Source organism: Sminthopsis crassicaudata, chromosome 3, assembly GCF_048593235.1.
Source record: "Sminthopsis crassicaudata isolate SCR6 chromosome 3, ASM4859323v1, whole genome shotgun sequence".
Taxonomy (NCBI): Eukaryota; Metazoa; Chordata; class Mammalia; order Dasyuromorphia; family Dasyuridae; genus Sminthopsis; species Sminthopsis crassicaudata.
Window position 1 is genome coordinate 285267080 of NC_133619.1, and position 144179 is coordinate 285411258.

The 144179-nt window shown below is 33.4% G+C and overlaps 1 protein-coding gene and 1 non-coding gene across 4 annotated transcripts; one reads left to right on the forward strand and one right to left on the reverse strand.

Annotated features, from left to right (window-relative positions):
* Positions 1-17375: 17375 nt before the first annotated feature.
* Positions 17376-98003, forward strand: TAB3 (TGF-beta activated kinase 1 (MAP3K7) binding protein 3). Of its 3 annotated transcripts, XM_074300858.1 has the most exons (9): positions 17549-17720; positions 37751-37834; positions 58410-58598; positions 61101-62559; positions 63423-63583; positions 75538-75631; positions 79136-79219; positions 89161-89262; positions 95464-98003. In XM_074300858.1, the coding sequence occupies exons 3-9, from the start codon at positions 58497-58499 to the stop codon at positions 95610-95612; spliced, it is 2151 nt and encodes a 716-aa protein (XP_074156959.1). In that variant the 5' UTR covers positions 17549-17720; positions 37751-37834; positions 58410-58496; the 3' UTR covers positions 95613-98003. The 3 variants fall into 3 exon arrangements, 2 of the variants coding, with proteins under 2 accessions (XP_074156958.1, XP_074156959.1); XM_074300857.1 differs by lacking the exon at positions 37751-37834 and having other exon boundaries at positions 17376-17720; XR_012488034.1 differs by lacking the exons at positions 37751-37834; positions 75538-75631; positions 95464-98003 and having other exon boundaries at positions 17377-17720.
* On the reverse strand, positions 39479-39583 carry LOC141565181 (U6 spliceosomal RNA). The gene has a single exon (XR_012488875.1). It is a non-coding gene; the product is annotated as a U6 spliceosomal RNA (small nuclear RNA).
* Positions 98004-144179: the final 46176 nt, after the last annotated feature.

The following is a 144179-nucleotide window of genomic DNA, read 5'->3' on the forward strand; positions in this document are numbered from 1 at the left end:
CCTCCCCTTTCTGTATGCTCTTTCTTTGTCTCTCTCCCATTTTGGAACTTATAAAAGATTAGCTATATTCAAAGATAGAAGATTCTCACTTTTAGCTTTGAGTCTCCAAGACAAGATGAAATACTGATTATGTTAAATAGGCATCGAATCTCCTATCCTATTTTCATTTTTATAGCATTTTACAGCATTATATTTTTTATAGTCATTGGTGTACTCCATTGTCTTCCATACATGTAATTAATATGTAGACATACCATAAAGCGTTAACTCCTGCTGCTCACCTCAGCAGGGTCAACTAGCGTCTTACCTTTCACCAGGTCTTCGTCGTCACGGCTTCTATTATCTGAATCGAAGAACGACTTCAAGAGGTCCCCCACAGAACACTGGATACACGCGAATATGCAGCAATTAATCTTTATTCACTACATTATTTTACTACATAGAGTTCCCTATATCCTAATGCTCTAATCCTAAAGCATAATGAATCTACTCTACTCTACTCTAATTTACTCTACTACACTCTACTCTACTCTACTCTACTACACTACTCTACTACAATCTACTCTACTGCACTACACTACTGCTCCTCCCCTTTCTGCAATCCCTTTTTCTATAGTCCCCTGGTCATGTGTCAGAGAGTGTCAGAGCTAGATGCATAATCAATCAAGAGTGAGGAGAGCTTCCACCTCATTGGATGAGGCTTACTCAATGCCGGCCACTCCCTATTTTGGACTCAGGCAGAGTAAGCCTCTGAGTGCCTCAGACTCTGCTCTTGAGATTTGCCCTCGACCCTAACAATAAAGATGCTATAGTTGGTGACGTTTTTTATCTGAAAGAAAATCAGGACATAGAAGTAAATTAAAGAAATAGTAAAACAAACAAACAAACAAAAACATATAGAAAAATATTATTGGGGTAGTCACAAAAGAAAGAATTGTTTTCTGACAGCTAACTCCCTAAGAAATGACCAGCACTAACAGCATTAATCCCTTCCAATAAGTTCTTTTTTCCCCATACAGTTGTTTCCTCAGGAGTAGAGTACCTCTGTCCTGTGGCCCAGTCTGCAATACTTAACTCTCAAAAGGCCTACAGAGTTTTTTTCCTTTCTCTTTGCAAATGTCCTTATGCTATTATTACTAACTCTTCTCTCCTGTTGTTATTACTGTTTTTAAATTTAAATTTTTGCCTAGTGGGTACTATCATCTCAGCTTAGAATTTGCTATAGCTTCAATTCCTACAGCAATGGAAGGGAACACCCTCTGTTAATTACAATTCCCAAAATTCAAAGTCAAATTTTAGAAAATTTTCTGCCCACAGGGAATACTTCACATACAGTGTATGAAACATTAAAAATTGAATATTACACAGAGGACATATATGGGCAGATAATGAGCACAACAGTTTTGTAGTTCATAACTAGTGAGGAACTCTGACAAACAGTAGAAAATATGTCATTAGAAGTGAGTGAAAGGGAAACTGAGGACTTCTCAGAATAATAACTGTGGGAAATTAAAAATTCAGTACCAAGGAGCTGTTAATCATTAAGGCTCTGGGAAGAAGGACAAAAGACTTGTTTTTTTTAGCAGAAATATCTGAGGATAATCTTCTGGACTTTTATTTAACTGCTTAGAAATTTATTTAATGGCTTGAAGATATTCAAGAAGTCTCCAAACTAGCTATCTCTATTTGTTGATTGAGGAAGCTTGAGGGAAACTAAGTCTCCTTGAATATTCTAGCTTAATGGATTACTTACATCTAAATAAATCTCCTTATTGTGAGAGATTATATGATTTCTCATAAAATTATTAACTAAGGTAGATTGAACCTATAACCTAATTTTAGTTTATGAAGAAGTGATGGGTTTGGAAAATGAAATTCTTCGTACAGACTTTATAATAGAATGCTCATACTAGCTCAAGTAAGCATTTGTAAACCTTGTAAGGCTGACCATCATAAACCCATAACCTTAGGCAAACACATTTCGTTTGCATTTGTGTATTTGTAAACTTTATGAAACTGACCACTATAAACTTAGGTAAACATATTTGCAATAAGCCAATTATATCAGCTTGGTTAGAATTTAACAAACCTGTGCTATTTCCATCTAAGCAGGCAGTGAAAATTATCTAGATAAGGGGAGAGGGCTCATGGATTCTTGTGGGTTATAACTATATAATCTCTTTCAATTGCTGTGACTCTGACCTCTTCTCTCTGGAGAACTCCAGAGTAAGTGGATCATTACTTTGCAGGAGATTCTAGTAAAGTTTCTGTTCTTCACTTTGAGATATATCTGAGTATTTTAAGTTGGTATTTGCCGTACCACATAGAAGTATGATAGAAATGAAAAATGGTCTGGTTATATGGAAAGAAGGACAAGTAACCATGCACAGTATTTTATTAGGTATATTCATGTCATGAGCTTTTTGAGTGGAGCCCCTGTTACAAATTTATTGGAAAGCATAGGTCCCACAAAATGGATAAGGATAGGTAGGCTGCGATCTACTTTTCTAGAAGACACTTTCAGATTCTAGGAGATAATCCATTTGAGCATCTGAATATATATGTAGATAGTCAAATCCTTCCTAATGTCACTGTTTATGAAATATTGTTAGATAAAAACTAGTGAAACAGCAATAATGTTATATTATAGACTTTCTAACAACATCAAGGCAGGAATTAATATTTTTACACAAGTATTTGGTTTTAATATATTAATATTTGCTCTGTTGGTTGGAGGGAAAGTAATTTTACAAACTGAAAAATGAAAAGGATTAACAATAAATCATTATAAAATATAGATTTACTGTAAAAGTTGTATGAATAACTGTGATGTGATTGAGAACAATTTTTGCCCAAATGATAAGTTTGGGGGTTCAACACCAAATTTTAAGATTAATGTAGGCACCGAATGTTAGGGTTTGATCATGTGAAGAATTCACGATGGCCATTCTCTTTGGCAAAAGGTAGTTTTCTTTAAGAGAAGAGGTTACAGACAAAATGAAGACACCCAGTAGACACTAGAAATGATAAATATGAAAAAGAGTTGAGACAGCATAGTGAACAAGAAAAGGGGTTTTAAGCATGGTGTAGGAATAAGAGGAGAGATATCATGTGGCATAGCAGAGGAAAGGGAGGAGAAAGACACCATGAAGCAGAGTGTCATGGCAAGTGTAATCCAAAGGGGTTCAGCAAAGATGATGTGAACCATGAACAGATTTATAAAAGAAAATTTAACTTCAGGGGTTTGACATAATTCAGATTAAACTGATCTCCATCAGTGTCCTTCCCTGTTTGCTTCAGGGAATAAATCCATCAGTACTTCAGTCTTTCTCTGCCAGCCCCAACTGAGTAACTTTCAGGACCTTAATCAACTGAAAAGAGAAATACTGGAGTTCCAGAACATTAGTTTTAGAGTTGCCCTGCTAGGATCAAGAGAACAAGCCCCAAGACTTGTGATAACTGTATTTGCAGCATGAAGGTATGAAGTGCCAAATTCAAAGACTAATATCTTTTTTTTACCCCAAGGCAATTGGGGTTAAGTAACTTGCCCAGGGTCATACAGCTAAAATGTGTTAAGTGACTGAGGTCACATTTGAACTCAGATCTTCTTGACTTCAAGGCTGGTGCTCTGTCTACTGCACTACCTAGCTGCCCCCAGAGACTAATATCTTGGCAGAGGGGCAAAATAAAGAGGAATTCGAGAAAGACTATACATTTTTCTTACATCACACCTCTCGTTAATACAGATAGTAGTTGACAAAAGCAAAGGAAGGTAGTCATATTAAGGATCAGATGTGGAAAGTGCTGCTTAAATTTGAACAAACACAGTAATTTCTCCATTGTTATTATGAGAAGAAAATAAAACAATAATTGTAAAGATACTTTGCGAATTGCAAATTACAATAAAAATGAGTTTCTCAGCTAGAAATATTTCACTTTAAAAGTGGTTATGATTTCCCTCCCACCCTGAAATTTCTGTGGTTTTAAAAATGGAAACCTCTTGAGATCATAAAGAAATACAATTGCAACACAAGTAAACCTTCAGGCAGTGACATTCGCTATCACAAAATATGACTGAAAATATACATTGTCTCTCTAGCTTTCTTAATTGGATCAAGAGAATTGTCATTTGCACTGATAAAAACAAAAATATGAATCCCCTTGTATACCTCAAAGGAAAAGTAGGCTGAAAGAAATAAAAACTGTGACCTCAATCTTGACTAAAATTTGCATTGAGCAATAGTGTCCAAGTCTTTTAAAATGAAATGAGGAAAGAATATCCTATTTAAATTAATTTCTCAGTCTACTATAATCAAGTGTATTTCATTTTTCTATTATTGATTTAATTATATTTCAACTTGGTTCTGATTAACATGATCCTGTTTCTCTAATGTCAATTCTGCAGGGTATAATATACCTATGGTTGTAACCTTTAAATTTGCTTCACACAGGATATTCTTCACTTACACTCACTCCAAAAAGACAATTCTAAGGGCTTTCCCAGAAGATGATACACTATTCTCCAAACTATAGGCCAGAAAATCTTAACTGAAAAATATTTTTGTAAATTCAAAAAATAAATATTGAAGAGCCAATAACTCTTGGTTGACAAACTATAAAACAAGCCCTATTCACTTTTTAGCCTTGAAAAAACATCACTTAAATGATGTGATTAAAAAAGAAATAACACATTGCTCAGGATAATATAACAAGCTACCTAACTTATTTGAACAATTTTTTTTTTGGAGTAGATATTTCTTGTCATTAAATACCTTATTTCAAAATACTTCACTTTTTTTAAATTTTTTTTCCTCTCTCTTTTTTTTTTCCCCTGAGGCTGGGGTTAACTGACTTGCCCAGAGTCACACAGCTAGGAAGTATTAAGTGTCTGAGACCACATTTGAACTAGGGTCCTCCTGAATTCAAGGCTGGTGCTCTATTCACTGTGCCACCTAGCTGCCCCTAACTAGAATCTTTCTAGAAGACAAATTTTTTTTCTCCCCATGAAAGCTCCTTTCTAATATATTTCTTTTCAAAATTGGATTGTTTAGGATCTCTATTTCATATCAATTAATTTAATTATTTAATATTTTAAAGACAAATTGTCTTTCAAATTTTCAATTATGTAATTATTGAAAAGTGAAGTATGTTCACACTATCCTTTATGTCATTTTCTTTAATTTTGTTTTGACTAGTAAAAATAATCCAGTTTTTCTCACCTTCAAAATATATTAACTTGGTGAAATTCAAACTTTAAGTGAGTTTAGACTCAAGAGTTATGAAGTACTTGGCTACAGATTAAATATAATAATCTTATCAGAGTAAAGAGAAAATATACTTCTGAGAGAGGAAAAGCATATATTGAACTATAAGATTCCACTAACAATCATATATTTTACATAGAATAAAAATAATCCCACAAATGTGAGCATCTAAAAATTATTTGACTTGGTTTCAGTATCTCTCTTTTTTGAGTATGGTAATTAGTTAATTACATATGGCCTCTTTTGAAATGAAATTGATAAATCACTTAAAGTTTGAATTTCACCAAGTTAATATATTTTGAAGGTGAGAAAAACTGGATTATTTTTACTAGTCAAAACAAAATTAAAGAAAATGACATAAAGGATAGTGTGAACATACTTAAGACAAGAATGACAGACTCTTGGCCAGAAATGAAGTGTATGCAATGGAGGCTGAAGTTTGAGAATCTGATTAAGTGGGCTTTAAATTGAAAATGTAGTTGAGGGAAACAAACTAGCCATATATATCCATAAACTAAGTACCTCACAGAGAAGGAAGAAGAACAAACAATGAGGGGGAGAAGAAGGAAGGAAGTATTACTTAGACAACAATATAATAAACAAAGAAAATTAGCCCTTTATGGTTTCTTTAAAAAATATATTATCTCTTCTCTTTCAATTACATGTAAAATTTTTTTTAACATTTGTCTTAAAAGAATTTTGAGTTCCAAATTCTTTTCCTCCCTTGCTAGTCTTCCCATTCAATGAAAAGGCAAATAATGTGATACAGATTATACATGAACGGTTATGCAAAACATATTTTCATATCAATCATGTTGTGAAAGAAAATACAAACTCTCTCTATTACCCCCACCTCCCACACAATAAGAACCCAAGAAAAATAAAGTTTCAAAAAGGTACACTTCAATTTGTTTTCAGACTCAGTCAGTTCTTTATCTGGAGATGAAAAGCATTTTGCATATGTCTTTTGGAGCTGTCTTGGATCATTATATTGCTCAGACTAGCTAAGTCATTCACAATTGATCATCATATAATATTGCCATTACTGTGTACAATATTTTAATGGTTCTGCTCATTTCAGTTTTTGTCATATTAGTTCATATTAGTCTTTCCAGGTTATAAAAATATTTTATCACAATCTTATACCACAATTTGGTTATTCATTCCCCAATTGATGTGCATCCCCTCAATTTCCAATTGTTTGCTACCATAAAAAGGACATGTAAGTCCTTTTCCTTTTTTTTTTTTTAATCATCTCTTTGGGATACATATCTAGTAGAAGTATTGCTAGATCAAAGGGTATGCCAGATGTTAGAGCTCTTTGGATATAGTTCCACATTGCTCTATAGAGTCACTAAATTCCTTCATAATTCCACCAACAAAGCTTTAGTGTCTCAATTTTTCCACCTTCACTCCAACATTTGTTATGGGGTGGCACCTCAGAGTTGTTTAAATTAGCATTTTTCTAATCAATATTCCTCTTTCTCACCCCTTAATTTTTTTTTTTAGCTATTATCCCATTATATTAAATTCACACTTGTGCCCTCAGTCTATGTGTAAACTCTTTCTAATTGCTCTAATAATGAGAAAATTCTTAGGAGTTACCATAACATCTTCCTATATAGAATGTAAATAATTTAACTTTATTGAGTCCCTTATGATTTCTCTTTTCTTTTTATCTTTTATGGTACTTTAGCATCTAGTATTTGAAAGTCAGATTTTCTACTCAGCTCCACTCTTTTTTTCAGGAATGGTTGAAAATCCTCTATTTTTGAAAATCCATATTTTCCCCTGACGATTATACTTAGTTCGGCTGGGTAGTTAATTCTTGGTTGTAATTCTATATCCTTTGCCCTCTGAAAAATCATATTCTGAGCTCTTCAAGTCTATTAATTTTGTGTTACTTTGACTTCAGCTTCATGATATTTGAATTCATTCTGATTGCTTGCAATATTTTCTCCTTGATTGGAAGTTCTAGAATCTGATATATCTAATATTCCTGGGAATTTTCATTTTGAGATTTCTTTCAAGAGGTGATAAGTAGATTCTATCAATCTCTACTTTACCCTTTGGTTCTAAAATATCAAATTAGTTTTCCTTATTTTAAAAAAAGTTTCTTGTTTGTTTTTATATAGCATTTTATTTTTTCCTAGTTACATTTATAAAAACAATTTTAAGATTCATTTTTAAAACTCTGAGTTCCAAATATTTTCCCTTCTTCTCTCTTCACCCCTTCTCATTGGGAAGGCAAGGAATTCAATGCAGGTTATATATGTGTAGTTCTGCAAAACATTTTTATAATAATCATATTATGAAAGAAAATATAGACTTAAAAACACAACTCTTCAAGAAAAATTTTTCATCATAAGCCCTTCAGAATTGTTTCGGATCATTTTGTTGCTGAGAATAGTTAAATCATTCACATCTGATCATCTTACAATATTGCTATTATTATGTATATGGTAAATTTCACTTTGCATCAGCTCATGAAAGTCTTTCTAGGTTTTTTTTTGAGTGTATCCTGCTCATCATTTCTTATAGCACAACATATTTCATCTTAGTCACATACCACAATTTGTTCAATCATTCTGCAATTGATAAGCATTCTCTCAACTTCCAATTATTTGCCCCCAGAAAAGAAGGGTTATAAATATTTTTGTACATATTGATCATTTTTCTTTTCTTTTCTTTTCTTTTCTTTTCTTTTCTTTTCTCTTCTTTTGTTTTCTTTTGTTTTCTTTTCTTTTCTTTTCTTTTCTTTTCTTTTCTCTTTTCTTTTCTTTTCTTTTCTCTTTTCTTTTCTTTTCTTCTTTTCTTTTCTCTTTTCTTTTCTTTTCTCTTTTCTTTTCTCTTTTCTTTTCTTTTCTTTTCTTTTCTTTTCTTTTCTTTTCTTTTCTTTTCTTTTCTTTTCTTTTCTTTTCTTTTCTAATGACTTTGGGATTACAGACCTAGTAGTGGTATTGCTAGGTCAAAGGGAATGCATAGTTTTATAGCCCTTTGGACATCATTCCAAATTGCTTATGGGATGGTTGAATCAATTCATAATTTCACCAATAATGCAGTCATGTCTCATTTCCCCCTCATTCCTTCCACCACTTATGTTGTGATCAGCACAATACAAATGGGCTAGTGGCAGTTGAAAAGAAGGGGACAGGGTTGCTGATAATTCAACAGAGCCATTTAATGAGAGAAATCATGTTGGTTATATACCTTAAAACAATATGTTACCATGAAAAACATTGTTCTGTAATCAATCCTGGTTTCTGTTCTCTATTATCTAATTCTCTGAAACATGTTATTAGTTTCTAGGGACTTATTTAACTTATTTCAAATTCACAATGCCCCATTAATTGTGCCAGGACCTTATGTTTTCTCATGATTTCAAGCTTAAATACACTCTTGATTAATCTTAGGAGGAGGGAACATCCCTGTTACTGAAGTTTCTAGTTTTTTTTTTTTTTTTTTTCCCTGAGGCTGGGGTTAAGTGACTTGCCCAGGGTCACACATCTAGGAAGTGTTAAGTGTCTGAGACCAGATTTGAACTTGGGTCCTCCTGAATTCAAGGCTGGTGCTCTATCCACTGCGCCACCTAGCTGCCCCCCTAAGTTTCTAGTTTTGTGGGAGTTCTCTACACACTTACAATTTTCCTTTTCTATCTTACTAGCTAATCTAATAGATATAAGATAGCACTTCAGAACTGTTTTAATTTGCATTTTTTTCAGATAAAAGTAAGAACATTTTTTAATATGGCTCTAGATAGCTTTACTTAATCTGAAAACTATTCAGATTTTTTGATCATGTATCAATTGGGGAATGGTTCTTATTTTCATAAATTTGACTTAATTCTGTTTATGTTTGAGAAATGAGGCCTTTAACAGAGAAACATTCTTTTCAAAAATTATTTCACAGTTACTATTGCTAACTATATTTCAATTCCATTCTATTCACTGCCACTTCCCCTCCTTAATCCTGTTTTCTCTTTCCATTCACCTTGTTCCTCTTCAAGTGTTTTGGTTCTGACAATCCTCTCTCCCTTCCCTTCTCCTCCTCCCTTCCTTGCATTAACTCTGATCCCCCACTTAGTTTTGTTACCCCCCTTCTCTTTCTATTTCCCCATAGGGTGAGATACCAATATTTAATGTGTGTTATTTTCTCTTTGAGCCAATTCTGATGAGAATAAAAGTTCACTCATTCCTCCCTTTCCCCTCTTTCTCTCCACTATAAAAGCTTTTCCTTGCCTCTTTTATGGCACATAATTTACACTATTTCACATCTTCCTTTCCCATTCTTCCTCTCTCACCCCTTCATTTTATTTCTTTTAGATATTGTCCCTTCATATTCAACTCATTCCTGTGCCCTCTGTCTATATGTACTCTTTATAACTATCCTAATAATGAGAAAGTTCTTAGAAGTGACAAGTATCATTTTCCCTTGTAAGAACATAAATAGTTTAATGTTTTAAAATCCCTTATGATTTCCCTTTCCTGTTTATCTTTTTATTCTTCTCCTTAATCTTTTATTTGAAAGTCAATTTTTTTTTTCCAGCTCTGGCCTTTTCATCAGGAATTCTTGAGGAAGATTCTGGGAAGATGGTGGAATAAGTCAGAAAATTCCAAGCTTTCCAAATTTCCTTCACAAACAAGGCAAAATAATGTCTCAGAATGAACATAAAGCAATTAAAACAAACAAGAATTGGGACAGAATAATTATCTTCCTGGAACAACCAATCTTTTTATATTGTTTTATTGCTTCTTGATGTATCATGGAGTCATTAGCTTCCACTTTCCCAATTCTAATTTTTTATAAAATGATTTTCTTCAATGAGCTTTTTTTAAATCTACTTTTTCATTTGGTCAATTCTACTTTTTACAGAGTTTTTTTTTTTTTCTTTTTTAAAATTATATACATACATACATATATGTATATATTCTCATTTGGCTTATTCTGTTATTTAAGGTGTTTATTTTCTTCTCTCTCTCTCTGTGTGTGTGTGTGTGTGTGTGTGTGTGTGTGTGTGCTTCCTTTATCAAGTTCTTTACTCTTTTTTTTTTCAATATTTTCTTATATCACTGCCACTTCTTTTCCCAATTTTTCCTCTTTTATTTGGGTTTAAAAATCTTTTTTGAGCTCTTTTAGGAATTCTTGTTTTTTGAGGGGAGGGGGTGAGACCAATTCATATTTTTCTTTTAGGCTTTGGATTTAGTAGTTTTGATTTTGTTGTTTTCTTCAGAATTTTTGATCTTCTTTGTCACCATAGTACTGTCTGTGGTCAGGTTCTTTTTGTTGTTCACTCATTTTCCCAGCATATTCCTTAATTTTTAACTTCATATTAAAGTTGGGCTCCATTTCTAGAATTGAAGGAAGTACTATCCCAAACTTGAGATTTTTGTGTAGCAAGTTCTGGGAATCTGTAAGTTTTCAGTTCTTCCAAAGTAGTATGATCTAAAGAGAACAATGTTTACAACTGTCCTTGCTTGTACGCTGATCTGTGAATGATCTCTGGAACTGTGACCAGGGTTTCCAATACCTTCTGTTCACCCATTCATCAAAATAGGTGAATGGAAAAGACCTATGGGTTTAAAAAAAAAAAGAAAGAAAGAAAGAAAGAAAGAAAGAAAGAAAGAAAGAAAGAAAGAAAGAAAGAAAGAGAGAAAGAAAAAAGAAAAAAAAAACCCAAACTGGCAAACTCTGAACCTTAGAGCTATTTGGTAATAGGTAATATTACTCCTAATCTTATTGGAAATGGCCCTCATTTGCTCAATTGTTATCTTTATGTAAATTACTTCTAAATTTCTATATTAAATCCTACCCTATCCAATCAATTGCTGAATTTTGTTGATTCAATCTTCCCAATATTACTTAGCCACAATAGAACACACTGTAACTTGACAAAATGATTATTTACTCCAAAATTACCAAATAGCTAGATGCTACTAATCATTTTAAGGAAAACTCCCTTTAATCCTGTGCTCTCTAATGTTTTTAATAAGAATGGATATTGGATTTTGTCAAGTGCTTTTTCTGCATATATTGAGATAAACATATGTTTTTCTGTTAGTTTGGTTATTGATATAATCAATTATGTTAATAGTTTTCCTAACATTTAACTAGCCCTGTATTTCTGGTATAAATCCTACTAGGTCATGGTGTATTAACCTGGTGCAATCTCTTTCTTAGCTACATTTTTATAGATAATAGAATAATTTCCTATGGGTGCTATTCTGGCTCTTTGTTTAAAATTCTATTAAGTTTGAGCCCTGAAGGACTCTGGGGCCTTTGAATATAGTGTGGCCACTCTCTACCACCCTCACCCTTCCATGTGGTGGCACTGCAGCCATAGAGATGGTATCTTAAGACTATTCTCCCAGGCATCTGTTTTTCTCCTTTCCTTGTAAAGAATACAAAAAAAGTTTTGTTAAAATGTATTTCTATGTGATGATGTCATGCTTCTTCTGAATCCCCTTGCACTGCAGTTAAAAAAAAAATTGATGTTTGCTTATGCTAATGGTTTCCCAATAGGCCTTTCCCATAAAACTCTTCCTTATAACAAACTGTTAATCAATTATACTAAGAGTCCACTATGTGCCAGTTAGTTATATTAAGTTCTGGAGTTTCAAAGAAAGGCGAAAGATAGTCCCTGTTCTCAAGAAGTTCACAGTCTAATTGGGGAGAGTATATGGAAATTATGTGCAAAGAAAATATATACCGGATAAAATGGAAATAATTTCTAGAAGGAAGATCAAAAAGGACTGGAAAAGATCTCTTGTAAAATGTGGGAATTTGATTGGAATTAGAAGGTATCAAGGGAAATCAGAAAGCAGAGATGAGGAGGAAAAGAATTCTAGTCACCAGAGTTAGCTTGGAAAAGAGATAGTAAAAAATAAAAATGACTAACAGATAGTTGAGATCCAAGGGGGATCAGGGGGCAAGTATAATCCCTATTCAAAGAAAAGAGAAAGAAAATAAGTCATGGGAAATTCTGCCTTCTTTCTTACTGTTCTATATTATCCTTTAGAGTTCAGCATTGATATTGTTAGCTGACCCTTTCTTTATTCCAAATGTTTTCACATTTCCTCACCAGTTCAGTTAAAAACAATTAAGCAAAACAAACTCAATCACCAACATTGATAGCTTACTTAATATTTCATCCTTGTAATGAATTCAAATTTTAAAAAAATATGATAAAAATGGAAGTAGGAATAGTTAATGGGAAATCACCAAAAAAAATGTATATGGCCTTGTGAGAATAGTGTTGGGGATGTTAAATTTCAGAATGACTTGGGGCATCTAGTTTGTGCAATGAATAGAACACAGAAAGACCTGAGTTTAAATCCAGCATCAGCCATTTACTGGTTGTGTGACCTTGGGCAAATCACTTAAAATTTCTTTCCTAGAAAAGGAAATGGCAAGCACTTTAGTGGTTTGCCAAAGGAAGCCCAAGGAGGTCACAAAGATTCAACATTACTGAAAGGATTGATCAACTACAACAAAGTTGTTCTTGACAAATTGAAGTCAGTAGGCCCAGATGAACTACAGTCAAGGGTACTAAAAGGATTGGCAGATATGATTGCTGAGAGATTGTTCATTATTTTTGAAAGATCATACTTATATGGAAATGTTTGCTTAACTTCAGGTTTACTTTCTTAATGGGGGCTAGGGGTGGGGATAAGAAAGAGAATCTGGAACTCAAAGTTTTAAAAACAAATAAAAAATTTGTTTAAAATATAACTAGGGAAAAATTAAAATATTAAATAAATAAATAAAATTTTTAAAAAAGAGAAAAAAAGCACCATGGAAAGTGGAAGAGCTGTCACAGGGTTGGAGAAACGTAAAAGTTCCAATTTATAGAAGGAGAGAAAAAAGTATGGTCTGCCAAATATAGTTATATAAGATTGTCTTTGATACTTGGGGAAATTCTAGAACTTCTTATTATGGAGATAATTAGTCACTATCTAGGAAATGAGTTCAAAGCATGGCTTTGAAGCCCAGCTTCCAAACAGGACATGGTAGAACACACAGGCATGGCAGTTTCCTTTCTTGACAAGATTACTTAATTGGTAAAACTAGAGATAGCTGTGATTATAGTTTCCCAAACTAGATTCTTAGCAAAACATTTGGCAAGATCTCCTATACTATTTTTGTGGGAAAGAGAGATAGTATAGAGAATAGTACAATTAAGCAAACAGATTCTTCTTCTTTTTTTTTTAATTTTTTTAAATTTAATTTAATTTTATTATTATAACTTTTTTTGACAGTACATATGCATGGGTAATTTTTTACAACATTATCCCTTGTACTTACTTCTATTCAGATTTTTTCCCTTCCTCCCCCAACCCCCTCCCCCAGATGGCAGGCAGTCTTATACATGTTAAATATATTACAGTATATTCTAGATACAATATATGTGTGTAGAACCGAATTCCTTGTTGCACAGGAAGAATTGGATTCAGAAGGTAAAACTAACAGTTTACACTCATTTCCCAGTGTTCCTTTTCTGGATGCAGCTGATTCTGTCCATCATTAATCAATTGGAATTGGATTAGCTCTTCTCTATGTTGAAGATATCCACTTCCATCAGCAGACATCCTCATACAGTATCATTGTTGAAGTGTATAATGATCTTCTGGTTCTGCTCATTTCACTTAGCATCAGTTGATGTAAGTCTCTCCAAGCCTCTCTGTATTCCTCCTGTTGGTCATTTCTTACAGAACAATAATATTCCATAACATTCATATACCATAATTTACCCAACCATTCTCCAATTGATGGACATCCATTCATCTTCCAGCTTCTAGCCACTATGAAAAGGGCTGCCACAAACATTTTGGCACATACAGGTCCCTTTCCCTTCTTTAGTATTTCCTTGGGATATAAGCCCAGTAGTAGTATGGCTGGGTCAAAGGGTATGCACATTTTGATAACTTTTTGGGCATAATTCCAGATTGCTCTAAGCAAACAGATTCTTAAGTGATCCAAAGGCCAGATACAAAGAGAAATTATGGACAGTTCAAGAAAGAAGGTGCTTCAGGGAACTGTTTTTGGCTCTGTATTATTAAAACATTTTTATCAGTGACTTCTTTCTAAATATCACTTATCCATCTTCCACATCTGGTGAGTTCCATTTATGATTATGATTTTCTTAAAAAAAATAAAAATAGCATTCCAGAAAATCACCAACACCAATCATGCCTGACACTAAGCATAATATTTCACAGCCACTTCCTTTACCTCTGCAATGAAGGAATGTATGTGTATTTTTCCATTCTTCTTTTGGGACTAACTTGATCATCATAATTATGTAACATAAGTCAATAGCTTAGTTAAATAGGTTAAGTTGGGTAAGCTCTTTGTCATTTGTAGAAGTTTTTTGTTCAATTAAGGATTGGATGAGGTGGGTAGTGAGGTCCCTTCCAATTCTGAGACCATATGATTTTCTGATACATACTCGCCAGGGAAATACAAACATGGATACCCCAATTAAAAACCCCAGATTTCCACCCCTCAGCTATATGTTTAATATAAATATCACAAGACCTACTTGCTCTTCCTTTTTATTCTTTTTAACCAATATACTTAGTTCCATAGTCATGGAAAAAGGGCTAGTTTAAGAATGACATTCCAGAGGCTCTGAACATCACCTACTTTATATATTGCCTGTAGGGGGTATAGCTAATTGATTTGTTAGGATTGTTGCTGCCTGTTTTTTGCTAAGTTAACTGCTCTCTCCTCTTGATTTTGATGACAATTAGAGAGTTGTCAAAATATGTAACTGCAGGGAAGTTGATCTGACCACTCTCTCAGCCCAGAAATCCCAGAATTAGGTGGTTAAATTTAAGTGTTAAGATGCATCAAGCCTTGATGTGAACAACTCCTTAAGACTGAACTAAAGGGAGACATTTCATTGAATGAAAAGTAATTGGACATACTTTTATAGTACATCAAATAGCTAAACCCTAAGGACATTAGTTAAGATCAAGGAAATGTAAATAAACTCAGGGGTACTTTGGGGAAGAGACTCTTGTAGGGGGAGAAGGGAGAAGGGACTCTCCAGTGCTAACCCCATTTGCCATATAGCTTCCCCAGAGGAAAATATCCCATCTATCAATTCAAGTTTGTTAGTTGAAGAAAATTTATGGCACAAATGAGGTAAAGAAGATACATGGATGCAAAAAGATGGTCATTTGAGAGAGCAAACTTTTTTTTTTTTTATTAATAGTTTTTATTTACCAGATATATGCGTGGGTAATTTCACAACATTGACAATTGCCAAACCTTTTGTTCTAATTTTTTCCCTCCATTCCCCTTTTCCCCCCATGGCAGGTTGACCAATACATGTTAAATATGTTAAAGTATAAGTTAAATACAATATATGTATACATGTCCAAACAGTTATTTTGCTGTACAAAAAGAATCGGACTTTGAAATAGTGTACAATTAGCCTGTGAGGGAAATCCAAAATGCAGGAGGACAAAAATAGAGGGATTGGGAATTCTATGTAGTGGTTCATACTCATCTCCCAGAATTCTTTCGCTGGGTGTAGCTGGTTCAGGTCATTACTGCTCTATTGGAACCAATTTGGTTCATCTCATTGTTGGAGAGGGCCTTGTCCATCAGAACTGATCATCATATAATATTGTTGTTGAAGTGTATAATGATCTCCTGGTCCTGCTCAGCTCACTCAGCATCAATTGATGTAAGTCTCTCCAGGCCTTTCTGAAATCATCCTGCTGGTCATTTCTCACAGAACAATAATATTCCATAACATTCATATACCACAATTTATTCAGCCATTCTCCAATTGATGGACATCCATTCCATTTCCAGTTTCTGGCCACTACAAAAAGGGCGGCCATAAACATTCTTGCACATAGAGGTCCCTTTCCCTTCTTTAAGATCTCTTTGGGATACAAACCCAGTAGTAGCACTGCTGGGTCAAAGGGTATGCACAGTTGGATTAACTTTTTGAGCATAGTTCCAAACTGAGAGCAAACTTTTTTGAAGAACAGAATTTACTTTCCTCACAATTTGGTTAAGTAGGTGGTGCAAATTATCACACTAATTTTATATCACACTAAAGTTCCTTGAAAATGTAGAAACTGGGATTCAGTGTGTGAATTCCCTACCATTACTTAACTATACTTGGTGGAGTAAAAAGATGTATTAATTTAGTGTACTTTCCATTCATCTATAATCTAAGTAGAAGAGCTTAGACTTCATGGTGTAGGGAATCAGGCGCCATTTTTGCTTTTTCAACTGGACTGGCAGAATCCTTTGGAGGAATGAGAGATCACAGGGAAGGAAGCCAGTTAGGAAATTTATATAATAATCCAGGAATAGCCAGATTCTGAATTAAGGAGATAGCCTATGGAATTAATGATAAGGGACTAAGAATGTTCCAATGGATGATTAAGTAAGTGATCAGAACTTGAGGAAACCGGATGAGCAAGTAGAAGAGGAGCAGAGGAATCAAAAAAGCCAATTCTTTTGCGGGAAGTTGGAAGTGACCTCCAGGTTTTCCTTCCAAAAATTCCGCAACCACAAGATGAGGGCTGGGCCAATACACTGACAGAAGCAAGAGCTGACCACACAGTTTTTTCCAAGGAAAGGTCTACAGAATTTGCTGACTACTGGGGAATTGGGCAGTCAAGTGTCTCAGGGAAGCCATGCTGAAGAACTTTTAATTCTGCAATGACTCTAGAAACTATTAAAGTTCTTTCCCTCCCATTTCATCTCTCTTCTTGCGCAGGAAAAAGTTAAAAACCGAAGACAGAGGATTTGATCACACTCTAAACCAGGATGCAGAAGAGTTGTTCTGAGCATGTGCAAAACTTCGAGCATGCGTAATATCTATCCTTTCTATAACTTATTTCCGATGCTGAAAACGCGTTTGCCGTTAGGCCAATCCGATCTGATTTCGCCTTCAGAGCTCTTCCCAGCATCTTCTTCCTGTATATCCCCCTTCCTCCAACAACTCTCGCGAGATCGCCCTTCCCGGCCCCCGCCGGCGCCATCTTTGTAGCTGGCGATTGGTTGTGCCGGGCGGCAGTCCTGGAAGCCCGTCGCTTCGTTTGCCAACCCCTCGTAAAGGCCGGATCCAGGAAATACAAGGAGGGGGAGGGTGGGAGGCAGGAAAGGGGGCGGCGGCGCCCGTGGCGGCTGCTGCTGCTCCTCTATCCGCGCGGGCGCTCGCTCGCCACTGTTCCCCGGGATTCCCGGGGTGGGGGGTCTCTGTGCGTGCGCGCGCCCCGTGGGGGTGGTGGTGGGAGATAGGCGGGGGGGGAGGCGGAACCCAAGGGGGAGGAGGAACTGCACTTGTCTGGATCCCTATCCTGGCTGAGAGGCTACTTTGGTCCAGTCCGCGGGGCCCGGCACCGGTGGGGCCGGCAGGAAGGAGCCCAGGGCGCCCGCGCTACGGGAGAGAGGGACTCGGAGAAGGAGCAGCAGCGACCGCTCTGGGTGAGAGACCTCGCGAGGCCGCCCCTTTTCACTTGTTGGGGCCCGGAAGGGGGCTGCGGGAGCCCGAGGGGAGTGTCGGCTCCGTGACCCAGGGGCCGGGTCGGGGTCTCACCGTGGCGGCCGCAGGAGCTTGCCAGCCCGGTGGCATCCTCTGCTCGGCCGGCAGGATTCGGGCTTGGGACTGGGAGTTGGGAAGACTGGGTGCAGGTGTAGTGGGAGGGAGACTGGAAAGTCGGGGTGGGGTGGGGTGGAGTGGAGTGTTGTGTTTGGCGGTTTCGCTCACGTACCCCTCTCTAAGAACAAGCTTTCGCAAGGGCCTTGCTTCTACGGTTCCAAGATTGACTGCTTTGCTTGCATTTTGTTGATGTTCTTTACACTTTCATTCAGTGTATTAAGGGGAGTTAAGAAGGTGTCATAATAGTAGCTGTGGTAGTAGTAGTAACTACCATAGTAGTAACGTTTGCCTTGGGATTTGTCTCCGTAGTTGCCTCTGGCTTGGACTAATGGGTTGGGGGAGAGGGATGGTTGTTTCAGCTTTTCTTCTTAAATCTCTCCTTCCTACTATCTGGAGAAGGAGCATTGCTGAGGAAGGGCTTGATTATCCTTAGTAAAGAATAGATTCGCTTCCCTTGCAGCTTTTGATCATGCATATTTATCTAGCGTGGTATTTTGGAGATCGAGGAATGTAATTGGAATAGTAATAGTGCTTGTCTCTCTGAAGTTGCAACTTGCACGAGGAGATAGTCTTCTTTAAGGATCTTTCCATTTCACTACCAACTCTTTCATTCATCCTAAGCTTTATTGAGGAAGGGTCTAATTGTCTTCTTTTAGGGACCTGGATAGGTCTGATACTGATATGCATTATACATTCATTCATTGTGTATATTAGGGAGAACTTGGAGGGTATGGTGGTACTAACTGTAAATAAAAAGTATTTTACGAAAGGAAACTTAATAGGTTAGGGAAATAAAGAGCAGAAGTGAATATTTGCTAATTGCATTAATGTTTAGTTCATTTATCTAAAAAAAAAAAGATCACAGGATTATAGACAAGATTTCAAGAGATTTGATTCAGATTCTATTTTGAATTTTATCATTTCATTAATATTTACACAAAGTACAGAATTACATATCATACCTAAAGTTTACATTATTTGAATATTTTGAAGCACTTAATGTATTCTTAAATTATTTAAAAAGAAGTCAGATATTCTTTAAAAATTTCACTTTTATATGGATAAGTCTCTCAATTAAGCATGTTCCTCAGTGGTATTATTGTCTATTTTAATCTATTTTAATAAGTTATGATACTTAGTCCTGACACATATAGTTTTTGGAATTAGTAGGAAAAGCTAATAATTTGCTAGAACAGGCTATTTACATGCACTTATTTTTTTCTTAGCATTTGCAAGAAGGCAAAATGAATTTCTTGCTTTAGAAGTCAGTTATTTATAGCAAAAATGGAAAATTTTAGAAATGAATAAAAAAAGGTATAAAGATTGCAGAAGGAATGTACTATTGACATGGAGGAATCAGAATTTGTGAAGTGAAACCTGTTGTGAAATTTTATCTTTGTAAATCTGTTATGTTGTCTTGTACTCATCGAAATTTGTTAAGCAGGTCTTTCTGTTTTGGCTAATCAAGTAAATATGTAGTGCTATTGATTTTTTTTTTTTTCCCTCTTAACAGGATCTACATATTTTTCCTAAGTCATTAACTTCAAGGAAATATTCACATTTTAGTGTAGGTAATTTTAACCAAAAAAAGAAATTCATTCTGGTGTTGATAATATAATTATTAGGGGCAGCTAGGTAACACAGTGGCTCAATCAACAGCCCTGAATTCAGGAGGACCCGAGTTCAAATTTGATCTCAGACACTTAACACTTCCTATTGTGCGACCCTGGGCAAGTCACTTACCCCCAATTGCCTCAGTAATAAATAAATAAACAAATAAAAAAACGATAATATAATTATTAGAATCTGTACTCTGTCATTGTTAGGTCACTTCCTATCAGAGGCCTCACCCACAAATATTATCTCATCAAGTATACAGAATTATATTTTGCATAGTTCTATAGAAAATGAAATTTTATTGTGGTTAACAAAAAAGTAATTTTTTTCAAGTCTGCTACATAGCCAAGAAGACATAAGTTTTATAGAAAAAAAAAATTAATAGGTTTTTAATGACATTTTTGTTTTTTACATCATGATTTTCCCTTCTGTCTCTTCCCCTTCCAGAGAGCCATCCCATATATAATAAATAGTATTTTTAAAAGATCACAGCAAAAAAAAAAAAGAGAGAAAATTTAGCATAACCAATCAGTAACATTGAAAAATTCCTAAAATATGTGCTGTGTGCAACACTTGTGGACTTTAATGAAGTGCTGGTTTGTCACTGTCCTCTCACAAATCTTTTTTCATGTCTTGCTTAATCTTTATAATTTTGCTACATTCACTTTTGGTGTGTAGTAGTTTTTTTCAGTTACATTGTTGTAGTCGTATATAGTTTTCTTGACTTTGCTTACTTTGGTCTGTCTCAATTCATATGTATCTTAACATCCATCCCTGTATTCATCATATTCATTATTTCTTACATTACAGTTACATTTACAGATGACAGGTTTTTTTTTCTTCTTTTAAGTATTCTTCAGTTGATGACTGTGTACTTTGATTCTAATTCTTTACTTTCACAAAAAGTGCTGCTATAAAACATTTTGGTCTACTAGGGACTTTTTATTTTTAATCAATGGCTTCTTTGGGGAATAAACCTAGTAATGCAATCTCTGGGTCAAAGTTATGGATACATAAGTCACTTTTTTTGGATTAATTTCAGATTGCTTTCCAAAATGGTTATACCAATTCATAACTCCATCAACAATACATTAGTGTGCCTATCATTCCACAGTCCAGTCAATATTGGCTTTTGCCATTTTTTGACATCCTTGCTAATTTGTAGGGGGAGTGGAACCTTAAGTTTTGTTTCTGTTTTTTTGATTTGTGTTTCTCTTTTTATTACTGATTTGGAGCATTCTTTAATGTGGTTGTTAATACTTTGCAATTCTTTTCAGAATTGTTTCTTCATACCCTTTGACCACTTATCTGTTAGGGAATGGCTATTTGCCTTAAATTTTTATTTGTTAACTTCTTACATATCTTGGATATCAATCCCTTATCAGAGAAGTTTGATACACAGATTTTTTAGTAAAAGGATTTTTATAGAACTCATCTAAAGATTCTTTGTTGGTACATATCTGAAACCTAAAATCATTGAAAGATATTGGATTTTTTTTGCTTCTTATTTACCTATGCCTGTGATATGGTAAAGATCAAATGCCGTGCTTCATATTTTCTGCACAATAATTTAAATTGCATAACTGACAAAATGATTATATAAAAAAATAGCTTTTTTTTGAATTTTGTGAATTGCCACTTAAGATAATTTAATTATATCTGTTCTAGCCAGTAAAATATTTAATAGCTGGCAATGTGCTTCTCTTTTGGTTCCTCCTTGGACTTTATTGGAAAAGTTTCAAACTCACACCTTCAGTTTTAGAAGATATAGTAGCTGAATTTAACAGGACCTCCTTAGTAGTCAGTAAAGGGAAAGGTCCCTGGATTTTGAGCCAATTGTAGGCAAATTGACCAAACTACTTGCTATAGTTGGGCATTAATCAATTACTATCTTTTCACTGGTTTCTGCTTTTGCTTCTCTGGTATATGACTGCATCTCAGAATGTGTTTCATGTCTGGGTGGAATTTGTAGCAGGAAACAGAAAAAGGATGGCAAGTGATTGGTACCTGAACTTTATTCATTTGGATTCACCTATAGTCTTGTTACCTAACTGGGAAGTTCCAAAGGAATTGATAAAGGACCTAACAGGATCTAGGTTCTATAGATTAGGCAAACATTTGGACCTGTGCCCTGAGTCTCTTGGAAATACTGAGTATGCTATGGTTAGGAAGTAAGTATATATTGTTTATTCTTAAGGACAGTTTATATGTTCTAGGCTATATCTCATCTCAATTATGTAGTTGTTTTAAAAGCTGTAACTTTTTAAAATTAAGGTTAAATTTTTCCTATAAATTTTAATTAGTATGTTTTTATTATGCTTGACAGAGAAAATTTTTTTTAATTATGGTTTTTTATATACAAAACATATGCATGGGTAATTTTTCAACATTGACCCTTGCAAAAACTTCTGTTTCAATTTTTCCCCTCCTTCCCTCCACCCTTTCCCCTAGATGGCAGGTAGTCCCACACATGTTAAATATGTTAAAGTGTATGTTAAATACAATATATGTATACATATTTATACAGTTAGAGAAATTTCTAAATAAATTATTTGAAAAAGTCCATATTTGTTGGTTTACATGTAAGGATAATATAATTGAGTAAATATTTTAAATGTTTCTATCTTTTAAAATAATGGAAATGCTTATAAGACAAACTTTCTGAATTGATTTAGAGCATTTTCAATTGACTAGAAAACATGCTATGGAACCATCTTCTTATTTGTGTAATTTTTCTGTTTCAAAATTTAGGTGAAAATAAGAAAAATCATTAGAACACTGCAAATATTCAGATGATATGAGGTTATTCAGATGATATGATGTTAGTTTAAATTTTTTTTCCACAGACCACATAACCTTAAGTCCCTGGTATTACCAGAAAAATTTATTTTAAATACTAGATAAAACATAGGCCCCCAAAGTCAGGTTTTTGGATGTAAAACATGTCTGTCTCATTCTTCCTAGGCCTCACAGGGCAGAATTGGGAACAAATTCTAAAAAATGTCTAGAGGAATTTTAAGGTTCAACATTAAGGCGATAACCTCTAAGTTGCCTTGTATTTTTAAATCTATGAATCTGAGGAAAACAAAGTTATTTAAAAGCTCAATAATTCCTTTAGGAGGTAGTGAGATTTCATTTTCTGGAAGTCTTATCCAGATATGTTGTTAAGGGTATCTGGTTCAAATAGAATTGGCACTTAAAGTAACTTCCAACTATGAGATTTTGTGTGATATTAGAGTGATTTTGAATGTACTGTATTGGCAAAACCCTAATTTGCAAGTGCCTAACTGAAGATCTCTGATATGTATTACTCAGCAAGCTGATCACAGGAATTGCTTCTTCCATGCTACACATTCTCTTCTCTTGTAATAACAACCTCTTCTTTTCTTTTACTTATAACAAATCCTGCTGCTGTCTGGACATTTTCCTGACATTGTCTTACCCTTCCAGCACGTGATTGGGGGAAGAAGAAAGAAATGGAAAATAATTTTTCTTCAAGTTAGAGGTTGTTTTTCTCCCACTTTTTTCTACTCAGCTATCCTCCCCCAACTTAGGCTGCAAGGGATGGCAAACACTAAGCATACATCACATTGTTTCCTGTTCTCTATACACCATTTTCTACCTTGCTTTCTTTGCTGATTCTTTACTCCCATTTAAATTTTCAATCTCTCAGAACTTTGATATTCCTCAGACTAAAATCCATACTTTAACTTTTCACTTTTGATCTTAGAGATCCCTTATCTGAGTCTGCTACTACCATTCCCTACTAGTTATCCACTCTTTTGGAACTCTGCTATTACTGACTGTGAGCTATGGGATTCTCAATTTTCACTGTCTCAGGTGTGGGAAATGATATATATGTAGCTGCCAGACATTATGGTGAGATGAGGTATATTTCTGGTTAGAACTCTGAAATTTTTTCTTGTAAGGTTCTTGTGAGCAGACCTGCCCATTTCTTTTCTAATCTCTTGATTCCTCATAGTTGAAAATAATGTTTTGCATGTAATAGTGAGTACTTAATAAATGTTTCAATTGAATCATTTTAAGTACTGTGTAGATTAAAGAAATTTTGTGGAATAACTCAGGAAATCTTAATTATCTATGTGCAGTATTGTTTCTGTAGGAAAATGAGTGATGAGGTCCAAATAATTGGCTTTCCAAGGAACTTTTGCAAGATACTCTGTAAATTAGAGATTGGTTGTTATGTTAAACTCTAGATAATAATGGTAATCTGTAGAGGTGTTTTTAATCTGATATTTGGTTTGATATAGGCACTTAGTAGCTGGATAGTTAAGACAGTCTATAAAGAAAGAGTCTGAAATTAAGACATTTTTTGAAACATAAGTTACAAGATTTATTCTATCTCATTTTTAATGGTAAGGCAAATATTATTGTTATTAATTAGACTGAGATTTACCATAAATGAAATAATCTCATTTCTACTATTCCTTCCAAGTGTTTTCAACTAAGTTTAGAATTTATTTTATCATGTTTATTTTGTAATGTATATATTTTCTTGTTTTATCACATGTATATCTAATTTTGGAGTTTTTGCTAGCTTTTTTTTATAACCTATGATGGAAGCTACTTAAATTACTGCTAATGCTTATTACCATGGGTTCCTTCTTGTTTTCATCATAAAAGTCTTTGATAATATCCCCTACTCCTTTCCCCCAGTTTCTGATTATTAAATAACCCTTCTCTTTGCCAAAACTAGTCCTTCTGTTTTCCTCACATCTTTTCCTTTTTCGGTAAAATTCTGTCTCAATCATTTCTAGATTTCTAATTTTTAATCTTGCCTAGTGCCTTCATATAATACCTTCACATCTAGCCTATCTTTAAAACTTTACTAGACCCTACCATTCTCTCAAATTATTGTTCTATGCACCACTAACCTATTTCTTTCCTCCATTTTTCTAATTTGCTTCTCTTTCTTTTCTTCTTTTTCTTATTCTTTGCAATCTGGCTTCCAGTCTCATCACTCAGCCGAAACTGGTGACCAGTGATTTTTTAGTGACCAAATCTCTTGATTATTTTTTGATCTTACTGTTGACTATTTACTACACTCTCCCCCTACTCTCCTTGCTTCAAACCTCCCTCCGGTCCATCGTTTTCACAGTTGTTAAAATTAATTTTTTAGCTCAGGTCTCAACATGTCATAACATTTACTCAGTAAACTAGGGGATTGCTCCTTATTGTTTCTAGGATAAAACAGAAACAATGTCAATTGTGAAGCCCCCACTTCCCCATCCCAGCCCATTATTTTTCAGGCCTCAGGCATTTCTTCTCCTTCCTATACTTTGTGATCCAGTCCAACTATCTGTCTCTGTTTCTCACATATAGTTGCCCCATTTCTTTATTTTTGCACACCACATATGAAGTGCATACTATTCACTTCTGCCACCTAGAGGCAGTGATAACTAGTGAAGTATCACCTTCTGCATAAAGCCTTTTTCGATTCCATCAGCTACTACTCTTTGTTCTCTTTGTTATATTTGACCAACTTGCTTTTACACTGTTAATTCCCTTTGAATTTATTATATATGTACTGTTTCTGTCTCCTTCTTTAGAATGCAAGTTTCTTGAGACTAGAAATTATTTCTTTGTGTTTATATCTGATGCCTAGCAGGGGACCTAACACATAAGCACTTAATAAATGGTTAAGACTTGAGTAAAATAATTGAAAATCATTGGGGGGAAAAACATGTTATTAACTATGTATTGTTTTGTTCATTTCTCTATTGCCAAATGTGCCAATATTTGGATACTAATTTTTTTTTCTTTAATAATAAGAGTATCAAATTATGCTGGTTACAAACAAGTGTATCATTTAAAGCCTGAACGAACTCCAGAGGTGTAATTATAAAGAGGTAATTTAAAGATTATATTTAACATTCTTGGCTTCTTTTAAACTATATCTAATGTATTAAAATCCTCTTAATTGTCTAAATATGTTAGTATGCTTTATTTAGGACTTGTAAAATTAAATTTTTTAAATTCAAAAATTTGGAAAGCATATAAATTGTTGAATAAAAAGGCATGATATTCATAAGATATTATCAATAAATACCTTTAGGAGTCAGGTTTTGCATTCCATTCACTTTACAGAAAATACTTTATACCTAACTTATTCAGGAACCTTTGAAGCATAATAGTGTAATCATGACTGATCATCTAACCTCATGCCCATAGATGACAATAGAAGACTAAATTGAACTAAAATTGAGGTAACAATCCACTAAAAATGGAACTAAACATTGCAAGAACTATGACAGATTGTTTCCTTTCCCTGTTTGTTCCCCCATTCTATAGCAGCTAATGTGATGATAGTTATGTTCATATTCTGATGAGCCTCATGATTAGTATTTGAAAATAGTAATGGTGGTTCTCATTTTCAGGCATTAGAAAAGTGGTTTGATATGTAATCTGTGTGTAATTCATCAGTAGGGGCTTCAGAAATTCTCTAAGTGTTTAAGGTATACAAGGACCCAACCTATTCTATTTCAGCCTCAGGTTTTGATTCAGCCATGATCTCATTTGTGGGTATTTGTTCCTCATGCAGAATCCTATAATTGTGGTATGGTATCATTATGGTATCATTCCATAGATCTTTCACAAGGCTTCTACTCAGAAAGCTAAATGACTTTCTTCTTTAAATTACGTTAAAATGTTAAATCTTTTAATTTAACTTGTTATACAAACAATTGTGTGAACACTTTCTAGAATTTTAACTGGAACTTCCAATTACTTTGTCAATTTTATGGCTAATACAATTAATGCTAAATGCAATATTTAGATAAATTAATTAAAAAAATTTTTTTGTGTGTTCCTAATTGCTGATTAACAGTTAAAAGTTCAGAATAACTCAAATGTGAAAACCCAAGGTCCCGCAAGATGAAATAAGGTTGCAAAGTACTTTATATAGATGCTATCTTTTTTGAGCTTCAGAACAACTTTATGAGTTTAGGTACATCAAGAGTTGTTACACACATTTTACAGATGAGAAAAATGTGGCTCACATTGATTAAGTGACTTGTCCATGTCCATATAGTTAATTAGTAACTGAGCTAGCATTTAAACCCAAGTCCTCTGATGCCAAATCCAGTACTCTTTCTACTAAACCATACTGCAGTTTATATATAGAAATCCACAAAGTGATTTCTTCATAATAAGCCAGATAAGGAAAGTACAGTTTACAGATGTGGTGACTTTCTGGGGGTGACACAAGAAGTGTCAGGGTTGAGACTTGAACTTGTTATTCTAATGCCAAGTCTAGAAAAATTTAAAAGTGGTATCACAAATTCTCCCATAGTGAAAATATATGATTATCTGTAACTCCAGGCATATAGAGCTTGGAGCATGAGAGTTCCTACACCTCAGGAATGAAACATTAGACTAATACTTACTTCAAAGGGAAATAAAAGAAGATACGTAAGTAGCTGGGAAATAAGGTAAATAAATGTACTCCTTTAATCTCTTTATCTTTTCTTCTTCATTGATATCAAATCAAGATTCTTTAATGTTTTCTGACATTAGGTATTTTCTCCAATTAAATTCACTTTACTATTATATAAGAACCATATTTCAATGTTTTATGGACATTGTTGAAATGCATTGTGACACAGTGAATAGAAGTCTAGCCCTGGACTCTGAAAGTCCTGTATTCAAATCCTTCCCCAACACATGATTATTGAAAAATTATTTAATCTCTTAATTGTTCCATGAGACTGTAATAATGTGTTTGTGATGATTTGCCAGTTTGGTATATGAAGTTTTGCTACTAGGAGTATCCTACACCATAGAAAAAATCAAGTAAGAATTTCCAATCAAATACCTCCTTCCAGGGCATTATTGATATTTATCATATTAGTCTAAAAATCTTCAGTAAAAAAGCAAATAAATGGATTTAAAATGCTTATTTCCCACAGTGTGACAGGTAGTTGAATGGTTAGTTCATTGAACTGATAGATTATTATGTTCATCTGGGATAGAAATGATGGACAATGAGCTAGGCTCAAAATTAAAAATTTATAAAGGAAGCTGGATTTTATTTAGAAAATTTTGTAGTATTTTTAATAGACCCAGATTGTTCCCTGACAAGAACACACATCTTTTTGATATTAATATTCTTCTGGTAATGCTATTATGGTTGCAGACTTTGGAATAGAACAGTTTTTGAAAAAGCAAACTTGTAGTTGACCCAAAGAGTAGTGGAGAGGTACATGGTAGGTCTCAGTAAATTCTGGCATATTTCTAATAATTACCTGAGTATAAGAAGTAGCTTAAGACATATTACCATGAAAAATATGACTGGAGAGGAGGAAGACTAGTCATGTGGCAAAAATTGGTCAGTTTGATTGCTGAATGAGTTAATTAATGTCATATCATTTAACTGATCCTCCTATAATATGATTTTGATTACTGTGAACACCCATTGGTAATCATCCAGCTTGTTAGTGCTACTTTCAAAATTTGATGTGCAGGGTTGGTTTTTTCATTTACTTAATTTTTTTTCCAATTTCATGTAAAGATAATTTTCAGCATTTACTTTTGTAAGATTTTTGAGTTCCACATTTTTTTCTCCCTTCCCTACTTCTCTCAAGACAGCAAGCAATGTGATGTAGGTTCTATATGTACAGTTATTTTAAACATATTTCCGTATTAGTCATATTGTGAAAGAAAAATCAAAACAAAAAGGAAAAATTGAGAAGAAATAAGAAACAACAAAAAAAGTGAAAATAGTATGTTTTGATCTACATTGTCTCCATAGCTTTTTCTCTGTATACAGATATATTTTCCATCTCAAGTCTATTGGAATTGTCGTTGATCTCTGTATTACTGAGAACTAAGTCTTTCATAATTGATCATCGCACAATCTTGCTGTTACTGTGTACAGTGTTCTGATTCTGCTCACTTCACTTAGCATCAGGCGTTTCTGAAATCAGCCAGCTCTTCATTTCTTACAGAGCAATAATATTCAGTTACATTCACATGCCATAAATTTATTCAATCATTCCCCAGTTTGATGGGTATCTCCTCAATTTCCAATTCCTTGCCACCACAAAAAGAGTCACTACATTTTTGCATTTGTGTGTGCTTTTCCCTGTTATAGATCTGTTTGGTATATAGACTTAGTAGAAGTGTTGCAGGATCAAAGGAGATGCCCTTTGGGCATAAATGAATGGTTGGTTCAGTTCACAATTCCACAAAGATTGTATTAATGGAATTTTCTCATATCCCCTCCAACACTCATCAGTATCTTTTCCTGCCATCTTAGTCAATATGATAGTTGTGCATTTCTCTAATCAGTAATGACTTTTAGCATGTTTTCATGATTGCAGAAAGCTTTAATTTCTTCCTTTGGCCATTAATTAATTAATTGGGAAATTGCTTGTATTCTTAAAAATCTGATTCTTTTCTCTATATATTTTAGAAATGAGGCCTTTATCAGAAACTGGCTGTAAAAAATTGTTTCCCAACTTTCAGTTTCCCTTTTAATCTTGGTTGCATTGGTTTTGCTTGTGGAAAACAAAACAAAACAAAACTTTAATTTAATCAAAATTATCAATTTTGCATTTCCTACTATTCTCAATTTTTAAATTTTCTCTTTTCTTTAAATATTTGAGGTAGGTAAACCAACTCTTGCTCTCCTAGTTTGCTTATACTATTACCTTTTATGTCTAAATCATGGACCCATTTTGACCTTAGCTTTATAAAGTATGAGATGTTGATCTATGCCTAGTTATCTATGCCATACAATTTTCCAATTTTTCCAGCAATTTTTGTTAAATAAGGAGTATTTATTCCAGAAACTGGAGTCTATGAATTTATCAAATAGTAGATTATTATGGTCATTGACTATTGTATACCTAACCTATTCTACTGATTCATCACTCTATTTCTTATAATACCAAATGACTTTATAGTAAAATTTTAGATCTGGTACAAGTAGTCCACCTTCCTTTGCATTTTATTTTAATTAATTCTTTGAAATTCTTGATCTTTTGTTCTTTCGGATGAATTTTGTTATTTTTTTCTGAGCCTGCAAAATAACATTTTGGCCATTTGATAGGTTTAGCACTGAATAAATTCATTTTTGTGGAATTGTCATTTTTATTATATTAGCTTGGCCTACCCATGAGCATTGATATTTTCCCATTTGTTTAGATCTGATTTTATTTTTGTGAAAAATGTTTTGTAAATCATGTTCATATAGTTCTTGGGTTTTGTCTTGGTAGGTAGACTCCCAAATATTTGATATTGTCTAGTTATTTTAAAATATAATTTCTCTTTCTGTCTCTTGCTGTTGGACTTTTGGTAATATGTAGAAATGCTAATGATTTCTTCTGAAATTTTGCTAAAGCTTTGATTTGATTAATTTCTTTAGTTGATTCTAATATTCAACCAAATTTCTTCCATCTTATACTTAAGTTGATGAAAAAAAATTACGTGGAAATTTTTATATTTATCCCAATTAATTTCATCTTAATAGTTTTAGGTGACAATCATAAAAATTTTTTAAATATCCCATTTTATATTAAGTATCACATGGTAACTTTGTTTCTTCTATTTGATAAACAAGCTATTTATAATCCTCAAATTTTTGATAAAAAATATTGAATAGCTCAGGACTAGGTCCAGGAATAAATCATATTTTTGAATGTATTATATTTTTAATTTTTTATAAATCTTTTGTGTAGTATAATATAATTCTTGAATAGCAGTCAATTTCACAATGATTTTAAATTTGAAAATCTTTCAAAACAGGAATATTCTATAAATTCAGACATTAGTTCTGAACATTAATAAGAAACTTAGTAATTATATCACATTTGTGATCATGAGTTTTGAAATCATGTTGATCATTAGTTTACCAATACTTGAGTTATAGTTATATCTTTTTAATGGTATTCTAGCAGAAACTGATAGCATATTATATTTTCCATTTTAAAAAATGATTTAATTGATGGAGTGTTTTTCTTTGTGGCCATTGGTAGGTTGGACTTTTCCCTTTCAAGACTGTTCATATCTTTTGACCATTGATTAATTTGGAACATTTTTTATTTACTCCTGCCCCCCCCCCCCCCCCATCCTTTTAAAGGCAGCTGGAGTTAAGTGACTTGCTCTGGTCATAAAGCTAATTAAGTATCTGAGGCCAGATTTGAATTCATATGAATCTTTCTAAATTCCAAGTGCAATGCTGTCTACTGTGCCATTTAGCTGCCCTCTAATTATCTATTTAAAAGAGACCTCATTAAAAGTCTGCCCAATACACATGGAATCGGAATCAAATGAGTCCTTTCATGTAATATTCACTTAATAAACATAACTCCAAAATTTAAAAATATTTTTTGATCTCCATCAAAGTTGGTCATACAATCATGATATAGAGCTAGAAGGGACTTGAGGAGTCATCCAGTGCCCTTTATTTTGTAGACAAGCAGAGTGAGGCCCATACAGGTAAAGTGTCCTGCCTTCTCGAAGCCTTCCTCTCCTCCCCTTCCCCCCCAAAAAAAGAGCCCACATATATGAAAGAGCTGGAATGTAAACCTCAGGTCTTCTGACTCCAAATTCAGCATTTTTTGCCCAATATTCTGTTAATTTAAGATTATAATTAGCATATTTTTCTCATGTTAAGTTAAAGACACAAAGTAAAATAAAGGGAAAGATGATATTTAATATTCCTATTAAGTATGGTTAAATAACAAGACCTAAGTAAGTAAAGTTCATTTATTCTGAGAAAAAAAAAAAAAAGATTCGGTTTATATCCAGAAGCTTAATTAAATGACACCTAGTATTTTATGCCACCATTCTGAGTTATCATACAGGCACTTAAGTTGCATTCCAGGAAAATTGTCATCTACCATACACAGAAAGCTATCTTTTATATTTCATCTCACATACTATGCCTCTAGAAATGCTTATCTTTGCTTCAATTGAATTAACTTTTAGTATTCCTGATGAGTGTCAAGTAAAGTAATTTAGATGATAATGTTCGCATGGAAGTTGGCATAATTTTTATAGGGTGAATTGAAAGATATCTCTAATAAAATAGCTTTCATTTGTTGAGTGAAATACTACTCAAACTTTGTCAAACCATAGGTGAACACAAAAAAAAAAATTAGTATATATTCATATACTTTTGATTTTCCTATGGTTTAAAACATTCTTTATACTTATATATAAGGTCATTTAAAAATCTTTTGTTCTAGTAAACATAATGTTTATATATCTTATGCTAGCTCATTGAAATTCAAAAGATATCAAACCAAATCATTTGAATGCCATTATCTAGTTTCTGCATGAAAATTTTTAAAGAACAAGCATTTTGCATAATACCTGCTTTTTCAGTTGATTAAAAATAAAAATAAGATGGATTGAGTTCTTTAAAGAATATATACTGCTCATCCTCACTGTTATTGAATAAGGTTTTATATATATATGTGTGTGTGTGTGTGTGTGTGTGTGTGTGTGTGTGTGTGTATTGTATATATATATATATATATATATATATGTATGTGTGTATATATATATATATATATATATATATATATATATATAAGTACTTATACATTTACACAGTTAATGTATATACATACGTATATATAAACATAACATGCATGCATGCATATATATGTATGTGTACAAATATACATATGGGAATCGTTTTTGTGGAAATTCACAAACAGGTATTAATCAGGAATAAATGGTATAGAGTTTTCCAGAACATAATTTGGACATAACTTTTGAAATGTTAAAATTTATATCATAATTGTATTATAGTGAAGTATTTCTACTCTTTAAAAACATGATGATGAAACTCTTTTGTTAAAGACTGATTTAGAAGGAACTTGAAAGTTCTCTGGGATTTTCTTCCTGCTCTCAGCTCATCTATTGCCCCTCTTTATATTAAATAGAAGTAAACCAAAGTTTATGAATAATGATGTCTCTTTTTTTTTTTCTCCATTCTTCCTTACCCCTCCTTGCTTGACTTTGTGTTTTGTGATTTTGAGTTTTAAAGGTTACTGAATTGTTTTGGTTTTAAGGAGGAGTGAGAGTGGGGTGGGTGTTTTTAACCTGCGCTGTAAATTTGATTTTTTAATATTTTGATAAATGTATTTTACCATAATGGTTTCCTTTGGCGTCTTATGTATTTTCTTTTATGTATTTAAGAATTATTCTTGGAAGGAATACATAAGTTTCTCTAGACTGCCTAAGCTCAGTGCCTGGCACGGAACAGACACTTAATAAATGTATATTGATTGATTAATTAATTGAAATGAAAAAAAGTTACCAATCACTCCTCTTGGGTTTCTTGTAAATACTACTTTGATAATGTACTTATTTCTTATGTCACTGATTGTCTTTGGAAAAAATAGCATAACAAAAAGACAAGCATTACATGATAACTTTATTATATATTTAAAAGGAATAGCAAATAGTATATAATTTTCAGTTTCATGAGTAAACATCTTTTTAAACTTTTAAAACAAATTCAGCTAGGTGATAGAAATTCTTGTGTTACTTCATAAATCGAAAAAAAAAAAAAGAATTATGGAATTTTACATTTGGAAGGGTCCTTAATAGTCTCTTATCCAGCCTAAATCTAAACAAAACTTTTTCTACAACATTACCAACAAAGAATCATCCTATCTTCATTTGAAGGCACTCTAGTAAGGGGTAATCCACCATCTGCTGGAGCTGTCCATTCTAGTTTTGGATAACTCTGATTGTTAGCTGATTTTTGTTTGCTATTAAGAAAAAACTTTTTCCCTCCCCCCTCCTCGCCCCCCAATTTTGCTCCTAGTCTTCACAGCCAAGTAAAACAAATAAAATCCTTCTTCCACAAGTTAGGCCTTGTATTTATGATGTTCTTATTCTTCTTAACTTAGTTTTTTCAGCCGATTTTCATATGCCATAGTTTCCTGCTCAGACTTCCAGGGACACTTTTCAGTTTGTTAATGGCGGTCCTGAACTGGCTCCCCTTCATTAAATATTTTAATCATTAAAATGTTTTCAACTGGAATGATTGAGAGTTGATAGATTCCCCAGTGATATTTGAATTGTAGTGATTATTTTTTAAAGTGCTGCTATTCAAGGAAAACTGTCCTGGAAGAAGACAACTTGTACCTAAAAGAAAAGTTTAGAGCAAACCATATAGTTGGTTACAACTGGGAAATAAGTACTTGAGTTTATGGCAGTGGTGACATATAAAAGAGAAAACCATTGAATCTTGAACAGAAGAGTGACATGGTCAGATCTGTTCTTAAGGAATATCAGTTTGACACTGTGTGAAAGATTTATTGGAGAGGAAAAAGACTGAAGGCAGGGAGATTAATTAAGCTATTTCAGTAGTATAAATGATGAAGGGCTGATGAAGTAGGATGTAAGAGTTGTAAAGATATATACAACAAAGCTTGGTATTTTAGTGGATTTAGGGAGTGCATCAGAGATGAGAATGGCTCCTGAGTTATAAGCATAAGTTAATGATGGTACTTTTGATAGAAATAAGAAATGAGGAAGAAAGGTCCAGTTTATGAGGGGAAATGAATTCTCCCTTGAACATGAATTTAAGATATATATGGGATATCAAGCCAAATGTATATAGCAAATAGTATTAAAATAAAATAGCAAATATGTAGACATAGAAGTTATCTCCATTAAGATAATAGTTGAAGCTTAGAAAATATTTAGAGACCAGAGACTAGGACAGAACTTGATGGTACATTTAGGTAAGAAATGAGGTATAAATGATCCAGCAAAGAAACCTGATAAGGAAAAGTCAAAGAAGGATACATGTTTCAATGGAAATCTTTGGTGGTATGAGTTGGATTACATGGTCACCAAAGTCCCTTTTAACTCTGGAATTCTTTGATCTTTAATACTTAAGATTTTGACTTGTAAAATTTTCATGTCTTAACTAGGATAATGGTCTAAATTCTGCTTAAAGAAACATGTTGAGTTATAATTTTTGCCTTCTGTAATTATCATTAGCATAATATTTTTTAAACCATTTATCCTGGTGTCCTTGGTTTTTGGAATTTTCTAGCTCCTTAAAAGCCCTAATGATCTTGTCACGCCAACTATGTCACCTACTTTGTCAAGAATACTATAACTATCACTTCTTGTGTAAAGTAATATTATATTTACTTGGGAATAATTTAAATACTTGGAAATACTTCCCTAGTACTATAGATTCTTCCTTTATATTCTCTCCCACCTCACTGGACCATCATTATTATTAGTCTCTTCATTACTTTACCTCTAAAATATATCTAAGATTTCCAAGTTCTAAAATATTGATTATTTGAATCATTCCCTTGTTCACCTTTTAAACCCCATCTTGGATCTTTTTATAACCATGGCTAATGAAAGTATGTAGTTCTATAACGTAACAGTATGGATAGAGATTAGAATTGTGATTTCATTGGTATAGGGAACTCTTAGGTGAAGAAACTTCTGCCAGTTCCATCTACCAACTCTCTGGGTTTATTCAAGAACCTTGCTGTGTAATTTTGAATAGATTATTAGCCTTGATTTCTTCCTTCTACTAAACTCACAGAATCACAAAACATGAGTTAATAAGGAGTTTAATCTAATCTGTATCTGAAAAAAGAATCTTCTCATATTTGATAAGTTGTCATTCTACCTTACCTGGACAAACATTCAATGAGAATGGTAATCCAGTTTCTCAAAGCACCCATTCTGTTTTTGGATAGATCTTATTGTTAGAACAGTATTAACACAAAAGTGCCAAATAAATACTTGTATTAGGAAAATTTTGCTTCATCGATATCCCTCTGCAACTTAAACTCAATATTTTAGAGCCAGAGCAGTTCTATTTCTTTTTCCATTTGAGAGCTTTTCAATTACTTGGAAACATCTCAAAAATTTCTTCAAATCAAATATCCTCATTTAGCCAATTATTAGATGACATGAACTTGATGCCCTTTACCAACATTCAGTACTTAAAAATATTGAGTCTGTGCACATATAACCTTTTTGTTTTGTAGGTTTTTTTTACATTGATAACGGATTTTGGGATCCCAAGGATCCATCCCTGGGATTTTTTGTTTGTTTGTTTGCCTGAGCTCTATAATGGTAACATTATCTAACATTATATACTTTAGATATCAAGTTCTTTAAAACTTGGCAGAATGTCTTTTTCCAAAAACTTTGATAACCAACACAAGAAGCAGCATGGCACAGTGGAAAGAATACTGGAGTCAGATGATACAAGTGTGAATCCTAAGTACTACTACTCAATACTTGGTGATTTTTGGCAAGGTAATTTAACTGCTCTGAGTCTAAAGATGAGCAGAATGGATTAGATCAGACAGAGATGACAAACAAAACCCAGCATATTCAGCTAAATCAGATTAAAATATAATTTGGAAGTATTTAGCAAAATAGATAAAAATATAGTAAAATAGATAATGCTATATTTTAAAACTAAGTCAGTGTGTGGTCCATAAGGATCCTGAGCCCCATTTCTGTTTGAGTTTAACACTGATGGACTAGATGACTTTTTTTTTTTTTAATAGCTTTTCATTTATAAAGATATATGCATAGGTAATTTTTCAGCATTGACCCTTGCAAAATCTTCTCTTCCAATTTTTCCCCTCCTTCCCCCCCATCCACTCCCCCAGATGGCAGGTAAACCAATACATGTTAAATACAATATATGTATACATATCCATACAGTTATTTTGCTACACAAGAAGAATCGGATTTTGAAATAATGTAAAATTAATCTGAAAAGGAAATAAAAAATGCAAGCAAATACAGAGGGATTGGAAATGCTGTGTAGTGGTTCATACTCATTTCCCAGAGTTCTTTCACTGGGTATAGCTGGTTCTATTCATTATTGAACAAAAGGAACTGATTTGGTTCATCTCATTGTTGAAGAAAGCCACATTCATCAGAATTGATTATCATATAGTATTGTTGTTGATGTATATAATGATCTCTTGGTCCTGCTCATTTCACTCAGCATCAGTTCACGTAAGTCTCTCCAGGCTTTTCCTGTTGGTCATTTCTTACAGAACAATAATATTCCATAACATTCATATACCACCATTTATTCAGCCATTCTCCAATGGATGAGCATCCATTCAATTTTCAGTTTCTACCTACTATAAAGAGAGCTGTCATAAACATTTTTTAAAATACACATACAGGTCCCTTTTCCTTCTTTAAGATCTCTTTGGGATATAAGCCCAGTAGTAGCACTGCTGGGTCAAAGGGTATGCCCAGTTTGATAACTTGTTGAGCATAGTGCCAAATTGCTCTCCAGAATGGCTGGATGTATTCACAATTCCACCAACAATGTATTAGTATCCCAATTTTCCCACATTCCCTTCCAACATTCAGCATTATCTTTTCCTGTCATCCTAGCCAATATAAGAGGTGTGTAGTGTTATCTCAGAGTTGTCTTAATTTGCATTTCTCTGATTAATGATGACTTGGAACAATAAATGACTTCTAAGATCCCATTTAACTCTAGTGTTTTGAGAAAGGTTATAGGACAGCAAATAAGTTAGGGAAATGATACTTCCCAGCCACTTCTCAGGTATGTGTTTTTTGAGTGTGGGAACTTAAAATAGTTCCCTCCATTGTGCCAGAGAACTACCTAGTCTCAGCAGCATGGTGTCATCTAAATGTAAAGACCTTGAGTTCATTTTTGTAGGCTTTTAAAGGTCCTCAGTTTGGTTTTATACATATAGTAGGGTTATTAAAATTTAATAAACCTGCACCAGGGCTAGATCCTCTTTGCAACATTATCGGAAGTTATTTAAAGCTTTCACATCTCTCTGAGCAAGAGGGAACTCAGTAGCTTGCCAAGTTTGGAGCTGCAGTATCTCTATTAACTTTCTGTGAAGCTCCAGACTTCTAAAAAACAATTGGTGCCTGCCTTGACTTGGTATTAACCTTTTTTTATATAAATTGCATTTTCCTTCTCAATCATGAAGAGTAGCCAAGAGTAAAGGCCAGGCAGGGCAAGATAGACAGGTGTGCTTTTTTCTCTCAGAATTGCCAAACTGGTTTAACAAATTTTATTTGTATAGTATAATTGTATTGGGATAACATTTTGCTTAGCTGTATTGTTTATAAATAAGGATTCTTTTTGGGTAGACTATTTGTCACAGAGTGACAGTGATTTATTTATTTTTTTTTAAAGCACCAATAAGACATGAAAAAAAAAATCTTTGTAATTCAGTGTTCTTGCTCTTTGCAGCTTGAGTTATCCACCAATTTGGTCTTTGGTGCTCCAGACTGGATGTAGTACCCTAGATAAGTCTTTATCAATTAAAAAACAAAGGTAAGATTTCTTATATGTCACGTTCCTTTTATAGCCTTGCAAAAAAAAATAAATAAATTTTTTTTTCCCCTTGTTTTGCCAACTAAATTTTATTGCTGTAGTTTGGGTTTTTAGTTTTATTTATTATTTAAAATGATTCTAATGATTCTAAAAATGACTTACAGATTTCTAATCCATTCATTATTTTCACTTAATTAATTGTGTTTTGGACAGAGACATAGAATTGATAGTTGACTGCCTCTTTTGATTTGAGATTAAAGCTTTGGACCAGGATTGTAAGGAAGTAATTGCTGTTGTTTTGATACTGTGAACCGAAAAGTATGTTTTAAGTATACATCTGCTTCTTGGAATTGAAATCCTGAGTTTAATAAAGATCCTGATTAGAAATTATAGGAGCTGGGAGAAGAGAGGTCTATCTGTCATGCATTTTGTCATGTGGGTGAAATGGAAAGAATATTCTTTTTCCCTTTTGAGGTTTCTTAGCAGTTGACTTTCTGTGAGTAGAATTTCTAAGAAATAAATTAATAACTGGAAATCCCAAATTTGCTATGATAGACCAGTTTTTTATTTGGGAAATATAGTAAAGAAAAACTAAATCAAAATTTTGTTGGAGTGGAATTGGTCACCACATAATCCATCTCTCTCTCTCTCTCTCTCTCTCTCTCTCTCTCTCTCTCTCTCTCTCTCTCTCTCTCTCTCTCTCTCTCTCTCTCTCTCTCTTTTGATTGAGTTCATACTTATTCATCAATTAATTTCCTAGATTTAACTTTTTTTTCTTATTTTCAAAAGAAAATATAATTTAGGTAACAATGCCAAAAACATGAATAAATTTAGCTTTTTGAAAAGAGACATTATTCTTTTTAAAAGATATAATGATGATAAATCTTAATTTTCTTGGCCTCTAGTTTCTAGTACTCTGTTATATTCAGATGGATCTATTATCTCATAAGTATGGATATTCCCTCTAAGGTTGCATATTGCTATACATTTATGTCTTCCTTTCCTTGGAAACTCTTTTCCATGATCTTCCATAAATGTGTCACAGAAGGATTGACCTAACCTACTTGAGACCTTTTGTTCTTTTGACATAGATAGGTTATGTGGATCTTGCTTGCCTTATTTTTGCTTTTATGTCTTATTTAATTTTTTTTTAAGAACCTTTACATTGTTGTAATCCCTGTAATGTATTACTTGTTCACTTTACTACTACCCATCTTCTTCCATCCCTATATACTTCTGTTTCAATTTTTTGAAAACTGTAAAATTATTTTTCTTGTAGTTATACAAGACTTATAGTATATGGTCCTTTATTTCAGGGAAAAGCTTGGAATTTAAAAAAAAAAAAAGATCAATTTCCTAATGGTTGTCTGGCCCACTTTATTCCTGCTATTCAATTCTGTATTCAACTTGTCATTTCTCAGTGATTGTCCAAGAACTTATTATTTTTTATTTTTATTCTTTTTTCCACTTACATGTTAAAATAATTTAAAACTTTGTTTTTGGAATTTTGAGTTGCACATTTTATTCCTCCTGCTCCCTTCATCTAAATACGGTAAACAATCTGATACAGGTTATAAATGTTTAATCATGTGAAATATTTACATATTAGTCATTTTATACAAGAATACTCAAAAAAAATGAAAGAAAAATATGCAACAATTCACAAATTTGCATGTCATCCTTACTCTGGGGCAGTGCTAATTTCCTCTATATCATTTTAGTTTTTGCATCTGTGCTGCTGAAGCCAACTCTTGCCCAAGGTATCTTGATTGTCCATTTAGTTGTTTTTCATCCTTGTTCTTTTCCTGTTTGGATAGTTAGGTCAGAATCTTTACAGTGATTATGGATCTACTTTAAAAGATTTTGCAGTATTCTGGAGCATAATGCCATCTGTGAAAGAGCATAAGACTTTAACATTTGTAGAAAAACTGTACTTGACTTGGACTTCGAGTGATTTTTGTGACAATGGCATATGCTAATCATAGATGTTCTTTTATGCTAAAAACCAATATAAATCTTTGGAGACATATTTCTCAGTGTATAGAACTAAAAATGTTAAGGTCTAAGAATTTTCTTCAAATTCATTGACTCAAAAAAATTGTTAGAGGACTGGTTATAGCTTAATTTTATAACATCAAAAAAACAAAACAAAACAAAAAAACAAAAAACCCACTGATAAAATTCTTTTGAATTAAAATAGTAAAATGCTAATTTTTAAAGTACTCAAGTAGTATATACTTCCCCATTATTCTTAACACTCTGGTGGCTATATACAAGTAAACCTATGTATTGTACTTGGAATCCATAAAATTAGAATCCTCCTAATTGCTAATGGCTAACACACCTCATCTCCTGCTGTTCCTCTGAAACAAATGATAGACAATGATTCCTTCTATGTATATTCTCAAATCAAATGAGGAGGAATAAGGTAAGGAAGTATTTTATCTAAACTCAGCCTAATATTAGGGACTTTAAGACTAGAGATTTTCTGGCATATTCTTCCTTTCCCTAGCAAAAAGTGACAGATAACTGATTTATTCTAGTTAGAGATTGAAATGAAGAAGGACTAGGAACCAATATGGATGGCTTTTATGGAATACCTAGCAGAGGTTCACCCTTCACTATACAGGATTGCAACTCAGGCCAATCTCTCAATGTAAGAAGAGGCTGAAGACTATTAGTGATGTATGTGCCACAAAATGGGCAGGATTCAGAAGTGAGAAGATGGGAGAATATAAAGAAAAAAATTGAAGAAAACTCAGCCAAAAAACCATAGCATAAATAGATAAGTTTTCACAGAGTATTCTGAACCTAAGATGATGAGTACTAAACCTGATTATAAAACTTTCTGAACAGATATGAAGCAAAAGAAGTGACATAGTATTTAATGAAACAGTCATAGGAAATCCAGGAGAGTGTGAATCAAAAAGAAATTCCAGAATGGTTCAAAAGAGAAATAAAATCCTTAAAAAAAATTTAGGAAGGTCAGAAGTTACAGCTTCTACTATAGAAATAAAATAAATTAGGAAATTACAAAAATAAATCAATTGTAGAGATTTTCTCCAAAGAAGCAAAAAAGAGATTGACATATTTGGAATACAGAAATGGTATCAGGGAAGAATCTGACAAAAAATGTAAAAGGGTAGGCTCTGGTGAACCATGCTGGTAATGTCAGCCTCCATTCCCCGCCCCCCCCCGCCCCCCCCCACACACAGGCTGGGGTTAAGTGACTTGTCCAGGTTCACACAGGAAGTGTTAAGTGTCTGAGACCAGATTTGAACTTGGGTCCTCCTGAATTCAAGGCTGGTGCTCTATCCACTGTGCCACCTAGCTGCCCCCCTCCATTTCTTTTTAAGTTTTTTTTTTTTTTTTTTTCTTCTCTTTTTTTAGGTTTAGGCAGTTGGGGTCAAGTGACTTGCCCAGGGTCACATAACTAGGAAATGTCAAGTGTCTGAAACCAGATTTGAACTCAGGTCCTCCTGATTTCAGAGCTGGTATTCTATCCACTGAGCCACCTAGCTACCCCTATTTTTAAAATTTTTAAACATTTTTATTTAAAATTTAGAATTTAAATTCTATCCCTCCCTTCTCTTCCTTCTCCTTCTCTCTCCCTGAGACAACAAGTAGATACAAACTATACGTATGCAATTATTTCATAGAAGTAATTTTGTACAAAAAGAGTAGAATAAAAGTAAAAAGAAAAAAAAGTGAAAAATAGCATGTTTCACATTGTATTCATTCAATATTAGCTCATTCTCTGTAGGCTGATAGTATGCTTCATTATTAAATCCTTTGGGATTTATAATAATAATAATATGTGTTGAATCTCTATTGTTAACAATAGCTAAGTCATTTACAATTCTTCATCAAACAGTATTGCTGTTATTATGTGCAACATTTACCTCGTTCTGTTTGCTTCACTATCCATCTTATTTTTTCTGAAATCATTCTTCTTGCCATTTCTTTTAGCATAATAATGTTCCATTAAAATCCTATACCACAGCCTTTTTTTAGCCATTCCTCAATTGATGGGCATCCCTTTCTTTTCCAGTTTTTAGCCACTGTATGTTATAAATATTTTTGTACAAATAGGACCTTTTGTTCCCTTTTTCTTGGGGTGGGGGGGTATAGACCTAGCAATGGTATTGGCAGATCAAAGGTTTGCAGAATTTTATGGCCCTTTGGACATAGTTCCAAATTAGCTGTCCAGAATGGTTGGGTCAGTTCACAACTTGGTGGGAATACTTTAATTTAGGCATTCTGAGCTACCATGGGCTAAACTGATCAGGTGTCCTAAGTTTGGCATTACATAAAGAACCCCTTTTATCAGGAAGCCACCTATTAGTCTAAGGAAATAGGAACTAGCTCCAGTTAGAAATGGAGCAAGTCCTGTGTCAATCAGTAATGGGTCTGGGCCTGTGAGTAGCCCTTGTACCAGTGGTCCTCAAACTTTTTTTTTTTTTTAATTAATTTTATAATTATAATTTTTTTTGACAGTACATATGTATGGGTAATTTTTTTTTACATTATACTTTATACCTTGTACTCACTTCTTTTCCAAATTTTCCCCTCCTTCCCCTCTACCCCCTTTCCTAGATGACAGGCAATCCCATACATGTTAAACGTGTTACAGTATATCCTAGATACAATATATGTGTGTAAAACCGAATTTCTTGTTGCACAGTAAGAATTGGATTCAGAAGGTAAAAGTAACCTGTGTAGAAAGACAATAGTGCAAACAGTTTACATTCAATTCCCAATGTTCTTTCTCTGGGTGTAGCTGATTCTGTCCATTATTGATCAACTGGAACTGAATTAGATCTTCTCTATGTTGAAGATATCCACTTCAATCAGAATACATCTTCATACAGTATTGCTGTTGAAGTGTATAACGATTTCCTGGTTCTGCTCATTTCACTCAGCATTAGTTCATGCAAGTCTCTCCAAGCCTCTCTGTATTCATCTTGCTGGTCCTTTCTTACAGAGCAATAGTATTTCATAACATTCATATACCATAATTTACCCAACCATTCTCCAATTCATGGGCATCCATTCATTTTCCAGTTTCTAGCCACTACAAAAAGGGCTGCCACAAACATTTTGGCACATACAAGTCCCTTTCCCTTCTTTAGTATTTCTTTGGGATATAAGTCCAGTAGTAGCAATGCTGGATCAAAGGGTATGCACAGTTTGATAACTTTTTGGGCATAGTTCCAAATTGCTCTCCAGAATGGTTGGATTTTTTCACAACTCCACCAACAATGCATCAGCGCCCCAGTTTTCCCACAGCCCCTCCAACATTCATCATTATTTTTTCCTGTCATCTTAGCCAATCTGACAGGTGTGTAGTGGTATCTCAGAGTTGTCTTAATTTGTATTTCTCTGATCAATAGTGATTTGGAACACTCTTTCATATGAGTGGAAATAGTTTCAATTTCATCATCTGAAAATTGTCTGTTCATATCTTTTGATCATTTATCAATTGGAGAATGGTCTGATTTCTTATAAATTAGAGTCAGTTCTCTATATATTTTGGAAATGAGGTCCTCAAACTGCCAGTTCACTGTCCCTCAGGCTGTTGGAGGGCCAGACTACAGTAAAAACAGAAACTCACACTCTGTCTCTGCCCCTCAGCCCATTTGCCATAACCTGGCAGGCCGCCTAAATGTCATCAACGGGCTGCATGTGGCCTGCGGGCCATAGTTTGAGAACCCCTGCTGTGTACTCTCTTCCTGGGTGAGGATAAACTCATTTTCAAAAATAATAAATGAAAGGAAGGAAATGTTGAAACAAAGAACATATGATCTTATTTTTAAAGCAAAAGCTATAGATATGGTTTGATGACATGTAATAGATCTTTCAAAACAACATGATAAAAAGCTTAAATGCCGTAATGTGAAAAATTATAAAAGAAAATTTCTCAGAACTTTGGAGGAAAGGGGGGAGGGAAGCACTAGTAGAAAGAATTAGTAGAATGCCTTCAATAAAGGCCCTGTGTGTCAACTATAGATGTGTGTTTCTTGGGGGATAATTTCAAAAGAAGAACAGAAGAATGGGAAAGAGGAATGTCCTGGAAAAAGGGTAAGGGAGAGGAAGAATTATCTCACATGAATGGGATATGCAAGGAAGAGTTTATAAAGTGGAGAGGACAATAGAGAGGGGCAGTACGCAACACAAACTTCACTCATCTGAATTAGCTCTTTGAGGGAAGAAGGCAAATAGAGGAAAAACAGTTTATTGAACAGGGGTCAGGATAAAAAAGAGGACAAATAAATATAAGAGAATTAGGATGGAGGGAAATATACAATTAATCATAACTGAAAATGAATGAGATGACTGATAAAATATTATATGATAGCAGACTGAATTAACATCCAGATTCTAGCAATAATGTAATTTTACAAGAAACACACTTGAAACAGAAAGTTAGACATAGATATCAATACTGAACATATCTGTACCAAATGATGTAGCATCCAGATTTTTAAAGGAAAAAAATGAATTACATGAGGAAATAGATTGTAAAATATAATAATTGGATATCTTTGCTTATTCTCCTTAGACTTTGATAAATCTAAACATAAGAAGAAAGTTAAAGAATTGAATATGGAATTTTGGAAAACTTAGATATTATATATTTCTGAGAAATAATGAAAGGGGAAGAGAAATGAGTACATCTGTTTTTCAGTTGTATGTGACATCCACAAAAATTGACTATGTATTAGGACATAAAAACTTGACAAGTAAATAAAAAAAAGTATAAATTTTAAATTCATCTTTTTCAGATCCTAATGTAATAAGAATTATATTCAATAAAGAGATTTGAAACCTAGATTAATAATTAATTCAAACCTAATTCTAATCCTAAAGAATGGATGGATCAGAGTAAATCACAGAAATAATTTAATTAAAAATAATGACAACAGTGCAACAATGTGTAAATATTTGTGGGATGTAGCCAAAATAGTACTTAGGGGAAAATTCTATCTCCTTACGTCAATAATAGAGTGGAGACTAGATCATTGAACTAGGTATGCAAATAACAAAAAACCCAAAACCTGAAAATCCCTAACTAAACTTCAAAATAATCAAGATCCACAAAATTCAAATTGAATTCAAATCAAATGTCAGCAATGACAGCTTTGACTTAATAAATAAAAATGGGAATAAAAAAAAAATGATAAACCAATGGCCAATTTGACTAAAAATGGAGAAAACCAAATTATCAGTATTAAAAATGAAAAGGTTGAATACATAATTAATGAAGAAGGATAAAAAGGAATTGTTAGGAAATATTTTCCTTTGCTATTTGCCAATATAACTTAAAATTTAAAATAGATTAATATTTACAAAACTATGAATTATTAAGATTAATAAAAGAGTAAATAGAATACTTAATAATCTTATCTTGGAAAAAGAAATTGAAAAGGTCAAAGAAGTTCCCCAAGGGGGAAAAATAACTAGGACCAGATGGTTTTATAAATGAATAATACCAAAAAATTAAAGAACAGCTCTAATATTATATAAACTGTTTGGAAAAGGTAGATGGAGTGCCTTCAAATTCTTTCTATGACACATATGGCTACGTAAATCAGACATAGAGAAAAAAAAAACTAGACCAATTTCTCTAATGAATATTAATGTAATAGTATAATGTTAACAAGGAGATTACAGTAATATATTCCAAAGGTATATATAGACTGAAGTATACGAACAAAAGTAGAGCTGTTTCAGTATTAGGAAAACTATAGGCACCACTGACCATATCAATAACAGAAACATTAATGGTGCCCATACACAAGCATAAAATATGCTAAATATTGGGAATGCATGACTGAATGAACTTAACCTTTTGTTAGGCATGGTGAAGATAATTACTTGCATTTTAGAGAGTCATAATTTATACAGGTAACAGTATAAGGCAATATATTTGTCTTGGCTTCAAAATAGTCATCTTTGAGATTGGAAAAAGTAAGATTTTTTAGTTTGACAAACTTTTGGGAAAATATGAAATAAAGAATTATCAAACATTTCAGTTTTGTCATATGTTATTTGTCAGTATTCTTTGCATATGCTTATTTTTTTTAAAAAGTACTGAATTGCAATTGCTGTCTGAATTTAGCCTTGCCAGAAGCATATTAGAAGTAATCTAGTGAGACTGTAATCTATGCCCTGAAAAAAGCATGTCATTTTTGCTACTATAAAATCTTATATTTGACTTGGAAATTTTCATATAACTCTATAGTCAGTGGAGTATGATGCAGATAGCACTATTTTTGGAGGCAGGATACTGTGTTTTAGTTCAGGTTCTGCCACAACCTCTTAATATGTGATTTTGGACAAATTAACTTCTCTGGAGCTTAATTTATTAATTTTAAATAAAGATTTCCAAAGATCCTTTCTGCTCCAAAATGGCCTTGATCCAAAATTGATAAAATTGTTTAAAATTCTGTTTTTATAGAATCATAGACTTTTTAATTACCTCTTTAATTCATAGAGTACTGAAAATCAAAGAAGACACTGCTTAATTATTACATTTTAGAAATAGTTAATGAAATCAGAGCGCCAAAATTTTATACAAATATATTTTTTTATGGAAAATGTAACTGGCACAAATAAAACAAAATAAGTTGTCATTTGGAATACTCAGTTTTCTATGTATATAAGAACATTTTCACTTTCAAATTGATATTAGATAATGATACAAATTTATAAGAAAATGTAATCGACTTTACTTTCCTAGGTTCTTAAAGGACAGGATCAACCAGTATAATCAAGCTAACTTCTGAGATAAATTTTAATGAACATACATCTGGGTGGCACAGTTAGTAGAGGGCTGGATTTGGATTACAGCAGACCTAAGTTCAACTGCAGGTTCAGATACTTAATAGCTTTATGACTGAACAGGTCACTTAACTTCTCTCACTTTCCTCATCTGTAAAATGAGTATAATAACAGCACCCACTTGCCAGAGTTGTGAGGATTAAAGGAGATAACATATGCAAAATACTCTGTAACCCTAAATATAAATGCTATTAATTAGAGCAAGTAGTTAGCAATGGGTAGAGTATCCTGTCTAGATTCAGGAATACTGATTTTTCAGAGTTTAAATGTTACCCCAGACACTACCGAGTGACCCTGGGCAAGTCATTTAATCCCATTTGCCTCAGTTTCCTCATCTGTAAAATTATCTGGAGAAGGAAATGGCAAATCTTTCTAATATCTTTGCCAAAAAAACCCCAAGTGGGATTGTGAAAAATTGGAAATATAACAACAGAACAATAATAATTATTTTTATGTCTATTACTAATTGTGATTTTGTTACTGTGGATACCTTGTTTGTTTTTGTAGGTTGTTAACTCTTTATACTTTAATAGCCAAGCATTATGAATTTTCTGTTTTACAAATTTCATTTCTTGGTGGCCAGTCTTCTAGTTGACGAACCTTTCTGAACTTAGGTTGATCCTAAAATGGTAGGCATCAAGTGCCATTGAGCTTTTATTGTTTATGGAAGTATGTGCATTTCATATCTATAGCTAGGAATATATAGAAATTATTTCAGCTATAATTTACTGTATCTGATGTTTTTCAACATTGTATTTGCAATATTTTTATTGTGTTTGCCTTAGTGGAAGCAATATGTTACGATTGGGATGAAAAAAAATCCCACAATGCTTTAAGTATTGTTGCTTGTGTACCTCTCCTCCTCCTCCTCCTCCTCCTTCTCCTCCTTCTCTTCCTCCTCTTTCTTCTCCTCCTCCTCCACCTCCTTTTCTCCCTCCTTCTCTCCCTCCTTCTCCTCCTTCTCTTCCCCCCCTCCCTCTTCCCCTCCCCCTCCCTCTTCTCCTCCCCCTCCTCCTCCCTCTTCTCCTCCCTCTTCTCCCTTCTTTCTTTTTCCTCTTTCCTCTTTCCTTTCTTCTTCTTTTTCAAAAAAAGTGGGATATAAATGAAATGGAACAAAATAAAATAACTCATTGATATGTATAACAAATCTGAAAACTTTTTTTATATTTTTGAAAAATTTGGATATGCAATATGCATTCTTATTTTTTAATGCAGTTTCTAGTTTGACATGATTTGACATTGAATTTAAAAGATTTTAACATTTTTTAATTCGTCATGGAACTGTCATATTAGATATTGAGCCTTCCTTTGATCAAATCTGACCTTGTTTATATCTCACTAGTACTTGGGTCTTTAAAAAAAAAAAAAAAATTATTCTGATCTTGAACATCAAACAAAAGGAAGGCCTAAATATACCCAGAAGAACAAAAATTATCCATAAAGCATTAATTTGCCATATGTATAGCTTGCTTTTCTTTTTAAGTATAAAATCCAACATGCCACCTTCAAGGCTGTTCTGCTTATCTATGATTCCTTCTGGTCTACCTTCTGTTCTTTACTGTTCATTTCTAAAACTTTTTTTTTTTTTTTTGGCAACCCTGTCCCTAGCTCTTCTGTCTTTTATACTATCCTGCCTCTCAAGTTGAGAAGATTTTTTAACAAATAAGCATTGCTTACTTTTACAGAATTTTTGTTTAAGTAATTTTCTGCTCACTTCACCTGCATCAGTTTATACAAGTGTTCCCAGGTTACTCTGAAACAATACCTTTCATTATTTCATAGGACTAATGTTCTATTACATTTATATAGTGTGATTTGTTCAGTCATTCCTCATTTTGTTAGCATTTTTCTTAGGTCCCATTTCTTTGCTTGTAACAGAGAGGGGCTATGAATGTTGTACATTTAGTTCTTTTCTTTTTTTGATCTCTTTGGATATAGACCTACTAATATTACCTCTAGGTGATGGGATGTAGTTTTGTGACTTTTTGGTCTAAATAGTCTGTTCTGAATAGTTCTAAATAGTCGGTAATCATTAATTAAGCTCCTTTTATTTCTCAGCCACGTACTAAACAGTGAGGCTACAAAAAGAGACAAAAGGCAATTTTTGTCCTCAAGGAGTTTATTGGACCAATAATTCACAACTTTATCAACACCACTCTAATGGTTGAGGAATTTTACCACATTCTCTTTAAAGAAATTTTCATTTGCCTTTTTTTTTTTTTTTTTTTTTTTTTTTTTTTTTTTTTTTTGGTCATCTTTAACAATCTGTTGACTATGTGGTAGAATCATAGGGTTGTTTTTAATTTGTATTTCTCTAATTATTCATGATTTGGAATTTTTTTCTTATGCTTATTGATAATTTGAATTTCTTTGTGAATTGTTCATTTCTTTTGACCATTTGTCAGGGAAGATTCTTATATTTTTAATCAATACCTTATATGTATTAGATATGAGATCTTTGTCAAATAAATTTCTCCCGTTTTCCCTGTTTTTGTTTCTGTTCTAAATTTAATTTCATTCATCTTATTAGTTTGAGAATGTTTTAATTTTATCTAATAAAAATTTCCCATTTTATCTTCTATGGAACCCTCTATTCCTCGTTTCCCCAACAATTCTTTCCTTACCCTGTTGTGAAAATTATTTTTTTCTTCTCTAATTTATTTGTATTCTTATATCTTGAATCATGCATCCATTAGGGCGTTTGTTGCTATATAGTGTGAAATGGTTTACACCCAATATCATTGATCTAATGTCATACTACTTGACAGTATTCCAAGCATTTTTTTTGCCAAATTATCTCCTTATCCTAGAAGTTTGAATCTTTGAATTTTATTGAACATTATATGACTTTGTTTAGTTGCTTCTTTATTAATTGGTATGAAATAAGTTTCATAATTGCTGACATTTATAGTATACTTATAATTGATATAGATAGGCCTTTTGTGTTTTTTTCTCAGATAAATTTTATTACTTTTTCTTTTTCTTTAAAGAGACCCATTGCTAGTTTGATTTGTATAGCACTGAATAATCTAAGTAACTAGGTAGTGTTTTTTGTTTGTTTGTTTTTTTTTTTTTTTTTTTTTGTGTGTGTGTGTGGTTTTTTTTTTTTTTTAATATTGGCATGTTCTCCAATTATTTGTGTCTGGATTTCTGTAAATAATGGTTTGTAGTTTTATTCCTTTGGTTTAAATGTGTCTTGATAGACTTCCCAATATTTTGTTGATTCTGTAGTTATTTTAAATGCAATTTCTCTTTCTAACTCTTCCTGCTGGATTTTGTTGGTAATGTACAAATGATTTATATAGATTTATTTTACATCCTGTGATGTTACCACAATTATTTTGGATTAATTTTAATTTTATTTAATTTTACTTTTAATTAATTTTTAAATTTTGTTTACTCTTTACTTTTCTTTAGACTATATTATTAGTAAAAATTGAAAGTTTTATTTCTTATTTTCATGTGCTTATTCCCTTTTTTCCTCGTACTGAGTAAAAATTAAGAAAATGTTCATTTATTCCTAGTCTTTCTAGTGAGTTTTTTAAAAAGTAGAAATTAGTGTTTTTGTCCAAATCCTTTTCAGCATCTATTTATTCAATCATGCAGTTTTTAATTTGTTATTAACATGTTCCATTTTTTTTAGTTTTCCTTATTGATCCAATATTGCATTTATGATTTAACTGAATTTAGGTATATATTATCTTTTAAATATATTTTTGTTTCCTCTTTTGTGTTATTTAATATTTTTTCAATATTTATTAGAGATTAATGGTCTGAAATTTCCTTTCAGTGCTTTAACTCTCCTTGATTTAGATAGAAAGACCATATTTGTATTATAGAAAGAATTTAGAAAAATCTCTTCTTTTCCTCTTTTATTGTAAACAGTTTGATAATATTGAAATTAATAATTTTTTAAAGTGTTAGATAAAATTCACTTATAATTCCATCTGGACCTGAGTGATTCATATTTTTATATTTGTAATATTTTAATGCCCCCAATCATGATCATGCCAGATTTAAGAGTTTATACTTTGTCCCTCCAGAAAAAAAAAGAAAAAAATATTGAAGATTAAGGGCTTAACATTGTTAAACCTGTATTTTAGGAAAATCATTTGGTACCTGTTCAGAGAATGGATTAGAAAGGAGAGAGAATTGAGGCAGACAATGAACCCAGGAAGCTCTTTTAACAGTTCAGGTGATTGAGATTTTAAAAAATGACGGCTATGCGAGAGATTTGTAGAAGTAAAATTGCCAGAATTTTGCAACTTGTTTAATGTGTAGGGTGAGTGAGAATGTGAGATATTGAACCTTTGTTATTGGAAAAAATTAGGGTGATCTTATTAGAAATAGAAAGATAATGAAGGGCTTTGGAAGGGGGAGGGGAAGTGCTAAAAATGAATTATCTTTTTGACCTGTTGAGTTTGACATACCTGTGGAATGTTTAGTTTAAAATGAATGGTAGGTAATTGGGATTAAAGAGAGAAACTGGCCTAGGTTTAGGAGCCATCTCCTTAAGAGATGGTCAAACTTCTGGGGGTGGAGTCAAGATAGCATAGTAAATCCAAGAAGCTTCTTGAGCTCTCTGTTTCCCAAGAAAACCATCTGAAACCAAGCCTCTGAACAGAGTCTGTTGGAATGAAACCATTTTGCAGCTCAAGGTAGACTAGAAGAACTTCAAGATTTCTTTCCCTTTTACCTTTTTTATGATTCTCTTGAGTTTTTGTTTGGAGATCAAAGTTTTTGTTCAGCTCTGATCTTTTCATTAAAAATAGATGAAATTCACTGGTTTCACTGAATGTCTATCTTCTTTGCTGAAAAATAATGCTCATTTTAGTTAAATAGTTTATTCTTGGTTTTAATCCAAATTCCTTTACCTTTTGGATGGAAGCTAGTAGGTCCTGGGTAAATCAGACAGGAAGAATTCCAGGAAAAGTCATTGTCAACTGGGGTGAAAAGCATGTTCATCCCGTCAGAATAAGTCTGGGAAAGCTGATGAGAGGGACTTAATCACAGTAAGTCAGCAACTGAGACCCTCAGTCCTAGCTCAGTAAGCAGAGGACAGCAGAGGGGCATCTTCCAGGACTAGCTCAGAAGTCTGGGAAACCAGTTTGTTTCCTTAACAAAGCAGATAAAGCTACAATCTGAAAACACAAGGGGGTGATGTGCTTGAAGCCAAGGCTCAGTGCCACACAGGAAGCTTGGGACAGTGGCCCCTTTACCTAAAGAGCACAGCTGTACCTTAAAAGTTTAAAAAAAAAAAAAAAAAAAGGAAATACCAAAATAAAAGGAAGGAAAATGAGCAAAAAACATAAAATAACTTGACCATAGAAAGCTACTGTGGTGACAGGGCAGACTAAAAAACAAACTCAGGTGAGGACAGAATGCCCACAGAAGAAATCTCAAAGAATGGGATAAATTGGTCTCAAGCCCAAAGGAGGCTTCTTGGAAATACTCATAAAAAACTTCAAAAGGCAAATAAGAGATCTAGAAGAAAAAATGAGAAAGGAAATGAGAGATATGCATGAGAGTGTAAAGAGTTTGGAAAAGGAAGGGAAAAAAATTGTCAGAAGAAAACAATTACTTAAATAGTAGAATAAACCAAATAAAAAAGAGATACAAAAAATAACTGAAGAAAATCACACATTAAAAAGTAGAACAGGGCAAATGGAAGCTAATGAATGACTCTGAGACAGGAAGAATCACTCAAACTAGAAAAATGGAAGAAAATATGAAATATCTCATTGGAAAAACAGCCAACCTGATAAATAGATGCAGAAGAGACAATTTAAAAATTATTGGCCTACTTAAAGGCCATGACCAAAAAAAGATTCTGGATAGCATTCTGTAAGAAGTCATTAAGGAAAATTGCCCCCAATATTCTAGAAACTGAGGGGGAAATACTGCTTAAAAGAATCCTTTGATCACCTTTGGAAAGAGATCCCACAAGGAGATGTTCCCAAGGAACACTGTTGGGAAACTCCAGAGCTGCAGCCTCAATGGAAAACTACTGCAGGCTGCCAGACAAAAACAAAATATTAAGGAGCAACAGTCAGGATTACTCAGGATCTGGCAGCTTTTAAAATAAAGGATCAGAGAGTCTGCAATACCATATTCTGGAAGTCAAAGAGATTACAACCAAAAATTAACTACTCGGTGAGATTCAGCATCATCCTTTGGGGGAGTCAATGTAGCTTCAATGAAATAAGAGACTTTCAATCATTTCTATTGAAAAAGCCAAAACAAAACAAAAATTTAATCCACAATCACAGGCCTCAAAAGAAGCATAGAAAGGTAAACGGGGAAAACATATATTATTTAAAGTTTAATCTGTTTACATCCCTAGATGGGAAAATGATATCTAACTCTTGAAAATTGTGTCACTGGGACAGACAAAGAGGAACATCACATGGATGGAGAGTATGGTTGTGAATGTGAATCTGATGTGATGACATCAAAGAAAAAGACATTAAGGGTTGGAAAGAGGTCTGCATTGGGAAAAAGAGAAAAAGGGAGGTATAATGGGAAAATTAGTTCACATGAAGAGTTCAAAAGATCTATTACAAGCCAGGGAAAGAAGGGAAGAGGATGAACATTGTTTGAAGCTTGATCTCATCAGTTTTGGCTCTAACAGAACATAAACTAGTCATTCGATTGGGTATAGAAATTTATCTAATCCTATAAAGAAGTATGAGGAGAAAAAGGAAAGAAAGGGAAGGGACAGGCTAGAAGGGAAGGTAGATGCACTAGGGGAAAAGGTAAGAGAAAGAGGGAAAGGATGATAGAAGATAAGGTTAAAAAAACACACGACAGGACAGAATGGAAAGAGAACAAAAAATATACATAGGGGAGAAGATTGGATGGAGGACAATACAGAATTGGTAATCATAATTGTGAATGTAAATGGGTTGAACTCAACCATAAAATGGAAGCAAATATCAGAGTGCATTAAAAAGCAGAATCCATAATATGTTGTTTACAAGAAACACATTTGACTCAGAGAGATACATACAGAGTAAAGGTAAAAGGCTAGAACAGAGTTTATTATGCTTCAGCTGAAGTAAAAAAAAAAAAAAAAGTTGGGGTAACAGTTCTGATCTCAGATAAAGCAAAGTGTGAAAAATAGATCTTATTAAAAGAGATAAGGAAGGAAGATGCATCTTGATAAAAGATACCTTAAATAGTGAAGTAGCAATGATACTAAATGTGCATTAAGTGGTAGAGCAGGCAAATTCCTAGAGAATATTTTAAGCCAGTTATAGAAAAAATATACAGCAAAACTATTCTAGTGGGGGACCTCAATCTTCCCTCAGCATCAGAACCACAAATAAACAAGAAAGAAACTAGGGAAATAAATAGGATCCTAGAAAATCTAGATATGATAGTCTTCTGGAGAAAATTGAATAGTCAGGGCAGAAAGAAATATACCTTTTTCTCGACAGTACATGGTACTTACACAAAAATTGAACATAAAAACCTCACAATCAAATGCAGAAAGGCAGAAATAATAAATACTTGCTTTTCAGACCACAATGCAATAAAAATTATATTCAATAAAAAGGAACAAAGAAAGATAGACTAAAAACCAATTGAAAATTAAATAATCTAATTCTAAAGAATAAGTGGGTCAAACACCACATCACAGAAACAATCCATAATTTCATTCAGTAGAATGACAATGGGACAACACATCAAAACCTATGGGATGCAACCAAAGCAGGTCTTAGGGGAAATATCTCTAAATAGCTATGTGAATAAAATAGAAAAGGAGGAGATCAGTGAATTAGGCATGCAACTAAAAAAGTTGGAAAGAGAACAGATTAAAAACCCCCATATCAAATTAGAAATTCTGAAAGTCAAAGGAGAGATTAATAAAATTGAAACTTAAAAAACTATTAAAATTAAGAGTTTTATGAAAACAAAAACAACAAAATAGATAAGCTTTTGTTAATTTGATCAGAAAAAAGGAAAAAAAAAAAAAAAACAAATCACAGCATTAAGAATGAAAAGGGTGAATTTACCACCAATGAAAAAGAAATGAAAGCAATAATCAGAAGATATTTTGCACATCTGTATGGCAGCAAGTCTGACAGTCTAACTGAAATGAACGAATATTTACAAAAATATAAATTTCCTGGGTTAACAGAAGAGGAAATAAATCACTTAAATAGTTCCTATTTTAGAAAAAGAAATTGAACAAAACATTAATGAGCTTCCCAAGAAAAAATCTTCAGGGCCAGGTGAAATCACAAGTGAATTCTACCAAACATATAAAGAACACTTAATTCCAATACTATGTAAGCTATTTGGAAAAAAATAGGTAAAGAAGGAGTACTGCCAAATTCCTTCTATGACACAAACCAGGAAGAGTCAAAACAAAGAAAGAAAGTTACAGACCAATCTCCCTAATGAATATCGATCCAAACAGTTTAAATAAAATATTAGCAAAGAGATTACAGCAACTTAGCAGGATAATACACTATGACCAAATGGGATTTAAACCAGGAATGCAGGGCTGGTTCAATATTAGGAAAACTATTAACATCATCAACCATATCAGTAACAGAATCAACAGAAATATGATAATCTCAGTAGATGCTGAAAAAGCTTTTAATGAAATGCAGCATCCATTCCTATTCAAAACACTAAAGATGCATAAAGGGATAAAGGGAGCTTTCCTTAAAATAATAAGAGTATGTTTGGAAGATGCATAGTACATGTTTGTAGCTCCTCAACCAAATAGGAAAAGGCTAGATAAATTGGCTTTTGATTCTGCTACTTTCTAAACTAGTTAGTTAACTTGGTGCTAATAATAAGGTACAAAGAGAAAAATTTTATTCTGAAGCTAAAATTAGAAAATGACTGAGCTGGAAGGAACTTTGGAGGCCCTCTAATTTACTTTACATTAGGATATGAATTTCTTATACATCATTCAGACTATACTTGATTACTTCTGGTTAAGGTAAATCTGCTATCTCCCACAGCTGTACTTTCTAGTTTGGGATAGTTTTAATTGTTAGAAAGGTAATTTTTTTCTTCTGTATACATTAAGCATAAAATTATCAAACAAATATTTTTGATTAGACTAGAGAATCTAGTTCATCTCACACATGCCTTAGTGAGCGCATCATCCGCCTATGTCTTCTCATTTCATTAATCTTGTCCATGTTTTCCCATAAATTCCTTGGAGGGACTTTATCCAGAATGCTTGGGGACTTACTCTAGATCAGTGGTCTCTAAAATTTTTTGATAATTCTCTTTCTCAATAAATAAATTCTGAACATGCATTAATATAAATATATGTATTTATAAATTTTAATATGGTGATGGTATAAATTATTAACATTGTTTATACAATAGGTTTAGCACATTAAAGTTTTCAAATACTTTATCGTTTAATTTAGATTATTTCATTTGATCCTCTCAACAACCCTATGAGATAGGTGCTGTTAATTATTACCATTTTCAAATGACGTAACTGAAGTGGACAGAGATTAAATGATTTCCTCAGGTCTTCTCTCGGGGTGAGAAATGATGGGAGTCTGAATTAAGGTAGTGGCTATGTGATGGGAGAGAAGGTGAAGGCGATGATTGCAAGAGCTATTGTCAAAGTAGAAATAAACAAAATAATTTTGGGAATTGCTTGCACACATAGGATAAATAAAGATGAAGACTCTAGGGTGACATTGAAGTTGTAGATGTAAAGAATGGCAATGATAATGATGCCCTTGACAAAAATTGTGAAATTTGGAAAAGAGAGAGGTCTGAGGGGCAAGTTGGTATAATGGGAACTATAATACAGGAGCTTACTGATTTATACTTAATAATCCTATGTCATTCTCTTCCATCCAAATAGAAAAGAAGACCGGGGGGGGGGGAGGCATGACTTTTTTCATAGAAGCCTTTGGAAGGAAATATGCCATAGTCATAAGGTGATGGGAGTAGAAATACACTGTGGGGCAGATGGGAAAGGTTGGTGACAGGTTTAGAGTTGGGTTATAAAAGCCTTGAAAACCCCAAGACTTGGTGCAAAAGGAGGTAAATTGGGAGATAAATGGGAGGGGATAGAGTAGAGGAATAATGGATGAAGAAAGGAAAGTGCTTTCATTGAGGAGGATGAGATCAAATCCATCTTATTTTGCAGTTGATTGATCACAAACCTCGATGTCATGTCACATTTTAGTCTGTTGCTCCAAATCTCTTGAAAATTCTTAGAACACAGTGGAGCAATTTGTGCTTTCCATTATTTTTCACTTGTTCTTGATATTTTGTCATCTCTATGATCTGTGCTGGAGATAGATTAAATTATGCCTTCTGAGGTAATTTCTAAGCTCCTTTAGGTTCCTTATTTTGGCAATTTTATTACATCAATTAATTATCTTGAGTTCTAAATAGTTTTGATTTCTGTTCTTTTACTCATTTCTCATTTTTTTAATGGGGGTCAAGGACTTTGCCTTGTTTGCTCATTTTAGTTTTAAAATTTGACCTTATTTTGATATTTTAGCCAGTTATTCTGTCAATTTCATGGGCAATTGATTTGAAAAATGACTTTTAAATTTATAATGAGTAATTTCTTGTTTGTTAAATAAAGTGTAATCAGGTGTGTGTGTGTGTGTGTGTGTGTGTGTGTGTGTGTGTGTGTGTGTGTGTGTGTGTGAGAGAGAGAGAGAGAGAGAGAGAGAGAGAGAGAGAGATTTTATTTGGTACTCACTCTATCAGACATCTTCTTTTTTTCCCAAAGTGTTCAAGATATGAAGGCATGAAATCTTTGGACTATACTGTCTCCTTTTTAAATCCTGTACTATGTTGTCTAGGCCTTTTGTAATCAGCCTCTTTTATGCATACTTTTGCCTTTGGTGTCATGAACTATTACATTATATGTTGATTTAATTTAGAGGGTTTTAATAAGTTTTTGGTACTATATTGCCTCTCAAATTCTTGAAAAAAGCTTTAAAGCTTCTTTTAGTCCCCCCCCCCATTACTATTTTCAATTCTTTCAGATAAGTCCCCATTTCATGTAATTTCAAAACCAGTGATTTCATGCCATAAATTAGCTGTCTTGAAAATTAGCTAGGACTAAATAAAAAAAACATAACTAATTTGGCATTAACATCAATCATTAATGGGGAAAAACAAGTGTACTAAATGTACTTCCCCAGTATCTGTCATATTATCAGGGGTAGTGTAAAATTTTTTTAACGTGATGTATTCCTTATTTCTACATTGGCTTTTTTTCCTTCTCCTTTCAAAAGAAAAGCTGTTCTAATTTGACTATCAGCATAATTCTTAAGTAGAGATTAGAAGATTAATACAAGATCTTTGCTGTTGTGATTATATTGTTAAAAAAGATGTATGATATTATACTAAGTATTATGATACTTTCTGCCTAAGAAATATGATGTAATAGCCTTACGAAAAATCAGAATTATTTTGTTTAATGAGTATAACTTGGAGCTAGAAAAATTTAATTGCCACTTGGGAGTAATTTCCTACTGTGTATTTTGTTTCTAAAGTTTTCAGTACAAGAATGAGAGTTAATGTCTACTTTTAAATGTGGAAAAATATAATTGCTTATTACAGTCAAGGCTTTGGGGCAGAATTTTCCTACAATAGAATTGGGTATACCATTCCATAAATGGAAAATATAATTCTCTATTATAAATATAGTTTCTGAGAGTTCATATGAATAAAGTTATAGTTTAAGAATTACCAATAACTTTATTTCTTGCCATAGAAAATGACTGAAATATTGGAGCATCATTTCTATTGGAAGGCCAATTAGCATCCATTGCTTAAATACTTGATCACCATTAGCCCTGGCATGGCGCAAAGCAGTCCACAGCTTGATGTCCAGATACTCCATGATCTTCGGCAACTTTTCCCTGAGATTCCAGAGGGTGTGGTATCACAATGCATGTTGCAGGTAAATTGCATAGACATATAAAACAATAATTTCCCCTAGAATTTGTAGCTTGAGCTATTGTCTACACTTAAGTTAAAAAAATAAAATCTTGGAAATATGAAGTGAACAGTTGTGAAAAATGATATTAAAGGAAAGACTTCAAAAGAACAACTTTGGTAATTTCTCTTTTTTATTTTTTGTGTAGTTTCTTCAGCTCCCAAATTCTGAGTGTAATAATAATGTCCTAAATTCCTGCATGAAATCTTGTTTATATTTTAAAATATTAACTGCATTTCATCCTATTATAAAAAATGTTTTAGGCATTTTATTACCATGTTATGTTTATAGTATTTCATAATTTTTATACCACTTAATTGAAATTAAACCCAGTTAATTTGTCTTGTTATATTTAGAAATAGAAAATATCCTTATAATGAAATGGATGATACTTCACCATTTCTTTGTAGTCCCCGAGAATGAAGGCTCTTTCCATAGGGTTCATTAGATCTGTGGTTAAATTTATATTATCATTACCTAAGGACCTTCCCCCTTCCCCCCCCCCCCAAAAAAAAAAAAAGAATAGGAAGATTTCTTCAAACTTGCTAATAAAGTATGACCTTTTCTTTAGGCTTTTTATTTATTTCTTTGTATTCCCACTGCCTATCATAATACCTACAACAGTTCCCTGAACCTGTGGAAGTATGGTCAGAAAGATCTAGTTACAGTTCCTGACTCTTAATGCGTATAGGCTCTGTGATCACAGGAAGATGCCATAACAATTTAGTTCCCCAGGAGACCCTTTAAGAATATGTTACAGTAACTTTGTCCATTTACATTAGTGGAGGGAATTTCATAAATAGCAGGTTTTTTCCAGGTTTACCTGTGTAATATTTTACCTCATAAACACAAGAAATGTTTGACTTGAATTACTTGGTCTTTTCTAGCACTACCACTTCACTCATCATGTCTATTTTAGTTTAATAGATGGTTCAGATATACAAACTAAATTTTACTTACATTGTGAGGGAATTCAGTTGATATAAGTCGTGAGTACAGTGTCACATAACTCAGTTCATTCAGTACTTTACAATATTAAATCATCTTTCCCTCTTTTAGTCTATGAATCTTTTCAGATAACTTCCATTTTGGGGGGTTTAGGGGGATGGAGTTGAGAGTCTTAGCTTCTGCCTTTGGGTCCATAGACTTTAGTCCCCTTTTGGTTTTTCCAGAAGTAAAATCATTTCCTTCTTGAGTTTTTATTTTGACTTCTGTTGAATAACCTTAGCAAATCAGATTATTTGCTCTATTTGCTCTGGTGTTTCCCTCCTAAATTCCTTGGTTGAAAATATGTCCCCTTGTTTTAAAAAACTTGTTTTAAGTTGTTTTCTTTGTTTAACTTAATTTTTTCTTTTGAATAAAGTGTATGGCAAAGCTGAGGAAAAGAAATGTGAAAACTACTTTGAATTTTAAGTATTTAGGAAGTTCACATTGGAATTGTTCTCAATTCGACTTAAGAGTGGATTACCATATTTTATCAGTGCTTCATCAAATTTTAGCAAAGTTGAGTTGATCTATTAATTGAATTATTGAATTCAAATGTTGTATTAATGCCATTCGCTCCTACCATTGTGCCAAAAGTGGAGGATATTTTCCCAGTTTTTATTTTAAACTGACATTTAATGAATAAATGAAAATTAAAAAATATATATTTTAAGTGCTGACTGTGCAGAGCTTAGTGTTAAATGATGAATACAAAAGCAAGGAAAAGTACTTGGCCTTCAAAGAGTTTGCATTTTAATGGGGAATTAACACATAGTGGAATGGTCTTTATAGGAGAGGTATTTTAGTTCACATGATTACAGGAATGGTTAGTGGGACAATAAGGAATAATACATATCTTATCCAGAGCAAAACAAAGTTTATTTGATCTTGCTTCCAGAACTGAAGGGGGAGACAAAGTTGAGGAGAGGGTATCTGAGTAGAGTGACTTTTGTTATAAGAGAGATAGGAAGTAACTTGAAGATTGGCTGGGACTTTTCTGACATGATATTTTTGGAGACACCATCAGTAGAGTAGAGCTCTAGGCATAAATTTCTCCAGGGCATGATTTTTGGCTTGTACTGTTAAGGAGGTAGTTATAATCTTATTGGTGGGCAGAAATATGAGGCCTGCTAACTTTGTTGTACATACAATATTATTAAACAACCAACATTTTATTTTATCAGTACTTTATGAGAAAATTTTATTGGATATTTTTAGATCATATATAAAACTGCCCTTTTGAAGTATTAATCAACAGACATTATTAACTGCCTACTTTGGGCTAGAAAAATAATGTGAACTAGGTGTGAAATAATAAAAATATTTTTTTAATCCCTTTTCAGTATTTAAAATTATCCTCTTTTCTGTGCCTAAAAATATTTTACCATGTCTCTGTTAGGCTTTGCTTGAGCTTAACATTATTTATAGTATTATATTTCATTAGTGTAGCAATATAACTTTGCCCATTTTCTCCCTTCTTAGAATAACAACAACCTGGAAGCTTGCTGTCGAGCCCTTTCACAGGAAAGCAGCAAATACTTGTATATGGAGTATCAGAGTCCAGATGACAACAGGATGAATAGAAATCACTTTTTGCACATTAATCTGGGTGTACATCCACCTAGTAACTACCATACAGGAGATGGAGCTCAACTTAATGGTGGTCGAACACTGGTACATAGTTCAAGTGATGGTCATATTGATCCACAACATACACCAGGTAAACAGCTGATATGTTTAGTTCAAGAACCACACTCGGCCCCAGCCGTTGTGGCTGCTTCTCCTAACTACAACCCATTTTTTATGAATGAACAGAATAGAAATGCAGCTACTCCTCCTCCACAGCCACCTCAACAGCCATCTTCCATGCCAACAGGAATGAATACATCTGCTATGCAAGGGCCTTCACCACCACCACAGCCACCTCCCTCATACATGCACATACCTCGTTATAGTACAAATCCAATTACTGTTACAGTGTCACAAAATCTTTCCTCTGGACAGACTGTTCCCAGAGCTTTACAAATTCTTCCACAAATTCCAAGCAATCTCTATGGGTCTCCTAGTTCTATATATATTAGGCAAACATCTCAAAGTTCATCAGGAAGACAGACTCCTCAGAATACACCCTGGCAGTCCTCACCACAAGGCCCCATACCACATTATAATCCACGTCCTTTACCTGTTTATCCACATCAGCAAAACTACCAGCCTTCTCAGTATTCTCCCAAACAGCCACAGATCCCACAAACTGCTTATAGATCACCACCTACTTCTCAGTGTCCTTCACCTTTTGGTTCTCCTCAGCATCAAGTGCAACCTCCTCAGTTGGGCCACCAGAGCTCACATGTCTTTATGCCACCTAGTCCTTCAACTACTCCACCCCATCTGTATCAAGCACCTCCGAGCTATCAGAAACAGGGAGGTCATTCGATATCCTATCTCCCTTACAGTGCATCTAGCTTATCCAAAGGTTCCATGAAGAAGATAGAAATTACAGTTGAGCCCCCTCAAAGACCTGGGACAACAATTAATAGAAGTCCTTCACCAATAAGTAATCAGCCATCTCAACGGAACCAACACCCATTATACACAGCCACTACTCCACCTTCAAGTTCTCCTTCAAGAGGAATGTCGAATCAGCCCAAACCTCCATTTAGTGTTAATCCAGTGTATATCACATACACCCAACCAACTGGACCTTCGTGTGCTCCTACGCCATCTCCTCGGGTAATACCAAACCCAACGACAGTTTTCAAAATTACAGTAGGCCGAGCAACAACTGAAAATCTTTTAAATTTAGTGGACCAAGAAGAGCGTTCTGGAGCACCTGAACCTATTCAGCCCATTTCATTGATACCAGCATTGGGAGGAGAAAAAGGAAGCCATAAGTATCAGAGAAGTTGTAGTTCTGGATCTGATGATTATGCCTATACTCAAGGTAAGTTTTCCTAATTTACTTGAAATTTAGTCTTTATGATGATTTTTCCCTGTGGTGTTTTATTTACAGAACTAATAGTCTTTCTTCATGTCAGATATTTTCATTGAGAAGGGTTTTTTTTGTTTTGTTTTTTTGAGATTGTATTAATGTTACCTATACTGGATGGTTATCAGCTTCTGGCTAGACAAAGAATGTTTTCAACATTGGAAAAATAATTTTATGGAAGATAGTAAGAAAATATATTGACTTGATACACATTAAAAAAACCAAATGATTCACAGAAATATGTTAGACATTTGGTGAAAGTATGATGAAGAAACATGAATTAGTATTTTAGAAAATAGTGATGAATAATAAATATAAGTAGAAATGAAAATAGCAATGGAAAGGTTTCAGAATTGTGGCTCTTGATCCTCTAAAATAAGTGGGATATATAAATCAACTCAGATTGTGCAGCAATGTTTTAAATTAAAGATACCCTAGAGACTAGGGGAAAGAACCAGGTTTTCACCAAATTCTAAGAAAAGTAATTTTTGTTATTTTTTTATGTCCTTTTTAATTATTAGTTATAACTAAAATATGCCTCAATATAGGAATAGGGATAATTTTTGATAAACTTTAAAATATTCTCTCTGTTCTAATATTAAAAATAGTTTGAATCTTACTTTAATATGCATATGATTTTTTTTTTTTTTTGCCTAACCGTTTCAAGAAAGAAATTACAATGGTCAGTGACAATAGTTAGGAAAAAAAATTGGAAGATAATGTAGTCAATTGTTTGAACTTTATATTTTAGTATTGTATAGAAATTGTCAATTGACTATTTCAATGTTAATCTTTACAATGACTTTGTAATGCTATAGCCTTGCTATTACATCAGCGAGCAAGGATGGAGAGGTTAGCAAAACAATTGAAACTTGAGGAAGAAGAACTAGAGAGATTGAAGGCTGAAGTTAATGGTATGGAGCATGATCTTATGCAGAGACGACTTAGAAGAGTTAGCTGTAATACAGCAATCCCAACTGTAAGTAATTGTGTGTGTATATAAGCATGTATGTGTGTGTATGTCTGTATATGTGTATACCTGTATGTGCCTGTGTGTTTTTAAAAATAGGTATGGGATGATCAGTTTGTAATAGAAAACATGAAGCGTTTTTGGCCACTTATAAGAACAGAAATAGACTATAAATGTTTTAACATATTTATTATTATTAAAAATAAAAAAATAGACTAGTGTTTTCAGAGAAAGTATATTAGCAAATTCTTTAATTAATGGCTTGTTTACTTTTGAATTCATGACTAATCAGTATTTATTTGAACTAAGGCTTTTTACTATCATTAGTTCTTTTTAATCAATAAGAGTATTCTGAGCACTAGCTTTGTACAAGATAATATGTCTTAATTTAAGGAATTTTAAAAGAGAAAAAAGAGAGACCTTCCTTCCTCAAGCAACTTTGCATTTCCATAAGCATATATCATTTTAGTATTGCATTTTGTAAGAAAAACTCCAAGTTCAGTCATTATTTTAAAAAATCCAAGCAGATTTATTGTTTTAAAATAACAGTTGTAATATAGTTGTGTATAGGGCCTTATTTATATAAAAACAGAAAGCTTTCTTAAAAATTTGAAATATAAGCCACACCCAGCCTTGAATTTATAAATCGTTTTTTCAGTTGTTAGTAAATCTTTGGTAGAATTTAAAAGTCAATAGAATTTGCCAGGTTTTTTTTTGAGAGTCAGTTTAGGTACTTATAATTAATATCTTAATTTTTTTGTCTTAAATTACATTATTAAATATTAAGATTTCAGTTTTCTGCATATATGTAATGTTCCAGTTGGTTTTCTGGAGTCTTTGGAGAAGCCTTGTTTCAGTTGAGTAATCACCATGAGAATAGCCAGGGATAAAGTTCAAATTCTTTATTATCTATCTCTTTCAAAGTCTAGTTTCCTTGCCTGGGGCCTGGGCTAGATTTCTTGGAGGCCTTCTGGAGTCTTGGTTTCAGTGGAGAAATGAAGGAAGAGAGCCTACCACCAAGGTGGTGTGAGATGGAATGAATCTGTCTGGCTGAGTTTGTTCCAGCTTACATGCTCTATTATAATTACATAATTTACAGTATACTGAGTATAACCCAATCATTATATCACCAGGGAACCATTATTTGTTGTAACAATAAATCAGTCATACTGAACTAAAGAACTATTAATCACCATGCTAAACTAGATAACCATTGTCTTTTCAATTCCACTGAGTTAGCACCTTGTAAGAATCCTTGTTTCAAATACAGAGTTCCGGCCCATAACATCTCCCGCTTTCTTTTGTTTTAGAACATAGATGATCATGCCCTCCCTGACTTCTCAGGGAGGTGATAACCCCACAAAGGAGGTGATCACGCCTTCCCTGACTCCTCAAAAAGGGGTAAAAACACCATAAAAGGAGGTGATCTTGCCCTTCTTGATATTTCAGGAAGGGAGATGAAAACACCAAAGAGAAATAGGGAATCAAACCAGATTAGTGGGTTTCTGGAGGTTTTCACTTGAAACAGGTATACATAAATTCCCATAAACATGGGAGGCATTACACAAGCATATAGCAATATAGCACAGGCTAGAAGTGATGTAATTAAAAAAAAGAGAATCAACATGAGGAAATATACATGTCCATAAGTCCTAGAAATAGTCCAAAACCACTCTTTTTGTCCATTACTTCATGTATCAGGAAATCCAGTAATTCCTTCAAGTTTTGAAGTCCTGCAGTAGTCTCATCATGGGTCAAGGAATCCAATGATTCCTACAGATTTTGAAGTCCTGTATCAGTCTTATCATGTCTCAGGGAATCCAATAATTCCTGCTGGTTTTGAAGTTCTGCAACAGTCTTATCAACAATTTTTCATCTTAGGGAATCCAATGATTCTTGTGAGTTTTAAAGTTCTGCAACAGTCTCATTATCAGCCATGCTCTTACAGTGTGAGATTTTTCTCTCTCTCTCAAGGTGCTCATTGGCACCCATCTGATTCCTTCTCCATCTGTAGAGATACAAGTATGCCCTCTCCCCCAAGCAGTTAACCTATCTAATCCCTTCAATTCACCACTTTCTGTATCTCTCCACATCACCTGGCAATTACATTGGATCTGCTTGCACTGAATACTGCCCTTCTGTTGGATTAAAAAGCCTGTATTCTCCCCAATTGTAATTCCTTTCTGCCATCTGATTGCTTCTCTGCTGATTGATCATGTCATCCCTTTCTTCCATTGAATTACTTTTTGGCTGATTGATCATATCAGAGTATTGAACTTTTAAAGACTCTCTGAGTGTAAACTCAGCTGCCATCATGCCCCACTTGTTTTTTGTTTGAGGTCTTGGAACTGGGCCCTGCCACTTGTTTCCCTGGGTCAATCTACATTCTGAGGCCCAGTGGAAGCCTCTGTTGCATTTTGGACATAGGTTTTTGGTCTTTTTCTCCCATCCTGTCTTCTCACTCTATCTCTATGCAAATATTGAGCTTTCAGATGCCCTATTTTCCCACATTGAAAGCAGTGACGAGTCTCTCTGGAAGTCCCTTGCCACCTGTCTTCACATGTTCTGCATCATAGCCTGGGTATAAAAGGCATTTGTACCCGATGTGGCACAACATCTTATGATCTCCTCTAAAAGAGCATCCTTGTGTAGTCCTAGAATAATTCTTCTACAAACCTCATTAGCATTTTCTCTAGCAAGTTGTTTGATCATTATGCCTGTTGCGGATTTTCTCCAATCGTTTGTATGACAGCTGTTTGCAGACGTCCCACAAAATCAGCAGAGGGTTCATTTGGACCTTGCTCTATTTTTGTGAAGGCTTCTTCCCCTCTATCTTGTCTTCCTGTTAGAGTACCTTATGCTTTGATAGCAGAAGCAGCAATTTGCTCATATGCTATCAAAGGGTAATTAATCTGTGCTAAAGCGTCTGCATACTGACCTTTACCTGCCTAGTTGATAAAGGTGATTTGTATATTAACTCCAGTTTGCCTATTTTGTTGGGCTTGTATTCTACATAGTTCACTATATTCAGAAAGCCACAATAAATATTTTCCAAGTTCTAAACATGTCCTTGCTATAGGTTTCCAATTACCTTTCATAAGCCAAATTCTCTTAATACCATTTTAATATAAGAAAATGTAGCGCCATAAAGAGTGCAACCCTTTTTCAAATCTTTAATAATTTCCAGATCAAAAGGAGTGTATCTTCTTTTTTTGACCTGAATAGTCAAACTCTTGAATAAAATAGGGTATGCATTCATTTTTAAATCAAATATATCCTGCTCTTTTTTAGCTTTAACTAGTACTTTTTGTAATCTTTCATAGGCTGCTTCATAGGTGGTGCTGATTGTGTCACTGCCTTTCCCCCTTCTCTTTCCACCCACGAAGGGTTAATTGAGTGGGGTAGCTAAGGGGTTGGGAAATACCCTAATGGCTCCAGCTGTGAAGCACACACTGGTTCATTTCATCAGCTTTGTACTTAACTCCATTCTTGTCTAATTCTTTATGCTTTTCACCTAGTTTGTCGGTATCCTCCTCCTCCTGCACTTTCTTCTTTTTCCTAATTCTAATACTTATGTAATTTCATAAAGCCAATTGTATTAAGTTCTATGTATAGAATGTTTCTTTAGGAATTGAATCAGGACCATTATCATTGTAATATTCACTTAATTGCTCTCCTACTAATTTCCACTTGTCTGGCTCTAATTCTTCTTCCTTAAAGAACCAAGGAGATGAGTACTGTAATATTTCTAAAAGTCCAGTGATCTGCTCCTAAGTTACAATCAAACCTTTTTTTTTTTTCTTTTTTTTCTTTTTTTTTTTAATCAGTCTAACCATACTTTCTTACACATTTTCTTTGTGGTGGAGAAGACTCCCTTCTAAACATTTGTCCCATTTCAGCTGAAACACTAGTTTAGCCCTTAACTAAGTTTCCTTCATGTGTGTTTTTGTACTCACCCTGATTTCTGGGTCACAGAGACTTCCACTGAACTCAGGATCCTGTTAGTCTGGATTTAAATCCTTAGTCTCTGTTCAGGCACCAATATGTAGTGTTCCAGTTGGTTTTCTGGAGGTCTTTGGAGCAGCCTTTTCTTCAGTTGAGTAATCACCATGAGAATAGCCAGGGATTAAGTAAAAATTCTTTATTATCTCCTTCAAAGTCTAGTTTCCTTGCCTGGGGGCTTGGCTAGCTTTCTTGGAGGCCTTCTAGAGTCTTGGTTTCAGTGGAAAAATGAAGGAAGAAAGCCTTCCACCAAGGTCTGTATGAGATGGAATGAATATGTCTGGCTAAGTTTGTCCCAGCTTATGCTTTATAATTAGATCATTTACAGTATATTGAGTTTAAACCAATCATTATATTCCTAGGGAACCATTATTTGTTGCAAGAGTAAATCAATCATACTGATCTAGAGAACTATTAATCACCATGCTAAACTAGATAACCATTGTATTGTCAGTTCCACTGAATTAGCACCTTGTAAGAATCCTTATTTCAAATACAGATTTCTGGCCTATAACACATATAATCAAATATGATTTTTATTTTAAATTCTTTTTTCAAAAAAAATGCAGTTTAACCCATTTTGGATTATTGGTTATAAGTTAACAATGCACAAATGACAACAATTGCTTTTTACTTTACTGAAAAAATTGCTATTTTATACAACCTACCTCTTTTTCTTTTCATCTCAAAACCCTTTGATGTTATCCTCTATGCTGTTATCTTTTACTGAAGTCCAACAATGAAGTGGACAACCTGTATAAATGTGCACTTGATCTCATTGCTTCCTGTATCGAGTGAGTCATTCTTCACTCCTTCTAGTCTTCAACTTTTATCCATACATTTTTTTCCTACTATTTTCAAACATGTCCATTCTTTAAAAAAAAATTCACTAGATTTTATTGTTCCCTCAAAATTGTCCTATATACTATTGTCTTATATCTCTTCCCTTTCTCAGTCATATTCTTTAGAAAAAAGGTATTTATGCTCATTCCTTTTATTCCCCCTCTTTCTTCAGGTTTGTTGCACTTTGACCCACTTCATTGCTTAACTGAAATTGCTCTCAACAAAGTTACCATTGATCTTTAATTTTCAGATCTGGTGATCTTTTCTAAGTCATTGACGACCTATTTGCAACTTATGGTACTACCTTCTCCTTGTATATTGTATTTTATCTGGCTTTTTATGACATCACTTTCTTTTAGGTCTCCTACCTGTTCTTTTTAGCTTTTCTAATTCATCATTCATTTCACTTCATCTAATTTCAGGTATTCTTACAACAATGTCCTATGGTCTTTTTCTCTGTATTCTCCTAGGTCATGTTAGCACCCAAGAGTTTAATTATTATCTCTATGCAAATGATTCATGGATCTATATGTCCAATCCTGATTACTCCTATCTCATTGCTGTTCCATCATCGACATTTGCTCATTGGACAATTTGGACTGCATGTCCAGTTGGAGATACTGCAAAACATATCTAAAACAAAACCTTAACTTTTCCCCTACATACCCCTCTTTCAATCTTTCCCCCCCTTTTTTGGAAAGTATCACCATTTTTCCAGTCATTCAAATTTGTAACCTCAGCATTAATTCAGACTCTTCCTTACCCTTTATACCAGATTACCAAATCAGTTGTCAGGTCTTAACATTTCTGCCTTCACAATATATCTTGTATCAGGATCCTTTTCAATATTTACTTATCTACTGCCTTATCACCTGCATTATTTCAATAGCCTTTTAAATATTTTTTTTTATCTCAAGTGACCCCCTATTCCAGTCTTACTCTTCACTTTGCTGCCAAAAGGATTTTTCTTAAATACAGATCTGACCATATTACTCCCTTACTTAGTAAACTCTAGTGGATCTCTTGTCTCCAGGATCAAAAATAAATTATTCTTTTTGACTTTTAAAACCCTTCACAATCTGACCCAAATCCATCTTTCCAGATTTTTTTTTTTAAATATATATTGCTACTTTTACCACATTTACCAGTTGAGCCAAGTTCAGTTTTTTGTCTGACTCTTACATAGGAAGGCTAGTCTACTGTCTCTGTGCCATTTCATTGTTCTTCCCTTATATTTGGATGCTCTACTTCCTGGATTCTACCTAATAGAATCCCTCTCTTCAAGGAACAGTTCAGGCTCACATGAAGCTTTTCTTGACTCCAACTGTTGGTAACCTTCCTCCCAAATGTTTTTGTATTTAACTATTTCATATTTATTATCTTTATACTTATTATGTGTATATACTAAATATATATATGGGCTCATTGAAAATAGGTTTTATTTAACTTTTGGTGTGCTTTCCCAATGCCTAGAACAATACTTGGCATATTTATAGGTGCTTGATAAATGTTGATTGATTATAATTCTTGTTGCTTAACATATTAGTGTAAGGTGCTTGTTTATTAACTAATTTAAACATTCTGCTTCATTTTTTTCCTCATTTACTCAACTATTGTTTACTATATATAGTATTGTTATAGGCACAAAGGGAAAAAAATTAAGTCTTCTAAGCTACTTGAGGGCAGGATCCCTTTTAATTTTTTTTTTTTTTTACCTTTCTCCTTAATATTTAAAACAGTATTACATACAAACTAGGCACTCAAGATATTTGTTCTTTCTTCTGAGGTTTTTGTTTTGTTTTTGTAGATAATAAGCTATGCTTATCTGAAAAGATTATGTAATAATGAAAGGAGTTTATGATTTTTAGATATGAGTTTTTTATTAAAAAAACAACAACAACAACAAAGTAGAGATTTGAAGCTGGAGATAAATGACATTGGGAACACTTAAGGAGATGTGGCACTTACCCAGTTGGAATGGTGGATAAAATTTAGATAGGTAGAAAAAATATAAGGGCAGATATTCTGAGAAGGGATAAAGATTGTCAGTAGATCCTTGATTTGAGCATATAGAGAACCAAAAGTGAAGAATGATTTCAATCTAGATTTTATGGTTTGTGTGGTAGCAATACTGGGAGTTATTGCTGGATTATTAGTTGGTAGTACTGGATTGTGGACAGTATTGAATACTATACTGAAGAGTTTGGACTGTTTTCTGTAAGCATTGGAGAAGCATTGGGAGGTCATTGTAGTTCTGCTTCAAATTTACATGTTCCAAATTAGTGGAATTCAAATCTATGTGGAAATCCTTGGGACATTTCACTAATAAATAATGAATTTTCTGACAGACTTTTGAAATAGATAAAAATACAACTAGATGTTCAAAGCCTTCATCTTCTTTTAATACTAACCTATATTATATTCACTCCTTGCTTCAATCAGACTGCTGGATATCTTTCCTCATGTTGTTCCTATACTTAAAAATGTTCTCCTTTTTTCTTCTTTATCTTCAGAATTCCTACCCAAATTTAAAATTCATCTCAAATAACAGTTGCTTCATAAACCCTCCCTGATGTTTCCTATAAACACTTTCCTTTTCAGATCTCATTATACGATATGTAATTTTTTTTTTTTTTTTTTTTTTTGTATTTAGTGTTTAAGTCATATCTAGATTTTTCTTTTCTTCAGTGCCTGGGATAATGCTTTATATGCTGTAGGTTTTTAGTAAATGTTTGTGGTATAATTGCGTGATTTCAGGGGGAATTTTCCCTTTTATTTTATTTTACAACATGAAAGTGACTGCATCTTTTATCTGCTGTTGGAGAGTTAGGAAGTAGAGAAATTCTTTAAAAATTTAGGGCCTTCAAATTATGATAGAATAATAAAGTCTCAGATTTGGAAAGAGTCCTAGTTCAGTGTTACCAAATTCAAAAGAAATGGATCCTTGTGAGCAATATATTGATTTAGAACCCACAAGTTACCATTATCTATGTTGAATTGCATTTTTATTTTTTTAAATGGTTCCCAATTACATTTAAATTTAGTTTGAACTTTACTAAAGGTTTTCACACCTTGATTTTGATACCTTTGATCTAGTCCATCCTATATACAAATAAGCAAGTCTCTTCAACAGCATCCTCATCAGGTATTTTCTCCCATCTAAAAATGAATAGTGATGGGAAATTTTACTTGGCAATAATTTTGCTGCAGTGGTTTTAGGAGTTTATTCATGGGAGACATCTATATGCCAATGAAATTACAGTTCCATTCCCTATCCTGGTTTCCTGTTAAGTGTCCTATTGCTTCAAATGCTGTGAAAGGGGACAAACTATTTAGGAATTTTGGTTGTCTTATTTTCTTTCAGGTCTGATGTTGTTTTGATGGCCCCTTTACGAGAGTCATAATTGGTTGATGTCTATGTGTGTGTAATTCTGCTCTCCTGAGCCTCCCTTATAATTCACTCTTGACTAAGTGACAAATAGGATGTTCTTTGTATTATTTTAGAAGATTTATGTCATCACTTTCCTCCTGAATTATTGAAAGTAATTGCTTCATACTAGTATATGTTGTTTGTGGGACTATGAATTCAACCATTCTGGAAAGGAATTTGGAATTATGCCCTAAAAGTGACTAAAATATTCATACCCTTTGACCCCAAATCCGATCATTAGATTTATACTGTGAAGAAGTTGGACAGAAAGAAAGTTGTCATATACACTATCATAGTCATAGCAATGGTTTTGTTTTAGCAAAGCAAAGTAAATGTTTAGGATTGGGGAAGGGCAAATAAACAAGCAAATAAATAAATATACACACACACACTGTTTAAGTGTGATATAATATTACTTTTTTTAAAAAAGAGACAAACTCAGAAGCATTGGATGAATTATATGAACTGATGCAAAATGAAGTAAGAAGAGCTATAACAGAATAGAAAACAGAATGAAAAACAATATTGAGAGCTTCATATTTAGAAAAAAACAAGCTTTTCCTAAAGTAGAGTTGAAAAAAATGTATCTTTCTTTTTTATTGTTTATTACAAAAAATTGCTGAGTAAGGGAAGGAGGGTATGCATATATTTGTATATAAATACAATTTAAAAATATGTCATCTTAATTTTTATCTTGATTCATTTACTTTCTTCTAAACTTCAACTTTTCTTCAGTGAGAATTGCTTTTAGTGACCTTCTATTCTTTTTATTTCCTTTTGCCTAAAAGACTACTTTTGATAAGTGATAGTACAGATTCATTTTTCTTCCTATGTTCTGCTTAATACCTAAGGAACTCTCCTGATATGTTCTTATCTTTACAAGACTACAGCACAAGTCCTCTTATACGTTAATAGTTTCACCATTTAGATTCCTCAAATACTTATTCATCACTTAAAAAAAATTGTGAACTTAGTGAACCTGTTATCTAATGTTATCTAACAGACATTTATATTTTAGATGTTGCTTCCATATACCCATAGATGTAGGAAAGGGAGAGGCAATTCTCTGATAAGTAGTTATGTCAATTTTCTTTTCTTAGAAAAATTTTATATTCTTTTCAGTCAATTTTGTGCTTCTTTTCCAAATTTTTCTTCTATCTCTCTTACTTGATTTTTAAAATTCTTTTTAAGCTTTTCCAAGAAAAAATTTGGGGCTAGACCACAATCCTAAAATATTAGAAGTGTTAAAAGATAAGTCTTTGTGATTATCTTGAAGAAATGCAAGTTGAACATTAAAAATTTTTGATAATTTTCCAAGGAGTATCTAGCATGCTTTCCTTTTTGTGTTATTTTTGAACTTTGCTTATTGTTTGTGTTCTTTATCTCTCCCAGAGAGTTGTACTAATGCTAAATTTGACCAATCATTGTATATCTCAGATTAAAGAAGAGGAGTCTTGATCCTCTTGTTTTTTTTTTTTTTCAGTGTAGATCTTTAGATTGGGGGAAAACAAACAAACAAACAAAAAAAACCTCTTTCCAGTTATGGATCTGATTTTGGGGTCTTTGCAATGTTCTAGGTCTCAGTAAATTCAGCAAGAAGTCATTCACAAATAAAAGCTTCTGGAGAACTTTAATCTCTATAGAGAACCTCTCTTGAATTTGAATTTTCCCTTTTTAGCAATACATCTGGAGCTATAATGTTAGAGCCCAAATGAAGTGATTTCATTATCTGATGATTTAAAAATTTTTTGATATAAAAGTCTTTACATATCTTTTGAATTCTTTTGTTTTTGGTTTCTATCCAGTTTTATCTCAAATGACTAGGATAATTTTTCCTACTTGAGTCTCTATCCAAGTTTTTTTTTTTTTTAAGTTATTTAAAATCTTTTATTTTTATACCATTCATTTCCAGCTACTACTTCATCTACCACCAAGTAAATTCTCTGTTGTGACACATAAGAAGAGAGGTTAAGCAAATTTCTTTTAACAGGGTAATATTTCATCATTAGTCCCTCAAATCTCTGCCATAAGGAGGGAGATGCTTCATTTCTCCAGGACCAAGATTAGTTATTATAGTTACTCAGCATTCAACTTTAATTAGCATTCTTTTCATTGGCATAATTATATTTGTACATATTCTTCTCTTGCTTCTGCTTATTTTATTATATATCAGTTTGTACATGACTTTCTATGTTTCTTTACATTACTGATATCCTTTATTTCATATTGGAGCATTCATTATGTTTATGTACCAAAATTTATTCAGCTATCCCCCCAATTGAAGAGCACTTACTTTGTTTCTGATTTTTTTGTATTTCTCCACTTAGCAATAATATGCTTGTGGATAATAGTAATTCTTTTGAATACCGTTTGTCACCTTTTACTACATGTTTTTGAGAAATGGCTGTTTTATGTATCTTGGATATCTAACTTTTGTTAGAAATAAAATGCAAATAATTTGTCCCAAATAACCGTTTCTCTTAATTCTTTAGTCAGAGGATTTTATTTATTCATTCATTCATTTATTTATTCATCCATCCATTTATTTATTTTAAAATATATGATTTCGGTTCTGCTATTGCCATATCTCCTTTATTGTTACTTCTCTCTTCCTATTATTTACCTTGAGAGTCTTGGACAAACTTTCATTAAACATGTTATTCCTCCATTTTTTTAAATGCAGTTAATATTGCTCACAACCAACCTTCTGTTTTTAAAGAAGGAAATACATTTCTTTAGAAATGAAATTTGTTAGGTAATATTGCTAAAATTGTCATCAGAATTAGATTAATTGAGTTAATAATCTCTGTCATTACTTTGAAAGTGGACTATGGATGAAAACTTTAAAATTCAAGCAAGCCTTTTGGATTTTAAGCTCTGCCTTGTTTCACTGAATACAGTATAATGTACTAAAATTAAAAAGTCAAACCCAAATTCCTAAAATTTTGTTATTTAGGCAAGCAATTAATAATAAGATTTAATTATAACAAAGATAACCCACTGGAAGGTCTGAAAAATGTAAGTGGGGTATAGGAGGGGGAAAAAAATCAGAAAGCGAGAATGAAGGCAAAAGTTATAGATAAAATGGAAAAAAGAAAGAATGTAATGAAAGAGAAAAGGCTTTAGGATCCTGATATTGTTATCTATGTACATATTTACTTCTTGTAGGTCAACAAGGTAATACATTTTCTTAGAATTATACCAGACTCTAAAAAACTGAAATTATTGGTGTCATCTTTCAGCATTGTAAGCTTTATTTGATGCTTGTTTTGTTTTAATATCAAGTCATAAAGACATTTCAAAGCTGTTTTATTGTGATTTTTTTTGTGTAATAAAATCAACTAAAGAAAAGAAGTTTTATAAATTCTATTTATATATAGTATATACATAACTTTTAATAATGTTTTATTAAGTTTTAATAAGTTTCACATGTAATTCAGGAATTGTAAATTTATACACACATTGGTTCATATTAACTTTTGTTTGTGGCCATTTTATTTGTTCCAAATTGACAACCTTTTTTTTTTTTTTTTTTTTTTTAAATCTCCTTTACAAGCCCTCTTTTATAGACAGAGGCAATACCCTGAATAAATCCCAATTAGAAATTGTTTAACATAAAGCACTAATTTAAATGTTAGGCTTGATAATTACTTTCCTACAATTGCTATTTTGGGTCCTTTTTTACTAGCCTGAGGAAATGACAAGATTGAGAAGCATGAACAGACAACTCCAGATAAATGTTGACTGTACACTGAAAGAAGTTGATCTCCTTCAATCTAGAGGTATAGACTTAATTGTTTGGTTAAAACATAAGTTATAGTGTGGTATTTTAAAATGCATAGATAATATTATGTTGATTAGAGAATTTTAAGGAGAAAAGGTTGTCCAGTTACATTTTTGGTAAATAACTTTTTTTTTTTTTTTTTTTTTCTAAAAGACCACTGACCAAATTTTTTTTTACCTAGAAATTACTTATTGGTGCCTCAATAGTGATTTTATTCTGAAATTCTTACCTTGAGAATTCTGCATTAAAAATAGATTTTTCACTTATCAGAATTATAGAATTTACAATTAGGGGTCTTCCAGTATAGTTCTTGCAAATCACTCATTGACTGAAAACCTAAAAAAGTTTTCTTTTGCTTAGGAATCAACTTCTGAATACATGTGGTTTTCTTTAAAAATAATTACAAAACTATAGATCTAGGAATTGAAAATATCCATGTTTAGTTTTTTATACACCATTTTTATGTTTGATACATTTGTGACAGGAAACTCAAGCTTACCAGTGGTATAATATAGAAAAAAATTATTACAAAGCATAATGTTTAAATATCCCTTGCAATCTAGACAAAAATAAAACTGAAATAATTTGAAAAAAATTCAAAAGTATAATGAGGCAACAATAGAGGTAAAAGCAAATTTGATGATGGAAATTGAGCACCCTAATCAGAAGTATCTAAAGAAGCAATTTAAGAATTAGAGTTAAGACCCATCAGTTTGAAACATCAAAAGAATCTCTGAATATTCTATGAATTGTGTATTGCAAAATTCTGTATAGAAAATGGCACCAACTTTTTATTTTTGTTTATTTTTGGGGGGTTGAGGGATGAGGGTGAAGATTTGCATGAGCAAAAGAATAAAAGCTTACTGAAGTATTTGGTTAGACTTTACTAGATTTCTTTAATAGGAGAGTTAAAAATGAGAGTACTAGCTTTTACTTAAGTAATTGAAGTAGCACATATAAAACATTTTAGACATAAATCTCTAGTTAGGAAATCATATAATTTTTTATCTTAGATTATTATATAGGAAACCTATGAAGTCATCTAGTCCAGTCCATGTGGATTATGAATACAACCTCTGCTTTAAGACCTCCATTGTTGGGGAATTCATTGCCAACTTGGACAGTTCATTTTCCTCTTGGATAGCTCTGATTTTTAATAAAGTTCTTCCTTGTTTGAAGAAGTCTGAAGTCTGCCTCTGCAATTTCCATCCATTTCTTCTAGTTTCACCCTCTGGGGTCAAACAAAACTAGTCTTAATTCTACTTCTACATGACAACCCTATGGATATTTGAAGACAATTCTCATGTTCTTTCTAAGTCTTCTTTTATCTAAACTAATTATTACTAATCCCTTGACATGATCTGCATATGGCATAGTTTTCAGTCACTTGGTCATCATAGACATTCTCCTCTGGATGAGCTTCATACTTGTCTGAGTCCTTCCTAAAATAGAATTCCTAGAATTGGCATTACATTCTAGATGTCTTATCAAGACAGAATGTTAGCCTCCTTGGTTTCAGGGGTAACACATTCATTAATGCTGCCTATGATCATATTAGGTTTTTTGACTGCTATATCACATTTGATACATATTTAGTATGTGAAAAGCTCCATTTTCTCCCCTCATATATGGTAATAAACATGCTATAGAGTTGTATCAGAGACAATTTGGTATAGTAAAAAGAACTTGGAGTCAAGAGAATTGAGGGTGAATTCTGCCTCAAACCATGTGACCTTGGGCAAGTCACTCAACCTTTCAGAGCCCATCTCTTCATTTGTGAAACAAAAATGGTAACATTTATACTGGGTAGCTCTTAGTTTCAAAGGGAACACTTTGCAAACCTTAAAATGTGCATACTTGTGAGAAGTATTTGTCTTCACTTTCCTTTATGTAGTACATTTTCAGTAGGATAACTTTAATTTCCTATTGAATCTTATCTTTGATTTGATCTAATTTCAACCTATTAAGATGTTGTTAGTTCCAGTACACTTATCCAACATACTGGTTATCTTTCCCAACTTAATGTAATCTTGAAATCTGGGAATCATGACATTTATATCTTTAACTTATTGGTAAAAATACTGGCTTAGAATGATGTTTCAACTTAGGACATTTTGCTTTTATTATTTTAAAATATTTTAATGAGCAGTCATAAGAAATCACTTTCAGAAGATCTGACAACAGGTAGAAACCTGTATAAAATTTATGAATGCCTTTGAAATTTAAAATTTATTTAAAATATTTAAAATTATTAGGTATATTCTTTTGGACCCACTTTATAGGGATACTTTAGTATTTAATAGTATTAAATACAAAATTTAGTACTGTAATATTTAAATTTCCGATAGATAAGCCTCAAGATTTTTTATTCTGCATAATAAGATTCTAGTGTTTAACTTTGGCACTATAAAAATAACTTTTCTATTATTGGGGGGGAAATTAAAATAGTTAATCTTTAAGGTCTTTTTCTAATCTTTAGATTCATTGGTTTGCTGAAAAGCTGTATTAGTTAAAAGGAATAAAATTCTAGAATTAGTGCTTTGGTGAAAAAAAGGATTTAGTAAATGAACAAAGGAGTATTATGTTCTATAAAAATTAGTTTAGGAAAGTGACAAAAATGGCATATGTTATTAGATTTGTGTGCTCATGTGGATGATAAAATGTAGCACTAGATTTCTTTAAAGTAGAACATAGGAATAATTCATATAGTAGATTTAAAAAAAAAAAACCTGGCATGGAATAGTTAACAATGGGCAATTATAGCTATATTGCAGATAAAAGAAAATTAGTGAGTGAAGTAAATTTTAGCAGGAATAGAAATTCTTAGGTGCTGATACCAAAATTTTTTCCTTAGGGATTGACCCATCATATTTTATTGTGTAATTCTTTCTGTGTTCCATCTGTTCATTGGTTAAATTCATTGATAAGACCTTATGTGTAATATAATTAAGACCATCAAGCTTATTCTTTTCCAATTCATCTGAGTAATTAAAGATCATTACATTAAAGACAGTATATAAACTTGTTTATAATTATATATGTGGACATATATATCTTCCTTTTATTTCATTTTGCTTTACTTTTCTTAAGTATCCATTAAAAAATGCAACTGTCCTCACTTGGATGGTCTAATTGCCATTTCTTTTGTTGCCCAATAAGTTTGCTTATGCCTAACTAGGAAAACTAATAGAGAAGTTTCAGAACTGTTATTTTAGTTAACTTAATAAAACAAAACACTAAATTGAATTTAAAATTAAGGATTTATTTTATTGTGTATTTTCCCAACATGAGGACAGGACTTTAAGATTGTAATGAAAAGGGGCAGGATTTAAGTCAGTACTCTGAGGTGAAGAAATGCTTTGCTAATTTCTTTAATCTCTTTTCATTTATTCCAATATCAGGAAAATAAGCCTAACTTTCTACTTTTTTTTTTTTCTTGATAGGCAATATTACAGTTAATGGAAATTAAACCTAAATTTCTGCTTTATTTTTTTCTTGATAGGCAATTTTGATCCAAAAGCCATGAATAATTTTTATGACCACATAGAACCTGGTCCAGTTGTGCCACCGAAGCCATCCAAAAAAGGTGAGTTATGAGATATCATCAAAATACATTGGGAACTTTATACATATCTTGATTCAGTTCAGCAGGCATTTATTATGCTTCTACTATGTGTAAGTCTCTGCTGATCATTGGAGAGAAAGAGGATCAAATCAATCATCAAATTTATTTATTCAAACAAAACAATCCTATCTTTAAGGAGTATGCAAATTATCTAAGTATAGGATAACTGGAGGAGGAAAATAGTCCTAAAACCTGGTGAACATCAGAGAAAAGTTTTAGGAAAGAACGGCACATGATATGTAATAACTGAATTGGATGATGAAATATTGTTTGGGGGGAACAATTTGCTTAGAATGTAGAATTTATATGAACTAAAATATATTGTAGTTGGGTTGTAAAAAGCCAGGCCGATGAATTGGTATTTCAGAAGTCATAATGAGCTGATGAACATTTTTGAGCAGGGCAGTGACATGTTCTTTATCTGATCCTTACAAATCTTAGACCTTAATGACAATGTGAAGGGTGGATTAGAAAAGGAAAAAGTTGAAAACAGGAAAACTTTTATAGATAGACATTGAAGGTCTATAGATAGACATAGTGGCTGTTTGAATTGAAGGAAAAGACAAGTGTGAAAGATGTTGTGTTAAGTTGATTTTTTTAAAGATTGACAACTGATATGAGGGGTAGAGGAGGGAGATAAAAGAGAGAGATGTGACAAATATTCTGATTCTATTTTAGACAATTTGAATTCAAGGTATTGATGTAAGTTATGGCTTAATAGTTAATTGATAAATAAGAGCTTTATTTATTAAAGGTTATCTTTATAGACTGCTTTAAAAATAGACATGCTGATATTGATAACTAGCAATAATGCAATGCTCTGGAAGTTTTATTTTTAAGAAAGTGCTCAGATTATAATTTATTATTATTTTCTTATCTTACTGAGTTCAAATCTAGCCTCAGATACTTACTAGCTTTATCATCTTGGAGAACTCAGTCAACCTTGTTTGTCTCAGTTTCTTCATATGCAGAAAGAACTAAAGAAGGAGATTATTGTATCTCTGGATACTGACCCTAGTGGGGTCATGAAGAGTTGAATATTACTGTACAACAACTTTTATTTTCAGAGACAAATTGTTTAATAACATAGTATATAGAATATAATTCTATATTATTTACTTTACATTAAAACATTTTGAATAAATGAAGTTTTATAAATTGAGAATTTTTTTTTGGTTTGTCCTAAACATTTTATTTTATTTTATTTTATTTTTTTATAACATTATCCCTTGTATTCATTTTTCCACATTATTCCCTCCCTCCCTCTACTCCCTCCCCTTGATGACAGGCAATCCCATGCATTTTACATGTGTTACAATATAACCTATATACAATATATGTGTGTAAATACCATTTTTTTTTGTTGCACATTAAGTATTAGATTCCGAAGGTATAAGTAACCTGGGTAGATAGACAGTAATGCTAACAATTTACATTCACTTCCCAGTGTTCCTTCTCTGGGTGTAGTTGTTTCTGTCCATCATTGATCAACTGGAAGTGAGTTGGATCTTCTTTATGTTGAAGATATCCACTTCCATCAGAATATATCTTCATAAAGTATTGCTGTTGAAGTGTACAGCGATCTTCTGGTTCTGCTCATTTCACTCAGCATCAGTTCATGCAAGTCTCTCCAAGCCTTTCTGTATTCCTCTTGCTGGTCATTTCTTACAGAGCAATAATATTCCATAACCTTCATATACCATAATTTACCCAACCATTCTCCAATTGATGGACATCCATTCATCTTCCACTTTCTAGCCACTATGAAAAGAACTGCCACAAACATTTTGGCACATACAAGTCCCTTTCTCCTCCTCAGTATTTCTTTGGGATATAAGCCCAATAGCAGCAATGCTGGATCAAAGGGTATGCACAGTTTGATAAGTTTTTGGGCATAGTTCCAAATTGCTCTCCAGAATGGTTGGATTCTTTCACAACTCCACCAACAATGTATTAGTGTCCCAGTTTTCCCACATCCCCTCCAATATTTATCATTATTTGTTCCTGTCATCTTAGCCATAGATTGAGAATTTTCAAAGGTATGCTTGCTTTAATTTTGTAGGGATAGAAAATTTGATTTCTGAAAAAAAATTATAATAGCTAAGACATTTTTACCTTAAAAGACTATAAGATCATTTTAAAAGACTTTATACTTGAAAAATAATTGTAGGGTGTGTGAGTTTTTTTTTTTTTTTCAAATAAGACAATAATTTCAATATAATGGATACCAGTACAAAAAGGAATTATATTTTCATGATTTTTGTTTTATCATGGAAAAATTCTTTTATAGGAGGTTTTTCTGTATTTGAAAGATTTTAAAAATTTAAACTAAATTAAGAATTTTGACATGGTTTGTATGCAATCTTACCAGCAGACAAGAGAATGAATTGGAGGACTTCTTAGATTCCCTTTCACATCTGTGATTGTACGATCTTTATTTTTGTAGGATAGAAAGCTTAAAGAGACTTTAAACATTTTATGAAGGTTCATTTCTGACTTGAAACTAAGTTTAAAATAATTTGTGTCAGTAACCATTGCCATGTTAGCGGCTAACACACTGAATATTTAGAAAAGAACTGTTAACTTTTTTTCTTCATTAAATTCTCAGTTAATGCTAATGCCTTACATAAATATAATTTTTGGAAATTGTAACAGGCCAGAATTCTGAAAGGGTGTACTTGAATCTAAGAAGCAGGGTGCTTGTAGTTAAGTACTTACTAGGTATGAGATGGTAGTTCTCTAAGCACATACTTGATGTAATGTAATGATATGGTCAATCTAGTTGGCGTATACTTAGGGTAATATGGTGATGTGATGTTCTACAGCTGCACATGCCTACTGTGGTGTTGTAATGTAGTCGTATTGGGGTATTTAAGGGAGTCCCAGAGAGAGTGGGCTGTCTCAGCTGCAGCTATCTCAGCTACGGAGAAGACTTCAGGCTCTAGATTCCAGAGTCCAGACTCCAGACTCCATCTTTAACCAGCCATATGGTGGCTGCTCTCCTGCGTCTTTCACTTCACTCCCCCACTAAGCCCAAAGCCTTGGGCTGATCCCAAGGTCCATCAGAGAGCTAGCCCAGACCTTACAGGAAATATCTTGCATATGATATTTAAATTTATTTCCCTTGAAACCAATATTGAAATTAATATTTAGCATGAAGATTATTTGGAATGTAATGTTTGTCTGTGAATTTGGAAAATGCCATAATCTGAAAAATTGAAGTTGAACATCATCGAAATGTTTAATGGAAAATACACAGTGGAGAAGAATAAGCTGAACTACATTACAATACGTTTTGTTTAATGAAGCCACATAAAGAGTGTTATTGAAGAAATATACAATTAAGAAAGAAAAAATGATCATGTAGTGAGAGAACTCAGTAAACAAGGATTTTTAAGTGCCCATTATGTACTTGGCATTCTGCTGGGAATACAAATACAAAAAAATGAAATAATCCCTAGTCAAAGGGTGCTTCCATAACTGATGGCTTGTATACTATTTTGAAATCCATAGAATATCAATAGAACTTGGGAGGTTTCCAGCAAGTTAGAATAACTCCCTATGGACAGTTTATGAGAAGATATGGGTAAGAGACACAGAAGGAGATTAGGAAAGACTAAGTTGGAGTTAGTGTCTTTGGAAGGCATACCACATTGTACATTTTTGGAATCATAGATTCTTTGGAGTATTAATATTTATCACTTCTTAGCAATTCAAGATATATTAGCCATTGTTACTTGTAATGACAGAATTGGTATTTTAATACTTAATGAATTTTTTGAGGTATTGATTTCTTTTATGGGTATTCTCTTCAATAATACATAGTAACTGATGATGATGATAATAGCTAGTATTTCTATGATTAAGATTTATAAAGCACTTTATAAGTGCTTTACAATTATTTTCAGTATTGATTGAAATATGCAATAGACAATTTTCATCAGTTACTGTAGTCAACACAATTGAGTACCTAATAGCTAGAATTCTGTTGATAGACATCTGTTTTACCTAAGCTAGTAATGGGATAACAGCCAAAGCAGATCAGTGCTTAGTCTGTTTACTTGCTAAGATTTGCCAGAGTTCCTAAGTCATAGATCTTTGCTAGTCCAAGGAGAGCTGCCTCCAAATAACAATGAAACATAAACATTTAGTGGAGTATTTTAGAAAATGATTAAGTAGGAAAGACAAATCTTAAAACAATCTTCCTAAGAAAAAAGTATTCAATTTTGGTTAAAAGTTGGTTATAGTATTTTTAAATGTACACATTAACATTGCCATGGATGGACAGTATGCTTCATCTGTAATTAAAATAGGCTCCTGGTTTCAAGGAGCATTATAATATAAGATATTTAATCTTTGAATTTACCTAAAAATCTAGCAAGTTTGACCTAGAAAGAATGCCATGTGAATTTGAGTTTATTGGTATTTTGTTGGGAAACCTGTTAAGAATTGCCCTATTTAAAAGTATGCAGTGAGACAATGATATAATAAGAAGAGCTGCAGGCATATGAATTTACTTTTCCATAATGTCTACTCTTGATTATTTAGAGGTAGGTTATCCAATTTGGACATTGTTTAGTCTTCTTTTATTCCTTTTTTCCTCATTTGGATATTTTAGTACCCATTAGCATTTTAATAGCTATAATCATAGCTAACATTTATGTAGTACTTGCAGTGTGCCCAGACATAAGTGCTAAGTGCTTTATAAATATAATCTCATTTGAGTTTCATAACAGCCCTGGAGATTGGTGCTATTATTATCATCTCTGTTTTACAGTTGAAGAAACTGAGGCAAATAGAGGGTAAATGGGTTACTCAAATTCACACAACTAGTGGCTAAGGCCAGATTAGAACTGAGGTCTTTCTGATTCCAGGTCCAACACTCTATCCACTATGCCACTGCCTCTGACCATCATAAAGGGTAGTAAGAAAAGAAATGAAGGCAAAACTCAAACCATTCAGTTTGTTACTTGTTAGGAACTCTAGTAAGAAATTTGAGAATGAAAATAAGGAGGAGTTAGATAACTTTTTTTTTTTTAATTCAAATTTGTTTTCAAAGTTCTTTCTTGTCTTAGCTTTGAACAATTGACCCTAAACAGTTTCAGAATTTTCATCTGTTCTAGATTTTTAACAGCAAATTCTCTACATTCACCCTCCCATCAAACAAGCTGTCATTGGAAGGGGTTTATTGCCCTAATTCTCTGTGTTATTTACTAATTCTTAGGACCAATGTGTCATCATTCTCTTCTGGGCATCTCTCATCCATTAGAATATAGTACTATGAGAGACTTGTTTTTGTATGTATCTCTCTGGCATTCAACACAGTGCTTGGCTGGTACCTAAACACTTAGTAAATGATTTATTTTATTCATTCTCAGTAGATCAATTGCAGAGATCATTTAGAATTTGGTAAGGATTGAATTCAAGAGATGTATTGAAGGAATAAAGACTTTATGACAGATTATATTTAGGGAGTGAAAGATATAAATTCAAATAGTGCTCTAAGGTTTCTAAACTGTGAACCTGTGATAATGATGTCTTATAGTACTGGGAAAGTTGAGAAGGAACTGTTTTATGATGGAGAAGAGTTTGATAAGTTTGGATATGTAGGGTTTGAAGAGAGTCACGTCTCCATGTAAACTTATTTATAAGCATTTAAAAATTAAAAAATTGAAGTTCAGATGTAGATGAAAGGCTTTGGAAGTCTCCACTTGAGGATTGTTGTAATTCTTAAATTGATAGGCCCTTCAAGGGAGGTAGTGTTGAGAGGAAAGTAAGCACCAAGAACAGTCCCCATGGAGTCGCATGTTTTGGAGGGAAAATGTACTAGAAAAGGAAGGATTAGAGAGTGAAAAGGGTAAAGATCCATTGGAATAAAGAGAAATGAAACTTAAGCAGAAAGGATTACTGTTAGCAACATACTTCAGATACCCCAATGTAAAATGAAGACTGAAAAATCCTTAGATTTGGCAAGAAATATTAATGAATAGCCTTCAAGAGGATACTTTAAAGCAGGGTAGTGGGAGAAGTTAGGTGGAGTATGGGATGAGATGGGGGAGGGGGACACAGATAAAGAAAGAGGAAGAAATAAAGCCATATTCCAGACTTTTTGACCCAGATCAAAGGAGGTAACATCTGGTGCTTTGTAAAGCTTTAAACATTGAAATATTGTTTTTATCCTTATATTTCTCAGTGAAACAGTTCAGAAAACTCAGGGCATAGGACAACAGACAAGTGTACTCTTATTCTTCCTCCAAACTATGTCACTAATACAGTGATTTGTTCCTGTTAGATCTCTGATAAGCAGCAATTGCCATTGTCCTTTCTGGTGGTGTTGCATATGGCACAAGAATATAATAAACTAAGTATAATTGTGATTATAATAAATTCAGTATAATTAAGGCTTATGATTTTATCAGGCCAATCAGTCTTTGGAATCTGCTGTTTGCCTTAACTCTTAAACGTGGACCTTTAAATTCTTATTAAAAAAATAATCACGAGTGTTCTCTGAATTGGGGAATCCTTTGAATACCAATTGAAACAGGGAGTGTGAGTTTACAGTCAAAATCTCTGTCACTGGAAGAATTTGGCAGTAGCTGAAGGATTCCTTATCAGGGATATTTTATGGGGATTCACATATGCAATAGAAGTTGTATAGATCATCTCTCTGGTTCCTTCTTTTACTAGTAATCTTTCTTATCTTCCACATATAATTAATGTATACCCAACTCTCATCATCATTAAAAATAAACAAAAAAATCTTTATTGGCCTTTAGCCCTTATCCCCTTTAAGTTCTCTCTCTCTCCTCCTCTTTTCCCCTCCTCCTTCCCTCTCCCCTTTTTTCAGCCAATCTTCTGTAAAGAGTGATCTACATTTATTTCCTACATTTCTTACCTTATAACTTCATCATTCAACAAAAATGACTATTTTCAAAGATAACAGTGCTCTCAGTTGCCACATCTAAGGGACTTTTTGTCATCATTACAGGATGTTTTTCAACTCTGTTACATTTGATGACACTATCTGATTATTTTTCTACTAGTCAATTTCAGTCCCCCTTTTGGCCTTATTTATCCATATCTCTTCTCTGTACTCTCTTCCTGGGTGATGGTATTACCTCTCATGTGTTTAATTGTTATTGTGATAGTGACTCACAGAGATAATCCAGATCTTTTCCTTAAGCACCAATCTTACATCACCAATTTTCATATTGGATATTTCACATTAGATGACCTTGAGACATCCAAACTCATCAATTTTTCTTCTCCCCAAATCCATCTCTCTATTAAACTTTCTTATTTCTATTGAAGATACCCTCTCCTTATATAGTTTAGATTTATAACCTGAATATATCCCCTTTAAACACCAATGTTACTACTGCTAAATGATCTTGGAGTTAAAAAGATGATATTCAACTGATAGTCCCTTCTAAAGGATTTTACGGAAGGTAGGACTACTTCCACATAGTAAATGAAAAAAAAAAACAACAAGCACATATTACTCATTTTATAATCAAAGCTGATTTTGTTTAGATTGTTTAGACATACTATATTATTAGTTAGACTATTCCTTGAAAATAGGAATTGTTTTGTTTTTGTTCTCCTTTTTTTATATTCCTAGTACTTAGTATATTGCACATAAGAGATACTTAATAAAAGTTTGTTAATTACCTATGTATTGTTAATATATGTATATATTAAATTGAAAGATTTGATGAAAATGACATATACAACCTAAAAGAAATGTTGTACAAGAACTTGAATCCATCAATATTAAGTACCTAAGATGTTTTAGACATTGCAATTAAGTACTGGAGTTACAAAAACAAAAAGCTACTTTTCCTCATGCTTGCATGTATTAACCTACTTGTGCATGTATATATATGCGTGTGTATGTATATGAGATGGTGAAGGGGAATACTAGGAGCTGAAGGGATTAGGAGAGACTTTAGAGAGTGACACAGATGATAAGGTGGGAATATATTATATGCATGGGCTGATAGTAATATAGACTGAGAGATAGAGTATTACATATGAAGAATCGCAGAAAGGTCAGCTTGGGTAGAACATTTGAAGGAGCATTAAGTTATGTTTTCACTCAGGCTCAAAAGTGTGTGAACTTGGATCTTTCTTGTTCCACGTCCAGTATACTACTATGCCAAAGTGAGGCCATGTTACAAAGGTGTAGCGAGCTGTCGTCTCTAGAAGCTGCCGGATCACTCTCTGGGAAGAGATCTGCTGTGTCTACTCAAATCTCTCAGACAGATTCTTCTTCCTGTAACGAACCGTTGTCTCCAGGCAGTTGCTGTTAACTCTTGTCCAAAAAAGTGACTTCCCTTCCTGCAGAGAGCCCCGTCAAGCCTGATGCAATTCAGAGTCTTCTTCTCTTCCTGGAGTGCTGTCCTCTTTATCCTCCCAGAGAATGGGCGTGGGATAATGCAAGGGCTTCTGGGAAGAACCACCCCAGCCAATGAGCTTGCCCCCTCTATCAAGTCAACCTGAGTTCTCACCTTGTAATTGTCCAGAAAACCCGAGTTCTCACTTAGTAATCCTAACACAAAGGACTGTAAAAGTCAAATGGAGGTGTTAATTTTTGATCCTAAAAGCAATCTATTTCACATCCCAAATACTCGATGTCTCTTGACTAGTCATAAATTCTCTTCTCCATAGATCTGATAAGCAAACCATTCCATATTACCCTAATTTGCATAGGGTATCATCTTTTATATCTAAATCATACATCCATTTTTACTGAATTTTGGTATATGGTATGGGATGTAAATCTATACCTACTTTCTGCCAAAGTTACTTTCTAGTTTTCCCAGCAGTTTTGTTAAATAGTGAGTTCTTACTCCAGAAGTTTGGATCTTTGAGTTTGTCCAACACCAGATTCCAGTAGTTGTTTATTAATGTGTTGTTGATGTTCATTTCCATAATTTCTGACTCTTTGTGACCCCATTTGGGGTTTTCTTGGCAAAGGTACTTTCCTTCTTCAGCTCATTTTATAGATGAGGAAACTGAAGCAAATGGGGTTAATTGATTTCTCTATGGTTGCATATTTAAGAAGTGACTGAGGATAGATTTGAATTTAGGAAGATGAGTATTCCTTTTTTGAGGACTACCACTCTATTTCTTGAAACAACTTAGCTGCTCACTGTGTGTTATGTACCTAATGTATTCTGCTGATCCACCACTCTATTTTTTAGCCCCTGCCAGATTGTTTTGATGATTACTGCTTTGTAGGAGCTTTGTGTGAAATCTGCTACAGCTAAGTCTGCTTCCTTTCCTTTTTTTTATATTGATTCCCTTGATATTCTTGATTTTTTGTTTTTCCATATTTTCTTTTCTAGCTGTATAAAATACTTTTTGGTAGTTTGATTAGTATGATAATGAATAAGTAAATTAATTTAGGTAGATTAGTCAGTATCATATTTGCCTGTTTTCACAATATGACACTCCATCTCTGTCTTTGCCTTACTATTGGTAGTTCGACATCCGTGGAGTATTCTTTTTCCTAACATCTATCTTCAAGAATTCTTAGTTTCCTTTAAGACGATCTCACGTCTGAATTTTCTTCATTGTAAAAGGTCTTTTCTGGTCCTCACAACTGCTACTGCCTTCCTTTGTAAGACTATCTTTTTCCTCATCTATATGTATCATTTCTGTATGTGTTGTTTCCCCCTTTAGAATATAATCTTTTTGAGGTTAGGGAGTTTTGCTTTGTCTTGGATCCCTTACACTTAACTCAGTTAGTGCTTGGTGCATAATAAGCACTTAATCAATGCTTGTTAATTTATTAGATAAATAGAACCAGTATACATAAAAATTGTACTAGATAATTATTGTAGAATTTATTCCTCTAGGTAACGCTCTGTTCTGGGGTTTTAATTTGTTTTCTGTAGAGATTTCAGATCCCTGTACGACAGAGAGAAAAGCTAGAAGAATCAGTGTGACCTCCAAAGTACAGTTGGATCCCCTTGATTCCCAGGTCACTACTGCTGATGGTAAGTATCTTTGTACAAATAATGAAAATATAAAATTTCATGAAAATTGTATCCTCAAGCTGAATTTTTTCAATTTAGCCATTTAAAAGCATAATCTACTTTGAAATCCTATAACTTTTATGAAAGTAGAATTACTCTAGTTTCCTTTTAAATAGATACCATTACATATGAATGGTTTTTTTTTGCTTTTGCTTTCTTTTGTGTTGAAACATTCATGCTCTGTTGATTGTGCTTCTCTAATGCTACAGGAAGTTATCCTGGATTCCAAAGGTGGCTATAGCGGGTTTAATGTCAAGGTAAAAGACTTACAAGGCTGTAAGAAAATTCATTCCATAGTATATTTGGTCATCTCTTCTTCTTATAGTGGAGAATGAACAAAAAGACTACGATGAAGTAATTATAACTAATTAGTTGCAGAGGATGAGAAAAAAAAAAAAAAAAAACTTTAGGGAAAGGAATTCATCCAAATCCTCCAAAGCAAGTGGGTACATACATTGTCATTTGTTTTGATAGTATGGAAATCTTTGGTTGAAAAAATTGTTGGATAAGGTATCTCAGAGTTAAGAATATAGGAAGCCAAAGGATGACAGGCTACTTGGAAAGCTCAGGAAGGAAGCCAAAGTGCACTTCACCCAATATCAATATCAATAAAAATGAAGTGTGTGTATCCTATTAGATAATAAAGGACTGAATGTTTTTTGAATCAAATGTCCATAGGCTTTTCCACAATTGACTAGGCAGAAACTGCAAAAGGCAAAGTCAAGAACAAATTGAAGAAAGAGAAAGAAAGTATCTTGGGAAGATTGGGGTAAGTTAGAGATTTCCTAGGGTCAGTTCTTTGCTCACACCTCCAGAATAATAAAAGTAAAACGCTCCCCAAATGCAGATAACTCCACAAGGACAAAAAAGACAGTAAGATAATTGGACACCAACTCAGGTGCCATCACATCAGAAGCTCATACCATACTCCTCACTTCTTTCTACTGCAAGGCAATCCTACAATTCTTAGTTTGAGGTGTTCAGTACTTTTTAGTTCAACTTTTAGCAAAGTCTCAGTATGCTTAGCATAAGATGAGTTGAAGCTAAGGAATCAAATCACCCCTTAAGTTTAAGAAAGAAATGGGATAACAGGATTAAAAGAGAAGTACAAAACTGGGAAAAAAAATCTTTACAACCAGTGTTTCTGATAAGTCTTATTTCTAAAATATATAAAGAACTATGTCAGATTTATAAGAATACGTGTCATTCCCTAATTGATATGAACAATTTTCAGATGAAGAAATTAAAGCCTTCTGTAGGCATAGAAAATATACTCTTAAATCACTATTGATTAGAGAAATGCAAATTAAAATAACTCTGAGGTATCATCTCACACCTCTCAGATTAGTTAAGATGACAGGAAAAGATAATGACCAATGTTGGAGGGGATCTGGAAAAACTGGGATACTGATACATTATTGGTGATATTATGAAATGATCTAATCGTTCTGAAGAGTGATCTGGAACTGTGTCGAAAGACCTGTAAAACCATGCATACCCTCTCAGCAGTGCCACTATTGAGTCTGTATCACAAGAAAATCATTAAGAAGGGAAAAGGACCCACATGTGAAAAAATGTTTGTAGCAGCTCTTTTTGTGTTAGCAAAGAATTGGAAAATGAGTAGATGCCCATCAATTGGGGACTGGCTAAATAAGCTGATACATGAAGACAATGGAATATTATCATCTTGTAAAAAATTATAAACAAGCTGCTTTTAGAAAGGCCTGGAAAGATGTATACAAACTGATGCTGAGCAAAACAAACAGAACCAGGAATACGTTGTACATAATAACAGCAACAGTCTGCAATGATCAACTATGAAAGACTTGGTTCTTCTCAATGGTTTATGATCCTTAGAAATCCCAGTGGACTTTGGACAGAAAATGCCATCTGTATTCAAATAAAGAACTATAGAGATTGAATGTAAACTAACACATACTATATTCACTTCTTTTTTTGGTTTTTTTTTTTTTCTCTCCCATAGTTTTTCCTTTTGCTCTGATTTTTCTCTCCCAATATGATTCATAAAGTAATGTGTATTAAAAATAAGTAAACTAAGTGGAAGGAAAAAAAAAAGAAAAATAAAAAATGAGATAGCTATGGAACTATAGGGAATCTTTGGGTCAAAAGTAAAGCACTAATTTAAATTAATACAACAAAAGTAAAAGTAAGAAACCAGTAGGAGGAGTGAGGAAGAGAGGAGAGACCCAATTTCTCAGATTACTTCTTAGCAGTATTCTAAGGAATATTCTTGAAATACCCTCACAACTTGCCTCCATTTCTTAACCTAGGGACTGAAGAAAGATAGTTTCAGAGAGGACAGTAGAGCCCAGAAGCATGGCATTAGTAAAGTTGGAGAATAATTCCATTTTTTGAAATCTCCTTGAAATAATGTATCAACTAGAAACCTTCCCCTCTGAGAAAAACAGACTTTATCTATTATCTCTTTTTGGTCTGAGAGAACAAACATCAAGCAAGAAAAGGGGCACAAAAATATGTTTTACAACATAATTCCACTATTCCATGAACTCTAGTAGCTCCTAGTTGCTATTACTTTATTCTTTAAAAATTTACATCTTTATGTAGGTTTATAGCATAAATAATAATTAGCACAGTAATATATATATAAAATAAGTTTATATGTATGAATGGGTATTCAAATTTATTTTTTTAACGATAATGTTCAATCAAAAATTTGGAATAACTACCAAGATAAACATTTACATTAAAGAGAAACTGAGACATAAAATTTTGAGCATGATCAGTTTGTAAGCAAGACTAACAACTGCCAATAAATGGCATCCAATGCTCCTCATTAGCCAGGGATGCATCTAATAGCTAGAGCAGCTCTGTTTAGTACCAGAAATAGTCCAGTGATGGAAATTTAACTAAACAGGGGCAGCTAGGTGGCGCAGTGGATAGAGCACCAGCCTTGAATTCAGGAGGACCCGAGTTCAAATCTGGTCTCAAACACTTAACACTTCCTAGTTGTGTGACCCTGGGCAAGTCACTTAACCCCAGCCTCAAAAAAAAAAAAAAGAAAGAAAGAAATTTAACTAAACAGTAAATGCCAAATTTCATTCATTCATTCAAAGATGGAGGAAGGCTTACATTTGACTTGACTCAGAAGATTTCCAGAACGCATAGTGATGGGAAAAAAAAAAATCTAGATTTGAGTAACATTCTCTGGAAAGTCTCATGGTAGGCAAACATCATATTACCAAGTCGACTTACATCTCTCCATGGTCAGGAAAAGCTCACAGATTTTGAATCTTTGTGGTCATGCTATGGCCCACAGGAACAAGGAAGTTAAACTTGTATAATCTCAGCCATTAAGGCATATATAATCAAGTTCAAATATGATCCATAGGTACTGATTAGGTATAATTCCCAATCAGTAATAATACAAAAGAAAATGGGGTATCAATTTTTATTTTCAGTTTTAGAATTTGGCAGGCAGTTAGATGGGCAGCCCATTGGTTAATCTGTAAATATATGTTATCTTGGGCATGTGAACAGAGCTGGGACCTGAATTGAATAGGAAAAAAATGAATTGTTTTTTAACTTTTTACTTCTAGAAGTCCCTTAATGCAAAAATTATGGTTTTTTAATTCATCTTATTAGCAAGCATTTATTAAGTCATTACTATACAAAGAAGAATAATATAATTACTCTCAAGGAACTTCCATGTCAACATTCCAAGGCCACCTCATGTCAGTATATATTTAGTAAATACAAACAAATGTAAGCAATGTTAATGGAAGCTTGGGAGAAAGGATTTTAGCATTTAGGCATATCAGATAAGGAAATGTAGAAGATTCTATTTGAACTGTATCTTGAAAGAATAAAAGTGAAGATAAAGATGAAAGTATTTCAGACATGAGGAATGTTTAGTCAATGCAGTCAATGCAAAGATAGGAAAGAAGGCTAAGGTGGCTGGCTGTTCAAGAGGGAGACTCAAGTCAACTAAAATTAATTAATTGTCTATGATGTGCCTAGCATTATGCAAAGATCTGATGATACAAAGGCAAAAATCCCAGTCCTTTCAAGGAGCTCAAAGTCTATAGGAGGGAGACCACATGAAAATGATGTATAAACAAAATATATATAAGATAAATTAGGGATAACCTCAGACAAAAGATCCTAAATTTAATGAGGATTGATTGGAAAAGGATCCTTATAGAAGATAGGACTTTAGATTTCAAAGAAGCCGGGGAAGAACACTCTAGGTATGAGGCATAGCCAATAAAAATGCTTGGATTTGGACAGAATCATGTTCAAGGAGCATCAGGGAGGCCACTGTCACTGAATTGTAGCAAACATAGAGGAGAGTAAGACATGAAAACTGGAAACATAGAAGAGACCAGAGGGCAAAAGGCTTTGGACAAACAAGATTTTTATATTGATTTCTGGAGATAATAGGGAGCTACAAGAGTATATTGAATAATAAGATAATCAGACTTAAAGGAAAATCACTTTGAAACTGAATGGATGGATTGAATTGAAACTAAGTGGTTATTGTAGTAGTCCAGGCATGAGATGATGAGGACCTGTACCATGGTCATTTCATTGTCAGGCAGGATAGAATACAGAATGATGATTTTGATATTTACTTTTGTAATTGAGTTAGTTATCAGATTAGGTCTTCCAAGTGTCTGTACCTTAGTTAGAAATATGACAATCCAGGGTCTGATCCTTAGCTCTATAGGTTCCAGTTTAACAGTTACCTGTGGATGATCAGGGATGGGGAGGATAATCAAAGAAAGTCACATTGTATTGCAGTTGCTACCTGCCCCCTAAATTTCATTATGTGAAAACCAGAGTGCCAAAGCTCCTACAGATGACTTATTCATTGTGTTTCATTTTTGTAAATTCAGTTTCCAACAAGTCTGAGGTATCACTTCATACCCATTATATTGACTTAAGTTAAAAAGATGGAAAAATTCCAATTGAAAAGTCTAATTTGTTATTAATGATGCTAGGAACTAGTCCAGCCATTTAGGAAAATAATTTGGGAGTGAAGGCAGAAGCAATACTATATCATTCATATTGTCTTGATTGCAAGAAGAAACCATATTTTTAAGAAAAAATTCATTGCAGCATTCTTTATAACAAAATTCTGAAATAATCCCAGTAATTGGGAAATTAACAGATTGTAAACAGGTAACTATTGCAGCATGAGAAACAGTAAATAGGAAGAATTCAGAGAAACTTGAGAGGATTTATATGAAGTTACGAAGTTCAGAAAGGAGAACCAGAAAACAGGACAGGTGATTGATTTACACACACACACACACACACATACACATGAAGATAACATGGTATCAAATTACTGATCTGTCTTACAATCATCTTCTAAAAAAAGATAAATGACAAAAGTGTAAAGGGACACATGAGGTGTTTTAATCACTTTTTAGAAAAGTTGCTTTACTTTTCAGGAAATGTAGTGGAAGGAGTTTATATGTATGTATATTGGAATGTTTATGTCAAAATATGTCAATAATTTGTTTAAAGATTCTTTTATAGAGGGTGACATTTCCTGACCTTATCCCCAGTTATTGAATGGTTATTATTTGTAGGCCTCTAGCTAGCTTTATTCTCTCGTGTAACGTACAAGTAACTTGTAAATGGAGATGCGGTAATCCTAAATCATTGCTGTAGAGACTTAGAGAGCACAATAATTATATGCCATCTGTAGCATGCTTTCATCATAATGTTTTGGTGAAAGGCAGTGAGAATAGTGTCCCTACAAACAGAACATAGTTCTGGTAGGACACCTGGGTTTGGATACCACCTCTGATAGTTATTTGCTTTCCAGCCAAGTCACTTGTTTTCCCTGAGTGTTGGTTTCCACATCTCTAAAATGAGGGGGGTTGGACTTGGTAATTTCTGAGTTCCTTTCTAGCCTAGATCTAAGATTCTTTTCCAGTTGATTTTTAACAATATATATATTTAAGGTATTTATTTCCATCTCCTAATGTGAGATAGGGTGGGGGAAGTAGTTCCAGAAAAGTGAAAATAGATGCGTACAAATTCATAGCTTACTATCCCCTAAAAACCCCCTACCACATAATTGGCCTCTGGTTCCATGTTGCATTGATCCCAGCTTAGTAGTGTTTGCTAATGAGGAAAAGGTGTATTCTTTTGCCTTTTATTCCCCAGAGCATCCAAACAGCTCCAAACAGACTCCAAGGACCCAACCACAAGATGAAGACTTTGAGGGGGCTCCGTGGAATTGTGAGAGTTGCACCTTTCTGAATCATCCAGCATTAAATCGCTGTGAGCAGTGTGAGATGCCCCGGTACACTTGAATCAAGAAGAGGCTGTTGAGGCTGAGAGTGGAATTCTGAGCACCAACAGAGGAAAAGAAAACCTGAGGACTCTTTCCAACCATCTGACAGTGTTTTCCTTTCTAATTTCCAAGGAGAAGGAGATTTGAAATAGTATCCACTTGTCTACCACACTAAAGAAAAAAAAATGAGGGGGGATGTTTTTCTTTCTTAACCACATTGTGTGCTAAGTTGAAGGGATACTTGAAACCAGGAAAGGATTCACTCCTCAAAGAATGTATACAGGAAAGCCAAGAGCTACTCCTGTTTAATCCCAATGGCTATATTTACTGCTCAGTGGCCCTTATTTCTTAAACTTAGAACTTTGAGTCACAGTGCAAACTGTTACAGTTATTCAGACAAACTGTGACATGCTAGTGCAGACTTACCTGATCACAGCGTGCTGGAAAAGAACGCTTCCCTGCTCTGCCACTTTGTATCCTGCTGAAAAAGAAGTCAGAAAAAGGCAACCAGATTATTTTATGTGCAGAGTAATCAGAGGGTGTTTGTAATTGCTGCTTTCTTCAGGGGTAATTTCAATCTCTACACACACACACATATACACAGACACGCGCACACACGCACAAACACACGTCAGGACATAGGCATGAGCCTTATTTTAATGAAGGTACAATCAGAGGTGGTAAAGTCCCTTTTGCTTGTACAGCATTCATTAAGCTGTATCAACACTGGTAACTAACAGATCTATCTAATTATGCCACATAATGGATTAAAAAAAAAAAAGTTACTGCATGCTTTTATTAGGCTGTTGTGTTTTTACAGCTAACAAGTCCCCATTAAGTCTGCTTTTTTATATGTGACACTCATCAGACTGTGCTTTGCTAATAGTACAGTGAATGGATGCCAAATGCAGACCAGTTCCAGATTCCATTTGGAATACTTGAGCTCAGCTGTGGTTATGTATGAGAAGTGTTGGCACCCTGTTACTTAGGCCTTTTCTCAGCTTCCAATTTTGTGAAGAATTCATGATGTTTACAGCACAGATAGTACTTTGTGCCATAATCCTGATTTAGCTGAAATATAATCAATGTTAGCGATAAAGGTTTATTTGCACATTGTTAATAAACCAGCGTGTTGGAAATTGCATATGGCTAATCTCATAAAGTTATCCATTGCATTTTGGGGAGATTAATGGACAAAGGGCTGGTCAGAAAATGTTATTAGTAAGATGATGAATACAGAGAACTTTTCAAACTAAATCAAACTAGTATAGCTATGGAGTTGATATCTTTTATTCAGAGGTAATATTAATTATTCATGTAATCTAAATAGCTATATTAAAACACTCCAAAATTTATGAAACCACCAGCTTTGGAGTGTGGGTAAATGAATATAAGGTAAAGATTGTAAAGAATGGACTAAGATATTACCACTGATGGAAAATTAGGTAAAAAGAATTTTATTATTCCACTTTGTGTAGTTTAAAGAAGAATTATTTTGTCTCCCATTGATGCCATTTTCCTGTTTTACATCAGGATAGAATTCTATGCTCTTTCCTCATTTTGATGAATTAAGACAGTAGTAAAGTTAGCAGATCTGCTATTACTAAAGAGATATCAATTGTACTACTCTGGGAAAATTGATCTCTAGCAGATTTTAAGCAAGCTGCACTAATAAATACTATAAAATCAAAGGCATCAGAGCTCTTAACTAGTTTTCTATCAAAGTCCATCAAAATTCTAATGATTTCATATTTCAACACAACCTCAAAGATATTTTTCTCATATATGGAAGAATACCTATAACACATCAATTTGTTTTACAGAATAAGCATTTTAGTATGTAATTATGGAATCACACTGATTAAAAACATCTCTACCACAACTATGATAAAACTGTGAAAGTAGTGGTAAGAAAGCAGATGAGTATAAAAGCAAATTATTGACAATACTTTTTGAAAGGATTCTGTAAGCACTGGTATCTATTATCTTGTGTTTTCAGCTGTCATGTATCAATGCTGTTGTTTCTGTACACCAATGCCTTTACCTTCCTATGGTTTCACATCTCTTGTGTATTGTTGGTCATCCTTTAAAAAAAAATTTAGGGGGAAAATACTGGTTGGTGTTACTCCAGCTAAAAACTTACCAATAATTATGTTGGCGTTCTAGATTGACAGCAGCCAAATTGACCTTTATTGGTTATTCAGCTGAGAATGAAAGTAGCATGTTTGAAAATATTGTGATATTTTATTAAGATCCTATAAAACTGGCTTTTAAAAAATTTTGCATGAAATGCATCAAAGTAAATACAATGTTTCCATACAATAGATGCATGGTTACTGGTACTTGATGATATTTCTAGTCAATCATAGGTTTCACTTGCCAGGGGAAATGAAAAAAAAAAAAAAAAGAAGATGTCTGGATAGTTATTTAGAGTGGATATAAAAGAAATAGAGGTTAATTTTAAGGAGATTTTGCGTATGCTAATTTTCTGACTGCAAGAAATATTGGTATAGATTGTTATTTTTAAAAAAATGTGAAACTTTGCCACTGATAGACTAGATTTGCTTAAATATTTAGTGTGTAAAGAATGTGTGCCTGTGTCCATTTTTAAGCATTAAGTCACCAAAATTTAAGAAGTGGGCTATGCCTTTGAAAATTAGAATCTTAGTAATATTGGCATAGATGAACAATGGCAAATAATTGAAAGTTACATTAACTCCAGTCCAGCCTGTGAGATAATGTGCTGATGCTGTTTCGCTTAGTCAGTGTACTATTGGATTCTATTAACAGCATTTTTGTTAACATGCTAGTAGGTTGATACATATACAGCAGAACATAAATTTTTATGACATTTCACTAAACTGATAAGCTTTTAAAATTTATATTTAGCTATCTTAAATTATGGAATAGTTCTCTAAAATTTTAATTTAAAATAGAGGAATAAAAGTCCTTCCAAGCACCCTAAAATGCATTGAATTGATATTGTTAACTCTGATGGAAGAGTCAGAGGATTGGGGAACGGGGTGGGGACTGGTTGGTAAAGGAAGCTGAAGAAAATGCATTTGTAAAACAGTAGTTTTAGAGCAGCAGATTAATGATGGTGGGAGAGGAGTGGTGCTATTATGTTTGTATTTTCCCACAAAATGGTAAGTGTGATGAGCAGTGTAATATTTTTAAAGAGCTGGTCTCAATCTTAGTACTTTTTGATTATTATTAAAAATAGATCAGTGTCTCAGTAAATTTTGTTATTTCTTTATGTCACAGTTATCTGGATCTCATATCCAGTCTTTCTGTGGCAACAATTACATATAGGATTTTGAAAGCAAATTATAAATTCCTTTTGAAATGAATGAATATGAATAAGGAAAGTAAAAAAGGTAAAAATTATGTTTAAATATTTTAGAAAAATTGGTCTTAAAAAAGTCAGTGGTATACCCTGGAATGTGAAAATGTCTTTTTCTAGTTAAAGATTCAATTATTTTAATTTTACCAGTGTTATTGATGAAATGACTTCATGCCACAGTGATTGTGTGTGTCACACACACACACACACACACACACACACACACATAACACACACCATGACATCACATACACATACGTAAATATATATCTCAGAAAACTAAAGTAAAAAGTATACTTTGCAAAACCGGAATAATTGGGCACTGACTGTTGCATCACTACTGTATCTTATGGAAAGATTAAACAGTATTTTCCTATTTTTAATTACGATGGCATTTTCCACATTCACCAGAGGTACATTTTCAGTATTATTTACAGGCTCAAATATTAATACACGTAGACTTTGCATGACTTGAACCTTCAAAGGTCAATGGGATTATGACATTGGTTAATTTTAATTTTTCAAAGCCATGAAAAGTTTTTTTTAGAAGCTGAGCATTTCTAAATTTTTATTTATGATGATATATCAATAATGTACCTAATCCACATTTCCCTATTGTAACAGGATTGATCATAATTTTTTCATTAAAAGAACATAAGAGCTTAATAAATCTTGTAAATATGGTGTCTCTATTTTAGATTTCTCTGTACGCTGTGAATGAAATTATTTTGAGATGAAATTGTACAAAGGCATTAAAAGACTATGCATGCATCGTACCTCCAACCAGTACAGTTTTGGAGAGCTGCAGATTCCTGCAAAATAAATTAATAAACTAAGAAAACACTACATTCTGTTATCTCTTTCTGTGTGGAGTTGAATATGACTAAGTGTAGATTATTTTTAGTTTCTGTATTCATATTTTTATTCTGAAAAGCACTTCAATCCATTAATATACTCTTGTTATAATTCTCTTAATTGCAATAGAAAAAAGATCAACACAACTGTCACTATATTTAAAATTCATTGCTTTTTAAAAATTACTAAGCATATAAAAATAAGCTTGCATGACAATAGAAAGTTTATGTGAATCAGAGCATATTGTCTTTATTTCTGTGAAGCTTTTTATTCTACACTTCAACAGTTTTTATTTAATATGTAAAAAGGTGAAGATTACTGCTTTTGTTTTAAGAGATGATCCAAGGATTTATAGTTAATTTTGAAAAACAAAGGAATCATACACCATCCACAGGTCAGTCCTTAGTCTGCTTTTGCTAGACTTGCTTCTGGAGTAAATATAATATTAATTTGAAATGTTGAACTTTGGTATAATTGAGAATGTAGGAATGAAATGCAAATAAAGCTCAGTAAAAGGTTCTTTCTTTCCCCTTTTTATCCATTCAGAAAATAATCCTATTAACCCTCATTGCTTTTTAATTAGAAAGTGTATATTTTCAGAACTAGATGTTGTTTTTTTGCTAGTGGTTCTTAGATCTTTTTTTTTTTTTTTGTATTCTTGAAATATTTAGATGATCAGTATAATCATGTAATCTATTTGTAATCTTGGCATATATTCAGGTGATTTTATTTTCATGATTGATAAAGTCATCCTTTGAGATTTTGAGGGGAATTGGAAAACTATGATAATATCTTTTGTTTAAATTACATTCTCAGTATATTTGTAGACTAATTGAATATTATAGAAAATTCAAATAGGATTTTTCTTTGTAAATTTTATGACTTTCAATGTGGGTTTGGAAAGTGGGGGAGTCTTTCCATTAAATGAAAGTTATTTTCCAATGCCTAAGCATACACAGAGTAGATAACTTGAATGCAGTCAATTTATAGTGGAAATAGTGTGTATATGTGTGTGTATATAATTTTTTTTTTTTTCCCCCCACAGAAAATCCCTAAAGAACACATTGGACAAGTATAATGACAAATTTAACATGAACACTAGTTGGTGGTGCTAATGTATTTCTTAATTGGGTATGGACCTAGTATTCACGTTAGAGCTCTGTTCTTTCTAATATTAATAATAGGCATTTATATAGTGCTTTAAGGTTTAGATTGCATTTTTACAAATATTTTATTTGATTTTTACTACAACACTGGCCTATTTTATGTCCATTTTGCAGATGAGGAAACTGTCTGAAAGGTTAAGTGATTTGCCCAGAATCACTCATTAAACCAAGGGTTCTCAAAGTACGGCCCGTGGGCCAGATGCGGCCTGCTGAGGATGTTTATGCAGCCCACTGGGTTATGGCAAATGGGCTGAGGAACAGAGACAGAGTGTGAGTTTTTGTTTTTACTATAGTCCGGCCCTCCAAGAGTCTGAGGGGCAGTGAACTGGCCCCTATTTAAAAAGTTTGAGGACCACTGCACTAAACCCTTGACACAGGAGTCAACCTCAGAACTTTCAAAGTTCAAATCCAGCAAATATGCCAAAATGCCTTTTCATCATTGTGTAGAGATGTTTGAGGCTGAATTTAAACTCAGATTGTCAAGGACTCCAGATCTAGAACACTATTGTGTTCCCTATTTCTACCTAGTCTATTTGTGAGTATAGTTACTATGAGAATAAATAGAAGTGGCAACTCAAGATGAAAGCAAAAACTAGCAGGTTACTCTGTTCATCAGACCATGAAATTAATATAGAGTATACATAGACACACAGTCCTTCCAATCAAGACAGTTGCAAAAGGGAAGGCAAGCGTTATAGTTACATATATCCACTCCAGCAAAACAAAAATCTAAAAATTTCACTAGGCTAAATAATGATTAGGGAATCCAACAACAAATTGCACTATGTGAGTACTTCCACTGCAGAAAAATCAGAAGACATCAGAAAATGAGGTTACTAGCAAACACAACCAACCAACTTGGCATCTACCCAGTATAACCCAAAACATTTTATCTGTGAGACCTTATGTTGGAAAGCATGATGAGAGATTTCCCATGAGAAAGCCCTGGGATGGTCAGGTACCATAATTGGTACCTTGGGAACTGCTAGACCTAGAAATAGTGTGGGACTTCCTGGGGCTTTGAAGTACTGAGATTCTTTAGAGGCCTTAAATAGGCCCAGAATTTTAATAAAAAATTGTAGGGGTACCTAAGATGAATATCAGCACAGGGTCCGAAAATCTAAGGTTGAGACTCATCCTAAAACATTGCAGGCAGAAGAAAGTGGCCTTGAATAAAGCTTCAATTCAGGAGAACTAAAACTGGAAAATTGAATAAACCATTATAAAAAATTATTATAGACCTAGAGAATCCCCAAAATCTTACCTATAACCACAGACATAGACTCAAAGATAAAAAGTGGATTTTTCAACAGGACTACATTTATACTTAGGAGACATGAAACAAGATAAAATATTCTCAAAGAAAGTATTGGAAGAATAACTTAAAGAAATAGCAAACCTTAGATGAATAGTGTACACCTTGAAAATTTGAATAATTCAAGCAGATGATTCCATGAAGTAAATATTGGAACAACAATAAAAAGATGAAAGTGCAGACTTTAACAAAGGTCAAAGAAATAAAGGAATCATTGAACTTGAAACTGTATGACCAAGATAGTGGAATAGAGGGAGCATTTCAAATATTCTTCACAATAATTTCCTTCAAACAATTTTAAAATGATTCATCAAGTCAAATTCTGGAGCAACATAGCAACAATGTATGGTGAAGCAGTTTTTCCAGTCCAAGACAACTTAGGTTTGAAATAGATATTTGTTATACTGGTTATGACATTAATTGTCCTCTCAGAGGCGACAACAGCAGCAGCTGCAGTTTCAGAAGATCTCATAACCCATCAGAGAATTAGACAACTTGCCATAGAAAGACTACAAGGGAGACTCCTGTAGTACTAGGTGCAGGGCCTATTGGGCATTTCTGTTTGTCACTAGTGCTTGAAATTGTAAGAGGAAGGCTCCAATCTGTTTAAGGACTGAAGCACAAACCAAGAGAAGAGGGATCATATCTCTTCCTGAATCACACCTCCTTGAAAGCATCAAAAACTTACAGACTCAGAACTTGCTATTAAAAACATCAGAATGAGAAAGCCTGAAGCTTGGGATAGTGATGGCTCCTGCTTCCAGGAAAAGAACTCAGCTCACATAAAGTTCTAGGTCAGTAAATTAAAAGAATGAGCAAACAAGAATAACAAAAAGAACTTGGTTATAAAAAGTTAATATGGTAACAAGGAAGCTCAAAACAAAACTCAGAAATAGAGAATGTGGTAGAACTATTTAGAACCAAAGCTTCTAAGAAAAATGCAGATTGGACATAAGCCTCACAAGAATTCCTGGAAGAAGTAAAGAGACTTTAAAAGTAAACAAGATGGATAGAGGAAAAATTGAGGAAAGAAATGAGAGCAATGTAAGAAAATAACGAAAAGAGAACAGCTCAATAATAATAGTTTTAAAAACAAAATTGGCCAAATATTAAAAGAGGCAGCAAACCCTCACTCAGGACAAGAACTCCTTAAAAAGCAAAGTTATCCAAATAGTAAAAAAGGTACAAAATTCTGTTGATGAAAATAACTTCTTAAACAATTAGCTAAACTAAAAAAAAAAAAAAAAAAAGACAAAATGTCCTTAAAATTGAGATTGGTCAAGAGAAAACTAGTAACTTCATTAAATATCAAAAACAAGCCCACATTGAAAATTAGAAGAAATAAAAGAAAAAAATAGAAGAAAAGTGTGAAATAAAACAACTGCTTTGGAAAACAAAAGAGGGATAATTTAAGAATTTTTGAGCTACCTAAAAGTCACTAACAACAAAAACTATCACATTTCAAGAAATAATGGAAAATTACTCAGAAATCTTATAATCAAAAATGAAATTTAAAGAATGTATTCATCATTTTCTGAAAGGATCCCAAAATGAAAACTCCCAGTAAAATTATAGCCAAATTCCAGAGGTCCCAGGTCAAGGAAATGATTGCAAGCAGCTAGAAAGAAACCATCAGGATTGCACAAAATATAGCAGCTATCATTATGAAGGAGTGGAGAGTATGAAGTATATTTTGGAAAGCAAAAGAGCTAGAATTACAACCACGAATTAACTAAAAACTGAGTAATTCTATAGGGGGAAATGAATAATGAAGTAGTAGACATTCAATCATTTCTAATGAAAAAAACAGAACTGAAGACATTCAAACACAAGACTCAGAGGAAAGAATAAGAAGGGAAATATGAAGGAGAAATTATAAGGGACTTTTTAAAGTTAAATTATTTACATTCCTATATGGCAAAATGTTACATCTAAATCTTAAAAATTTTAGCACTATTAGAGAAAGTAGAAGTCTATGTTGAGGGTACGGTTGTGAGTCATTTATATTGGAATCCTCTAAAACAAAATAGATGGAAAAGGACGATGTACTTGAAGATAGGGAAAGGGAAAGGAAAAATGAGAAAAAATATCTCACATAAAAAGTGCACAAGGAAGAGCTGTTACAGTGGAGGGGAAGTATGTGTGTGGGAGGGCAGCAACATTTGAATATTCTCATCTGAACTGGTTCAAAAAGGGAAGAATTCAGTTGGGTATAGAAATCTGTCTTATGCAGCAGGGAAATAGAAGCTGAGAGAGAGAGAGGGTGATAAGAGAGAGGGTAGATTAAAAGAGGCAGTGGTCAGAAACATAACTGACTTTGGAGGGGAAATAAGGTGAACAAAGGCATAAACAGAAGAAAATAGGATAGAGGGAAATACCTAATAGACCTAAGTTGGATGTAAGTGACATGAATGTATTCATAAAACTAGGGGATAGAATGGAAACCAGATTAGAAAGTAGAATCCAATAGTATGCCTACAAGAAACACATTTGAAACAGAAAGACAAAGTTAAGAGAAGGGACTGGAGCAGAATCTGTTGTGCTTCAGCTAAAGTGAAAAACATGGAGAGGGTAATCATTTCAGACAAAGCAAAAATAAGAGATAATCAGAGAAATTACATTTGCTAAAAGATACCACAGATAAGCAATGCCAATAGTAATAAGGTCACTAAACATCCATCAAATGACATAGAATCCAAATTTTTTCCAATTTATTTAAAAAGCAAATAAAACAAAACAGACCAGACAATTGTCACATGTCCAATAGAATTTCATGGAAGATTCAAAATATATATCTAAATTTCTAGTTCAAGAAAGGACATATAATAGTAGAATAGGTTATATTCATGTGTTCATCTTTTCTTTGGTTCCAAAAGTGTTCTTTTGTTTTCTGCTGTGCACTTTTTATTTTCTTTATTCGTTTTTTACCCCTTTATCTCCCCACTTCCCTCAAGCAGGCTATAGTTAAGCACAGATATAATTAATAGATAAATATCCACAGACCCCCACACATCTATTTATCTATATCTATATACATACTTGTATAGGTGATATGCATACATATGTACATAAACATTCACATGAATTTGCCCATATGTAAGCATGCCTCTATACTAATATTAATATGGCTAACATAATGTAGATTTCTCTCGATTGGATGTTTAAGTTTTACTTTGTCTAAAATTACTAATTACTAGCTGTACTTTCTTTTTTCTAATAAATTTGACTCTGAATCCTTGTAGTGCTTCTGCATATCTTTTTTCCTATTCCTGCTAACTCTTCTACTTTAATTCTCCTCCTTAACTTGCCTTACTATTACTTAACCTTACTTAATCTTCTCCACCTATGGATCTCTTCTTCCTTCACCCTTCATTTCCCCCTTCACTCATCCTTCCCCCTTATTTCTTTTTAGATTTTGGAAATGCTATATCTTTTATGTCATATGTGTAGTATTGCCTATTAAACCCATTTCTGATGTAAGTTTTTAGAACTATGAATCTTCCCCCTTTTAATGCCTCTATGTCTATTCTTTCTCTACATCTCATTTGTATAAATCAGTCTTTTGAGCTACCCAATTACTGACATCAGTCTTAAACATGTTATACATTTCCACGTAAAAAGTTTGTCCATGTTAAATTCCTTAAAGTTAATTTTGAATATTGGTTCTTTCATGTTAAATTTCCTATTACGTTCAGGTTTGGTTGAAAGAAAGTGCTGAAAATTTGCAAGTTCTTTGACAGTCTTTTTTTTTTCAATATTTAATTTTTCTGTATGTAATATTTTTGGCTGCAGATCTAGTATTTTGATTGCTGGTATATATGATTCTTTTATTGTGGCTTCTGCTAAGTCCTTTACAATTCTAATTGTAGCTCCAGCATATTTGAATTGTATTTTTTGTTTATTTCATGAAAAACTTTCCCTTTGATTTGGGGTTTTAAAATTTGGCATTAATATTTCTATGTTTTCTGTTAGGATTCTTACAAGGTGCTAAGTCACTGGAATGGATATAATTATCTAATTTAGCATGGTATGCAGCAATTCTCTAGTTCAGTAATGTATTTACTAGAATTTCATGACATTCACCCCTTTAAGACAGCATACTTTTAAGGAGCTCCTACAAGCCCAGGGAGTACCCATAAGCCCACTCTCTGGGAGGAGATTCACAATTAGGATTGACTTCTGGGAAACCCACAAGGCAGAGTCAGATTCATTCCCATGTCTACCTTGGAGCTGTCTGGAGACATTGGGGTAGGCAAGAGGCTGGAGACATTCAGACAAGAGCTCTCCGGAACAAAAGAGAGAGGAAGGCCTCCAAAAAGCTAGCTGAGCCCTAAGTGAAGGAGACAAGACTTGAAGGAGAAAATAAAGGATCTGGAGATAAGATTTGGAAAGAGACAGTAAAGGATTTTAACTCCTGGCTGCATTTTGGGATTATTGAACTGAAACTAAAGCCAAGGCTGCCTCCAGAAGCTCCCCAAGAAACCTGCTCCAAGAGAACGATTGCAATTTAGAGAAACAGAACATTACAGTTTTCTACAAAAGATCTCTGTGAGGTGTTGGTTGCTTGATTTTTTTCCCTCTTTCTACTTTTCCCTCATGTTCTATCACTCCAGGACAATTTTCTTGGGTTATTTCTTGCATTATTGTGTCAAGATTCTTTTATTGGTCATAGAATCCAAATTCTTAAAGGAAAAATTAGTTACAAGAGGAAAAAGACAATACAATTATATTAATGAAGGACCTCACACTACACCCTTTCAGAATTAGACACATTTAATCATAAAATAAAAATAATTGATAAGAGATGAATAGAATTTTAGAAAAGTTAGATCTGATAAACCTCTGGAGAAAATTTTCTTGGTTTTCCTTGGCATCTTTACAAAATTTTTACATGTATTGGGACTTAACCTCATCAATGAATTCAAAAAAGCAAAAATATTAAATGTACCTTTCTTAAACCATAATGAAATAATATTTATGTTCAATAAAGGGTCTTGGAAGCACAGATTAAAAAGTAGTTGAAAAATAAATATAGATAGTTCTTTCTATAAATTTACATTATGCAAATTTCATTCATTAGCAGGCTAGCAGTTGGACCCAGGGAAGGTTTTAGCTCTAGCCCCAACCAGGGGTGAAATCTCTTCAGCTGTAGAGATTACAGAGCTACAGAAGGAAAAGGGCTACACAGAGCCCATTCTCACAGGAGTGAGTAATTTTATGTTATAGTAAAACTGGCTGTAGTCTAATCCTAAAGAATGAGTGAATCAAATAAAATCATAGAAACAACCAGAAATTTCATTAAAGATAACAACAGAATTTTTGGAACATAGCCAAAGCTGTACTTAATGAAGAATTTGTTTCTAAAAGCTTATGTGTGTAAGTGAGAGAGAGGGAGGAAGAATGATTGAAGAATTGGATATGCAATTTTAAAAAAAAGTAGAAAAAGAACAATTTAAAAATCCTTTATTAAACTCCAAAATGAAAATTCTGAACATTACAGAGATTAATAAAATTGAAAGTAAAAAGAAAGAAAGAAACCAATATTAAACTAATAAACAAAATGAAGAATTTATTTTTAGGGAGACACATTAAAATAGGCACTCTATTTGATTTTTAAAAAAGGAAAACCAAGTTTCCAAGGTCAAAAATGAAAATAATATGTCACTAACAAAGATAAAATTAAAGCAATAATTAGGATTTTTTTTTTGCTCATTTATATAGTAGTAAAACTGACAACCTAAATGTAATGGATGATTTATAAAAACAAAGTTTTGAAACCTGAGCCAGAGAGAACAAAAACAGAGAAAGAAAATTATAGTTCAACTTCCCTAATGAATATTGATGCAAAAACTTTAAATGAAGAACTAACAAGGAGATTACACCAGTACCTCACAAATATATAGTACAACCAGGAATGCAGAACTGCCTCAATATTAGAAAAACCCAAAATATAATTTACCATATCAATAACAAAAGCAACTAAAATTTTATCATATCAAAAAATGTTGAAAAAAATGGACAAAATACAACACTAATTCTTATATCACCAGAAAGCATATGAATAAATATAACTTTCTTAAAATGATAAATAGTAACTATCTAATACTGAGATTATAGATAAAATCTGTAATGGGGATAAACTGGAAGCCTTCCCAATAAGATTTAATAATGTGCTAGAATGTAGCAGTAAGAAGAAAATGAAATTGAAATAAGAATAGGCAGTGAGGAAACTGAACTCTCACTCTTTGCAGATAATTGGTAGTATATTTAGAGAACATTAGAGAGTCAACTTTGATGCTGAGTGAAGTGAGTGGAACTGTGGAAACATTCTACATTAGTAAAAGCAATTGCTCAACTTTGAAAGACTTAGATGCTTTAATAAATACAATTATCTAAGACAGTTGCATAAGACTCATGTCATCAAATGCTATCCACCTCCAGAAAAAGAATAGATAGATAAACTCTGAGTACAGATTGAAGTATGTTAAATGGAAATATGTTTTGCATAACTTTACATGTATAATGAGTATGCTATTGCTTACCTTTTCCCTGGGTTAAAGAAATACTGGAAGAAGGGAGAGAATTTGGAATTTAAACTTTAAAAGATGTTAAAAAGATAAATAAGTGTAACAAAAAAAAAATCAATGGATTCCAAGAAACCATGATAAAAAAAAATTGGTCACTATTTTTAAAAATCTTAAGTGCAAAGTGATCAGTTCTATTAGTACTAGAGGACAAATCAAAAATAGAAGAAATTGCTCATTACTGCTTATAAAGAACTCAAGTAGGAAAAGTCCTAAGAATGTCATAGTCTGAATCCAGAGCTTCTACGTGAAAAAAAAATATTGCAAGCATCAAGTACAAAGAAACATAAGACTTGGCAACTTCCCCAATTAATGAAAATAGAGCCTATAAATAAAATTTTTTTAAAAGGGGAAAAAAACAACATGGGCTTACTACAATATTCCCCAAAATTCCCCAAAGCTAAGTACAATTCTACTGGGGGGAAAAGTATATGTTAAAATAATAAGAGGCCTTTCCAAAGTTCTTAATAGAAAGGTTAAAGCGTAGTAGGAGCTTTGAAAAGCAAACTTGTAAGTCAGAAATATCTGGAAAGATTATTTGAGCAATTGGAAAATGATATATGATGATGCAGTATTAATATTTATAATTGGGGAGAAAGAAACAAGTTCTTTCATAACTAATGTCTTCAAAAAGTATTGAGGGTAAGAAAAAGAATTATCTAGTAGTGGATTTATTTTACTCTTGAGTTTTTTAAGAAAGGAAGAATAAAGAAGATAAAAGAAATGCAATAAAGTTATGGTGTGGAACTTCATGCTTTTCATTATTGGAATATTCATATATTCTAATAAAGAATATACATGTATGTAAGAGGAAGGGCTGGGGGAATGGCCAATGGATAAATCTTATTCTTATATGAATAAGACAAAAGAAATTTGACTTCACAAAATGAACACAGAAAATATAGTGTTAGAATGTATCAAATGTGAGGAAAATAAATAAGGAAGAGGAGTGATTAATTTTTTTTATTATAGCTTTTTATTTACCAGATATATGCATGGGCAATTTTACAGCATTGACAATTGCCAAACCTTTTGGTCCAATTTTTCCCCTCCTTCCCCTCACCCCCTCCCTCTGATGGCAGGTTGACCAATACATGTTAAATATGTTAAAAGTATAAATTAAATACAATATATGTATACATATCCAAACAGTTATTTTGCTGTACAAAGAGTTGGACTTTGAAATAATGTACAGTTAGCCTGTGAAAGAAATCAAAAATGCAGGCAGACAAAAATAGAGGGAATGGGAATTTTATGTAGTGGATCGTAGTCATCTCCCAGAGTTCTTTTGCTGAGTGTAGCTGGTTCAATTCATTACTGCTCTATTGGAACTGATTTGGTTCATTTCATTGTTGAAGATGGCCACGTCCATCAGAATACATCAAGAGGAGAGATTATTAAATGGCATAAGAGGGAATAGATGCAAGTGAAATAACCTTCCCGATCTTGAAAGATTTAAAAAATAACCCAAAAAACTGTAAACTAAAGAGGATCTTATAATTGGGAAATTGCTGAACAAGTTGTAGTACATGAATGTTATCAAATATTGCACTAAAATATCATGAAAGACAATTGCAGAGACTCTTAGGAATTACAGAATAATGTGCAGTCAAGTGAGAGGACCAGGAGAATAATTTATACAAGGACAAGCAATATTATTAAAAACAACAACTTTGAAAGATTTAAGAATGCCAATCAATGCAAGCACCTTCTGTAGAGGGTTGTAAATGCCAAATGAGTTTAATATATACATGTTATATATAATTAATCTATAAAGCACTTTGCAAATCTTAAGTCCTATATAAATGATGATCATGATGATGATGGTGATGTTGGTGTGGTAGTGATAATGATCTCTTGGGGAAATATGTATATGTAATTATATAAATATTAAATATAAAAAACTCAAGATAGACTTATTTTGTGAATTGTTGTGTTTTTGTGTTTTTGTTGTTGTTGTTTTGGCAGTGATTGACACCAGTTGATAAGGGAATCAGAAAAAAGTTTCATGTAGAAGGTGCAACAGGTGCTAAGTCCTAAAGGAAATGAAGGATTGTCCAAAACATAGAGATAGAGGGAATCTGTTCCAGGTATTGAGACTAGCCAGCATAAACATACAGAGAAAGGAGATGGATGTTCTGTGTGAGAAATAACCAATTTGGTTGGATTATAGTGAATGGGAAGAGGAGTAAAGTACAATAAATTTAAAAGGTCAGATTGAGGTCCGGTTATAAAAGGCTTTAAAAACCAGATTGAGTTCTTTGTTTTTCTGAGGTAGATCATGACTATTGGCAAGATAAGCACATAACTAATCATGATAAAAATAGAGCCAAGAAATAAGTGGTTGATCTATTTTCAGAAAATTTCTGTGATGTCATAGCATCAACTATGTTTAATATTCATAATATTGACTGTTCACTATTCACAATGACTCAAGGAACAAATTGTCACTAATAGCCTTCTGGTGCATTATGAAAAGTTTAATCTTCATGATTTATAAAATTATGAGATTGCTTTTCATAAGTTCAAATTGATTATTGAAGATATTCAGGATGAAATTGTATAATATCTATTTAGTAAGACTTTAACCAGCACACATTGTGCTCTCTGGTTTAAAAAAAGAAATGGCAGGACATAATTGAAGCTCAAATTGATATCAAAACTACCAAAGCTTACTTGCTCCATTTATTTTGTATGGTTTTCTATCAAGAATCCAAAAAGCTCTCTTGACCTCAGCAAAAACAGCTCCATTAAGTTAATAGAAAGATGATGGAAATAGTGACCCAGGACAAATGAATTGAAAGAATTTGTCAGTAAAATTATTTTAGATGGCATTGAAAAAGAGTTAAAGTACCAGATCTCAAATTACATTACAAAGCAGTAATGATCAAAACAAGTGATGATTATGAACTTATTAAGAAGTAAAAAGTACTTGTTAAGAAATAGAAATATTTCAGTAGACTATTTTAAGTATGCAAGGAAATGAGCACAGTTGCTTAATGTTTGATAAACCCAAAGAACTCACTATTTGACAAAGATTGTTGGGGAATTTGAAATGCAGTTTGGCAGAAACCAGACATAGACCAACGTGCCATGTACTAAGACAATCTCAAAAGAAATACCTGACTTAGACATAAAGGATGACATAAAAAAAATCAAAAGAACAAAGAGAGGAGTTAAAAACCCATCAGATTTATGATTAAGGGAGAAGTTATAACTCTGCGTGTGTGTGTGTGTGTGTGTGTGTGTGTATTCTGTGAGATAATCTAATTTTAAAAAGAAAGATAAAATTCAAATTGCAAGCATAAAGAGAGAACATTGACAACAAATTAAAAGGAAATAGGAATAGGGCCTTTACCTGTGATTTCATTGCTTCAAGGACTCCCAGGTGAAGAAAATCCTTCTATCAATACAATTTGACAGTTCTATCATTTATAACCTTATAATTGCCTATAATACTAAGATATTTTGACTAGTTTAAAATTGTGACTTGAATCCAAGTATTACTGGTTTCCATACTTGTTAGTATTACAAGGTGAGAACTCAGGTTGTCTGGACAGTGACAAGGTGAGAACTCAGGTTGACTTGACAGTTCTCTGGCTCAGACCTTTGGTTCGGCCGTTTAAAGGGAATGGTGGAAGTATTTCCCCATGCCCATTGAGTTCTCACATGCCTATTCTCTGGGAGGATAAAAGAAGGGCAGCATTGGGTTTGAGAGAATTGACTCTGGGCTGAAAAGGACAAGAGCTGGAGGAGATATAGAGCTCCAAAAAACCTGCTCACAGAGGAAAAGATTTTACAGATCTCCCAGCGAAGGATTATAATTGAGCAGACGACTGGACCCTCACAATTCAAGAACTTTACATATTGGTGTCCACAACATGGGGCAAGGACTTTTGCTTATCCTGACAAGGACTTATTCTGAGCCCTTCAGAGGAGCTAGCCCAGACCTTCGCATTTAAGGACTTATTCTGAGCCCTTCAGAGGAGCTAGACCGGAGCAGAAATAAGGGATATTGGGGGGGGGGGGAGAGAGAAATCAATTCTAAAAAGAGAATAGTTGAAAAAGATAGTTGAGAAAGAGAGTAGTGGAGGCAGTATCAAGACACCAGTGCAGCAGTTGCTAACAGTTACATCCATAATTCCCTGTTATGAGACCATGACAGATGATCTCTATCTGAACAAACAACTAAGAATACATGTTTCATCACTGGGGTAAAAAGACAGAAAAATTAAGAAACAATGGGCCAGCCATCCCCAGCTCCAGCTATACTTCCTTTTATATATTTAAATGTATCCTATTAAAAAAAATACATTTGCTGGATTTTATATTGAATAAATGTCTGCTTTCTTTGTTTTTGTTTCCCCTTCCTTCCTTCCTTCCTTCCTTCCTTCCTTCCTTCCTTCCTTCCTTCCTTCCTTCCTTCCTTCCTTCCTTCCTTCCTTCCTTCCTTCCTTCCTTCCTTCCTTCCTTCCTTCCTTCCTTCCTTCCTTCCTTCCTTCTTTCCTTCCTTCCTTCCTTCCTTCCTAATAGGAGGAAATGAGAAAAAATTAAAAATAAATGCTTAATAATTGTTAAAAATACTTAAAAATTTATGAAAAGAAAAATATTTCATCATGGACTCTCTCTTATCTTTCCCATGAAACTTTTGAAATTTTGTTAGAAATTCCTGTTTTTTTCTTCTTTATTCTCAAAAAATCTAAGATGTAGTAGTCTCTTCCCTATAAAGTTTTCACCATTTCTGCCCCAGATACTAGTGCCACATTATTGGTAAATATCCAATTCAGAATAGAAAATCCCTGAATTGATTAGTTCTTTTAACCTTTGAAGAATAAAATAGAGACTTTTTGATATTCTATTTTTTGCTGAGAGAAAGGTAAGAAAGAAGAAAATAGAGCCACACAAATAGCAACAAAGAGAGAGATAAAATTTATGTATGTATGTTTATGTGAATGTATATGGATAAGTAACACACACATACAGACATACCAAAACATACACATATAATATTTACTCTTCAAGTTCCTCTATGTCTATATAATTGAAATTATCTGTTACAATTAAAGCATACTTTAATACTATGTCTGTGATATGTTTCCCAAACTCATCTGTTTTCTCTTTAGGTCAACATATGAGAATTGCATCAGGCTGAGCACATTGCCCAGACTCTTATTTGCCAATCACTCTACCTGGACATATTTTGGGGTCTCTTTTCAGTGATTCCCTCTCACCATATTTTAAATAATTTATAAACATATATACACACACACACACACACATATATATATATACACACACACACACACACATATACACACACACACACACACACACACACACACACACACACACACACACACACACACATATATATATATATATATATATATATATATATATATATATATATATATATATATATATATATATATATATATATATATATATATACTAAGTAGAGCACTAGGCTTGGAACCAGAAAGATTCATATTCATGAGTTCAAATCCAGCCTGACACTGTGTGACTCTAGGCAAGTTATTTGATTCTGCCTTAATTTTCTCATCTGAAAATGAAAATTCCAAATGGGGTCCTGAGAATTGGACATGACTGAAAAGTGACAACAAAATCAACATGTATGCATAAAAAGAATATGACAGTAGTCTAAGGTTTTCAAAATATTTTTCTTTCACATATTAGATACATAAGAGATCATCATCTGGTATCCCTTTAGATAGCAATTGCAAAGACAATGCTTTTCTGAAGATCATAAGTGTTGGAAAGGGCATTGAGGTGGAATGCATTTAGAAAAGCTCTGGATACAAATCTTTACAAATGATGTATGTCTGACATAATTAGGTGACATAAACATGTTGGAATTTAAAAAAATGACAAATATCTTGCTGATTTTCACTCCAAAATCAAGAACTTCTAAAGAATCTAGCTCTGGAGACAGGACCATCCCTGTTTACTGTCTGTTTTCTAAGTCAAATTGAAATTCTAAGTTTAAAATAATACTGACTGAGAGTTGGATTCCAAGGTCTGTAGAATAACAGCATCATGCTGTTTTTCTGTGGGATTACTCATTTTGAGATTCTTTTCTTCTTTTTTTTAGAAATATACAGTGAAGACTAAATGACATTCACATCTCTGGGTCTCAGTTTCCTTTTTGCAAGATTCGAAGCTTGTACTAGATCAGAGCTTCCTGATTTTTGTATGTGTCATGGATTCCTTTGACATTCTAGTGAAGCCTCAAAATATGGCTTTTAAATAAATAATTATAAGAAAATTTTAATAAATGTACAGTAAAACAATATTATAAAAGAAATTAATTCTACTGAGTATATTTATATAAATATATATGCACACACACACACACACACACACACACACACACACACACACACACACACACACACAAACCAAGTTCAGTAATTGTAAGAGCCAATTAATCCAGATGATCTTTATGTATTCTTTCCTCTCTCACAAGTTTATAAATTCTGCAGAATTCTGTAGCTTCCTGGAATTTCTACTAAGAATTTCAAAACATTTAGTAATCATTTTCAAACACCACATTTTTTTACTGACACTCCCTTCCCCATCTCTACTCCCCCATTTCAGAATAGTTAATTCTTCATTTGCATTTCTGACTCATCTGCTTATTTTCTTGTTTTCTTATTACTGACTGACTAACTAGCAAAGTCTTTACAGAAAATGGATGAGGGAATTTCAAATATGTGTTAACCTCCCACATGGATAATTTAGGAACAACTAGAAAGCCTATTGTGGCTAAAGAGAGAAGAGTAGGTAGTGAGAGGCTCTACAGGCTTTATATACTTACATTATGGCTAACAATGAACCTATTTTTCAATTTATACTAATTTAATAGTTTATTCTATTACTCCATTCGATTTGTGGCCTCACAGTCACAGCACCACATAAACAAGTTGTTAATCCAGTGTTTTTTGTTTCTCTAGAATGGAGTGCCAGGCTAATAGTGGTGGATTTAATTTTCTATATCAGACTCTTAGAAGATTACTACTTTGGGAAATGAGATTTTTGAAGGCAGTTAACATAGTTTTCTGATAGCAATCCAGTTTTTCTTTTTAAAGTAAATTATGTCTTTTTCCTGCTAAAATGTTTGTTTGCATTAGAGGTGCAAGTGACTACACTGGGATTTCCTATACTAATAGTTACAGATTTGGATTCCTATTCCAAATAGTGTATATCATGTGATGGAATTTCAGAGTGAAAATAGGGGGTTCAGTATATTCATTTAAATAGGTATAAGCGATGAATTAAAATTCCTCAGGGGATAGAATGGTCTCACATTTATATTTATATTCTCAGCACCTAGCAACATGCCTGAACCTTCGTGTTTGCTTAATATATGCTTGTTAACTAAATGATTGATTAATTAATAGATATAAATCTAGATCAGAGTTCAAGTATCTCAGTGTTACTAGAATAGTTGAATTACATACATTTCTGATTTACACTATTTTCCAGGATACCCAAAGCTACTTCATCAAAATGAGCAGATCTGTAATTGTATTTACAGGGATTACAATCCCATAAAAAGAGAGGAAATCAAAGATGACTCATTTTACCATTAGCAATAATTTCTTTATAATGATTATTAATGAACTGTCAAAAGCTAGTTGACTTCTTATCCTATGACATGATGGAGGGGACCAATGATATTGTCCTATCTGTTTTTACACAGTGGAATCATTTTTTAAAGTCTTTCCTGATGACTTTGTTCACAATTTTTTACTGATAAACAAGGTATCATTACATAGCTCAATATTCAAAGAGCCCAAGGAAATATAAAGAAGAACACTGAAGAAGAAAGCTGTCTTGCTCAAAGAGAGAAAAGGCAGAGAAGTCAAAGATCAGTGAGAGGAGGTATTGAGTCATGGATGTCCTTTCTTTCCATTTCTACCTGTCTGACTCTTCATGTTTTTAAGCAGAAGAATTATAGAAAATATTTCACTGCATTGCAAAGAACAGGTCTATCTTTGTGTGTCACATTCAATAAAGGGCAGATGAATCAGGAATATACATGGAAAAAATGTAACGACATTATTAAAAAAAAGGAAGATGCCCAGATTCCAGAAAATGCTATTAAAAGATCTGCCCTAAGAATATTATGCCCAATCTAAACAATTTTTTTAAAAATGGATAGCCTTTGATGGAACAATTACCTGAACTTTATTTTTATTAGTGTTGTATTTGTCTGATAGGCAGGCACAGAAAACTAAATCTATTTTCCACATAAAAGCATTAATGTTTATATGTATAATATAAACATTACATATGAACACACATCATATATGTATACTTAATTGTTACCATAAGTTTTAAGCATTATAAATTGGAGGAAGACCCCTAAAGTTTTGGTGGATAGAGAACCCAGAGCATCTCATTCGTTTTGACAGTTACTTATGGGGAGAAGTGTTTTGCTATACACCCAAGGCTATGAAGGCTCACAACCTTCTACAATCCACATACCAATCCTATATGCCAACTACGGTTTGTGTTTTTGTCACTGGGACACATCAAGAAATTTACCTTCTAGATGTCTGAGTCAATGAATGTGTTCTCTAGAGGAAAGATGAATGCAAACAGACTAAGACAGTGGGACAAAGAGTAGTGTGATTTAAAGGGAGATATATAACAGTAATATGAATGGAAGACAAAATATTTGTAAGATATATTAGAATTCAACAGCAAGAGATACAAAAAGAAATTCAATTTAAAATAACTGTTGATAGTATAAAATATTTGGAAATAGATTTCCCTTGCCAAGGGAAAGTCAGGAACTATATGAGCAAAACTACAGAACACTTTCCACACAAATAAAGTCAGATCTAAACAACTGGAAAAATATCAAGTGCTTTTGGATAGGTCAAGTGAATATATAATAAAGATGACAATACTACCTAAACTAATCTATATTTAGTGCTGTGCCAATCAGACTCCCAAGAAACTATTTTACTGACAGAAAAAATTAGCAACAAAATTCATCTGGAAGAACAAAAGTTCAAGAATTTCAAGGGAATTAATTGAAAAAAAACAAACAAACAAACAAACAAACAAATGAAGGTGGTCTAGCTGTACCAGATCTAAAACTATATTATAAAGCGATGGTCAACAAAACCATTTAGTACTGGTTAAGAAATAGAGCAGTTGATCAGTGGAATAGGTTAGGTGCACAGGACAAAATAGTAAATAATTATAGTAATTTAGTGTTTGACAAACCTAAAGACCCCAGCTTTTTTGGGGATAAGAACTCACTATTTGACAAAAACTGCTGGGAAAATTGGAAACTAATATGGCAGAAACTAGGCATTGACTCACACTTAACACCATATACCAAGATAAGGTCGAAATGGGTTCATGATCTAGACATTAAGAATGATATTATAAACAAAGTAGAAGAACATAGCATAAAAGGGGGAAAGAAAAAATATTACATATTTAAAAGGAATAACAATTTGTACATAATGGATTTGCAGTTTCATGTGCAAGCACCTTTTAAAAATTATGGTATGGAAATGTTTGTTTTATTCCATAAATTAAAAATAAAATTTAAATTTAAAAATCTGACTTCTCACCTGTCAGATTGGCTAAGATGACAGGAACTGATAATGATGAATGTTGGAGGGGCTGTGGGAAAACTAGGACATGGATGCATTGCTGGTGGAGTTGTGAAAGAATCCAGCCATTCTGGAGAACAATCTGGAATTATGCCCAAAAAGTTATCAAAATATTCATACCCTTTGACCCAGCAGTGCTACTACCGGGCTTATATCCCAAAGAAATACTAAAGAAGGGGACCTGTATGTGCCAAAATGTTTGTGGCAGCCCTTTTCATAGTGGCTAGAAACTGGAAAATGAATGGATGTCCATCAATTGGAGAATGGTTGGGTAAATTATGGTATATGAATGTTATGGAATATTATTGTTCTGTAAGAAATGACCAACTGGAGGAATACAGAGAGGCTTGGAGAGACTTATATCAACTGATGCTGAGTGAAATGAGCAGAACTAGGAAATCATTATTCACTTCAACAATGATACTGTATGAGGATGTATTCTGATGGAAGTGGATATCTTCAACATAGAGAAGAACTAATCCAATTCCAATTGATCAATGATGGACAGAATCAGCTACATCCAGAAAAGGAACACTGGGAAATGAGTGTAAACTGAGAGCATTGTTTTTTTTTTTTTTTGTTTTGTTTTGTTTTTTGGTTTTGTTTTGTTTCTCTTCCCAGATTATTTTTACCTTACGAATACAATCCTTCTTTTGCAACAACAACAACAACAAAAATGCGGTTCTGCACATATATATTGTACCTAGGATATACTATAAGATATTTAATATGTATGGGAGTGCCTGCTGTCTGGGGCAGGGGGTGGAGGGAAGGAAGGGAAAAACTCGAGGGATAATGTTGTAAAAAAAATTACCTATGCATATGTACTGTCAAAGAAAATGTTATAATTATAAAAATTAATAAAAAAATTAAAAAAAATTAAAAAATCTGACTTCTGATACTTATTAACTCTGTGACCCTAGGCAAGTCATTTAACCCTGAGGAACCCTCAGCTTCCTCATCTATAAAATTAGCTAGAATAGGAAATGGTAAACCACTCTAGTATCTGCCAAGAAACCCCCCCCTCCCCCCGCCAAAGTCACAAAGAGTCAGATATGACTGGAAAATGACCAAACAACAACATGAGAGTTCTGAACTCTGGCAGCTTGTGTGGTGAAGAAATAATTTCATAAGAGTTTGGGGGTTGGAATTCTGGCATGTGATTCTTTTTATAGGAAAGGGAGGCAGTATATGATTGCCTAGAAATGAGAGAAGGCTGAGAGAGGATCAGGCAGTGTTCTGGGTCCCAGAATTTTCACCACCCATTCAGATTCTGAATATCTGAATGGCAGAAAGATCAGGTTCCTGTGGGGTTCACATAGGAAAAAGAAAATATTTTGAGTCCAAAGGAATCTAAAATAGTGGCAACAGGAGGATTGTGGGTTGAGTATGGATTTGTAACATAAATTGCCCATCCCTGTTCCTTGAATTCATTTAAAGACCAAAAAACAAACAAATATTAATTTTTTTCTAGTAACCTCTCATAATGTTTAGTTTAGGTGGTGAATCTTTTTTTTTCCATTTCTTTTATACATGAAAATATTTCATAATGAATTATAAATATATTTAATAAACAGATCATTGATTTGACCTTCAACTACTGACTTCTGTGAGCTAATAGCATTATTCTGATCTCCAGAGGAATTAATAGAAAGATAAAATATAATCCTAATTTTAAGAAGTCATTTTATTTAAAAAAAAATACAAACTTTATTTTCCTGCAGTTTCCTGAATCTTTTAGGAGAATTGTGTAGACATGTCTGCATGTACATTTGCATTGGGTTTATGTTCACTCTTGATTTTGCAAATTTCCAATAAATATATCAGAACATCATCTTCCCTTCTCTCCTTTTCCCCCAAAAAGTAGCAAAGAAAAACCAAAAATGCAGGACTGAGATTGATTTTAGGTATGTAACATGAAAATAATTGCCTGAGATCATTTTTATGTTGCTCTGTGAGAGTGGGGTTATTAGGAAGAAAATCATTTTGCCTTAAGAAGAATATGCCAGAGGCCAAGGAAAAATGCATTGAGTTGTTGTTTGTCTTTCCTTTTGAAGAGGTCCAATGACTTTACCAAGTGATGTCTCTAATGCTGAATGAATTGGATTTAAGTAAGGCAAATAAGTTTCACTCTCTCTTCCACACCCATTTGAAGTCCAGTGATTTCAATGGTCCAGGATACAATGGATGACTTTGATATTTTCAATGTTAAAGATCATCTAATCCATCTTCCCTTTATTTTACAAATGAGAAAACTGAGGCCCAGAGAAGTAAAATGACTTGCTTAACATCACATGGACAGTAAAATTTGGGATTGGAAAACAGAGAGAGATGCTGGTTGTATTCCCTTGGCTGAGGATTCAGTGGCAGATTGCCAGGTGTGTTTGTGTTTGTGTTTGTGTATGTGCTGTGAAGTTTTCATTTGTTAGGTTAAAAGTGGGAACCAAAGGTGGGAGAGGTGATTTCATTACTTTTCTTATGACTTGGCAAGGGAGGGGGTGCTTATAGAACTTTCCTACCAAGATCTTTGGGCACAGAATACTGGGGTGGTATTATTGGAAAGTTCATTCTTTAAATAACTAGCAGTCATAGTTTTTTGAAGTTGCTGCTAGATTTTAACCCTGCACTTCTTTTAAATTTCACTTCAATAAAGGTCTTAAAGGTGTTAATATAACTTTAAGCTGTTTTAATGGTGTTTTACGCTTAAAACTTTACTAAAACCTTGGAACATCCTGTATTTTAATATGTTGGAGTAATAAATTTTGTAATTTAATATGAAATATGACATCTTTTCAGGACCATGCTGACTTGGAGAAGTGACTGAGATTGTGTTGGGATGCTAGAATCACTGTTAGAAATTATTATTGGATGTATTCATACCATAAGGGCAGCTAAGTGACTCAGTGGAAACAGCTCCAGCTTAGATTCAGGAAATCTCATCTTCCTGAGTTCAAATCTGGCCTCAGATACTACTAACTGTGTGACTCTGGGCAAGTTACTTAACCCTATTTGCCTGAGTTTCCTCATCTATAAAATGAGCTGGAGAAGGAAATAAACCATTCCAGTATCTTTGGCAAGAAAATGAATATGTAAGTTAATTGTATATGACTGAAATTACTAAATAACAACAATAATAACAAGGAATTGGGGAGGGAGATTAAAAACTAGAGGATTAAGAGGTTCTGCTTGAGTTTACACTCAATTAAGGAATCTTTGGCTCTGGGTTTAGGATGTCAAGGGTACAAACATCACCATTTGCTGGAGATGGTAAAGCAAGCTGAGAGTACCATCTAGTGGTTTTCACTAAGATGGGATAGAGTTGTAGGGAGATAGAAAACACTCAATCCTGGAGCTCCATCTAGTGGTTTATATAGATATTGTACTTTGAATAGTTAGCCATAAGATAGCATATAGTTGGTACTAGTGTAAAGAGGTAGCTTCGTATGGTTTTATGCGCCTTTATATTAATAGAAATAATAATTGGCTAACTGGGCTTCCTCAAGTTTCTAAAATGTTAACTATATGTCATTTAGGAAAAATAGTAAATTGAGTGACAGGATTATAGATTTAGGCTGAAAGGGACTTCAGAGACCAGCAGGTCCAACTCCTTCATTTTTCAGATGAGGAAACTGAGGCTGAGAGAGGTTAAGTGACTTTTTGTACCCTATAAATGAGGCAGAATTTGACTCTAAGTCCAGCTTTGTAGTTATCCATCCTTAATCTCCCAATTAGAGGGAGCCAATTAGAGGTTTTTCTCTAGGAAAATGTAAAATAATGATATTACTTCATTATTATTTATATTCTGAGAAGAATACCAATGTGTGTAGCAGTATTGTTATATCAAAAAGCTGACTTATTACCACTGTGCTATTCTATCCTATTGAACAAAATGTTGTTAGGGTATGATTTTAAAATTTGTTAATTCAGGAATCATTTGTTAAGTGTCTCCTATAGGGAAGATAATGGACAAAGATTGTTAGGATATAAAATGTCTTTGCTCGTCCTATGGTACTAAAGACTTAAGATTTTCCAATAAGGGAAGAAAGAATTTTAAAGAAGGAAACTGAAGCACTAGTTTCTGGAGCTTTTCTTATTTGTGCATCTGGCATTTAGGGAACATTTGCAGAAAAGATCTCTACAAATGGCAAGAAGTACTTCTGACAGGCTAACAACTATCATACAGTATGCTAAATAAAAAACAGATAGATCTTAAGCAGAACATTTGCAGACTAATTAAGGGTTTCCTGGCATCCAGGAATTACCATTTCCTATATAATTAAGAAATTCTTGTACTACACTAACATATCACAGTTGTTTCCGTTTTTGTGGTGGTTGTGGTGGTGGTGGTGGTGGTGTGTGTGTGTGTGTGTGTGTGTGTGTGTGTGTGTGTGTGTGTGTGTGTGTGTGTGTGTGAAGCACTCCAATGCAATGTGAAGCCCAATTATTATTATTTTTTAGAGTTTATTTTTTGGGGGAGACAATTGAGGTTAAGTTATTGAGGTTTAAGCCCAATATCACACAGCTAGTAAAAGAAGCACACTTCTTTAGAAAATTAAAATTGGTCATTTCTGTTCACTTGTTCAAAAACAATTTTTTGCCTCAACAATAACAACAAACAGCAAAAACCCTCGATTTTTAATATTATAAAACTATAAAGGAAAACAATTTTTTTTCCTAAGTGCAATATAACTCTGGTTATTAAAGTGACTAATTAAACATTACTATGAAGCTGAGACCTACAATTTTCTTGGCTCAATAGTACATCCAGAGTATAGAAAGATGTGGCACAGAGAAACAGAGTGATTCAATAGAAAGCACAATGGTCTTTAGAGTAGAAGTCATAGCAAACAAATTCTAACCTCTGTTACTTTCTGCTCACCTTTGACCAAAGGCTTATCTGGGGCCTGTTAATGTCTTCTTTTTTGAGATTATATTCTATTTACTCTGTATTTATCTTGTACATACCTATTTATTTACATGCTTCCTTTTTTTTAGTAGTATATATATTTTTCTAATTATTTTCAGCATCTACTTTTGTAAGATGAGTTCCAAAATTTTCTCCTTCTTTCTCTTCCCTCCCCCAACTAGCAAGTAATCTAATATAGGTTTTATGTGTGTGTATATATCTATATATAGATATAGATATATACACACATTCTTTATATGTTGACTTTAGAGACAGCTAGGTGGAACAGTGGATAGAAGATCTATTTTAGATTCAAAAGTCCTGGATTCAAATCTTTCCTTTGTCATGTATTTGCTATTTGATTACAAACAGGTGGTTTGACCTGGCCACTCTCTTGAGGTAGAGAAGCTGCCAGATCAAAGTAATAGAATGTTCCATTTCAACTTGGGCATGTATTTTTTTTAATGTTGTTTTCTCAAAAGTCTAAGGTAATTATTAAAAATAAATATTTCTTTATTCTCTTTTGAGATTGAATAATTATGATATTAACATTTGAATGTATTTATTCAAATTAATTAAGAATACATTTTAGTCATCTGAATACTTAACTATTCAAAGTAAAGCAATACCTTTTGGGTGAAAGGACACTCATCAACCTGGAAGATCCAATATAAATCTGTATTCTTGGTAATTCACCTTTAAGTGCATGTCCTTTATTTTCACTTGGAAATCAAGGATAATGCCTACTGCTGTGATAAGTTAACAAAAATGTATTGATGATGATGTTGAGGAGGATGAATAAAATCTATATATTTACTATGTGTCAAGCACTATGTTAAGTGCTAAGAATATAAATACCAGGGGAAAAGACCATCCCTGCCTTCAAAAATTTTACATTTTAAAGGGGGAAAACAACCCATTAAAAAAGAACTGAAAAATGGAATTGACTCTCTTGACTCAGGTGTGGCATAGTAAAGTCAATTGTAACAGCAACAGTAAAGTCAGAAGAGTCAGAAGTACAGTCTTTCCAGATCCTCGACATCTGGAAGTATCCCGCAACAAACACGTCATAATTTCACATGACTACTCACCTGGATCTCATGCTTGTCTCCAGAAATTTCTCTTTCTGCAAGATGACATCAACACTGAGACTCATATCTCCTTGGTACTCCCTGGACCTTAGGACTCACCTTCCTGATTAGAGAGTAAAGAGCAAATAGCTACAAATCTTCCATTTACTATACTAGCTGCATGACCTTGAGCAAATCACTTCACTGCTGTTTGTTTCAGTTTCCTCATTTCTAAAATGAGGGATAATAATAGCATCTACTTCTTCCTTGGGTTGTTGTGAGGATCAATTGAGATAATTCTACAATGTTCAACATAATGTCTCACTCCTAATAGACACTATAGATTTTCTTCATCATCATCACCACCACCATCATCATTATTGTTATTTTAAGGATGGGGCCCAAAGCAGACATCCTATAATTTCCCATCTAGCTGTAATATATCATCATGTCCCAGTATCAACCCCTCTTTGCTTTTAAGCTTCTTTTTATATGTTATCTTCCACAATTAGATATAACAACTCATACTCTAGAAATTTAATCATAGTGATTTCTTTTTTCCCCAAGAACCCAGCACTTGACCTGCCTGTACTGAGTGTCTCTCATGGGAAAGGATTTTTGGCCAAGGTGTGATACTGAGTTATTAGGCTCCCCATGAGTTCTGAGGCTTCCAAATTTCTGGAAATCGATAGAGCCAGGTTTGTTTTATTTTCATTTAAACACATCATCAGTCTCTCCAGTCTATTGAGACACTGTGTTTAGATATTTGTGAAATAAAGAAAAATATAACATTTCTACAAAGTGCCAGTTGCCTATACTTGTTTTTTTAATAATTTGCTTTGTTCTTAAGGTTCCTTTCTGCCACTGCATTGGGAACTTCTGTGACAGGTTAAAAAATTAAAAAAAAATATATCATTAGTGTTTGAAGTATTTAAACTCACTAGAGTTTCTTCTCTGGCCATGGATGCAGCATCACATAATGGAAAAAGGGCTGAACATGGACTCCCAGTTTGATTTCTGAATTTGATTTCTCATTTCCCCCTGCTTTCTGCCTTTTTAACTTTAGGTATGAATGTCACTTAACCTCCCTAGTACTCAATTTATTCATCAGTAAAAGGAGGGACTTGGACTAGATGGTATTTTACGTCTCTCCAACTATATATCTATCTTCCTAATGGATCAAATAAAAAGATCTATGAATTTATCAATAAGAAGTACTTCACCAGTATAGATTGTAACCCTTCTATAACTGTACAAAGGTGTTTTGTGATTTTAATATATAGTTCGGATTCGCTCCTATAAATGATGCTCTCACACAATAGTCAAAAGTAAAAGTAAAATTTAATCATACAGTGCAAGGAATAGATTGCTTACAATAACATCCAATACAACAAATAACACAAAATATTAAAGAAAGGATTAATAATAAGGACAGTAGAAAAAGATAAAGAAAACATCACCAATTCGAGGGAGCACCAACTCTTGTCTCATAAATGGCTGGGAGCTCCGGGGCAGCCATGGAGTCTCGAATGAGAACATCTCAGGCAGATCGTCATCTCCGTGAGTGAAGCTCCAGGAGAATTAGAGCTTGCTAGATTATAAAGGACTTTAAACAAAGATGGCATTCGGCCAACTGATTTATCAGTAGAATCCTGCACATATAGCAGTTAAGTGACTTAGGAAGTAATTCATCAAATGTTTATATGAAAGGCTTATGAATTGGAGCAAGGAAACAGACTTTTGTAGATATGCAGGAAGAGAGTAACCATGTCTCTTCGAGCATAAGCAGTTTCAGGAGGGCTAGTTCCCAAAATTGTTATCCAGATCTGTTAGCTTGAGCCAGGTCACAAAGTTCACAGAGCAGTTACATTCTCATGAGTCTATATCTTAGTTCTTAGTCCTCATATTTTGGAGTGAACTTACTTTATATAAAGAAATCTCAATTCTTTATTCAAAAGGCATGGGGGAGTTTTTTAAGAAATGTAAGGGCACAGTGACTTGCTATGGACTCAAACTAGTAAGTGACAGAGGCACTATGTAGCCTAAGACAAAGTAAAGTGGTAAGTAGCCTGCTAGACCTGGTGTCATGAAAATAATATCCCCCTTCATTTAAATTTGCTTTGTAATCATGGAGCAAATCACTGACCTTCTGTTTGCCTCAGTTTTCTCATCTATACAATGAAGATAACCAGGTCTGTTGTGAAAATCAAATGAAATAATATTTGGAAAGTGCTTAGCATAGTGCCTGTTGCATAGTGGGTATTTAATAAATTGTCCTTTTTTTCTTTCCTGGGCTCATTGCACTATCCACTATGGCACCCAGAGGGAGTTAACATGTAGTTAAGGGGAACTCTTATAAGGCTAGTTAGCCTTGCAAAGGACTAAGTGCAATTTAAAGCAATTTCTTCTCATCTCATTGACAAGTTTGGCATTGTTACTACAAGCATAGTGAAATTAAGGGAAAGTATCCCACAGCCTTTATCTTTCATGTTTAATTTGAATTCCTAAATTAAAGGGAATATAGGGATTAAGGGATTTATGGTTCTCAAAGAAATTAAATGGGGGCAACCAGCTGGTACAGTGGATAGAGCACTGGGCCTGGATTCAGCAATACTTGAGTCGAAATCTGGCCTCATACTCTTGCTAGCTGTGTAACATTGTGCAAAGCACTTAATTCCTACTTGTTTTAGTTCATCATCTGTAAAATAGGGATACACGGGAGAAGGAAATGGCAAATCACAACAGTTTCTTTGACAAGAAAACCCCATGAACCAAGTTCATTGGGTCATAAAGAGTCAGACGTGACTGGACACTAACAGCTCTCAAAATCTCTATAACTATATTGCCTTCAAAGAATTGTAGGGCCTTTCTCTTAGAGTAGATTTATAAGGAAAATAAAAGTGGCTTCCCTTTTTTTACCATCATAATGGAGAATTTAATTTTCCAGAATTTTCAATCAAACCTACCAGTTTTGATATTGGGACAACCACTTTCCCAGGGCAAACAGCCAGAAAATATCCCCTTGACTCAACTTTGAATATAAGATGTGAAAGTAACATAAGAAATTAAAACAAATTTACAACATTATAGATTTATAGTTTGATATTACCTTTGTGGTCCAATGCTATATATTTTTTTCCAGATGAGAAAACTAAGCCCCAAAGCAGGGAAGAGATTTGCCCAGAAATACATGGGTAATGACTAGAAGAGATGCTATTTCAACTATAGTCCTCTGACTTCATATAAGATGATTCTTTAAAATCACTCTATGGCATGCTTTTTTCAAACAAGCAGAAAGGAGATTTAGTAATTGTAGTGGCTGAGACAATAGAATCTTTGTTGGAAGGATCTGAGAGTCATCTTGTCTAACCTACAGGATTTGAATTCCCATTTCTTTCTCTTTTCCCATAGGCCTCAGCAAGGGAGCTCCCTTGAATATAAGAGGAAAGTAATCACTGACATTCTTTCTTTCTTTCCTTTCCTATGAGCAAGCATTGCTCTGAGTAGAGGGAGGACAAGAGAGAGGCTTGTCTATCTGGAAATGAGGGAGAATAGCTTTGTGGAGGCAGGTTGGGAGCTTCATTGAATGAAAGGAGAAAAGAAAGGAGCAAACAGGCCTTGGTCCTGTATGTCTAACCCATAGAAACCATGACCTTTGTTTGCTTCCTGATCGATTTGGGATTTTATTTTAGAACAGTCTTAGATCAAGTCTGTTTGAGGACTTTTCTGAGGAAAATGGACAAATAATAGCTCTCAGGAGTAACACCATTTAAACAGTACAATGATACTTAGCTGAACATTGCAATTTCTTGGCTCATTTTCAATGTTTATATAATGGCAGACTTTTCCTTAAAAATGTCAGACCATGATTATTTATTAAATTGCTAGATTTTATAGAGCTTCTTAATAGGTAGGCTTCCTGGGCCCTTTATATTGTAAAAGGTCACGCATATTTTAGAACCAGATATAGAATAATTTTGAACTTTTGGTCTCTAGGAAGCAATGAATAAATTTTCATAGCTCAGATAAAACAACAGCCTCTGCTAGCCTTGGCTAGATTGGAGCATAATTTACTTGACTCCTGGTTGTGCTCATTGTACAGATTTACGATTTCTAATTAGTTTTTTTCTTTAAAAAGAAACACTACTTTCCTATTGAATTTAAAAATCATCAACAAACAAAAGCTTTCCAAAATATAAGAACAGAAAAGAAGCCTCTCTATAAACTTGAGAATTTTTGTTAGATAAAAGACTATCTTAAATATAACATGATGGTAACACAATTTCCCTACCTTTTAAAAAGTTTTCTCTCTGATTTTCTTTTCTACCACTAATTTTCTAAGAATTATTTTAAAAAAACGTTTTTATTCTCCCCTCAACTACATTAGTCGTCCCAGATTGTACAAATTGTATTATAATTATAGTTTGAATTTCATCAGTTAAAAAAGTTAAGGAATTTTGTCTTTTTCCTTATACTTATAGAAGTACCTATAAAGTATCTTTGATTTTTGCCTCTTGCTCCACAGAGTCTAATTTATTTACCACCTGGTCTTTGCAGACAAAATTTGCTAACTCCCATAGTAGACAATGAAACTAATGAAGATCTTTGAGTAGATAAAAGACATGGTCAGATAATTCTGCCAGTTTTGTGAAGGCTTAAATTGAAACTGAGAGGTGACCTTGGATGCTATTATAATAATTTAGGAAAAAATATGTAGTCTTTCTATAATTTCATTAACATGAATAAGAGAATTTCTTTAATTATGTTAATGAAGAAGTTTTATTAACTATGAGTAAAAGAATGGCATAGTGACATGTTGTGAAGACAGACTAGGCAGAACTTGACAGCTTCTTCCTTGTACAAAATGAACAAAAGGGGAAGAGTTTAAAATGATTGAGTTTTTGAGCCTAGGTAAAATCAAAATAAACAAGAAAGTTGGAGAAGAGGTAGATTTAGAAAGAGTCAAAAATGGAAATCCATCACTTTAAACTAATTCACTGGAACCTGAGAAAGGCAGTTTTAGAGAAAAACAATTCTTTCTCTTTCTCTCTCTCTCTTTTTTCTCCCTGAGGCTGGGGTTAAGTGACTTGCCCAAGGTCACACAGCTAGGAAGTGTTAAGTGTCTGAGATCAGTTTTGAACTCGGGTCCTCCTGAATTCAGGGCTGGTGCTCTATCCACTGCGCCACCTAGCTGCCCCCCAAAAATAATCCTTTACACAGATTAGCTATGCTTGTTGTTCAGTCATGTTTGATTCTTCATGACCCTATTTGTGGTTTTCTAGGCAAAGATAACAAAAATGGTTTGTCAATACTTTACAGATTTATTTTATAGATTAGGGTAACACAACTAATAAACATTTAAGACTAGAGTTGAACTCAGGAAAATGAAGAGTCTTTTTGACTCCAGATCCAACACACATCACAACACACATTGCATTATGTAACTTCTTACACATAGGTCATGTTTTGTAGAGATAAAAGTCGTAAGAACTAAAGTCATTGATGGACTGGAATTGAGTGACTGGGTAGAATTAAGGGGAGAAAAGGAGTGTTTCCTGTAGGTCTAAAAGAATTAGAATGGGATGAGATGGTTGCTGAATGTTGGTCTCAGAATAAGTACCTGAAACTGACATTGGGATGCAAAGAGTATAGCATATTTCTTTCTGATCAGCCTGGATGTCAAGGGTCTGAGAAAAGAAGCAGAAAGCCTTAACGAGGGTGCCAAGGTATGTGGTGTCTTTAGGGAAAAATGTGGATTAGACTAAGCAGCAAAGATGGAAGGAATGTGAGAGGAAGAGGGTGGGATGAAAGCAAATGATATTAACAACGGGAGCAGGATACTCTGAAGAGTACAGTGGAAAGACCAGAAGAGGAGAGAGCTACAACTGAAATGGATAGCAATGAAATAATAATTATCAAGGATTTATTAAGTACTAATGATACAAATATAAGAAAACAAGGCAGTTCCTACATTCAAGGATTCTAATGGAGAAAGACAATATACAATGAAAAACTAGAGAGGCTAAGGAGATGGGACATATGGATGGGGTTGTTTTGGAAATGGCTAAGATAATGTGAAAGCTTCCTTATCTGAGCATATAACAAGGATGTGCCAAGGATGGAGTCCTATATTCCAGAAGGAGAAGGATGATGAGGATGAGCACAATGGCTATAGTATAGATAGTACAACTTGTCAGTGAACAGGAAGTTATGGGGAAATAGGGAGAAGGTAATAGAAATTTCAAAAAAAGCCAGGAAAACCTGGAGACATCAGAAGGGATAGTGTATTTATTGGGTGGAGAGCGTATAATCTATACCCTATTCTTCCTGCCAAAAGTGATTTGCCCAGCATCACACAGCTAGGAAGTGTTAAGTGTCTGAGACAAGACTTGAACTCGGGTCCTCCTGAATTCAGGGCTGGTGCTCTATCCACTGTGCCACCTAGCTGCCCCCCTCCTAAATTTTAAGCTCTCTGAAGGCAGGAATTGAATTGTCCAAAGTGGGTCTTGGAGAGAGAAGAAGCTCCATAAAGAAAAAAAGGACCCTGGGAGATGAACTACATTTAGACCTTTGTCATAACAGATTTCTTAAAAAGCACAAACAAAAGCCTTTTCAGAGAGGACTTCTAGAAAGAGCCAAGTTAATTTAAATGGATGACTGCACTCTGAAAACTTACACAGGTCATTTGATTGAAGAGGGATGCAGAACACTGAACTGAAGAATTTAGACCTGGGTCCCAAGATTCCTTAAGCAATCTGTTTGCTAGACTTATGAGAACAGAAGAAATGGCACTTGAAAAGATCATTCAGACTCCAAGAAAAACATCCTAAAACATTGCTAAACAATACAGTAATGATGATAAAACCCAAGATTATTGGCAAGCTATAAACACTTTTTCCTGACTCCCTCCTTAAAGGTTTTTCTCTCCTCCTTTTAAATAATTAAAAAAAAATCTTTACTTGACTCATTAAAATTTCTCCCATGGGTACAAAGTCAAAGATGAGAGGAAAATGCATTCAGATATTCTTTTTTTTTTTTTTTTTTTTTTTTTTAAAGAAAAAGGTTTTTGTTTTTTGCAAGCAGTAAAGCCCGGCTCTTCCACAGGGAAGCTGTTGATTTTTCATCTCTGCCCCTTTCAGGTCTTTGTTAAATTGATGTGTTTCTCTTTCTCTTTCTCCTAGGGCTTTCATCAGAGTCACTGAGGTACCTTGCCTACTCAATAATGAGATTGCAGAACATCTGAAATCGATGTGTTGGGCTAACATATTAGTTTAAGTCAATTGTGGATTTGCACTTGGGTTGCCTTTCAGCACCACTTCCAGGGGAGTGAAAGCACTGTCTTGTTTAAACACAATTCATTGGGAACAGACTGCCTTTCAGTAATATCCATATTTTGAAGTCACTCCATGCTTGACATGTTGATTTGGATCACAGTCAGGAATGTGGTTGCTGATAAAGCAAATTAAGTTTTTTTCTAAAATACCTTTTCTAAAATACCGGCAAGAATTTCAATTCAAGTGAAAGCATCATTCACTGACCTAGATCAGCCTAGTTCCAAATTAAATCAATGCAACATTGATTTCAGATGCACTAATATTTGTTTCTGTTTCTCTGTTTCTGTCTGTCTCTATCTCTCTGTGTCTCTCTCTCTTCCTTCCTTCTCTACTTCTGTGTCTGTCTCTCTGTCTCTCTCTCTCTGTCTGTCTTGGTCTCTCTCCTCATCCCCCAGTCTCTTTCTTTGTCTTTGTCTCTTCTGTCTCCCTCTCTCTCTGTCTCTTTCTCTAACTCTATCTTTCTGTTTCTGACTCTGTCTCTCTCTCACACACATTTATTTATTTCACAATTGTTTTTTTTTTCTTCTGAAAATTTAGGCACTGTTTCTATGAACAAGCCAGGCTTTTAGTCAGGATTATCTGAGATCAAATTTGATCTCAAATATTTACTAGCTGTGTGACCCTGGGCAAGTTACTCAACCCTGTTTGCTTTACTTCTTCATTTGTAAAATGAACTGGAGGAGAAAATGGCAAATCACTCCAGTATCTTTGCCAAGAAAACCCCAAATAGTGTCATGAAAAGTCAGATATGACTGAAAAACAACACATCTGAATTATTTTTTAAAAGCACTTCTTTTGTTAATACATGACTTTCTTTTGTTATTATTTCTTTTTCTAAACAAATTATTCAAATCCTTAAAATAAACACATTTACCACATGTATTTTTAGAGTGGCTTCCTAAATAAATATGGTACACCACAGCAATAGTAAAGTTATATGATCAATTCTGATGGACATGGCTCTTTTCAACAATGAGATGATTCAGGCCAGTTTCAATGGTCTTGTGATAAAGAGAGCCATCTCTACTCAGAGAGAGTTCTGTGGGGACTGAGTGTGAATCACAAAATAGTATTTTCACTCTTTTTGTTGTTGTTTGCTTGCATTTTGTTTTCTTTCTCATTTTTTTTCCCTTTTTGATCTGACTTTTCTTGTGTAGCAAGATAATTGTGGAAATGTATATAGGAGGGAAAAAAGTTTGGAACACAAGGTTTTGCAAGGGTGAATGTTGAAAATTATGCATATGCTTTGAAAATAAAAAAAAACTTTTTTATTAAAGTAAAATTAAAAATGCTATAATTACATGATCATGTCTTTTCATATATATTGCATATTATTATTTCCATTTTAAGTACAAGATTACTTTCAACATAATAATTCCAACAAAAGGGATAGAGTATAAATCTCTAAATAGATATGAAAGGACAAACAAGCGAGTTCTTCTTATTGAATTTGTTTTAATTAAAATAGATTCATAAAATGATATAATTTTATATTAGTAGTGATTATTGCAAATCTTATTTAAAGAATTGTATCAGAAAGATAATTTCAACTTTAAATATATTCTGAAAAAATAATGCATATAGCAGGACAATTAGCTCTAGTTCCTTTTGGAACTGCTCCCCATCTGATTGGCAGCTGCTTAATCTCCCCCCACCCCAATATTAACATTGATATATCCTTGAAAACATAGAAATAGAGAGAGTGTGTAAGAGGAGATTTGAGGCAGGTAGGTGGTACACTGTGGATAGAGTAGTAATGACCTGTTTCCCCTTTGAGTTTATAGATTTAGGTTCAAACACACTACTGCATTTAAAAGTTTTGATATCAAAGTGAAAGAGGGAAGGGGTGGAAACAGATGGTGAGGAAGATGGTACTAAATGCTTTCAGTTTAAATAAATAAGATAGTGATCTTCCATTGGTTTGAATATCCCTTCTATTTCCATAGAGATGAAGAATTTGGATATTTCAAAACAGGAGGAAATAATTCAAAATGGAAAACCTTGTGACATTTCTTTTCATACTGAACTTTATTATTGAATATCTTCTAAAGAATTGATAGGGTGAGGTAGGGAAGGAGGATAAATAATAAAATATAATGAGATTAGCATTTGGGTTTTTTGTTTGTTTGGTTGGTTTATTCTGTTTTTAAATTTTCCAAAGTGAGGGGAAATTTGTAAACCTTTTCCCCCCCTAAATGTATATTTATTTAATGCTTTGTACCTGACTAGTCATAAATGAATGTAACTGCTTTGACTAACTAGATTAAAATGGAATGACTCCTGGCACAATTTCTTGGAATTTATAATATTTCAGACATTAAAAGTTTGGTGTTTTTAATAAACTTTTTATTGTGACTGTTTCCATGAAGCAATTGATTCAATTTTCTACCTTGAATCATTTCCTTTTCTTATATATTCTAAAGTGATCACAGGTAAAATGTAGACAGGCTATCAAACCAATTGGCATCTGAAGACCTTTGACTCTTAGTTCTTTTTCCTTGCATTAAAATGCAGTATAGTTTATCCTACAAGTGTAGGATATAATACATATGGCCCACAACATTCCCAAGTACTCCAGAACCAGATTGTAATATAGTTGGGAAATATTTAACAAAAAGAAAAATGCAATAAAACATAAATATTATTTTTAAAAATTAAGTCCATATGCCACAAGTAGGGATTCTTCTGTATGGTTTAGTGACCATCATTTTTTAATAGCATTGGTTTGGCAGATAGAACAATGAAGTTAGATTCAAAAAAGATATAGGTTTCTAGTCTTCAGACATTCACTAGACTAACTTTCCTGGACCTTAGTTTCCTCATATATAAAGTGAAGAGTTGGACTCTATGACTTCTAGATCCTTTCTAGTTATGAGTCTATGATCCTATGAGATGAAGTATAACTATATTTATAGCACAGTGGTTGATGTTCATAAAGAACAAATTACAATGACAACCACCACATTCTCTTCAATCCATGAGTAAAAAATACCATAAGATGGGGTCACTTTGATTATCCCTAAATTACCCCATATACACTTGAGATCATACTGACCTTATGTCAAAAGGTACAAGTAAAAAGATAAAAATCAAAACTCCTTAACATCTCAAATAGGTTTTAAATAGAACTTTTCTCATTCCCTAGCAATTTTTTCTCCTCCCCATTCCCTTAATATCCTGCCACCATCTTTATCATAATCTTCCTTTAGACACAGATAGACTCAGCAAAGGACCCTGATCTGAAGAACCCTTAAATAGTGGGGTCTCCTGAATCACCAGACCTATTTCTAGCAAAACCTTTACAGTCAATTACTGAAGGGAGAAATCATTATGGAGAGAAATTATTTCATTTTTATCATTATTCATTTAATTATTATCAGCAATGATTGACCAAATGCCACCAATACACCAATAAATACAGTAACCCTGGTCATGGTGGTACCCTCCAGATTACCATTCCTGCTTCTGTCTCAGCCCTCACATTATCCAGAGAGGAAGCTCCTTTGAAGAAGGAGCCAGCCATTCCCTACCAATTACCATTTACAGGGTAGGTAAGCCAATTTAGCTGAAACAGCAAGATATCTTGAGGGAGAGACAGGAGGAAGCATCCCAGATAAGTCAAACCATTATTACCTTAATCACCATTTCTCCTTAGGCCCTGATGGAGAGGATCTAAGAACCTTGGGAACAGCAAAGCTTCCAGCCCATTGCTATGGTTATCCATTATTCTTAGAAGCAACTCCTAAGGAAGATGTAGCCTATTTAACTTCTACAGGTGCTACAGCTACAGCTACTAAAGACCCAGAAAAGAAAGTTCTTGTTGCCAAAATCCATTGTATTTGTCAAATGTTTCAACATCAGAGATTATTACTATTTTATTAGTGGAAATGCCATGAAAGAAGGGGTATTACTATTTGTTTTGCTGTCACATCCTCTGGACTATGCAACCTTTCTATGTGACTTGGAACTAAAACTTTCCACAATGTGTTGTCTCCTCAACAATGTGTGCTCCTTGAAAGCAAGGACTAATGATTTTTCTATTTTTATCTGTTAGAGCTTAGCACAGGGTTTTGTACAAAGTAAGCACTTTATAAGTGCTTTATTCATTATAGGATATTTATAGACATCTGGTATTGAAATAATTGAATCCAGATGTTATGGCCTTTTACTCATTAACTTTAAAGGCTATACAGTGAGCTAGATACCTATACAGTCAAGGAAATGAATACTCTCTATTGCCTTTGAAGATCTATCTCTGAAATTTTATACTGCTGACTTTTTGGCAGTTGATAGACCCCTTTCTCCCTAGGAGCTGCTTCATTGAGTAATGGTTGTGGTGGTAGAGTATCTTTTTCCCCTTTCTCCTTTCTTTCTTTTCCCTTCTTGTCTTTTTTTCCCTTTTCCTCCCTCCTCTTTTCCTCCTTTCCTCCCTCCCTTCCTCTTTATGCCTAACACAAATCCTTAAAAGTACCAATTTCTTTTTTTTAAAGTTTTGTCTGAACTACATAAAAACTTACTCCTCCAATTTTTTTTGACAGAGAAGGCCACCAGTTGATTCATGCTAAAGATATTAATGCTATTGAATGACATTTTCTTCCTGTTGTACAGCAAATAAAGGAATTCAATGGAATTTTAAAAGTTTATGCCAAATATAATTTAACCAATTATGTAATTTTGTGTGATTTTCCCTTTTAAAGTTTAAGGATCCTATGGTGGAGGAAACAGTTTAATCAAGAAGTCCATGAAAAGCTAATATTGAAGTGTTACTTCTGCTTAATGACTCAGTAGATGTTCTAGAGATGAGGTTTTTTTGTAAACACAAAGGAAAAAAAAATAGAAAACATAAATAAAAGGTTTAAGACCAAGAAATAGTAAAAACCTAAATGATAGAATGTTTTATCTTATATGTTTCAGCATGGAGTAAACTTTGTAATTAGCCAAACAACAAATAGAAACAGCCTAATTTTATGCTTTATAGCATGTAAAAATCAAAAGCATGAAAGGCCATAAAATAGAGTGAAAGAGCATCTTAAAAAGTCATAATCAAATGGAAGCAAACACAATTTTTTGAGAAAAATATCTCCAAAGGTAGCCTTATAAAAACAGATATAAAATCATGTCTTTGTGATTGAACTGTCATTGAAAGTGTCAAAATAAATGCCTGAATTGTATAGTACCATAAAATATCATTTTCTCTTTATATGTTAGTAAATAGGGCTATGGGATTAGAACATGTGATAGAGTCAAAATTCATCATTTTATCAATTTATATGCATTTCACTAATTCTCATTAACATGTACTTTTGCTATTTATTTTTGTGAAATGTTAGAGAAAGAATTGAAAGATAGCTCAGATGCAATTCTGTAGCTATATTGCAATGGGGCATTGACATCAATTAAACAAAAGGCTTCAAAGTACTTCAAAACTGGGTCATGTCTGACAGTACCAAACACCTGACAGAAGTAAAATTAGACTCCCTGAAATCCCTGGAAAATAGATTAAAAATTTTGTATAAGCAAAATTTTCAAAGTACTCCTAGATGATTAGAAATAGACCTGAATGTGATAAATTAAGCTTATAAAGTTTTTTTTTTGTTTTTTGTATATAGTTTTGAAATTATTAAACTTACAATGAGAGGTTAAGGTTATAAACACAAAGTATCATTCATCTATATTTTTAGACCTTTCAAGATTGTCACTTAGAGCCTGGATGTATCGTTTTTAATTTGTACTTAGCTATTACTAACTATTCAAGTCCTCATCACTTCGTGGAGGTGACTTTGGGGTCTTGACAGGTAGGCTGGGGAAACACGAGCTGGATAAGGTTTTTCACAACTGGAGAGATTTTCTGTATCCCTGAATGAGAGACTTTATTCTTGCAAGGCCAGTATCATGATGCATTTTGCCAAAAGGCTGGTCAAGAGGTTTTGAATGATTTTGGTAACAGAAACTCAGAAAATCAATTGCTTTGGGGTAGAAGGTCATAATTTGCATTGGTGAATGAAGGATCTATTTGTTGTTGAATATAGGATCCATTTGTTGCTTAGTCATTTTTAATTGTATCCAACTTTTCATGACTCCATTTAGAGTTTTCTTGTGAGAGGTACTGGAATATTTTGTCATTTCCTTCTCCAGCACATTTTACAAATGAGGAAACTGAGGCAAACAGAATTAAGTTTCCAGGATTACATAGTAAGTTTCTAAGATCAGATTTGAATTCAGGAATATATTATCCTGACTCCAGACCTGGTACTTTATCCACTTAACCATCTAGCTATCCATCCATACTAATGAAGTTAAAAACTATTTGAAGCTAGGTGGCAGAGCATTGGGCTTGGAGTCAGGAATAGATCTGAATTTATATACAACATTTGCTAGCTATATGGGCAAGTCATAATCTCTATCTGCTTCAGTTTCCTCAACTTAAAATTAAGATAATAACATCTATCTTTTGGAGTTGTATCAAATGAGATTATATTTACAAAGCGCTTAGTACCTGGTACTCATTTGGCAGTTGATAAATACTATTTTCATTCCTTGAAATATCGATGGCCACTCTACTCATTCATTCATTCATTCATTCATTCATTCATTCATTCAAAAAAAACCCAACCCAAACCAAGCCTTTTAAAAATACCCACTATGTGCTAGATACTGAGGATATAAAGACAAAAATAAAACCATTTTCCCTTCAGAAAGCTTACCTAGTCTATTATCAAGAGCTCCCTTCTTTTCCTTAGCTAATTTGTACCTTTTCCTCTGAAATTCATCCCTTACCTACACAACTACTTTTCACCTCAAAAAAGTATTCAAATGTTATGCCCCAAATTAAGATCTCTCTATCTAATGTCTTAAGAAACCCCAAACTTCTTATTTCAATACTGGCCACTATGGCAGCTACATTTACATAGCTTATTTCAAAATTTTATTATTTTTAAGGAAGAAAAAACCCAGAACAGATACTTTTCTTGGTAGTGCTTATATATATAGTCATTTGGTATGTTGTGTTAGGAATGCAGTTATTGAAATTTTAGATATTTATTGAAATAAACACATTTTACTCACTTAAGAATTTATAGTTTTCATTCCTCATAAAAATATGGTAAGGTAAGTAATATGGGTTTTTAATACCCATTTTGCATATGATAAAATTGAAAGTTGGAAGCCTCATGGCTTGCTCACATAATAATAGTTAACATTTATTAATTTTTTGCAAAATATTTTACACCAAAGAAGTCAGATTCAATATAGCATCTATTGCCCAGACAACCCCTAAAATCCAAAGTGTTCCACAAGAACAGAAAAGATTGTCTAAGGGTCACAGTAATTAAATTTCTTTTTAAATAGTCATGAATCATGGGCACTCAATAAACATTTTTGACTAATGAGTATCAAGCTGGAAGATAAGTAGGAAAATGATGGAGTCACCTTAGAGGACTGTAGAGAGCCAATTAAGTTTTTTGTATGAGCATTTACACGTTGAAAATCCTCAAACATTACAAATTGATATTGAGTTTTTTTTTTTGGTTGTCTAGACTTTTAAAAGTGTTGAAGAGAACACATAATGGTGCAAATTAAACTTAATAATTGTTTCCTGTATTTATTTATACTCTACCCTCACTTTATTGTTAAACATTTAACAGCACAACCCAAGGGAGTCATGAATTCTATTAAAGAGACACATTTTTTTGCTTTTTCAAAAAATGAGTGTTCATATGATCCAATATCTCAGATTGCCTCAAAGTAAAATGCCAAATCACCATCAAGCACCTTTCCTATAGGATATAGTATCACACTGAAATAGAAACTTTAAGAGCAACTTAAGAGCATTTCCATACAACCTTTTAATATTCTAGGGTTTTAGAAGGAATTTATACATTTAATAAATAATGGTAGAAAGAGGCAGGGAAGATTTTTTTCCTCCCCTTTGTACCTGAAATGACTTCTTTCTTTGCAATTTAGATAGTGATATTTCAAAATAGTTTTCTACTAATAGGAAAAAAGGGGGTAATTCTATAAATTGTTCATTGTAGAAGAGATAGGAACTGCTTATTTAAGAGAGAACAATTTTGATTTCTTTGTCCCATTTCATGTGAATTGAGCAAGAAATTCTGGAGACTTGGATTTCTAACCCTTCCAAAAGTGGGGGATGGCTTGATACATATTATTTAATCTTCTAGTATGATGTAATACTTCCATTTTATCAAGCATTGAGACCATCTGGAGCCGGAAATGATCAGACAAATGAGTAAGGCTGGTTACTGTTACTTCTCTTCGGAACATTAACTAAAATGTTCTTTCAAATGAAAGCATCTGGAGACATTTATCACAGCTTAACCATGTAAAGGGATGTGTTTTTAAATGCTTCAGTGATGGTTTAAGGGCATATTAAATGATAAAGTCATAGTCAGTCATTCCTGGTATTCCTATTTCCCCAAGATTTATAGCATCAACAGTAAGGAGAAAAACATCATAGAAGACCCAGTACACAACTGGGGAATCATTTAGTATTTCCAAATCAAGGTCAAGGTGTCTTTAGCATTTGAGATAGCTTATACCAGAATTCCTAGGACTAGATAGGTCATCAGCTTTGAAAAAGCAAATGCATAAAGAGTGGAAGGGAGAATTTTGCAACAGTTAGTTTGAAGGATGAAATGGATTTCATTATTTTCCTGAGTGGTTCCAAAGGAAAGGCAGTTGGACTCACTATTCTGCTACTACGACACTGAAGATTTGTGAGCATAAGTAAATCTCTCTCCTCGTGTTTTTTACTTAATAAAATAAAGATAAAGTGTAAGTATCCTTGTACTTTTGAATTACAGTTGTTCAAAAAACAGAGGTTCTCAAACTACGGCCGTGGGCCAGATATGGCCGTCTGAGGATGTTTATGTGGCCCTCCGGGTTATGGCAAATGAGACAGAGTGTGAGTTTTTGTGTTCACTATAGTCCGGCCCTCCAACAGTCTGAGGGACAGTGAATTGGCCCCCTATTTAAAAAGTTTGAGGACCACTGGTAGACCAAATAGAGAGGACCACAAAGCATACTATAATTGACAAACTAGAATATATATGGTTACATAAAAGACCACCCCTGTTTTTGAGGACTTTGTGAACTTTTCTATCCAGGTCAGAGATGGAGCATAAAGTCAGAGAGGGAAAAAAAGAAAGAAATATGAAATACTCTGGTCTCTAAGTTTCTCTTGCCCCCTTGTCAGGAAACTGGGCTTACTACTTCCTAAACCTATAGATGGGAGAAAGCAAAGGATTGAGAAAGAGAGCTAGATGAGGGAAGACATAGAAGGAAGGATCTGAAATCAATCAGAGGGCCAACAGATGAGACCAAATAGGGTTTCAATTGATAATAACAAGTAATGTCAGATCTATCCCTTCTTTTTCCTCTGTGCTTCCCCAGAGCATTATATTGTGGAAGTTGTTTTTTTTTTCCTTTTGTCTGATGATGATTTTTTTTCCCAATTAGTCCTCTAGTTTGTAAGAAGGATTGAGTGGAAGGAGGAAGAAAAAAGGAACTGAACAGGTACAATGTGATTGAAGGCAACTATATGCATTGTTGAATGACTGTTTTTTGTTTGTTTGTTTGTTTTTGCCATTGATACTGCTAAAAAATCATATAGTTTCTAACAGTAAATTGCCAGAGATCTGATTATATTATTTTGAGAAAGACATTAAGAAGAGACAAAGTGAAAGAATCAAAGATTGGGGTCTGATCTTATTGAAGAAAGGATGGAGTAGGGGGTTAGAAAAAAGATTTCAATAATAGATTACTTGTAGTGATAATATTCCTTCTCTTTATCTACTACTTTTGAAAAAGGGGAAAAAGAGAAAAAAAAAGGTATAGGAAGTAAACAGTTCAGCTGTAAATGTGAATAGAAGTAATTCACTCATAAAAAGAAAATGCTAACAATAGTTTAGAAGACTAAATTCATTTATACCTCTCATTTTCTTTCTCATTGTTTCTTCTACCTCTCTTATTTGCCTTTTAAAATCTTTTATAAGCACTTCCAAGAAGCTTCTTTGGTCTTGAGACCAAATCTTATTACTCTTTTGAGATTTCTTCTGTGGACATTTTGTCCTCATCCGAATTTGTGTTTTGGTCTGCCCTATAACCCTAGTAGCTTATTATGGTCAAGATTCTTTTCTGTTTCTTGTTCATTTTCTTTCCTTCTCTTTTGGTATTTCCTCTGTTTTTACTTTTATGGTTGAGCTCTTCTCCTGAGATAAAGGGGGTACTGTTGCAAGCTTCCTATACAGCTCTGAGCCTTGGCTTTGAGCACAGGGGCCCCTTGTGTTTGCAGGAAACAATCTGATTTCCCAGAAGTTTCCCACTGAGCTAGGACTAGGAGCTGCCCCACTGATTTGCTCCTCTATTAAGCCTGAGGGTCTTAGTTGCTGATTTTCTGTGATTAAGGTCCTCTCACCAGTTTTCCCAGATCTGTCTGAGCTGGGCTGAATACCCTTTTCACCCCACGGAGACTGACCTTTCTTGAAGTTTTCCCAGTCTATCTTGAGCTGAAGAGGGGTTTCATTCTGTCAGATTCCATTCAGAGACTTGGTTTCATGTGTTTTTTTTTAAAGGATAACTGGGAGAATTTGAGCAGTTTGGCTCCACTCCTGGAAGTCTCTAAAAGACTAAACTGAACAACAATTGTTGATGAAGAAATATACCAAAAGCATAAAGATTCATGTTTTATTAAAGTGAGAGAGTAGAAAAGGATTATTTTTGAATACATTTTTAAGTGTAGTAGCAAACATGATTTAAGACAAAGCAACAACAAAAAATAAACATAATTTTAAAAAAGAGAGAAATAAGGAAACTCCCTTATGCTTAAAAGCACAATAGTTGATGAAAAATAGTACTGAAAGGCTGAAAGGCATTGCATCTAAGTATTGAGGAAAACTTCATCAAATTACAATGAAAAATAGCAAAACTATATATATATATATGTATATATATATCTGACAAAAATAATACATGTTATATTATTTTTTATAAATAGCTTTTTATTTTTCAAAATACATATAAAGATAGTTTTCAACATTGCCCTTGCAAAACCTTTTGTTCCATGTTTTTTTTCCTTTTCTTCTCTCTCCCCCCTACCCCATATAGAAAGTAATCCAATATAGGTTGCACATGTACAATTTTTCTAAATATATTTCCACATTTATCAAGCTTCACAAGAAATATCAGATCAAAACAGAAAAAGTGGGGAAAAAAACAAGCAAGCAAACAACAATAGCAATAAAAAAGGTGAAAATATTATGTTGTGATCCACATTTAGTCCCCATAGTCCTCTCTGAATGCAGATGATTCTCTCCATCATGGAATGGGCCTGAATTAACTTATTGTTGAAAAGAGCCAAGTTTATCACAGTTGATCATCACACACTTTTGTTACTGTGTAAAATGTTCTTTTGGTTCTACTAACTTCACTTAGCATCAGTTCAGTAAGTCTCTCAAGGCCTTTCTGAAATCAGCCTGTTGATCATTTCTAAAAGAGCAATAATATTCAATTACATTCATATACCATAACTTATTCATTCATTTTCCAACTGATGGGCATACACTCAGTTTCAAGTTCCTTGCCTCTACAAAAAGGGCTGCCACAAACATTTTTGCACATATAGGCTCTTCCCCCTTTGTTGTGATCTCTTTGGGATTTAGACCCAATGACACTTCTGGATCAAAGGTATGCACAGTTTTTTAGCCCTTTGGACATATTTCCAAATTATTCTCTAGAATAGTTGGACCACTTCACAACTCCACCAACAATGTATTAGTTTCCCAGTTTTCCCACATTCCCTTTAACCTTTATCATTCCCTTTTCCTGTTATTTTAGTTAATCTGAGGGTTGTGAAGTAGTACTTCAGAGTTGTCTTAATTTTCATTTCTATAATCAATAGTGATTTAAAGGATTTTTTCATATGACCAGCAATGGCTTTGGTTTCTTTGTCTGAAAATTTTTCAAATCCTTTGACAATTTATCAGTTGGAGAATAGCTTATCTCTGGCAGAGGTACTAACGTGACTAACAATTGTGCTTGAGAAAAATGTTTCATTCCCTGAACAAAGGGACAATCATTTGGGATTCAAGGGACACAAACTTAACAAGACTTTTAATTGAATGAGATACTTTGACCATATCAATACATACCCTTCATCTATCAGATGAAGAGAGTCTGCTTATAGAGGCCATTTACATTTTTTTTGTGATGGATTGGAATAATGATATCATTAATAGTTCTATGAGTATGTATTCCCTTCAACTGCATATGGTTTGACATCATGTAACTTGTTTTGAAAAGTCTGCATCCTATATTAGGGGTAAGAATTATCATCAT

What these genes read in the sequence shown, in the direction of transcription:
- TAB3 (XM_074300857.1), top strand. Translation starts at nt 58,497, where the DNA reads ATGGCGCAAAGCAGTCCACAGCTTGATGTCCAGATACTCCATGATCTT. An exon ending in TGATTATGCCTATACTCAAG is followed by an intron (nt 62,560 to 63,422) that starts GTAAGTTTTCCT and finishes GTAATGCTATAG; the next exon opens with CCTTGCTATTACATCAGCGA. An exon ending in CCAGGTCACTACTGCTGATG is followed by an intron (nt 89,263 to 95,463) that starts GTAAGTATCTTT and finishes TTTATTCCCCAG; the next exon opens with AGCATCCAAACAGCTCCAAA.